The 144,179-nt window shown below is 40.3% G+C and overlaps 1 protein-coding gene across 3 annotated transcripts; it reads right to left on the minus strand.

Moving 5' to 3' along the window:
• Positions 1-19,567: 19,567 nt before the first annotated feature.
• LOC126474176 (uncharacterized) lies at positions 19,568-66,678 on the minus strand. Of its 3 annotated transcripts, none has more exons than XM_050101637.1 (3): positions 66,595-66,678; positions 51,566-52,229; positions 19,568-20,434 (listed from the first exon to the last, which is right to left on the minus strand). In XM_050101637.1, exons 2-3 carry the CDS (start codon positions 52,214-52,216, stop codon positions 19,877-19,879), a joined length of 1,209 nt encoding a protein of 402 aa, XP_049957594.1. In that variant the 5' UTR covers positions 52,217-52,229; positions 66,595-66,678; the 3' UTR covers positions 19,568-19,876. The 3 variants fall into 3 exon arrangements, with proteins under 3 accessions (XP_049957594.1, XP_049957595.1, XP_049957593.1); XM_050101638.1 differs by lacking the exon at positions 66,595-66,678 and adding an exon at positions 66,319-66,431; XM_050101636.1 differs by lacking the exon at positions 66,595-66,678 and adding an exon at positions 65,786-66,007.
• Positions 66,679-144,179: the final 77,501 nt, after the last annotated feature.

Below are 144,179 nucleotides of genomic sequence, written 5' to 3' on the forward strand. Positions count from 1 at the left end.
CTGTAGGGAAGGGACCGTTTGATGTGGAATGGGTGGCAGCTGTCATAATGGAGGTACTGTTGCTTGTTGGTGGGTTTGATGTGGACGGACGTGTGAAGCTGGCCATTGGACAGATGGAGATCAACGTCAAGGAAAGTGGCATGGGATTTAGAGTAGGACCAGGTGAATCTGATGGAACCAAAGGAGTTGAGGTTGGAGAGGAAATTCTGGAGTTCTTCTTCACTGTGAGTCCAGATTATGAAGATGTCATCAATAAATCTGTACCAAACTGGGTATGCAGGCCTGGGTAACCAAGAAGGCTTCCTCTAAGCGACCCATGAATAGGTTGGCGTACGAGGGGGCCATCCTGGTACCCATGGCTGTTCCCTTTAATTGTTGGTATGTCTGGCCTTTGAAAGTGAAGAAGTTGTGAGTTAGGATAAAGCTGGCTAAGGTAATGAGGAAAGAGGTTTTAGGTAGGGTGGCAGGTGATTGGCGTGAAAGGAAGTGCTCCATCGCAGCGAGGCCCTGGACGTGCGGGATATTTGTGTATAAGGAAGTGGCATCAAGGGTTACAAGGATGGTTTCCGAGGGTAACAGATTGGGTAAGGATTCCAAGCATTCGAGAAAGTGGTTGGTGTCTTTGATGAAGGATGGGAGACTGCATGTAATGGGATGAAGGTGTTGATCTACGTAGGCAGAGATACGTTCTGTGGGAGCTTGGTAACCAGCTACAATGGGGCGGCTTGGATGATTGGGTTTGTGAATTTTAGGAAGAAGGTAGAAGGTAGGGGTGCGGGGTGTCGATGGGGTTAGGAGGTTGATGGAGTCAGGTGAAAGGTTTTGTAGGGGGCCTAAGGTTCTGAGGATTCCTTGAAGCTCCGCCTGGACATCAGAAATGGATTAACATGGCAAACTTTGTATGTGGTGTTGTCTGAAAGCTGACGCAGTCCCTCAGCCACATACTCCCAACGATCAAGTACCACTGTCGTGGAACCCTTGTCCGCCGGAAGAATGACGATGGAACGGTCAGCCTTCAGATCACGGATAGCTTGGGCTTCAGCAGTGGTGATGTTGGGAGTAGGATTAAGGTTTTTTATGAAGGATTGAGAGGCAAGGCTGGAAGTCAGAAATTCCTGGAGGGTTTGGAGGGATATGAAATGGAATGACTACATAGGCTCAGTCACAGGTAAAGCAAGTGGTAGGCTTCAATTTATTGGTATAATACTGGGGAAGTGCGATCAGTCTAAAAAGGAGATTGCTTACAAGTCACTCATGCAGCTGGTCCTAGAATATTGCTCACATGTGTGGGACCCATACCAAATGGGACTAACAGGGGATATTGAATGTATCCAGAAATGGGCAGCATGAATGGTAACAGGTTTGTTTGATCTGTGGAATATTGTCATGGAGGTAGTAAAAAAACTGAACTGGCAGACTCTTGAAGATAGACATAAACTATTCCGAGAGAGTCTACTTACAAAGCTTCAAGAACTGGCCTTAAATGATGTCTCTAGGAATGGAATACACTACATCCCCCTATGTATTGCTCACATAGGGATCGTGAGGATAAGATTAGAATAATCACAGCACACACACACAGGCATTCAAATGGTTCTTTCCACACTCCATTCATAAATGAAACAGGAAGAAATTCTAGTAACTGCTACACTGGGATGTATCCTCTGCCAATCATTTCATGGTGGTTTGCTGAGTATCAAAGTAGTTGTAGATGTAGATGTAGACGTCAACGGCTGACAGTGGCTCATCTTACCAAAACACGCAGACTGTGAATTAGGTAGCTGATGGCAGTCGCAGCTGGAGAATATGAAGTCTGCCTTCTCTTTCTATTTAGCGCTTTAATATAGACATCCTTCCAGCGGTAGCAAGGCTTGTATCATCAGTCATCTTTCCTGCCTAACATGAAGACTTTACTCTATGAAAGCCTTAAGTGAAGTCATCACTGTGCAAAGACCTGAAACAAACTGTACTTAACCAAACTCTAAAGCGACGTGTTTACTCTACCACTGCCTGAAAAGAAGTGTGTTTTCCAAAAGCAATCCATAAGTCAGCTGTCTTGCTGCCAGAACTGGAAGTTGTTGCCCAATGAGTGCCGAGATTCCGAGTTCAGATGAATGACAAATACGTAACAGCATTAAGCAGTCTCCCACTCGATTATATTATTCTGAAATTGATGAATGAAAAACTCTGATCATAGGCATAGCGTGAAAGTGGGCTCTCCTGAAATGACAGTATGACCCAATCAGAAGGCACTATCCTGAAAGTTCAAACCGAACATTACTCTGAGATAACACAACAAACATTTACATGCCCTGAGGGAAACCATAAGTGTGTAGAACTCTTATCTGGCGAAAAGGCTTCTGTGAGGAATTCCGTGTTTCTTTTGACAGAACATGTGTTCCACAATGCTTCTGAAGAGCAGGCTGGGGAAATGAGAAGGCCAGCCTCACTAACTGCAGACAAGCACCTGCCCACAGCCCAACAATTTTATGGGGACAAATTCCTCTTAAAAGGACACTTATCTTGCACATCCAACTTGTGAACTTTCGGGTCTACAAAACATCCACCAGCTACATACGATAAGAAGAAAAACAAATGGCAAAATGAAAAACAGTCACACATGCTAATCCAGATCTCCAATTACAGAGCAGTGTGCCTGAACAACTGCTTGATCAAGGAAATTTGCTTACCATCCTCTGAAATATGTTAGTGAAAATTTATAGAGAAAAATGTTCACGTTACAAATTGTTCATTAACAACATAATTAGACATCCAGCAGTGGACCATACTTTTGGAATTTCGAGAAAGTTTTACTGACCTCATCAGGTGTGATTTAATCCCAATGAAACAAAGGCCCTTCAGACGGTTGGGGACCAGGAAGGTCCCTTGCAGATGTGTCTGTGACCTTAATTTTGCTCCAAATTCTGTGACTGATGTGACAAAGTATTCATTCAATCTGGGTGGATCATGCAAAATTTGACATACCATGCTGCTTTACAATTATTTGGAGCACCTTTGATGTTACTTTCACATGCAACTTTGTTGGCTTTTATCAGCTTAACTTTGTAGTACTTTTTACTCCCAAAAGCATTGTAAACCAAATCCTCTGCGCAGCCCTTCAATTATCCTCACTGTCATATATTCAATAGAGTATGAGCAATTTTCTCTAATTTCTGCCAGTTCATTTTTTAAAAAAGTCATTAAAATTATTTTAAAATCTAATTTTTCCTGTTTGACACTCATATACAGATTCCCAATTTGTTTTCTTTAACTTGTCAATGAGTAACATAATGTGCTCCTCTCTTTGACCTTTTAGCCATGCCACACTAAATTCATTTGAAAAAGTTGGTTGTGTATGATAAAGTGTTAAAAACAATGGAATGTGATCTGCAAATACTGTGTCAGCCACACATTTTCCTCTGTGCAAATTAACAATAATTTCGTGTAAACATGCATCATTATCAGTAGGACACTTGTTTGTGAAGTGTAAGTTTAAACATCTTAAAATATTCAAAAATGTTCTGTAGTCTTGTTGTTTTGAATCTCCCATTCAATATTAAAATCTCCACAAATAAACAACCTTTATTTCACTCTTAAAAATCTGTTAATCATTAATTCAAACTGTTCAAAAATACATTTATATGTATCTCCATCCCCTCCCCCCCATGAACCATGGACCTTGCCGTTGGTGGGGAGGCTTGCGTGCCTCAGTGATACTGATAATTGTACCGTAGGTGCAACTACAACAGAGGAGTATCTGTTGAGAAGCCAAACATGTGGTTCCTGAAGAGGGGCAACAGTCCGGATGATTGACTGATCTGGCCTTGTAACACTAACCAAAACGGCCTTGCTGTGCTGGTACTACGAACGGCTGAAAGCAAGGGGAAACTACAGCGTAATTTTTCCCGAGGGCATGCAGCTTTAATGTATGGTTAAATGAGTATGGCTTCTTCTTGGGTAAAATATTCTGGAGGTAAAATAGTCCCCCATTCGGATCTCTGGGTGGGGACTACTCAAGAGGACGTCGTTATCAGGAGAAAGAAAACTGGCGTTCTACGGATCGGAGCGTGGAATGTCAGACCCCTTAATCGGACAGGTAGATTAGAAAATTTAAAAAGGGAAATAGATAGGTTAAAGTTAGATATAGTGGGAATTAGTGAAGTTTGGTGGCAAGAGGAACAAGAGTTCTGGTCATGTGAATACAGGGTTATAAGTACAAAATCAAATAGGGGTAATGCAGGATTAGGTTTAATAATGAATAAAAAATAGGAATGCATCTAAGCTACTACAAACAGCATAGTGAACGCGTTATTGTGCCAAGGTAGACATGAAGCCCATGTCTACCACAGTATTACAAGTTTATATGACAACTAGCTCTGCAGATGACAAAGAGATTGATGAAATGTGTGATGAGATAAAAGAAATTATTCAGATAGTGAAGGGGGACGAAAATTTAATAGTCATGGATGACTGGAATTCTATAGTAGGAAAAAGAAGAAATGTAGTAGGTGAATATGGAATGGGGAAAGCAGCCTGGTAGACACACAGAGCATAACTTAATCATAGCTAACACTTGGTTCAAGAATCATCAAAGAAGGTTATATACATGTAAGAGGCCTGGAGATACTGGAAGGTTTCAGATAGATTATATAACGGTAAGACAGAGATTTAGGAACCAGGTTTTAAACTGTAAGACATTTCCAGGGGCACATGTGGACTATGACCACAATCTATTGGTTGTGAACTGTAGATTACAACTGAAGAAACTGCAAAAAGGTGAGAATTTAAGGAGGTGGGACCTGGATAAACTGACTGAACCATAGGTTGTAGAGAGTTTCCGGGAGAGGATTAGGGAACGACTGACAAGAATGGGGGAAAGAAATACAGCAGAAGAAGAATGGGTAGCTTTGAGGGATGAAATAGTGAAGGCAGCAGAGGATCAAGTAGGTAAAAAGACAAGGGCAATTAGAAATCCTTGGGTAACAGAAGAAATATTGAATTTAAATGATGAAATGAGAAAATATAAAACTGCAGTAAATGAAGCAGCCAAAAAAGAATTCAAACATCTCAAAAATGAGATCGACAGGAAGTGCAAAATGGCTAAGCAGGGATGGCTAGAGGACAAATGTAAGGATGTAGAGGCCTATCTCACTAGAGGTAAGATAGATACTGCCAACAGGAAAATTAAAGAGACCCTTGGAGAAAGGAGAACCACTTGTATGAATATCAAGAGCTCAAATGGAAATCCAGTTTTTTCAAGGAAGGGAGGGAAAGCAGAAAGGTGAAAGGAGTATACAGAGGGTCTATACGAGGGCGATTTACTTGAGGACAATATTATGGAAATGGAAGAGGATGTAGATAAAGATGAAATGGAAGATATGATACTGCGTGAAGAGTTTGACAGAGCACTGAAAGACCTAAGTCGAAACAAGGCCCCGGGAGTAGACAACATTCCATTAGAACTACTGACAGCCTTGGGAGAGCCAGTCCTGACAAACCTCTACCATCTGGTGAGCAAGATGTATGAAACAGGCGAAATACCCTCAGACTTCAAGAAGAATATAATAATTCCAATTGGAAAGAAAGCAGGTGCTATCAAAATACTAACACGAATTCTTTACAGACGAATGGAAAAACTGGTAGAAGCCGACCTCGGGGAAGATCAGTTTGGATTCCGTAGAAATGTTGGAACACGTGAGGTAATACTGACCCTACGACTTATCTTAGAAGAAAGATTAAGGAAAGGCAAACCTACGTTTCTAGCATTTGTAGACTAGGAGAAAGCTTCTGACAATGTTGACTGGAATACTCTCTTTCAAATCCTGAAAGTGGCAGGGGTAAAATACAGGGAGTGAAAGGCTATTTACAATTTGTACAGAAACCAGATGGCAGTTATAAGAGTCGAGGGGCATGAAAGGGAGGCAGTGGTTGGGAAGGGAGTGAGACAGGGTTGTGGCCTATTCTTGACATTATTCAATCTGTATATTGAGCAAGCAGAAAAGGAAACAAAAGAAAAATTTGGAGTAGGAATTAAAACCCATGGAGAAGAAATAAAAACTCTGAGGTTTGCCGATGACATTGTAATTCTGTCAGACACAGCAAAGGACCTGGAACAGCAGTTTAACGGAATGGACATTATCTTGAAAGGATAGAAGATAAACATCAACAAAAGCAAAATGAGGATAATGGAATGTAGTCAAATTAAGTCGGGTGATGCTGAGGGGATTACATTAGGAAATGAAACACTTAAAAGTAGTAGATCAGTTTTGCCATTTGGGGAGCAAATTAACTGATGATGGTCGAAGTAGAGAGGATATAAAATGTAAACTGGCAATGGCAAGGAAAGCGTTTCTGAAGAAGAGAAATTTTTTAACATGAAGTATAGATTTAAGTGTCAGGAAGTTGTTTCTGAAAGTATTTGTATGGAGTGTAGCCATGTATGGAAGTGAAATGTAGGCGATAAATAGTTTGGGCAGGAAGAGAATAGAAGCTTTCGAAATATGGTGCTACATAAGAATGCTGAAGATTCAATTGGTAGATCACATAACTAATGAGGACGTACTGAATAGAATTGGGGGAAAGAGAAATTTGGGGCACAAATTGACTAGAAGAAGGGATCAGTTGGTAGGACATGTTCTGAGGCATCAAGGGATCACCAGTTTAGTATTGCAGGGCAGTGTGGAGGGTAAAAGTCGTAGAGGGAGACCAAGAGATGAATACACTAAGCAGATTCAGAAGGATGTAAGTTGCAGTAGGTACTGGGAGATGAAGAAGGTTGCACAGGATTGAGTAGCATGGAGAGCTGTATGAAACCAGCCTCTGGACTGAAGACCCCAACAACAACATATCTCTATTTGGAGACATATAGGCTAACGGTTATTATATTTTCTTCAGTCAGTCTCATACAACTAAATTCTGCATCTATTTATGAAAAATGTGGTGTAATGTCTAATTTTGAAATTTTAGACCAGGCTTGATGTAAATTCCAGCACCATCATATTTACTCTGTTTCCTACATCTTATGTCAGTTAAAACATATCCTTGAGGAATGAAACTGTCAATGCAACAAAAATTTGAGGTCTAAAAGTTTATTTCTTACACAACAGACATTGACTTCCAAAAGAATAAATATTTTATCACTTTTTTCTTTCTCAAGCACGCACTCATCTTCTTGTGGCATATCTGAATTAGACACACGTAATTGTCTACGTTGGAATGTTTACTTCTGCTAAAAAAGCAGTTTGATCATTGCTCCTGGTCTTGGTCCTGGTACAGATCATCACATCAGCAGCTAAATTCTAGATTCACATCACTTTTGCCTTTTGCTTAATACCTTGCTGCATGTTTGGTTTCATATAAACTGCATAAATTCTTCGAAGTTTCCAGCCAAATTTTAACTTCCACATATTACAATGGAGGGGAACACATTATTCACTGAAACAGTTGAGTGCTCCACAAATCAGCGAACACCATTAGGTGCAGTGGCAAGGGGGGGGGGGGGGGTATAGCCCCCCCGCCCCAAAGGGGGCATCATATTACACTGGATAAAATGACTTCAGAAATCAGCAAATACATTACTTCAACAGATTCAATAATTTTTTATAATTATGTAGCAATATAGGTTGCAATGTATTTCGAACACATTTTAACAAAAGAATAAGAGTGGCAAATAGCTTAATGTCTAACCAATAAATATCATTTAACTTAAAATGGGTGTCATTATTTATTAATATACATTGGATGTATATTTATGTACGAGTACCACTTACAATAATCAAGAAAGCTAAATTTGCCGGGTATGCCTACCAACACTTAAAATGCTGACCCCAGACAAAAACTTCGAAATCGCTGAACATCTGGGTCAAAGCGTATTATTTTCCTGGACACACAGATCCTGTAGACATGTTTTTACCCTGAACTCCACAACAGTTACCAAAAACTACTTTAAGCAACACCAAATTTTATCAATTTGTCGGTGTAGGACCCTAACTCTCCCTTGGTTAAGCGATATTCCATTCCCCCAAACACCCCCACCCCCCTCCACCCCCTCCCCCCATTACCTGCCCCCTTGACCATTAAGCTGACTGGTGACGGGCATGGAGATATGGCCTCAACCAATAATCTGTTTTGATGCATTTATGATTATTTGCTCAGATTGTTACCCAGCCAAGCTCCCATTAGTTGGGTGCTTCAGATTTTCATGTAACTGTAGGTGCGATTGACTTACACATGATGACAAACTGCTTCCTGGGAGATGTGCACAGCCTACAAAGATCTCCACTTAATGATATTCACTGACTATTGGAGGACTCAACTGCATCAGTGAAAAATGTCCCCCCGCCATTATAATATGTAAAAGTTAAAATTTGGCTAAAAACTTCGAAGAATTTACTCAATTCAGGTCCAATAAGAGAGAGCAGAAATTGTGGATTTTTTTTTGTGAAACCTTCTAATTCCTGGATTGTTTACTGCATTACATGAAAATGCACTAATCTCATGAGAGCCACCACTTTTATGCATCTGAGACAATGGACATTACGACTCAGCAACAACTGTTCAACATCCGAAGGTTCCACAGTGAAAGAAGGTATCATTGGTTCCACATTGCAGTGAATATATATGTGTGTGTGTGTGTGTGGGGGGGGGGGGGGGGGGGATTAGTGCTATGGTTTTGTAAGATACTCCTAAAGGTACTTTGTGTGTTATAGCCAGGTAAAACTACAATCATCTGGCAATAACTGTAGGATTTGATTGCTCTGGGAAACAGCTAATTGGAAATGCAACATATAAAAATTTTTGTTCACTTTATTACATGAACGATAAAAAGACTTACATAACTTGATGCAATCCTTTGCCCAGGAGTGCTTGATAATTTAAAACTGTCATTAACTATTAATGCATCACTTGATGCATGAATTAACAAACTGTTCTCTTGAAGTCCAATCAACATTTACGAAGATATATTTCCATCTGAGATTTGAATAACTCTTTAGTCCTACTCGATTATGTTGACTGCTTGAGTTGAGGTCACAAACTGATCCAGCGCACTTCCATGCTTGGGTCTACAAGGTGTTACAAAAAGGTACGGCGAAACTTTCAGGAAACGTTCCTTACACACAAAGAAAGAAAATATGTTATGCAGACATGTGTCCGGAAACACTTACTTTCCATGTTAGAGCTCATTTTATTACTTCTCTTCAAATCACATTAATCATGGAATGGAAACACACAGCAACAGAACATACCAGCACGACTTCAAACACTTTGTTACAGGAAATGTTCAAAATGTCCTCCGTTAGCGAGGATACATGCATCCACCCTCCGTCGCATGGAATCCCTGATGCGCTGATGCAGCCCTGGAGAATGGCGTATTGTATCACAGCCGTCCACAATACAAGCACGAAGAGTCTCTACAGTTGGTACCGGGGTTGCGTAGACAAGAGCTTTCAAATGCCCCCATAAATGAAAGTCAAGAGGGTTGAGGACAGGAGAGCGTGAAGGCCTCTACCAATCCATCGGTCACCGAATCTGTTGTTGAGAGGCCGTACGAACACTTCGACTGAAATGTGCAGGAGCTCCATCGTGCATGAACCACATGTTGTGTCGTACTTGTAAAGGCACATGTTCTAGCAGCACAGGTAGAGTATCCCATATGAAATCATGATAATGTGCTCCATTGAGCGTGATCTAACAGTAGCATCGTGGAATGTGAGGACAATGCTTCAGCCTGGAAAAATGAAAGAAATAGCCAATGAAATTTTAAAATTCAAATATGATATTGTAGGGCTACAGGAAATAAGATGGCAGGGGAATGGGCAGATAGATAAACCTGAGTACTCATTGGTACATAGTGGACCAGAAGAAAGAACAGGCCAACTTGGAACAGGGTTTATAATAACTAGGGAAGTTAGGAAAAGCCTTCTAGAATTTGAACCTATAAATGAAAGGATGTGCAGACTCAGACTAAAAGGTAAATTTAGGAATATATCAATAGTTAATGCACATGCACCAACAGAGGAAAAAGAGGATATAATTAAAGAACAGTTCTACGAAGACTTGGAAAAAGTATGCTGTGCAGTACCTAAATATGACCTGATGCTAGTAATAGGAGATTTTAATGCAAAAATAGGGAGGAATGAACATCCGTATGGAGTTTCTGGAAAATATTCACTACATGAAGAAAACAATGAGAATGGAGACTTACTATGCCAATTCGCAGCAAGGAATAATATGATTATTAAAAGTACCTGCTTTCCACATAAAAGGATCCATCTGGGTACTTGGAAGTCAGCAGTCAATCAGATCGACCATATTTTAGTGATTGCACGCCACTCCACGTCAGTTATGGATGCACGGAGCTGCAGAGGACCAAACTGTGATTCAGACCACTTTTTGGATAAAATCAGTCTTGAGAGAGAAACTGTCACTAACAAAGGGCAACAGAATGGGAAAGATGATGAAATGGAATACAGACAAACTGAACATCCCTGATGAAGTAAAAAAATACCAAGTAACACTAAGCAGAAAGTTGAGCAATGAAGAGACCACAGTAGGAGTAGACAAAAGGTGGAACAGGTTTGAAAAAGCCATTAAGGATGCTGCAGAGGAAATAATAGGCATAAGAAGGAACAGAAGAACCCAGGAGTGGTTTGATGAAGATTGCAGATCAGCAATAGAGGAAAAGAACAGGGCAAGAACAAAAGTGCTACAGAGAGAAACCAGAAATAATGTGGAACAATATAGAGAATTAAGGAGAAGAGCTAACAGACTGTGCAAGAGAAAGAAAAGAGAGTGGAATAAGAAGAAATTTCAAGAACTAGAAGAACTAAAGGAACAGAGTGAAATAAGAAAGTTCTATCATGCCATAGGCAAAATGAAGAATAGATTCCAACCAAAAACAACGGCCTGCTCCAGTAAAGATGGGAAAATGATAAGGGAGGAAGAACAGATAGTGGGAAGATGGGCAGAGTATTTCAAAGATACACTAAGCACCAGCCTAGAAGATGAAGAGACCTCTGCACAGGAGGGAAGAGTGGAGCTGGAAGTAGACAATGAAACCAATGAGGCAAGAAAGCCAACACTACAAGAGGTCTCCCAGGCTGTGCACAAGTCAAAAAACAATCGAGCCCCTGGGGAAGACAGCATAATTGCTGAATTAATAAAAACTGGTGGTGAGGCTGTAATAAAGGAACTGCACACACTAATATCAGATATATGGGAAACAGAAACTATGCCAGATAATTGGAAAATTGGAATAATAGTCCCCATTTATAAGAAAGGGGACAGAACAGCATGTGAAAACTATAGAGGTGTAACACTCCTAAGTACAGCTTATAAGATCTTCACAAGTATATTAAACGAAAGGATACAGAAGTGTGCAGAAGGCATACTAGGGGAATATCAGTGTGGCTTTCGACCAAGCAGAGGAACAACTGATCAAATATTTGTGATAAGGCAAATGATGGAAAAGTTCTATGAATATGATATAGATCTGCATTTCTTATTCATCGATTTCAAACAAGCCTTTGACAGCATAAATCGGCAAGAACTATACAGAGTACTGAAAGAAGTTGGAATATGTGCTAAATTAATAAGACTAATCAGAATGACAATGACAGAGACAAGAGCAAAAGTAAAGGTCCTTAGCAGAACAAGTGATAGCTTTGACTTTAATAAAGGTGTGAAGCAAGGGGATAGTCTCTCCACTGTCCTATTCAACATAGCCCTGCATAGTGCAGTAAATAAAATCAACAAAAGAGGCACCATATTTATGAAAACTAGCCAGATATGTGCATACCCTGATGACATTGCTATAGTAGGAAGAAATACCAATACACTCCTAGAAACATACCGGGCAATGGAAACAGAAGCCTTAAAAATTGGCCTCATAGTAAATGAAAACAAAACAAAACAAAATATATGGTAATGTCACAATCTGAGGCCAGAAGAACCCCTAAAAACCTAAACATCAATGGGAAATGCTTCAATGGAGTGTCCTCTTTTAATTACTTGGGAGCCCTAATAACAAATGATAACAGTATTGGAAAGGCTATAAGAGAAAGAATACAAGCAGGAAACAGAGCTTACTTTGCAAATATGCAGCTTTTCAAAAATAGCCTTGTTACAAGAAAAACTAAACTGCTAATATATAATTCCCTAGTCCGCCCAGTTATCACATACGGCTCAGAGGTATGGACATTGACAGAACACGATAAAAATGCTCTAAGAAGCATTGAGCGGAAAATACTACGCAAAATCTATGGGCCAATAAGGAAGGAAGAAGGCTGGAGAATACGCTACAATGCCGAATTACAAGAGTTAATACAAGGCAGGGACATAGTAAAATTTGTTAAATCACAGCGAATACGATGGCTAGGACACTTGGAGAGAATGGCAGAGGATAGAATTCCAAAGAAAATGATGAAAGGTATGATCCATTCAGTTAGGCGAAAAGGGAGACCTAGAAGAAGATGGATCGATGAGGTAATAATGGATATCACCAATATGGGAGTCCGGGGGTGGAAAAGAGCAGCAAATAACCGAGAAGTGTGGAGGAAGATTGTTGAAGAAGGCAAGGCTCACCAAGTGCTGTAGAGCTACTGAAGAAGAAGAAGAAGATTGCAATTTGAAAACCTGATAGTACGTTTAACTTTGTAGCAAAATATCGTGCATGAAAGTTGATTCAGCAGCCATATCACTATTCCACTAACTGTAAGCCCATGTGTGGCATTGATAATTACAAGTCATGGTACTATTGCACAATACAGGTTCAAGAAACAGATTTCACATAGACTTTGTCTCACTGTCTAGGTTTCAGTTTAGAATTATGTATTCTGGTGTGAAGGTCTTCAACAAGCTTCAGTCTAACTGAACCAGATAATTGGAAAAAATTACCAATTCAAAGGAAAATTGCAAATTGTGGGCGTTACACCAAGTGCAAATCTGGCACTGTGAATGCAAGAAAAAAAGCATTTACAGCACCTGATAGAAACGCTTCCATATGTAATGGATTATGATCACGATGTGGATAGAAAAGGTCAAACAAGTGCGAAAGTCATAACACTGGTTTTATTATTAACCGCTGATTACACAATTTGTTCAATAGGAGCATCAAAGACATCAATGAGATGCTGTAAAGGGTTAGATTTGTATCTGGTGGCCAAAACTGGAACCAAATTTTTCCAGCGATAATCATTAATGCATTGGAATATCTATCAAGTTTTGCTGCCATACAATAATTATAGTCCACACTGCACTCCGTGAGTAACCGCACTTTAATTATAATCACCCAGTATATCTTATGAGCCACCTCTACAAGTTATATGATTATCCAGACTCAAGTATTGAAAAATGCTATTAACAGCATTATAAAGCTGCATGGAAGGTAATACAGTATTGCAAATGGATCTCTGTTACAGATGTATTTATTTTATTTTCAAAATATCAAGTATTCATGTAAATATGAAGCTATCAGTTGGATACTAAATGGAAGATAATATAACTGAGGGAACCCTGTCAATTTTCTACATAGCATTTCACTGATGATATCACAAAGAATCTTAAGCAGTTTAGTGATAGTGAAGTGATGTAACTGTCAGTCCGGAGAAAGAGGTTATTAGAAAATTATTCATTGTCCTTTTATTATGCCAGGTAGCAAACACTGGCTTTATTTTTACAATCACCTGTTTTAACTAAACTCACCTTCACACTGGTGCTGCCCCATAAAAAGTCTCACAACAAAATATTCAGAGCACAAGAACTATTTGTTTTCATTCTTTGGGAGTTTACTAATGAACTGTTACAAAGCATTCTCTTAGTCCATTGCACGGAAGTTGTTTGGGGGGAAAAATGTTGTGGATCTGTTCATCCACAAACAAATTAATTGGAAGATGACTTCCTTGTAGACCGACGTGATAAACGTCATGAGTTCTCAGTATTTTTCCCGCAGTACAGAAGGTCAAACATTGTTTCAGTGTCGAAAAGGATGACAGTCCCATAACTGAATAACATCATCTGCTAATAGAATATACAGGATAATGAATAGATTTTTCTGGTTAATTCATGGATATTTTACCTACATCTTTGATATTACATATGGTTAAATGAGCAGTGTCAAACTTAAAAATTGCAATTCTCAGTAAATTGCCTTTGGAGCAAAAGCTACAAACTCTCTCACTTTTTAAGGAGTGGTAATCTACCACCTCCTAAATCAACACACTAATGGAAAGTCTTAGCTGGAATACAAAGTAACAAATGAGTAAACACTATCTCCAACTGCATACAGATAGTCCAAGCAGTACTTACACATAGAAACGAAGTTTTAACAATATGACTTGCCCTTTATACTTACATTCTGTCTACAGACATACACAAATCAACATCCTCCTTGTGCTGCAGACCAAACAGAATGATTATCTTGGAAACAGAAAGTGGGTATAACACTCCAGATAAGAGAGAATGTGAACCATGTCCTGTGCATAATACTCCAATCATACTGATTAAGCAGTAGATTACACAATACCAGCTCAGACTACAACGAAACCATATTCTCTGCTAGTGCGCCCTCTACACCAGAGTATAACACTCACTTTCACCGTTGTGTTCTAATACTGACATGCCTCTCTAGTGTCAGTCTCTGTTTCTTCTGTGATATGAAGTATTCAGTTCTGCTAAGAAATAATACATGCCCCAACATTGCACATGCCTTCTGCAGTGCTTTATGAATTTGTAGAAGGTAAAACAAACAGAGAGCTAGTAGCCAGACTTAAGGCAACATACCTGTATGAAGAGGTAGGCTTTAAGATAATCCTTGGTGCGGGTTTAGAAATAAGCTGTTCATGTTCATTCCCAGTAGTATATTTATGCTTTACACGTCAATCACAAGGAAGAAAACCAAAGCGAAACAGCAGTTCTAACAAGTTAAACAATTTCTCACATCACAGTAATGCATTGGAAACTAAAATTGTGTGTGGCAGCAGTAGCAAAATGTTTATTTCAAAGGATGCTGGAGACAACTGAATGAGTTTCCCTTTAAAAGCTCCAGATCATCTCATCTCCTCAAATGCTGATCATGTGCACAGCCCAGGAAGAAAGGGCTGAGATCTGTAACTTTCACAGTTCTGTCTGATGTAGATTAGATTAGATTAGATTAGATTAGTACTTGTTCCATAGAGCATGAATACGACACTTCGTAATGATGTGGAACGTGTCAGGTTAATAAAAGTGTCTATACAAGATATTACATTACACAAAATATTACATGAGACACTATTATTATTATTATTTTGTTTGTGGGGGCTGGGAAATTACCCACTTACTATATCCAAAAATTCATCTAATGAGTAGGAGGAGTTGCCATTAAGAAATTCTTTTAATTTCCTTTTAAATGCTATATGACTATCTGTCAGACTTTTGATGCTATTAGGTAAGTGACCAAAGCATAATTTACCCCCTTCTGAGCCAAAGTTAGATTTAACCTTGAGTAGTGAAGATCATCCTTTCTCTTAGTGTTGTAGCCATGTACACTGCTATTACTTTTGAATTCGTTCAGATTGTTAATAACATATTTCATAAGTGAATATATATATTGTGAGGCTACAGTGAAGATTTCTAGCTCTTTAAATAAGTGTCTGCAGGATGATCTTGGATGAGCTCCAGCAATTATTCTGATTACACGCTTCTGTGCAATGAACACTCTTTTACTCAGTGATGAGTTACCCCAGAATATGATGCCATACGAAAGCAGAGAATGAAAATAGGCGTGGTAAGCTAATTTACTCAGATGTATTATCGCCAAAATTTGCAATGACCCTAATAGCATAAGTAGCTGAACTCAAACGTTTCAGCAGATCCTCAGTGCGTTTTGCCAGTTCATCCCCTCATCAATGCATACACCTAGAAATTTTGAATAGTCTATCTTAGCTACCGATTTATGATCGAAGTCTGTATTTATTAATGGTGTCATTCCATTTACTGTGTGGAACTGTATATACTGTGTTTTGTCAAAGTTTAATGAGAGCCCATTTGCAGAGAACCACTTAAGGATTTTCTGAAAAACATCGTTTACAATTTCACCAGTTAATTCTTGTCTGTTGGGTGTGATAGCTACACTTGTATCATCGGCAAAAAGTACCAGCTTTGGATCTTCGTGAATATAGAATGGCAAGTCATTAATATATATTAAGAACAGCAGAGGACCCAAGACTGAACCCTGCAGAACGCCATTCTTGATTGTTCCCCAGTTTGAGAAATCACCAGTTTTTTTTGCATATTATGTGAACTGTTTATTTCAACTTTCTACACTCTTCCAGTTAGGTATGATTTAAATCATTTGAGCACTGTCCCATTCATACCACAGTACTTGAGCTTATCTAGAAGTAAGCACAAATAATCAGTATACCCCTAATTATTTGGGGTAATGTGGGGGAAAAGATACATGAATAATCAAAACACACAAGTAACAGATTTTTCAAACAGGGATTCTTTGTTTGACAGTTTAGCCCAGTTCTGTGCATGGGTACTGTAGGCCAACCTATTTCTTAAAGTAGCCTGTGTCATTGGTCTGCTTTTTCACACAGAATTTCAAATTTTTCTTGAAGCAGTAATGTCATTGTACTGAAACCCCCTCTGGCTATTAGAATCTAGAAGTGCATCTACACACTGCAATACAATGATTAACAAGGTCACTGTCTTCATCCCCTTTCCACCTTCACTGTTCTCTCCTTTCTTTTGCTGTGAAGTAGTGGTCACAATTATGGCATCCGTCACGTACTGGAAGCCAGGTTCCCATACGTCAATCTTCAGCTGCTCCTTGAAATTTTCTTTATTTTCATCATCACATTCATTATTTGTGCAACTGTTCATCACCGAAAGCTTGAAAATCACTTTCTTCTATAGCAGGAAGGATTTTCCTTCATGGTCAAACTAGTATACGTGGCTTGACTTCCCGCCAGGCATTAAAAATCCTATGCATGGCATCTAGAATTGTCAACTTCTTCCAGAAAGCCACCAATCATCTTCATCAACTAGCACTCTCAGTAGACCAACCCTGTAGTGCTGTTTTACCTATGCAATTACACCTTGGTTCATTGGCTGCCACGTTAGGAGGTAAAAATTTAGTTATGATGAGACCATCATATGCGAATCCTGTCATCAGGAAGTGAAGGGCTGTTATCAGGCACAGTCTTCTGTGACAATACTTCCTCTCCTAGAAATAGCCAACTTTGTGGTACAAAATGTGGGTGGGATAAGTTTTTGAAAATTTCACTCTCCATCCGTGCTCCTTTTTGATTATAGTAATGCACAGGGAGCTCCTTAGCTGCTATATCTTTGAATGATCTAGGCTTTTTTATAGTCAGTAGTATAGTAGTTTCACTTCCTGGTTCCCAGGAGCATTAGCAGTGCAAAAAATTGCCATGTGTTCTTTAGATGACTCACCCAGGAGCACAAATTTTGCTCTTAAAAAACCAGGTTTCTGGCATGCAGACATTTCCAATACAGGCCACTTTCATCTGCATTATAAATATCGTCTGGTGTAAAATTCTCTTCTTCCACAAATTTCTGGAACTTTTTCCAGAAGGAATCAGCAGCCATGACATTTGAACTCCCACTCTCCTTGCACAATAAGTTTGTGAATCCCCTGGCATTTGAATCGTGTTAGCTAGCTAGAGGAGGCATTAAATTCTCCATCTAACCGCAAAGCTTCATGAAAAAACTTAGCTTTTTCAGCACACATCACACCTGAAACACTGACAGCTTCTGCTTGTTTTTGGCTAAACTACTGCAAAAGAGGAACATCTTATTCATCAAATGTAGGTCTTTTCATGCTTTTTTCCTGCAGTTGGTCCCGAACTAGAATCGCATTTCCCCTTGAACAGTCTTTCCAATACCATAATCAGCAATTAGTTTTGTATGAGTTTCACCCTTCTCAAATCTTTCAATTACTTCTCATTTTTGTTTCAATGTCAACAAGTTTCTTTCATTTGACCACACTATCTTTTACAAATTTCTTTTAACTTGCTTCACTGACACACACTGATTAACATAAGAAAACTGACCGTTTTTGATTTACATAGAACACACTGGTCAATAACAATGGAAATGGTACTCTGTTTTCACATGGCAGTGGTTTGAACAATGATTGTAGACAACTTTCACTAGCTTTGCACGATGCTGACACCAAGCTGCAGGTAACTGACAGAATTATAGATTTGACACCACTCAATTATAGAACAGGGCTTCAGAATTATAGCTGCTTGTGAAATACTGGGAAAAATTAATCTGTTCTAGATATACTGAATTCTGTATCGTAAGTGAACCACTTATAGTGGGGCATCCGATGTGGACGATGGATCACATGTGTGCTGGAACCTATGGTTGGCTCTAAGCAGCTTGCTTCAGCCACAAATAAAATAAAAGGCAAAGGAAGTTAAGAGTATTCAGGATTCAATTTTAAAGTGTACTCTCTGCATAACTCAGTAAGCCGACACGATTTTTCATTATTGTTTCAAAACTAAAATGCTAAATTTCAGAAGCACTATAAACGTATTACTTACTCTCAACAACTATTTGTAAAATATTTCTATTCCTTTGATGTAGCATCAGACTAAGATTACATTAACAACACGACCAGTGGCTGGCAGCATTTAAGGCGAGATTGCTGGCCTATCTGATTGTTGAACACTAACAACAAAGTTTCTTGCAGCCGATACATGTGCGGTTAAGCTCTAATGGCTAGCTCTATAATGCAAGTGGTAGCCTGAGGCCAAAACACACAAAGTCGTGTCATGACACCGTCATGTCTAGGTCTATTAACACTGCTTATAGCATCATATATAAGTTACAAAATCTCAGCACGCATGGCTGTTCTCAACTTATGTATGTGTGTGTGAGAGAGGTTCTCTTTATTTACACAAGTGAAAAACAGAAAAAACATTGTGACTATGAGAACACAAGGGAGCTACCTGCTTACACTTAAACTATTTTCTCACATGTTTTCCAGGCACTTCTTTTCTGCCAGATTCTTCCTGCCTTCCATCTTACTAGTTCCAAATCCCTGTCAATGACTTCATAAAACAGGGTACTAGTAAGCCAGCCAGCCAGCCAGCCAGCAAGCCAGACCCCCCCCCCCCCCCGCCCCCACACACACAAATTTTCAAACTTTTTTTTTTACTAGCGTACATGACGCTTTCAGTTCCACGACCACAGTGTTTCTTTAAGTCTCGTGTGTTTTGCAGTTATTATATGCTACATTTTAACTCCTTTGTATGAATTTATGACTGTCCTCAGTCTTGTCATTTTTAAAATTAGTTAATTTTTTATCTTATCTACATTTTTCCTAGCTGATTTGCCTTTTAGTACATCTGCATTTCTATCAGTATTCAAGGGTACGTGTCAAATGCAAAAAAGGGAGATGGAACTGTAGCAGTGGAAATCCGAAGATGCACAAAAATCATTTTAACAAAAGAAGGTTTACAATGAAATGAATAACATTCTGAGTAACACACGCATGTCCAACTCTAAAGAAAACTATAGAAGGCAGGTAAAGGAAAGGAAAAATTTGTGGAGATTCAAATGAATTTCATTTATTAACAATGTCATGATGCAGAATTTTCACATTTTCTTTTAAAAATTAAGGAAATCTTCAGACTATCTAAATTTTGATAGTTTGCCTTTGAGGCAAGTACACAAATATTACTCACATACAACTGTGCATTGTTATGCTGCACTCAAGTTTTATCAGTGAGTATATATGTGGCATATAAATATATTCACTGTCAGATACATCTAACTGTAAAAAGCAAGTAAATCAGTAAAAAAATTATACAGCCTTATAAAATATGAGTTTTACTACCCATGGGGAAAAAAATCCAATACCTCAATACAAAGATGTATAATCTCTTATAAGATTCATGATAGCTGCAGCTTTAGGATTAAAAAACTCTGTTCCAGGTTGGGAGTCACTAATTATGCCAGCTAATTTAACAAAAATCTCATCACCAATACCAAGTATGGCCAGAGTGCGTTGTAACTCAACACAACGTGGGTCACACATCACCTGAGGAACACTCTCTGCTTTTGCCTGCAACTCCCGTATCTTAGTTGCTTGTGCTTGTGACACTTTAGAAACCCTCGTAACAACGTCCTGGAGGCGGAAGAGAGAATTTCTCATGCCAGCAATCCTACGCTCCCTGTCCCAGAACCCCAGCTGAGCAGGCTGTGGGGCCTCTGCTTCTGGTACAGCATCCTCAGCATCATCTGCTAGCCGTACTACTTTGGTTGGAGGCTCAGCTGTAGTCTGATCTTTTGTGGGGCTGGATGTGGTGGTAGTTGGCTGACGAATACTCTGGTCTGCCTCCACATCGAGAGTACCGGTACTTGTAGATGCTGCTTCAACTTGTGATGGAATGATTGGTCTCCGAAGCCGCTGTTTGGCCTGTGGAATTTGTTTTCAGTGGCTTAGTCAGAAACATTTCAGCTTTTGTATAATACTAAATGATCTTACATAAACCAAGAACAAATGTTAGTAAAACATAGCAAGCTAAGCTGAGTATCGAAATCATACAACCCGAATGGTAAAACAAGGAAACCTTATTGGCTTATATCTTACAAAATAAAAAATAAATTCATGGAAGAACTGACCAAACTAAAAGCACTCTTACTAACTAATGAAGTAGATGAAGCACTACACAAAATCTGTAAATTCCAACCACATTCCACTCAATGTCTGTTAAATTTGGGGAGAATCAACATTTAGTTAAATGTTGCAATTGACAGCACATAAAAATGGCATTAAAACAGAGTTAGGAATCATGAAACATAATAGGCCTATATTTATTTATGACGACGTATAGAATACTACCAACTCATGGAAAACTTTTGTAGTGCTATTTCCCCCAACTCTGAACTAAATATCCCACACACATTATGCAGGACTTCCCAAAATCATTCTACACTTAAACTGCAAGCATCTGTCTTGGAACTTAAATATTACACAACTACGTACTGCTTTGCTATACGACTACATAATATCAAAAAATATGGACAAACAACTCAATGAACTGATGTGAACCACTAAGGGTACTACAAGATCAATCCCAAAAGTATTTCTACCGGTCCTGAGTCCCGAACAGACATCTGAGCTACACTAGAAAAATGCATCTGTGAAACATTATAACAAAATCACTTTCATTTACAGAACAAGAATTTAATCCTTCAGGGATGGATAGACATTTCGTTTTTCTGCTCACTGCCAGCACATGACATGTGTAACAGATTCTCCCAGGCTTTGATTTAATACTGATGGTGTGTCAGCTGAAAAGAAGAAAAACTAGAAATAGGAAGTATACAGGTGTACTGTGTCTGTGAGAGACAGTCCACCAAAGTAAAACAATGGTATGGAGAAGCAGACCAACATGTAGTACATTCTTAGTGTAGGTCCCAAAAGCCTATTGCTTGCTGGGCAAATGAGAATTTCTGTGCATGACTCATTTGCAGCAGTTGATATCAGATGACTAACAGCACTTACAGTGTTGACAGCTTTCCCACGGCTTGCTGCTATTAGCATTCATTCACACAACAAACCACGGGAAGTCTACAAGACAAATCATGATGTAGATAGTCAATGAGATTATCATTTGTACTTTTCCATGGCTTGTAAGTAAAGTTAACTTTTACTTCATTGTCTTAGGTTCGAATTTAATCACATGATCAGAATTTTCATAAAAATTGGACATAAGACACACAGGTAGGTCATTCCACTCATGAATGTTTACCTCTGGCTACATTACATGTCAATCTATTATGGCACTCATTTTTTCCACTTTGAGATTTGGCAACTTCTCCTACTAATATGTAAATTATCACATTCCAAACTAACCTTGGCCTAAGGGTATGCTACTGGTCAGTTTTCATCACATCTTTTTTCTTCCAGTCACCACAGAAACACGAAAATAAGGCACACTCCAAATCAAAAACAAATGTCATCAATTTCTATCTTCTCCTAAAAAAATTAGTTTCAGTGATTCTCACTGGCTACCTTATAAGATCACCCAAATGGCTATGACCAATATTAACAAACTGTCAACATCAGTAGGCTAGAAAAAGCCGCTGACATCACAGACACACTTTAGCCTCAGATGACACATGAGAACTCCCTAGCTTCAAGAGTAGGACTGCTGACCTTTCTAAAAGTATTGGCAATCCGATATATCAATATTTAAAAAAATATTATTTTTATTATCAGCTCTTGATATATCACCAGAAAAAATATCAACGTACTGGCCTATAAAAATATCAGCTGCACATTGTAAATATACTGCCAGTTTTAGAGCTGTACATTTAAGTATTGATTTATCATTAAATATTCTGTACATCAACAAGCTAGCATCTGTTTATCCCCCTTAGGGCAAGAATTTAAAAGAAAATGATGTTCATTCTTGGCTCACAATGGTAACTGCATGTTAGTGGGATAATAAAAGTTGTCTCATGCAGCCGTCATTTGGTTTTGTCACTTATCTGATTTGCTTGGAACACTACATGTCAACTTCCCCATTTTTTCATTTCTGCAAACACTAGCAACCTAGCAGCTGTAGTGTCAAAACTGCATGGTGAAGTTAAACGTTTCTGTTAGTAGCACTAAGCACCGATTCCACTAGTATTTCTCCTCACACATCTCCACCCACCATGAAGACCAATTTTGTTATTTCGATTTTTGTTCATTTTCAGCAACTGTTTTTGAAGAATGCTGATGTGAAGAGAGAGAACACTAGTTGCATTAAACCCCCCCCCCCTTTTTTTTTTAATGCAACTGGTGTGCTATTTCTGCACATAGAAAATCTTGTTATTCCATTCACACCACCACCCCCAGAGCAACCTGACTTCTTCTTTGTCCCACCTACACTTGCTTCACACAGTCAAAGAAAAAGACTGAATGTGATGAAAGCTCGAAAAGTAGTAAGATTCCTTCACCTAGTGAAAGTAAAATTATGTTGTTCTACAATTTCAAAAGAACAATTCCAAACATTTATGGAAAATTGGAAAAAAAAAAAAAAAAAAAATAATTACTGATATTTTATCAACAGCCCTACCTCCTCAGAATATAAAAGGACTCTAAAGATTTTATACGATAATCAAAGCCACGACATTTTCATGACTTCTCTTTAGTTACATTCATGACCGCTCGAAAATATGCACATAATGTAGGTATGTATGAACTGTAGTATACCATTCATCACATGCTATAAGAACATTAAACTCTCACACACAGGATGGGGTATGACTATTTTCAGATATATTTATCATCCCGTCAAAACTAAAACTTCTTTGTTAACGGAAAGGCCTCTTAGCTGCATCATTTCCATCGAACACACATATCAGCTTCTAGACAAACACTATGAAATCATGAGGTGCACTTTGCAGTAAGTTCATCACATCTCTATTCACTACATCAGCCATTGAGGCAGACATGATTTTTGACACAAATTCTTCCATTGCAATTGTCACTCAAGAATTTCTCAAAATGCAGGTCTGCATAACTGAGTGCTACCTATGAGCCACCTTTGACAACCTATTTTCAAAGGACTCTTCTCAGCAGTTTTTTGATACAGATATTCTGAAGGGCAGGGGTAAAATACAGGGAGCAAAAGGCTATTTACAATTTGTACAGAAATCAGATGGCAGTTATAAGAGTCGAGGGGCATGAAAGGGAAGCAGTGGTTGAGAAGGGAGTGAGACAGGGTTGTAGCCTATCCCTGACGTTTTTCGATCTGTATATTGAGCAAGCAGTAAAGGAAACAAAAGAAAAATTTGGAGTAGGAATTAAAACCCATGGAGAAGAAATAAAAACTTTGAGGTCCGCCAATGACATCGTAATTCTGTCAGAGGCAGCGAAGGACTTGGAAGAGCAGTTGAACAGAATAGACAGTGTCTTGAAAGGATATAAGATAAACATCAACAAAATCAAAACGAGGATAATGGAATATAGTCGAGTAAGTCAGGTGATGCTGAGGGAATTAGATTAGGAAATGAGACACTTAAAGTAGTGAAGGAGTTTTGCTGTTTGGGGATCAAAATAACTGATGATGGTCGAAGTAGAGAGGATATAAAACGTAGACTGGCAATGGCAAGGAAAGCGTTTGTGAAGAAGAGAAATTTTTTAACATCAAGTATAGATTTAAGTGTCGGGAAGTCTTTTCTGAAAGTATTTGTATGGAGTGTAGCCTTGTATGGAATGAAGCTTTCAAAATGTGGTGCCACAGAAGAATGCTGAAGATTAGATGGGTAGATCTTATAACTAATGAGGTGGTACTGAATAGGATTGGGGAGAAGAGAAGTTTGTGGCACAACTTGACTAGAAGAAGGGATCAGTTGGAAGGACATGTTCTGAGGCATCAAGGGATCACCAATTTAGTATTGGAGGGCAGTGTGGAGTGTAAAAATCATAAAGGGAGACCAAGAGATGAATGCACTAAACAGATACAGAAGGATGTAGGTTGCAATAGGTACTGGGAGATGAAGAAGCTTGCACAGGATAGAACAGTATGGAGAGCTGCATCAAACCAGTCTCAGGACTGAAGATGACGACGACAACAACAACAACAACAACAACAACAACAACAACAACAACAACGATCTGTGCAATCATTTTTGGAAATAAAGACTTCCTTTTCTGTGTAGTTTTTGCCCACAGCAGTTGCAACAAATCTATATGCACGAAATGAGTTTTTTTACGATTACACACTGTCAGAATCTGCTGCCATTTCCACAACAGTTTTATTTATGAACTGAGAAGCAGTGCTATACATTAAACTGAACACACCTCTGTACAAAAATGGGCAGAGAGAGTAATTTGACTAACACTTAAAAACTAAGCAAATTCAGCTGATAAGGATTTAAGAAACTAGAGTTGTACACAAAGGAATCTGTCTTCTAAGTAAGGTTTAATTGTTTAAAGTTCCTACTTTCACATGAGCTTTAATGTGTTTCAGCAACATACTTCTTCAATGAGAAATAAGTTCAATCACATTCTTCATGACTTCACTATTACCAATCGATCTTATAGAACAAAATTTGCGAGGAAACTTGGAAAACTCAGTGATATCTGAGAAAGTTACCTTACTTGAATGAAAATCCTTCACGAAGTACAAGATCACTATCACAAATACATTAATACTGCAACCACTTTTATTTTGAGCAGTTTTCAAAGCTCTGTTCATTACATGAACTGAGCAAGTGCCACAATGAAACATTTGTCATTGATTATCTTCTTCATTGATTAGAAATGCTTATAAATAATGCAAAATCTTGAATCGAGCAAAATCTTCAAGTTCACATTTGGCCCATCCACTGAAATTTGAATTACAACGGTAAGTCCATTATTATCCGCAAAGTAATTATAAATAAAATTTTATTGTAATCAAATAGGAAACTTGCAACAACATTTTTCGACATGGTCTCCTTGCATTTCAATGCACTTGGTCCATCGTTGTACAAGCTTCCTGATGCCCTCATAAAAGAAGGTTCTCGGTTGAGCTGCAAGCCAGGAATGCACCACTTCTTTCACTGCTTTGCCCGAGGCAAAAGTAATCATCTCGTTGTAACGTACACTGTTTGTTATTGTGCCCCTTTCCCAATTATGTTCCAGTACTGGGCCTCGTGTGTCCAAAAAAACCGTAAGCATCAGTTTTCCTGCAGTTGGTTGGGTCTTTAGCTTTTTCTTGCATGGCGAATTCAGATGTTTCCATTCCACACACTTCCGTTTACTCTCCGGCTCATAATGAAGGATCCATGTTTCGTCCATCAGCAACAATTCTGTCTAAGTAGCTGTCCCCTTCATTACCATAGCGATCCAAATGTTTTTTTGCAGATGTCCATGCACGTTTGTTTCTGCAACTGTGCGAGTTGTTAGGGATCCATCTTGCACAAACTTTATGAAACCCAAGTCTGCTGTGGATGATTTCTTAAGCAGAACTGTGGCTAATTTGCAGACGATGTGTCACTTTGTCAATAGCTAATCATCGGTCTAAGAGAATCATTTCACGTGAACGCTCAATGGTTTCTTCATTTATGGTGGTAAACAGTCATCCAACTATTTCATCGTGCCCAAAACTTGTGCGACCATTTCGGAATTTTTCAATCCATTCATAGACGCTCCGTTATGGCAAAACGCTGTTCCCATATTGTACCAAAAGTCTTCAATGAATTTCGGCCCCTGATACGCCTTCTAACCACAAAAAAGCGGATCACTGAATGTTGCTCTTCTTTGTTGCAAATAGACAGCGAAGCAGCATTGATTAACAGAATGGCAGTGATAACAAAACTAATCTAGCAGCTTGAAAATTATAAATATATAACAACAAATAACCAAAGCACGCATCAACAAAACAACAGTACTACCACAAAAATAACTAAATTGCGGATAATAATTGACTTACTCTCGTATATTCTGAAGTGACAAATTCAAACCATTAACATCCTTCAGAAAACTTGACCATAAAGCAGCAGATGTGGCAGAATTCAAAAACAGACTTGTTAAATATCTTGCAGATACAGACATATTGTTCATCCCAGAAACAAACCACCAAAAATCCATCTGCCCCTTTTGGATAGCTTTGTTCAAACTCTCATCATATGACACACAAAAGAATCCAATTTCCCTGACTTTGTTAGGAGATTCTGGAAATGAGGGCCAAATCCATAAGTAATTACACATAACTTATCCTTGCATAATGGATTTTTTTTTTTTTGCAATCACGCTGTCAGGAAACAATTTGAAATTATTCTACAGTGTTTCCAGAACTTCTTACTAATGAATGAGACATGATTATTCACAGCTCGTATGATTTTAGATTTTACTATCTCATCAGTTCCTTAAAAAAGTTTCAATGAGTCTGTTTTGAAACTCTTCGACTAAAGTTCTAGATGTCGCAGGAGCAAGTGTAGGTGATTTGTTACTGCCATTCACATTCTGTTCGGAAGGAACTAGTGACTGTGATGGTATTACCTCAGCTACAGCAAAAGGTAACTTTCTTTGCTGCCTTGAAACTAACAAATGAACCAGCGTTGAAGGTCTCGTGTCTTACACACGAAATCCCACTGGCACTAGCACCAAACTCACATTTGCACAAAATGCTCGCAGACGTGAAGTTACAATCTGCGAGAGATATTAATATGGTGTGGGAAATGTTTTGGCTAGTGAGAAATTGGTTTTACTCTGACCGTATTTAGTAACTTTAAAACCAGATTAAAATTACAATAGTATTAATTATTAAAAATCTTAAGAGCAATGTCTTTCCAAAAAAGGATGCGGATTAAAGTGATTTAAAAAGAGAAAGTGGACAGAATTAAAGAAACAGCTGTTCTAACTGATAATCCTACAGCAACACTGTCATGAGCAGAGCTACAATTTGTGTCATTTCCACTAGGCGTTTACACCTCATATAGCTCAACAATGCCACATTCCAAATTTCTCCATCTCCACCTGCCCCTCAAGACTGCCAAAATAAAATTCATGGCCGCCTACTCAATAGGTTCTGCAGACACCTAGGGCCACTACTACAGTACATGTATTGTGATGGATAACCTACAGACTTTATAGGATGCCAACTGGTTGGCTTCCAACAGTGAAAATCCATGATAATGAACACAAGAACTATTTATGAGATTCCGCACACACAGCCTCTGTTACTTGGCACTTGACTTACAAAAGGCTGTGGAGTTCCTTGTGTTTAGTCCGCTTTATAGTAACCTGGGTAGTTTCATACCCTGATGCAACATTCTACATAACAAGTTGCTGGTAACATTGGGCACTAACTGTAAAATCTCCCACATTCAGAACAAAGTGCTGATTTGCCACTCCACCTATAATTTATTAGCATATTGGGCTCTGAATGTAAATTCCACATAGCTCTGACAATGTTAACATTATAGATGTCTTTAACTTTTCAAGTATATAGATGGCTGACAGTGTTCATTGTAATCATTAATATTACATAAATGCTTAGTATGAAGTCGTCATAGCTGAGAAGTATAAGAGGAAGAGCAGTGCTTTTTAAGTAGCTACATTTTGCAAATGCACATGCCAATACTGAAAGTAATATAGAAGTATTCCCCATGAACTAATTGTGAATGAATGAGCCAGTGACAGATTTTGAGAAAGATGACTATCAACAAAAACTGTACTAACAGCTTTCGGGAAACAAGACACTGACTCAGCTGACGATAGTTAACTGAAAAATATATACCTCAATGCTACAGCTGCCATTATACTTCAATTGTTGGATGGGAAATTCTGAATCGAAAAGAGAAGTTGGGGAAGAAGGTTGTATATGAAGATGTCCGGACATGTCCGAAAGGACAGATACCATCTTCATATATAGTTAAGGCTAACCGGCCATTGACCTCCTCCTGTGCTGGATCCACACACATTGCCCGAACTCTTACGGGACTCTGTAAGACTGTCTGCAACGAGTAATGAGTGTAATGGGCAGGGGCACTATGAATGTAGTGTATGGACATTAAGCTGGGAATGTGGGTCTCATGGGGAGTGTGCAAGGGATAAATCCCTGCAGTCCCACTATCCTCTGTGCCCTTCGTGGCTCAGATGGGTAGAGCGTCTGCCATGTAAGCAGGGGATCCTGGTTTCGAGTACTGGTCGGGGCACACGTTTTCAACTGACCCCGTTGATCTTTATCAATGCCTGTCGACAGCTTAGGGTCTTGATTTGATTATCATTTCATGAAGGTTGTATGTTGATCTCTGCTGTCATACAAGAAGTTTTCAAATCCCTAAATTGGAAAACAGAAGGAACAGGCTACATGTTCATGGAAAAATTCCAAACCATCTTTGTTTTGATGATGATATCGCACTGTTTATGACAGTGCAGATGAACTACAAGAACAAATGGAAGATCTTTTTCGAGTTTCCTGGCAATCGAAAATTTAGTTTTGAACAGGTTGTTTACAATCAGTAGCTTACATATAACATGTTTTGATTCATGTAATTGAGACAGGGATTGTTTCTTCAGAAACAGTCACCCAGACAACAACGGTGAGATGCACATTGGGAGTTTCTTAGAGAGACAAGAATGAAAATCGATAGGGTTGAAATCAATGAGGATGCAACGTCATGAAACAGTATTGGTGCAAACTGTTCAAATATGATGAATCTGCAATGTAATCAATATTTAGTGACAATCTAATCCAGGTTCAAGTCCTGGCCTGGAACAAATTTTCAATTGTCACTAAATATTCTTTAGACATAATTGTAATGCTAATTAAATGGAGGTATTAAATATCCCAAATTGTGGGTGTTAATGGTTGAGCTTGAATTATGTACATTCAAGGCAAGGTTAACCTGAACTTCAGGAATGATGCTTTGGGATGCATCACAAAATCCTGAAATTCACTACGATGATGATGATGATGATGGAGGAGGAGGGGGAGGGGGAGGAGGAGGAGGGGGGAGGAGGAGGGGGGGAGGAGGAGGGGGGAGGAGGAGGAGGGGGGAGGAGGAGGAGGGGGAGGAGGAGGAGGAGGGGAGGAGGAGGGGGAGGAGGAGGAGGGGGAGGAGGAGGAGGGGGAGGAGGAGGAGGGGGAGGAGGAGGAGGAGGAGGGGGAGAAGGGGGAGGGGGAGAAGGGGGAGGGGGAGAAGGGGGAGGAGGAGGGGGAGGAGGAGGAGGGGGAGGAGGAGGGGGAGGAGGAGGAGGGGGAGGAGGAGGAGGGGGAGGAGGAGGAGGGGGAGGAGGAGGAGGGGGAGGAGGAGGAGGGGGAGGAGGAGGAGGGGGAGGAGGAGGAGGGGGAGGAGGAGGAGGGGGAGGAGGAGGAGGGGGAGGAGGAGGGGGAGGAGGAGGAGGGGGAGGAGGAGGAGGGGGAGGAGGAGGAGGGGGAGGAGGAGGAGGGGGAGGAGGAGGAGGGGGAGGAGGAGGAGGGGGAGGAGGAGGAGGGGGAGGAGGAGGAGGGGGAGGAGGAGGAGGGGGAGGAGGAGGAGGGGGAGGAGGAGGAGGGGGAGGAGGAGGAGGGGGAGGAGGAGGAGGGGGAGGAGGAGGAGGGGGAGGAGGAGGAGGGGGAGGAGGAGGAGGGGGAGGAGGAGGAGGGGGAGGAGGAGGAGGGGGAGGAGGAGGAGGGGGAGGAGGAGGAGGGGGAGGAGGAGGAGGGGGAGGAGGAGGAGGGGGAGGAGGAGGAGGGGGAGGAGGAGGAGGGGGAGGAGGAGGAGGGGGAGGAGGAGGAGGGGGAGGGGGAGGAGGAGGAGGGGGAGGAGGAGGAGGGGGAGGAGGAGGAGGGGGAGGAGGAGGAGGGGGGGAGGAGAGGAAAGTAAAAGCTGGTGAAACCTGTCAACAAGCGAGATACACTGGTTCAGTACCACAATGAAATGGTTTACCAAAATGTCACTTTTGTCTTACTGGATGGAAAGCAATTCACAAAAACCTGATATCTGTAAAACAGAAGTGGAGATTCAATGAAATATTAAGATCAACTGCGGAAAAAAATGAAGACCAAAACAAAAATCCACCAGACCCAGAGTCATGAGCAACAACATGACAGAGGTATTACAATCAGAAAGTCTGACAGCAGACCAATGGATCGAAGTGCAGCAAACTATTCACCAATTCAATGCAGCAGCAGCAGCAACTTGTGAGTGACCATAACACTTTGAACCATAATCATTGGACCACATTAGCCACCACCCAAAAAGTGTAACTGCACTGACTAAATACATCATAGGCCACAGAGATTAGTGTGAACACTAAACATGGAAAATAATAATATGCACTGTTGGTCATAGTAGACACTGGCATGTGGTGATTTTTTTGTTTTGTTTTGGTTTTAGTGCGCAAAACTGCTATGGTCATTAGCGCCCGGTCCGTGACTTAGGAAACAGTAAAAAACCGAAAATGGAAACCAGCGGCAATGGGAACGAAAGTCATAAAATTGGAGAAACGAAAAGCAGAAGGAAGGCATAAAAATCCACTACAGAAAGGGGTTGGTTGTCCCCAAAAAAAGCTTCAAATGACCGACATCATTTCACTGGCACTAATAAACTTGAGAACACGGTCGGCTGAGCGCGTGTCATCTGCTAAAATCGACGATATATCAGGCGATAGCTGTAGACGGGAGCGTAACGGATTAAAATAGGGGCACTCAATTAAAAGGTGTCTTACCGTCCACAGCTGAGAGCAGTGGGGACAGAGTGGGGGAAGATCGCCGCTTAAAAGATGTTGATGGCTAAAAAGACATTGCCCTATCCGGAGTCTAGTTAAAATAACCTCCTCCCGATGACGCCTTCGGGAGGAAGAGGTCCAAGCACAAGGAAGAGCTTTCACATCCCGCAATTTATTATGGGGAAGTGTCGACCAATGCGCGTGCCATAAATGAACAACACGACGACATAAAACGTTCCGTAGATCGGCGAAGGGAATCGATTGAATAGCTGGCCGAAGAAGAGAGACTGTAGCCTTGGCTGCAATATCGGCCGCCTCATTTCCACAGGTACCAACGTGTCCCGGGAGCCAGAGGAACGCCACCGAGACGCCCCCCAGGTGGAGCAAGCGCAGACAGTCCTGAATCCGTTGGACCAGAGGGTGCACAGGATAAAGAGCTTGGAGACTGAGGAGAGAGCTGAGAGAATCTGAGCAGATAACGTACTGTATCTGCTGATGGCGGCAGATGTAGTGGACAGCCTGGAGAACAGCGTAAAGCTCCGCAGTATAAACCGAACACTGGTCGGGAAGCCGAAAGTGATTTGGGGTGTCGCCAACAATATAGGCACTCCCTACACCTAACGATGTTTTCGAGCCGTCGGTGTAAATAAATGTGGCGTCCGTCATTTGTGCACATAGAACAGCAAATGTGCGACGATAAACAAGTGAAGGGGTACCATCCTTGGGAAATCGACAAAGGTCACGGAGCAGGCAGATCCGGGGACGGAGCCAAGGCGGTGCTGTACCCCAAGTTGTCAAGAAGGTTTTAGGAAAGCAGAAGGAAAGAGAATGGAGCAGTTGACGGAAGCGGACTCCCGGTGGTAGTAGGGAGGAGGGGTGGCCTGCATACCCTACATCAAAGGAGGCGTCGAAAAAAATGTCATGGGCTGGATTAGCAGGCATGGAAGACAGATGGCTAGCATAACGACTCAGAAGGACTGCTCGCCGATTGGACAGCGGAGGTTCAGCAGTCTCAGCATAAAGGCTTTCCACAGGGCTGGTGTAAAAAGCTCCAGACACTAAACGTAATCCACAGCGGTGGATAGAGTCGAGACGCCGAAGAATAGACGACCGAGCAGAGGAGTAGACTATGCTTCCATAGTCCAATTTCGAGCGCACTAAGGCGCGATAGAAGCAGAGAAGGACCACTCGGTCCGCTCCCCAGGAGGTACCATTCAGGACACTGAGGGTGTTGAGGGATCGCAGACAGCGAGCCGAAAGATAGGAAACGTGGGAGGACCAGCACAGTTATCTGTCAAACATAAGACCCAAGAATTTAGCGACGTCTGAAAACGGAAGGTTGACAGGTCCTAGATGTAAGGAGGGTGGAAGAAACTCCTTACGTCGCCAAAAAGTAACACAAACGGTCTTACTGGGAGAAAAACGGATGCCAGTTTCGATGCTCCAAGAGTGGAGGCGATCGAGATGTCCTTGAAGACGACGTTCAAGAAGGCTGGTCCGTTGAGAGCTGTAATAGATCGCAAAATCGTCCACAAAGAGGGAGCCCGAGACATCAGGAAGGAGACAATCCATAATTGGATTTATGGCAATGGCAAACAGTACAACACTCTGCACGGAGCCCTGGGGTTCCCCGTTTTCTTGGGAGAAAGTACGGGAGAGAGTAGTGCTCACCCACACCCTAAATGTGCGCTCTGCCATAAATTCGCAAAGAAAAAGTGGCAGCCGACCTCTAAAGCCCCAAGAGAAAAGTGTGCGGAGGATGCCTGTCCTCCAACAGGTATCGTATGCTCTCTCCAGATCAAAAAATATTGCTACTGTTTGGCGTTTCCGGAGGAAATTGTTCATGATATAAGTGGAGAGAGCAACAAGATGGTCAACTGCAGAACGATGCTTTTGGAATCCGCATTGGGCAGGTGTTAAAAGACTGGGATTCCAGCCACCACGCTAAACGGTAATTCACCATACGCTCCAAAACCTTACAGACACTACTCGTGAGAGAAATGGGGCGATTGCTAGAGGGGAGATGTTTGTCCTTTCCAGGTTTCGAAACAGGAACGACGATAGCTTCCCACCATCGTCTGGGAAAAGTACTGTCGGTCCAAATTCGATTATAAAGGCGAAGGAGGTAACGCAGACTATGGGTTGATAAATGCAGCAACATTTGGACGTGGATACCATCCGGTCCTGGGGCGGAGGAGCGAGAAGAAGAGAGTGCATGTTGGAGTTCCCGCATGGAGAAAACAGTATTGTAGCTTTCGCGATTTTGAGAGGAGAAAGCAAGAGGTCGCACTTCCGCTGCACGTTTCTTCGGGAGAAATGCTGGCGGGTAATTTGAAAAGCTCGAAATCTCAGCAAAGTGCTGACCCAACGAGTTAGAAATTGTGACGGGGTCCACTAATGCATCATGCACGACAGTGAGCCCAGAGACTGGGGAGAAACTAGGCGCGCCTGAGAACCGTCGAAGCCGACTCCAAACTTCCGAGGAGGGAGTGAAGGTGTTAAATGAGTTAATAGAGAACTTCCAGCTTGCCTTCTTGCTATCGCGGATGACACGACGGCATCGCGCACGGAACTGCTTATAGCGGATACAGTTGGCCAAAGTAGGATGGTGGCGGAAAATGCCGAGAGCACGTCGCCGCTCACGTATTGCATCACGGCATGCCTCGTTCCACCAAGGAACTGGGGGGTGCCGGGTCAATTCGGAGGTGCGTGGTATTGAACGTTCCGCAGCTGTAAGAATAACGTCGGTAATATGTGTGACCTCATCGTCGACGATGGGAAAGTGACGGTCATCGAATGTCGCTAGAGACGAAAAAAGTGTCCAATCAGCTTGGGCAAACTTCCAGTGTTGCGGGCGCATATATGGCAGTTGAGGCTGCAGTCTAAGGACACATGGAAAGTGGTCACTCGAGTGTGTATCATCAAGGGCGAACCATTCGAAGCGCCGAGCTAGCGGAACAGTACCGACTGCAAGGTCCAAATGAGATAAATTTGTCGTGGAGGCAGACAAAAATGTAGGGACCCCAGTGTTGAGGCAAACTAGATCCGCTTGGTGGAAGACGTCGAGCAATAGTGAGCCACGTGGACTAGGATGTGGAGATCCCCAAAGCGGGTGGTGGGCACTTAAGTCCCCAACCAGCAAATAGGGGGGTTAAAGCTGACCAAGAAGATGAAGGAGATCAGCTCGTGCCATTGGTGTGGACGATGGAATGTATACAGTACAAAGAGAGAACGTGTATCCGGAAAGGGAAAGACGGACGGCGACAGCTTGGAAGGAAGTGTTTAAGTGAATTGGGTGATAATGGAGAGTATCATGGAGAAGAATCATGAGTCCTCCATGTGCTGGAGTGCCTTCAACAGAGGGGAGATCATATCGGACGGACTGAAAATGAGGGAGAACAAAGCGGTCATGGGGACACAGCTTTGTTTCCTGAAGACAGAAGATGACTGGCGAGTAGGATCGTAAGAGGATCGACAATTCATCCCGACTGGCTCGAATACCGCAGATATTCCAGTGGATAATGGACATAGGGTGAACAGAACATGGAGGAATGTGACCAGGGTTGCTGTCAACTCAACGACTGCTCAGAGCTTGCGACCGACAGCATGGAATGGCATTCAGCCGAAGGCAGAAGATCCTGATCCATAGGTTGTTCAGGAGCAGCTCCTGCCACCAGCGATCGGCCGGTTGATCGGCCGCCAGCAGTGCGCCTCGGCGACACAGAAGACGGCCGAGGGCGATTTCCACCAGGTGGTGCTGTAGATGGGACACGCCTTGGTGGAGAAGGAGAGGAACTGGGTTTCTTTGTAGCCTTCTTGGAAGTATTATGTTTAGATGAAGGAGGAACCGATGGTTGGGAAGTTGCGGTACGTAAAAACTCTTCACGAGTATGCTCTTTTCTCGAAGTCTTGGTGTCTGACTTTTGGGCTCGAGATTTAGCAGAACCCGACGAAGGGTGAGCCAGAGAGTGGGCAGGCGAAAGTGGTGAGGTTGAACGGGCGATCTTTGCGCTGGCCGATCTGACGACCGTGGCACTAAAGGTGAGGTCGCAAGTCTGCGTGGCCGCCTCCTTTGTTGGCCGAGGAGAAGCAAGGACAGTGCTGTATTTTCATGTCTGAGGCACGGTGGGCTGCCGACTGGCGAATAATTTTCGAGCAGCAAAGGTCGACACCTTTTCCTTCACTCTGATTTCCTGGATGAGCTTTTCATCCTTAAAAACGGGGCAATCTCGAGAGGAAGCAGCGTGGTCACCCATACAGTTGATGCAGCGAGGGGATGGAGGTGGACAAGCACCCTCATGGGCATCCTTGCCACACGTAACACATTTGGCCGGATTGGAACAGGACTGGCTGGTGTGATTGAACCGCTGACAGCGATAGCAACGCGTAGGGTTTGGGACGTAAGGGCGAACGGAAATTATCTCATAGCCTGCTTTGATTTTCAACGGGAGTTGAACTTCGTCAAATGTCAAGAAGACAGTGCGGGTTGGAATGATGTTCGTGTCAACCCTTTTCATAACTCTATGAACAGCCGTTACGCCCTGGTCGGACAGGTAGTGCTGAATTTCTTCATCAGACAATCCATCGAGGGAGCGTGTATAAACGACTCCAAGCGAGGAATTTAAAGTGCGGTGCACTTCAACCCGGACAGGGAAGGTGTGGAGCAGAGAAGTACGCAGCAATTTTTGTGCCTGGAGGGCACTGACTGTTTCGAACAACAGGGTGCCATTCCGTAATCTGGAACAAGACTTTACAGGACCTGCAATTGCGTCGACACCTTTCTGAATAATGAAAGGGTTGACCGTGGAGAAGTCGTGATCTTCGTCAGACCGAGAAACAACAAGGAACTGTGGCAATGATGGAAGAACTGTCTGTGGCTGAGACTCAGTGAACTTATGCTTGTGAGCAGACATAGTGGAAGGTGAGGAAACCATTGCGGAAGGATCCCCCATGATTACCGGCGTCTCCGATGGTGCGCTCCTCCCTTGTGGGGGCCCTCTCTGAGGGCACTCCCACCTTAGGTGATTGTTCACACCTCCCGACAAATGGACGGAGGGACCAATCAGCACTTTCGGAAGGTATCAGCTCGGGTAATCACCCCTCCCTGGGCCTGGCCGTTACCAGGGGGTACGTACGTGTCCTACCTGCCTACCCGGGGTGGGGAATTACGCGTTACCCCGTCACCGGCTACGCACGGAAGTGCGTGGGCCGGCCTTCAGACACGCACAGGGAGGAAAAAAGAAAGGGAAAGGAAAGAAGAGGGGTCTCAAATGCCGCAGCAGAGAAAAGGGCAAAGAGAAGAGGGAAGGAAAAGAGAAGGACAGAGGAAGGACGAAGACTTGCAAGTGTAGAAAGCAAGGAATTTGTAACAGTTTCGAGCATCCGTCTCCGGACGTAGGCACAAACCATACTCCCAGAGGGGGAGAAATGGAAGGAAAGAGCCAGAGGTGAGGGGGGGGGGGGGGGGGGCGAAGATGGGGGACGGGGAAGGATGTGGAAAGGGAAGGTATGCAGCCCGGAAAGGAAGGAGGGCCACATTAGCTCGGGGTCCCGTGCTCGCTACGCACGTATCCACAAAAGAGTTGTGGACCCCCTGGGGGGGGGGGGGGGGGGGGGCGGCATGTGGTGATGACAGAACACAACTGGAGTACAAACAACACATATATGGTTACTCTGCAATTCACACTGTTTGACAGATGGTGAAAAACACTTTCCTTCTATCTCTCTACCATTCCACCCTCATATACCTCTGGGGGAATTTTTCTATGTGAGCTCCAATTTCCATTATTTTATCACTATGGTCATTTCTCCCTATATAGTTGAGAACAGAGAAAATCCCTGGGACCTGTAGGAGAAAGTTGGTGACAAATTTCATGAAAATATCTCACAACAAAAAATGCCTCTATTTTATAGACTACCAGCCCCATTCCCTTATATCTGTGACATTGCCTCTCATTTTGTGATTTTACCAAATAAGCTGCTGCTCTCTGAAGTCCAGAAGAGAACAGACAAGTGTGGTGTAGGCTGGCTCTCTAGGTCATTTGTTGCACCTTCTAAATGTTCTGTCAATAAAATGCGTGTCTTTGGTTCATCTCTCCCATAATGTTTACAATGTGATGGTTCCAATTTAAGTCACTCATAATTGTAATCCCTAGATATTCAATTGAATTGAGAACTTTTAAAATTGTGCAATTTAGTTCATGATAAATCACCACTTTCCCACCAAGCAGATTTCGTATATAAACCATATTGTAATTTGTTTTGACCTTCTTATGACTTCACTAAATGATTAATTGGCAGCATCACCTGCAAACAGTCTAAGAGGGCTGTGCAGATAGTCTCCTAAATTGAGTATGACGCTTCCTTGGGGAACACCTGAAAGAGCTTTGGTTTCACTAGCTGACTTTCTGATAGGGACACATGACTTCTAGTTGCAACATCTGGGACAATACTCTCAAGGTACACAATTTAATTAGAAGCAGCTGGAGAATCTACTGGAAAAATGGAATAAATTCTAGTTCCCCCGTCAGCAGCACTCTTCGCTTCATATGAATAAAGAGCCATGCTGTGTTTCACAAGAACAGTATTTTCTGAGTCTGTGCCAGTTATGTGTCGATAGACCATTTTCCTCTGTGCGCTTCATAATGTTGGGACACACTTTGTGTTCCAAAACTGTACCATGAATCAATGTCAATTATGTGTGTCTATAATTAAGCAAATTACTTCAATTTTCTTTCTTGTGCATTTTTTTGATATGTGCATCTTTCTAATATCTGAGTACATACATTTTGTTGAACGAGTGGTTGTCTTACAAATGCTTAAAATGGGGATATGAGGTGATCAAAGCCTTGGCATAACAATGTGCACATAAACAGATGGAGGTAGTATCACATACAAAACTTATAAAAAAGGCTGTGCAATGGCAAAGCTATCATTTGTACTCAGGCGGTTCATGTGAAAAGGTTTCCAACACAATTATGAGTGCACAACAGAAATTAACTGACTTTGAATGCAGAATGGTAGTTTGACCTAGATGTACTGGACATTCCATTTGGGAAATTGTTAGGGAATTCGAGAGTCTGAGATCCACAGTGTCAAGAGTGTGCCGAGACCACTAGACATTACCTCTCACCATGAACACAGCTGCCATGGGCCTTCACTTAACAACCGAAACCAGTGGCGTTTGCACAGAGTTGTCAGTGCTAACACACGAGCAACACTGCACGGAATAACTGCAGAAATCAATGTGGGACACACGATGAATATATCCATCAGACCAGTACGCGAAATGTAGCGTTAATGGGCTACAGCAGCATATGACCAACACGCATGCCTATGCTAACAGCATGACATCACCTGCAGTGCCTCTCCTGGGCTCGTGACCATATCATCAATAAGGCACTGCGCAAGCTGGTGGTGGCTCATTAATGGTGTGGGCTGTGTTTATAGGGACAGACTGTGTCTTCGGTGTCAAACTGGACCAATCTTTGACTGTAAATGGTTATTTTTGGCTACCTTGAGATTATTTGTTCCCAAATGACGACAGAATTGTAATGAATGACAATGCACCATGTCACCAGGCCACAATTGTGCACGATTGGTTTGAAGAACATTGTGGATAATTTGAGCAAATTATTTGGCCACTCAGATCACCCCAACATGAATCCCATTGAAAATTTATGGCACATAATTGAGAGGTCAGTTCCTGCACAAAATCCTGCACTGGCAACAATTTCGCAACACAGGCAGCTACAGAGGCAGCATGGCTCAATATTTCTGCAGGGGACTTCCAACGACTTTTTGAATCCACACCATGGGTGAACTACTGTACTATGCCAGTAAAAGGTCGGCACAGTATTAGGCGGTATCCCATGACTGTCATATCAGTGTATTCGGTCACCTTACTCTGAAAGGAACCTAGCTGGTAAACAATTTGAACAAAAAGGCCCCTTTGTTAAGTTGGTTCCCATACCAATTATATCTACTTCCATATAACTCATATTGACATCTCAGTTTGAATTCTGCAACGAAGTTATTAACTGCATCTTCTTTCATGACAGACCTACAGGAAACTGTGTTTAGTCGTTCCACTTCTGTGGTGTTCTCACTAACGTTACTACTGCCACTGGTATATTTTACATACGAACAAACCTCTTTGAATTTTCTACCAAGTTTTGATCAAGATCTATGTTGCGGAAACTATTAAAAGTGTCACACACTGATATCTACACTAACTTTTGAGTATCTAAACCATTGCCAATCTTGAGAGTCTGCACTCCATTAAATTTGGCACGGTTTTTCTGTTGCCTCAACATCTGTTTGCTGACCTATTTTGTGTACCATGGAATTTTTCATCACTTATTTACCTGGTATAAAACCATCAACTGTCATCAACAATATTTACAAGGAGTACAACTTTGCTTGCACCGTTTGCCAATAGGTGGTGATAACAGTAAGTAGCAGTCGAAAAATCAATTGCAGACGTCTGGCAGTTAGCTTGGACCTCAGTCAACATAACCTCATTCAAACATTAGTCTATTTGTGTCTGCATATTCTCGTCATTTGCGGGAGGCGTTACCCTATTGTTTCAATATGAAGAAAACAGTGGCCGAGTTTCATCCAATGCTCTAAAGTACGTACGGTAAGGACGCTTTTAGTGAAAGAACGTGTCTTGAGTGGTTTTAAAGCTTCAAGAACGGAGATTTTAACATCTTAGACTGGCATAGTGGTGGAAGAGGACAAACGGCGTTAGTGTGTTTCTGAACAGTTGCTTCAGAGGCAAAAACTGAAGGGATTTCCACATCGCATTGTGACCAGGGATGAAAAATGGGTACATTACGATAACCCTAAATGCAAAAAATCATGGAGATATACCGGCCATCCTTCCACGTCGATGGCCAAACCGAATATTCACGGCTCCAAGATCTCGCTCTGCATTTGGCGGGACCAGCTCGGCGTCGGGTACTATGAGGTGTTAAAACCAAGTGAAACAATCACAGGTGCTCGTTATCAAATGCAATTAATGGGTTTGAGCAGAGCATTAAAAGACAAATGGATGCAATACAGCGAAAGGCACGACAACACTTGACCCCACGTTGCAAAACAGGTCAAAATGTACTTGGAAATGTTAAAATGTGAAGTCCTACTCCACCCATCATATTCTCCAGATATTGCTCCCTCTATCACCTGTTTAGATCAATGGCACATGACCTGGCTGATCAACACCTCCAATCTCACAAAGTCACAAACTGGATCGATTCAGGGATCACTTCAAAAGAGGAACAATTTTTTTGACGTGCAGTGTTCGTACATTGCCTGAAAGATGGGAGAATGTAGTGGCCAGCAATGGAAAATACTTTAAATGATACATGTGTAACCAATTTACATATGTCTGCCTGTATATATATATATATATATATATATACACACACCGGTCCTCTTCCCTCCCCCCCCCCTCCTCCCTCCCAAGGTAAGTCTTTCCGCTCTCGGGACTGGAATGACTTCTTACCCTCTCCCTTAAAACCCACATCCTTTCGTCTTTCCCTCTCCTTTCCTCTTTCCTGATGAAGCAACCTCGGGTTGCAAAAGCTTGAAATTTTTGTGTGTGTGTGTGTGTGTGTGTGTGTGTGTGTGTGTGTGTGTTTTATTGTTTATATTGTCTCTATCAACATACCAACACTTTCGTTTGGTAAGTTACAGCTTCTGGTTTTTTTTTTCTTTTTCTTTTTTTAATGAATATAATAGAGGGAAACATTCCACGTGGGAAAAATATATCTAACAACAAAGATGATGTAACTTACCAAACGAAAGTGTTGGCTTGTTGATAAGACACACAAACAAACACGAACACAAAATTCAAGCTTTCACCAACAAGCAACAATACCTCCATTATGACAGCTGCCACCCATTCCACATCAAACGGACTCTTCCTTACAGCCTAGGTCTTCGTGGCAAACGAATCTGCTCCAGTCCGGAATCCCTGAACCATTACACCAACAACCTGAAAACAGCTTTCGCATCCCGCAACTATCCTCCCGACCTGGTACAGAAGCAAATTACCAGAGCCACTTCCTCATCCCCTCAAACCCAGAACCTCCCACAGAAGAACCCCAAAAGTGCCCCACATGTGACAGGATACTTTCCAGGACTGGATCAGACTCTGAATGTGGCTCTCCAGCAGGGATACGACTTCCTCAAATCCTGCCCTAAAATGAGATCCATCCTTCACGAATCCTCCCCACTCCACCAAGAGTGTCTTTCCGCCGTCCACCTAACCTTCGTAACCTCTTGGTTCATCACTATGAAATCCCCAAACCACCTTCCCTACCCTCTGGCTCCTACCCTTGTAACTGCCCCCGGTGTAAAACCTGTCCCATGCACCCTCCCACCACCCCCTACTCCAGTCCTGTAACCCGGAAGGTGTACACGATCAAAGGCAGAGCCACTTGTGAAAGCACCCACGTCATTTACCAACTGACCTGCCTACACTGTGAAGCTTTCTATGTGGGAATGACCAGCAACAAACTGTCCATTCGCATGAATGGACACAGGCAGACAATGTTTGTTGGTAATGAGGATCACCCTGTGGCTAAACATGCCTTGGTGCATGGCCAGCACACCTTGGCACAGTGTTACACTGTCCGGGTTATCTGGATACTTCTCACTAACATCAACCTGTCAGAACTCCGGAGATGGGAACTTGCTCTTCAATATATCCTCTCTTCCCGTTACCCACCAGGCATCAACCTCCACTAATTTCAAGTTGCCGCTGCTCATACCTCACCTGTCATCTCTGCCCAAACTCTTTGCCTTTACAAATGTCTGCTTGTGTCCATATATATCTCAAAAAACAAAGATGATGTGACTTACCAAACAAAAGTGCTGGCAGGTCGAAAGACACACAAACAAACACAAACATACACACAAAATACTAGCTTTTGCAACCAAAGGTTGCTTCGTCAGGAAAGAGGGAAGGAGAGGGAAAGACGAAAGGATTTGGGTTTTACGGGAGAGGGTAAGGAGTCATTCCAATCCCGGGAGCGGAAAGACTTACCTTAGGGGGAAAAAAGGACGGGTACACACTCGCGGGGAAAAAAGGACAGGCGTGCACACACACACACACACACACACACACACACACACACACACACACACACACACACACATATACAGACACAAGCAAAAGCTAGTATTTTGTGTGTATGTTTGTGTTTTATCGACCTGCCAGCACTTTCGTATGGTAAGTCACATCATCTTTGTTTTTAAATATATTTTTCCCGCGTGGAATGTTTCCCTCTATTGTGTGTGTGTGTGTGTGTGTGTGTGTGTGTGTGTGTGTGTGCGCGCACACGCCTGTCCTTTTTTCCCCCCTAACGTAAGTCTTTCCGCTCCCGGGATTGGAATGACTCCTTACCCTCTCCCTTAAAACCCACATCCTTTCGTCTTTCCCTCTCCTTTCCTCTTTCCTGACGAAGCAACCGTTGGTTGCGAAAGCTTGAATTTTGTGTGTGTGTTCGTGTGTCTATCAACATGCCAACACTTTCGTTTGGTAAGTTACATCATCATTGTTATATGGACAGAGGTATTTACACATTCCCTTTTCTGTCGTTTGTGCTAATATATTATTCTTTCATTTCACTTTATTTTATTACACTTTATTTAATTTCATATAGATTATAATGGCCTTCAGACGAGATAGATACCTCACTAATGAAGAAATAGAAGAAATAATAAACAGTGATATGTTCTATAATGTGGTGTCAGATGATCGGACCATATTGATATCACCGTATGTCCTCCTGAAGTAGACTGTATAACTGACAAAGAAGAATGTCTAGACAATGTTACTGGAACCGTGGAAATCTCAGATGTGCCAGGGGCTATTGAATTACATTATGTTGCATCAGAGAATAACGAAGAAACTGTATGTAAAACTTCACTGCCAAGTACATCCCAAGATTCCAGAAGTAAATCGAAGAAGAGACGTCTTACTGATGAGAAAAGCAATTGGAAAGACACCTCCAGTTTATACAAAGCTGTCTGAAACTAGTGAGCATGACATTAGCACAAAGAGAGAGGAATTGAAGGAACAACTTTCTTCCTTGACTTCTCTGAAGGAGATGTTTGAAGAACTGATGAAAACATATGAGTTCATAGTCAAAGAAACTGTGAGATATGCAATAAATATGAAGAGTATGCAGGATTTTATCCTCACAGTTGAAGAAGTGAAGGTCTTTGTCAGATTTCTTTTTGCTGGCTACCATAAGCTCCCTGCTGAGAAGCTATACTGGTCTGAAGATGAAGATGTTGGCATACCAATTATCAAGACAGCTATGTCAAGGAATAAATATCAGAAGTTGAAAACATTGCTCCATTTTCAAGATAATGACTTAGTCAATGAAAACAAACATGACTGCGGATTCAAAATTAGACCTCTCTTGAAAATGATAAATGAATCTCATCAAAAATTTGGAATATTTGAGGAAAATTTGTCAACTGACGAAATGATAGACAAATACTATGGGCGAAGTACGCTGAAACAGTTTATCTGAGGCAAGCCTATTAGGTTTGGCTGTAAGTTGTGGTCTCTCTGTGGAGCAAGTGGCTACTGTTTCAAATTTGATTTATACTGCAGAAAGGATCCAGAGGATACTGCAAGGGATGACCTACTATTGGGATCAAGAGTAATCCTGAACATGCTGGACTGCATTGAAAACCCCGAGCATCATTGTGTGTACTTTGACAATTTCTTCACTAGTAGAGATCTTCCGATTCATCTGAGAAATTTGGGTTTTCGAGCAAGTGGGACTGTCTGAGAGAATCGAGTTGGTGACTGTCCACTACTGAGCACCAACGAACTGAAAAAGACAGTTCGAGGAAACTATGACTACCAGTTCGACAGGAATGGTGAAGTCTTATTTGTTCAATGGCACGACAACAGATGCGTTACAATTGGTACAAATTTTGACAAAGTTGAACCTTTAGGAGCAGCTACACGGTACAGTAGACAAGCAAGTAAGAAGACGCAAGTGCAACAAACTGCCGTTTTGAAGTTACATAACATGTACATGGGAGGTGTTGGCCACCATGACTAGTCAGTTGGAAAATATGTGATGGCAATTAGAGGGAAAAAAGTGGTACTGGGTCCTATTTACACGTATGCTGGAAATGGCCCTCATAAATGCCTGGCTCTTCTACAGACTAGTATATGGGAAAAATGCACTGGATTTACTGGATTTCAGACTTGCTGTTACAGTTACAAACCTGAAATTGGACACTGGAAGACAGAATATTGGACGTCCAATGAAATACCGATCAAGTCAGTTGACAGTGATACCAGATATCAGGTTTGATGGAATTGGTCATATGATTGACAAAAGAAGCACGCAAAGAAGATGTGTAAGAGCTAAATGTAACGGGAAACCAAAAACATATTGTGTTAAATGCCTTGTAACACTGTGTGTTAAGGGTTTTGTACCATTTCACAAGAAATAAATAGTTAAGACTTGAATACAGTTTAGTATGCTATACAATACTGTTAGATCCCAGCGTCCTATATTGAGGCCAGCCATTATATCAGCATGTACAAATATTCTTTGGCTATTTTTGTACTTATTGTGGTTCATACATTATGTGCATTATAGTTAAGGAATAAAAATTCAATTAAAAAAATTGGGACTTAATGGGTTAAAGTACTGCAGTCTTTTATAGGCTGTCCCTTGTTTCGCTTTCGTTACAAACTTCAAAGCTCACTCAAAGTATGAACATCTTTCTCATTAGTTTGGTAGGTCTTGCCCCCATAGAACTATGCATAAACCCAAAAATTGACACCCTCAACAGGTCTGACAACTTCAACACTTACAATGTTCCGTTTATCTGGACCACTTCAAATGAAGTTAATAATGTCCATCTCCCCTCCACATTAACTTAAGTCGTCTCTTGCAAAGTGAGCTCACGACTTCTGATTCTCTTTATCAATGCTGACCTCACTATTTGTACAGCCAAGAGCCTCTTAAATACACTGGCTCTTGTCAGAGCACTGAGGTTAAGCAATGTTGGGCATAGCCGGTACTGGGTGGGAAACTATGTGGGTCGCACACACACACTGTTGGCTGCTTTCCCTTTGCCTTCAAGGTAAAATGGGTGACAGTATGAAGTTTCTTATCACCAGATTTTGCGCCAGTGTCCACAATTAAATTCCAAACTCTCTAGAGTCTCACGAAGTGAGACCCTGTGACACTGTTGATGGTGATCCATCAATCAGGTGTGGACATTAAGCTCTATGGCCCCCTTGGTGCTACTAGAGAGAAGTAGGCTATGTGCCGGCACCAGACTTCATCCTCTCCTTTCTCCATTCACCAGCCCCCCCCCCCCCCCCAAACACAAACAGGACACCACACTGCACGCACAACAACTATGCTTGCCTACACTTACCAGATACACTTAAACACGCTACTTTCGCACTTTACAAAGGGGCCAGTAAGCAAGGAGGACAGAAAAGATTTCAAATCATGTGGCTGAACCTACCCTTCCAGGACTCCCAAGTAACAACGCAATATGACTTCTACAGCAACATTTACATCTACACCTGCATCTATATTCTGCAGACCATGGTAAGATGCTGGACATAGGGTAAAGCCCAGTGTAGCAGTTATTGTGGTTTCTTCCTGTTCCATACACATAGGGAGCACAGGAAGAATGACTGACTGAATGCTTCTGAGCATGCAGTAATTATTCTAACCTTATCCTCACAATTGCAAAGTGAGCAGTAAGTAGGGGATTGCAGTATATTCTTGAAGTCATCATTTAAGGCAGATTCTTGAAACTTTGTTAGTAGACTTCCTCAAGGTAGTTTACATCTGAGTTTCTTCTGCATCTCTGACACTCTCCCATAGGTCAGACAAACCTGTGACCATCCATGCCGCCCTTCTCTGTATATGTTCAATATCCCCCTCAGTCCTATTTGGTATGGGTCCCCTCACACTTGGCCACCTTCTAGAAATAGTTGCAGAAGTGATTTGTAAACAATCTCCTTTGTAGACTGATTTTATTTCCCCAATAAACCAAAGTCTACAACCTGCTTTACTTACGACTGAATATACGATCATTCCATTTCATACCCTTACACCCAGGTATTTGTATGAGTTGGTAGATTCCACCAAAACTCATTGTTGTTATTAGTCATAAGATATTACATTTTTTCATTTCGTAAAGTGCAAAATTTTACCTTTCTGAAAATTTAAAGCATGTTACCAATCTCTGCACCATGTTGAAGACTTATCAACATCTGACTGAATATTTATGCAGCTTCTTGCAGATAGTACTTCATTTTAGACAACTGCATCACCTGCAGAAAGTCTGAGGTTACTACTGATATTGTCTGCAAGACCACTAATGTACAATATGAATAGAAAGGGTCCCAGCAAGCTCCCTTCGGGCACACCTGTAGTTACTTCTACATCTGATGGCTACTCTCCATCCAAGATAAAATGTTGCACCTTCCCTAACAAAAAGCCCTCAATCCAGTCACAAAGTTCCCATAGAACTGTACCTTTGGCAATAAGCATAGGTGTGGAATTGATCCAAATGCTTTTTGGAAATCAAGAAATACTGTATCTACCCGACTGCCTTGATAAAAAGCTTTCAGTATGTCATGTGCAAGTTGGGTCTCACATGATCAATGCTTTTGGAATCTGTACTAGCAAGCATTGAGGTGGTCATTCTGTTCAAGATACCTCTCATTATGTTTGAGCTCAGAATAAATTCTAGATTCTACAACAAACTGATATCAAGGATACAGGATGATAGTTTTGCAGATGCCTTATTACCCTTATAGCAGACACATGTAACCTGTGCCCTTTTTTTTCTTCAAGAACTGAGCATGGTTTTTGTTCAAGGGATCGAAAAAAGATTGCATTTAAAAGACAGGCTAGCTCAGGAGAAAATTCAGTATAGAACCTGACAGGGATTCCACTGAGACCTGAGCTTTGTTCAATTTTAATGATCTCAGTTGTCTCTCAAATCCACTGACACTAATACTTATTTCATTCATCCTTTCAGTGTTAGGAGGCTTAAATTGGGGCAATTCTTCTAGGTTTTTCTTTCATGAAGGAACAACTGAAAATGAAGTTACGGCATTTCAACTTTTCTTTGCTACCTTTGATTTCATTTCATGCCTAATTTGCTACGGACTGTACACAAACTTTGGAGCCACTGACAGCCTTTACATACAGCAAAATTTCTTTGGTGTTGTGAAAGATTATTCAATTATATTCTGCTGCGTAAGTCATCAAAGGCATCACGCATTTCTCTTGACAGCCACATGCTTTTCATTCAGCATCTATCTATCTATGGTCCAAAAAACCACAAGCTTGCAGCGGAGTACTCCTCAGTCATTATCAAGTGACAGCAACTGTCTTTCAGTTGGTGCTACTGCCTTTATATAGCTGTGCTGCCTTCCATGACATCACTGGTGTTCACTCCATCGGCATATGATATGCAATAATGTTTTTGTTGTGTGCCTGCTTCAACTTTCAGATGGCCAGATCCAAAGCTGTGCTTAACTGCAGGCTGCCATCTTTATCAAGGATGTTGCCACAAATTTTTATCTCACTTCTATTATGCTATCCCAGAAACTATTAGTCCGAGTAATAGCATATGTCTCTAACCGCAATGTGGTGTCCATTTTCTAGAGCATGCTCTGCTACTGCTGATTTCTTAGGGTTCCAAAGGTGAAAGCAGTTCTCAGGTTCTACACAGCACTGTTCAATAATACGAACAGTCTGTCCGAATAAACTGTCCATGACCACACGGTATCTTTTATACTCCTGGAATTCTGAGGTCTACATCTTTCACAAGATTCACTTGTCAAATTTTTGTTGGAGTCCTGGAAACCGAACCGTCTGTGCCTCTTCATAATCTGGTTAATCTTTCCTGTTAATGAGCCACAAAATGGCAAAAACACAATCTTGCGTAACTCTTCCTCAGGGTCCTACAGCTTACATGTTCTTGGAAAGATGACTTGCTAAAGCTGGTGGTTGTTTAATAGCTTTTCCTCAGATACTTTCCTGAAATGTCTCAATTCCTACAACAGGTTTTCAGTGTCTGATACAGCTTTCACTCAATGCACCAAGATCCTCAGAACAGAAATTTTCTGCAATGGGTGATGATAATATGTTGATAACAGCAACTAGGCTTTGCAGAAGCTGCGTCCAGGGCAATGACCTCGAAAGTACTTCATAAACAGGTTGGCTGTAACTGGAGCTAATGGGCTCCCCATCGCGAGTGTGGACAGTTCTGCTGGACACACAGTACAGTTGAACAGCACTGTAGAACACAAGAGATGCTTTAGCCTTCAGTACCCTGAGAAATCAGCAGCAGCAGAGCAACCTCTAGAAAACAGACGTCTTATTGCTTTGAAGACCTCAGTTATTACACAGACTGATAGTTTCTGGGATAATAGCATAATACAAGAAGCAATCTAGATAATTTGTGAGAAAACATGCAATAACTTTATCAGTACATATTGCTGTAAACCATGCATTCGTATGTTATAAATCCCTTGCCCGTCTAGCCTGCCCTACCTTTTTCAAATTTCCCATCTTACGCTGTCTTTCCTGAGGAACAGACTATTAGTTTCAATGATTACGAGACTATCTGAACGAGGGTGGTTTGATAAGTCTTGTAAAAAAGGAACTACATTTGTTTTGTAAACAATCCATCTTACTTCTTAACTTTGTTCAGCAATCTTCCAGCTTTCTCATCCTATTGAAAAATATTATGTTCTATCAAATTCTGAAAAAAATACTCATTGACTTCAACTATAATTTCCTCATTTGATGAGAAGTTCTTCCCAGGAAGCCAAAGTTTCAAGCTGGGGAACAGGAAAGTCACTTGGGACAAAGTATGATGAATAGGGTGGACGTGGAACTAATTCCAAGAACAAATCACACACTTTTACCATTGTTATTGCTGATGTGTGTAATGGTGGATTATCTCCGTGAAACAGCGGTTTTTTGCCTGCCAACCTTTTTTTCCTCTTTAGCCAACAAGTATCAAATGATCCGACAATGAAGCATAATAGGATCCAGTTACAGTTCTGCCCTTTTCCAAGCAATCTATGAGGATTATTCCTTGGGAATGCTGAAAGACAGTGGCCATCACTCTACCAGCTGATAAAATTGTCTTTGCTTTCTTGGGTGCACTTTCACCAGCCTCTGTCCATTGTTTTGACTCATCATGGATCCAGGTTTCATCGACAGCCACAGATCGGAGCAAAAAGTCTCATGGATTGGGATTAAACTTCACCAGACAGTGTGTTTAAATGTGCCAGTTGTGCTTTTGCTTGCCTGAGCAATCATGGCACCCAGCTCATGCACAGCACTGTCATAGCCAATTCTCCATGCAGGATATTATGCACTGACGTACTTGAGAAGCCTACAGTCTCAGTAACCTCAGGAATTTTGATTTGACAGTGTTGCACTGCCATATCATAGATTTTGTCAATGGTTTCCTTAGGGGTGACCTCACTTGGATGGCCAGAGCACACTTCACCTTTGGTGCTTGTACAAAAGTAAACAGTCTTTCACAATAGTGTCGAGTTCGCGTGAAATTTATCCAATTCTGTCGATATGTGCAGCAGTCCAAGCCTTCAATTCTGTTTTCTCCATTTTCTATCACTGTCAACACTGACCAGTTCATATAGCTGTCAATGAACTGTATATTGTACAAGAGCTAACCAACCATGAAACCGCGACAAAAATTTTCCATCATTTCACGAAAACTTACCAGACTTCTCTAATCACACTCTTACTTTTGTGAGTGTCTGGGCAAGTGCGAAATGCCTGATAAATTCTCTATTACCAATGGTCTCAAACAACAATGTGTCCTCATACCAACACTGTTTGCCCCATGTCTCAGTCGTGTTTTATGAGACACCATCTGAACAATGAAGGTGTAGAAAAATACAGAATTGGTAAGGGACTATTTAATCAGTCTGGATTCCATTCTAGAATGTTCACAAATCTCACCCAGGTAACTGAACTGCAGTACGCAGATGATAATGCTTCTCCTGGTTATACATCAACAAAGCTGCAGCCATCTACATTGTTTCAGTGGTGCACATAAACAGTTTGGCCTGATCAATAGCCAAAGAACAAAGGCCCTCACAGAACTAGCCCTTGAAATTGCCTTTCCCAATTTCAATATCTATTTCCAGCACACATTTGGTACAATTAGAGCACTTCCTCTCCCTAGGATGTGCATTATCAACTAACTGATCATTGGAAAAGGATGTGGAGAAAATAATGCTTGATGCCCGCACTGCTTTTGGATGTGACACACACACACACACACACACACACACACACACACACACACACACACACACACACAGTCTTCCCCAACAAAGAGATCCGACACTGCACCAAACTGATGGTGTCTGAGCAGCACTTGTTTCTACCTTGCTCTATGGTTGCAATAAATGGATGCTACAGCAATGTGATTTTAAAAAACTAACAGTTCAACACAAGCTTAGATACCCTATGAAGATAAAAATGGAACACGTTTATACATGTGTTCCTGAAGTGGCGATTAGTAACACTATGAAACTCACCATCACTGGTCACCAGCTCAGATGGATTGGTTATCTCTAGACCACCTTGCCAAATTTTGTGGAAGTGCACACATGCAGAAAGCCCCATAATACTGCTCTGAATAAGGATTAATTCAAGAAGAACCGTAAGAGCCTAAATATTGATCTGTGTAACTGGTGCACCATAACAGATCATACTAGCAGGCACATAACTATTTCCACTACTGTTTTAGATTTTGAGCAGGAACTTCAAAAAAATGAAAGCTGTCAGTGATGTACACTTTACCAATCCCAGCCACACAATCCACACACTATGTGTAATCTGTCACCATACGTTTTATGCAAGGAGCAGTGTGCAAAGCCATCAAAGGCATCTTCACACTTTAACTGCAATGCAATAAAGGAAATACAGTAGAAAAATGGAAACTGGTATGATTATCAAGCAATGATTGGCAGTAGCCCACTGAAATTTAATACTTACAGGTAAATACCCAACAGCAATTCTGTCTCACATTTTTATGATTAAATTTAGATTATTGTCCAAAGACTAATACACTAAAGAGGGAGAAAATCCAAAAAAACTGTAGAAAGGAACAAACCTTTAAATGTGTCTCTGAAATTTAATGATGTCTAACTATTTGTAGTTAAATGACACTTTATAATTTAACATTTACTCAGTTGGACACTACAGACAACTGCTGCCAGATTCTTTGGTAAATCAAAAATAAAATAATGACGTCTAAACATCAACATGTCTTGAGTAATTGTGAGCTGACAATCAGATCATTTATGAAAGCACTGGCCAACAACCATCTTACCTCACTGTCTAGTACTGCCATTGACGACACAGAGACAATTTTTGGTGTGGGCCAAAGCCGGGAACTAGATGAAGCATCAGGTGTTCCTTCTCGACTAGATATGTCATCTGCACTGTTCACAAACCCGTCTTCCTCATAATTTCCCTTCTTTACACTGCTTGTGGACGAGACTGCTGCTCTGGGTGGGCAGCTAGAAGGCCTCTGACGTGAAGGTTCCTCAATATCCACATGGAAACCTAATTCAGGCTGTGAGTGATCAGGAGGTTTGCCTGATGAAAGAGCTCTTGCTTTCAGTCTCTCACTTTTGTTGGTTTTGTGTGTGCCCATAACTGGCACTTCTTGTTCATCAGAGTTAGATGCTGTACTTCCTTTCCGTTTTGGACGAGAAGCTGCGACAGGACTTGAGCCACTGGAGACAACATTTTCTTGCACACTTTGCGTTTTCAGAAAATCTATGCTGATTTTACGCCTTGGTGGTAGTGGAAGAACCTTTGTGACGGGTGTGGCTGCTTGTGTAACTTGTTTCTTGGGTTTTGACAAATGGTATTTGCTCAGGGATGTCAGATTCAAACGCTCCAGCACAACCTTTGGTTGATATTTTGGGGAATGGTAAATGCTTCTAAGTGTTGGCTTCAGTTTTTTTCGCCGCATTTTCAAAGGCACCCTGAAAAAAATTGTAAACTTACACGTCATTCTATAAAACACAAAACTAATACATTTCAGACTACTTTCATACTAAAATTTAACCTAACTTTACCACCTCATGTTTAGTGTAAGTGGGGAGCGATGTGGTCTGCAGCAAGGTGGTTTTATATGCACTTCTTGGTGATGTAAATGCCTGGGCATTTATAAGCTGGGGTAAATACTCAGGATAAATTTCTGGATGAATGGCCAAAATTCATAAATGCACAGCATTTTACATATTTTACAGATTAATTGATACACGGAGCTTAAAAATTTTTTTAAACTGATATTCTGTATTGGAAAAAGTGTTTTGCAACCTGCTTCTGTAGCGGTTGGGTAACAAAGTTGAAGCTACTCGAGAGCTAGGGAAGAGTTATTGGGTGAAATAAATTGGACTATGCATTTTTAATGAGGGCAATTCTTAGGGCAGTACATAATAAACAAGAAAACAAAACCCAAGTTTAAAAGTAATTCTTGAAATATTCATTACATTAAGTAGGTAGCCTGTAAGTAGTATTTTTGCTTATTCTATACTACTGAAACAATCAGAGTAAAGAATGTTTATCCATAACAATTTTAATTAAAGATGAGTCATGCACCGATACCGTTTCCATGAGTCCAAGAATCACCGATTCTGTAGGAATCTGCTAGTATCGGAATCTAGCACAAAATTAGATGATGAAAGGAGCAGAACAAAACATATGGCCTGTCTGAAATGTCAGTAAAACTGACAAAGCATTTTTTTAATCATTGATAACAGTTTAACATTTAAGGATACATTTATTATTAAGAAACACGTGCCAACTGTTTTAATACCTTCAGTAATAATTCTGTTATCAAGGAAAAGCCCACCACCGAGAAACACACTAAAAAAACCCAGTCTACAATCATAGGCCAAAAGCCAGACTCGGCACAAGAAAATGACAAACGCTTATATTAAATGATAAAAGCCCCCTGCCCGAATAAAACACAAAACTAAGCCTGCCATGGCAGGGTCATCTGTTAAAAGGGCAGGGAGTGTATCTGGCAGTGGTGCAAACGTCTGCCTGAGCACAGCTAAAAGGGGACAGGCCAACAAAATGTGGACCACCGTCAAAGTGGATCCGCAGCAACAGAGGTGGGTCCTCACGGCGCAATAAGTGGCTGTGCGTCATCCGGGTGTGTCCAATGCGCAGCCGGCAGAGGACAACAGACTTCTTGCGAGAGACCCACAAGGAGGAACACCACGCACTGGTAGCCTCCTTGATGGCCCAAAGTTAGTTTGGTGAAGGCGGGGTGCTTCATTCTTCACCCCAGGTGCGAAGTACATTCTGCTGCAAAACTGCCCTGAGGTCACTCTCCAAAAGCCCAATCAATAATGCTGGTGCACCGACAGCCTGTTTGGCCAGCATGTCAACATGTTAATTGCCCGGGGTGCCGACATGACCAGGGGTCCACACAAAGACCACAGAGCGGCTGCAACGGGCAAGAGTATGGAGGAACTCCTGGATAGCCATCACCAGATGAGAGCAAGGGAAACACTGGTCGATAGCTTGTAAACCGCTCAGGTTGTCGCTACAGATAACTAAGGACTCACCTTAACAGGAGTGGATATATTCTAGTGCACGAGATGGCGACCAGCTCAGCAGTGAAAACACTGCAGCCAGCCGGCAATGAGTGTTTGTAATGGTCCCCTAGAGTGAGAGCATAACTGACACGACCAGCAACCAACGAACCGTCAGTGTAGACAACGCCAGAGCCCTGATACGTGGCAAGGATGGAAAGAAAGTGGCAGCAGAAGGCCTCAGGAGGGACAGAGTCCTTCGGGCCCTGTGCCAATTCGAGCTGAAGGCATGGGCGGGACACACACCATGGGGGTGTACGCAGAGGGGCCCGGAAAAGAGGAGAGAAGCTCCCCGATGCGAACTGCAATTGTATAACCCAACCGGGGCCGATGTTCTGTAAGACGGACGACAGACTGAGGGAACAGGAGATGATAACTGGGGTGCCCAGGCAAGCTACAAACATGTGTAGCATAAGCGGCCAGTAAATGTTGGCGCTGTAACCGCAGTGGAGGGATACCTGCCTCCACACGTATGCTGTTCACAGGGCTGGTCCGGAAAGCTACAGTGCCAAGTTGGATCCCACTGTGAAGGATGGGGTCTAGCACCCGCAACGCAGAAGGGGATGCTGAACCATAAGCCAGGCTCCCATAATCCACACGGGACTGAATTAACCCCTGGTAGAGCCATAAGAGGGTAGACCAATCTGCTCCCCAGCTGGTGTGGCTCAAGCAACACAGAGCATTAAGATGCCGTCAACACATCTGTTTAAGCTGCCAGATATGAAGGAGCCAAGTCAACCGGGCATCAAGAACCATACCCAAAAACCGATGTGTCTCCACAACAGCAAGAGGTTAGCCGTCAAGATAAAGCCGTGGCTCAGGATGAACAGTGCGTCGCCGGCAGAAATGCCTAATGCAGGTCTTGGCAGCCGAAAACGGGAAGCTATGCGCTACAGCCCAAGACTGTGCCTTGCGGATAGTGCCCTGCAGCTGACGTTCAGCAGCTGCAATGCCAATGGAGCTATAGTAGGGGCAGAAGTCGTCAGCATACAAGGAAGCTGAGACAGACGTTCCCACCGCCGCAGCGAGCCCATTAACTGCAATTAAAAACAGGCAGACACTTAAGACAGATCCCTGCGGTACCCCATTCTCCTGAACTCAGGAGGGAACTGTGGGAGGCCATAACTTGCACGCGGAAGATACGATGTGACAGAAAATTTCTTATGAAAATCGGCAGCAGACCCCAAAGACCACCAACCATGAAGCATAGAGAGGATGTGATGTCGCCTTGTCTTATCGTATGCTTTCTGCATGTCAAAAAAGACAGCGACGAGGTGCTGACAGCGGGCAAAGGCCGTATGGATGGCAGACTCCAGGCTCACCAGATTATCGGCAGCAGAGCGGCCCTTATGGAACCTACCCCGAGACGGAGCCAGAAGGCCCCGAGACTCGAGTACCCAACTCAACTGCCGGCTCACCATGTGTTCGAGCAACTTACAAAGAATGTTGGTGAGGCTAATGGGGCAATAGCTGTCCACCTCCAGTGGGTTCTTGCCAGGTTTCAAAATGGGTATTACGATGCTTCGCCGCCATTGCGAAGGGAACTCACTCTCGACCCAGATACGATTGTAAAGGTCTAGGAGGTGTCGCTGGCAGTCCGCCATGAGATGCTTGAGCATCTGACAGTGGATGCGATCTGGCCTGGGAGCCGTATCAGGACAAGTGGCTAGGGCACTTTGGAATTCCCACTCACTGAACGTAACATTGTAGGATTCAGGGTGGCGCTTGTGAAAGGAAAGGCTCCGACGTTCTAACCACTCTTTCAGGGGGCGGAAGGCCAGTGGGTAATGTGGTGTCACCGCCAGACACCACACTTGCTAGGTGGTAGCTTAAATCGGCCGCGGTCCATTTAGTACATGTCGGACCCGCGTGTCGCCACTGTGAGATCGCAGACCTAGCACCACCACAAGGCAGGTCTCGAGATACGATATAGCACTCGCCCCAGTTGTACGGACGACATTGCTAGCGGACGAAGCCTTCCTCTCATTTGCCGAGAGACAGTTAGAATAGCCTTCTGCTAAGTCCATGGCTACGACCTAGCAAGGCGCCATTAGCCTTACCTACTTTGAGAGTTATCGTATAAATGTCTCAAGAAGAACGTTGTAAACCAACAAAGATTAAAAGTTAAGTATAAAGCAGCTACGTACTTTTCTTGCTACCATTCCATAGTTATCCTGTTCCAGACTTGACGCCAGTCGGCGTGTGTGTACGCGTGCCTTTCGGCTCCCATCTCAGTGTGGCGTAACTAGCTTGTTACGCCACAACAGGTAATTTGCAGAAGCGGAACTCAGAGCAAAATGCTCTGCTAAGCAGTTTGCAAGTATGTCGGAGTCAGTAAAAACTGCTCCATTCAGTGAGAGCGCAGGGACCCAGAAGAACAGGGAATGGCAGATTCTGCGGCAGTAACAATGCCGGTGGTGACCGAGTGAAACACCGCATCAAGGGCATCTTTCGAAAGAGGCTCAATAGTAGCAATGGAGGAGAACAAGTCTCAGTCAGCCCTATTCATAGCCCATCTGCAAGGGTGCCCAGAAGAGTGATGCTGTGGCAGTGACAGAAAGATCGGAAAGTGGTCACTACCACACAAGTCGTCATGCACACTCCATTGGACAGACGGTAAACGGCTGGGGCTGCAGATCGAAAGGTCGATGGCTGATTACGTGCCATGCGCCACACTGAAATGTGTGAAGGCACCATCATTTAAAAGGAAAAGTCGAGCTGTGCCAATACATGCTCAACGGTGCTGCCTTGGCCTGTTGCCACTGTTCCACCCCACAGAGGGTTATGGGCGTTGAAGTCGCCCAGTAACAGAAAAGGTGGCGGCAATTGGGCTATCAGCGCAGCCAGGACATGCTGCGGGACATCATCTGGTAGATGATACAGGCTGCAGACAGTAACAGCCTGTGTAGTCCACACCCGAACAGCGACAGCCTCTAAAGGTGTTTGCAGAGGGACAGACTCTGCTGTGAAGGGAGTGAAGGACATAGATGCAGACGCCACCAGAGACCCTTTCATAAGCTGCCCAGTTCCTATAATAACCCAGAGAGCCACGGAGTGCAGGAGTGTGCATTGCTGGAAACAAAGTTTCTTGAAGAGCAATGCAGAGGAACGGGTGAAGGCTGAGAAGTTGTTGGAGCTCAGCAAGATGGTGGAAAAAACTGCTGCAGTTCCACTGGAGGATGACATTAGCCATGGCCAAGAAAGGAGTGAAGGGACTGGGGAGGCAGATTACGCCGCCACCGATTGAGCACCTGTGCAAGTGCTATCCATTGCGTCGGAGGAACCGGTGAGATCCAGGTCCTCAGTGGACGCCAGGATCTCCACCTCATCCTCAGATGCAGAGCTTGAAGGTTGCAGTGGGGTGGGTGCCACTGCAAGTTCCTTGGTCTTAGATGTCTTTCTTCTTGGACTTATGCCTATTTTAGCACGTAAATAATAAGCCTGACTATATCATGGTAAATCACTAGAAGATTCTCTCTTTTTTTTAGCTTTACCCAATTTTAACTAATGGGCCCAACTCTTATTTGATTTGAACCAAGTGTTCATGGAACAAATGAAACTGCTCTGCTCACCAAAGCACATAAAACACTTATTTATGGAAGACACTGTGGAACATTAGCAATTACTGTTGTAATTGTTTGAGAGTATTATGTCATAGGCTATGAAGTGACAGCAAATAAAAGTGCAGCACTTTGTCATGCTGTATTCCCATGCAGGTATCCTTCGTAACTTCATCTGCAGCCAAATTTGTTTTAACTCCAATGCACCCAACAGAATTACTACTTGCTCACCATTCTATGGTGGTGGAGAACCAAGATCACGTACTGTATAACTTTGAAAGCACTTGAGGAGACAGAATGGATGAGGAATATTGTAGCATGCTTACATCTCATCAGCTTCAGTGTCTAATATCGTATACTGTTCCACAGCATAAACTATAAATCCATTTGCTAAGTGAATCCTAGAAAAGTACTGTATTTCTGATGCACACAAAAGAGCTCACCTGTCTGGATCAATATCTAATCATCACTAGGGGGTCAACCAAAGCGTTCGATTCCACCCGTCTGCTTTGACCCGTGACGTACGGCTGTTGTGTGTGACGTCACGACGGCGCGGAGTTTAGTTTGTGAGAGAGGCGTTTTTGTAGGCGTCCTTTTGATGTGATCGGTGGTGCTCTCTGGTGGTGTGTTTATGTGTTGTGTGTTAGGTGATGTTTTTGTTTAGTTTGTGTGTGTGGCATGTTTATTGGTGGTGTATTGTTGCGGTCAGTGGTTCTACCTGGTGGTGTGTTTATGGGTAGTGTGTTATGGGGCATATGGGTTTCACTTGCGTGCTAGCATTGCGCGTGTGTGGTATCGGTGGTGACTGTGCTTTCAGCAGAATATTTTTCAGTGAGTTAATGATTTTGGTTTTGGTTGTCAGTGATTATGGGAACAGTGCGTTGTCTCTAATAGAATTTCTTCAGCTATTTGGCCTGTTGGCTGAAGTTGTGAAGTGTTCAGTGTGTTGTCAAGAAATGAGGCTTACTAAAGTTCCGGCATCTCTAACCAGGTACGGCTATATGTTGAGGTGTCTCAAGGATAATAGGTCAAGGGAAGTGTTCGATTGCAATTTTGATTTTCTAGGGTTTTTTTGTGGTAGGATTAAGTGTGGTGATGGATGAAAGTTTTGAGATTCATAGTGTGGTATCAGTTGTTTCTATTGACATATATACGTCAAGGGAAGTGATCGATTCCAGTGGATTTTGTGTATAGTGGAATTTGGGAAGGTTGTGGTGTCTTGTTTTTTGTCATTTGGTGTAGTGGCCTGTGTTTATATTTAGTTTGTCCCCACCCAAAAAACCCCCGAGTTCCCACTCTTGTCCTGTTAGTTTGATTAGGTTTTTTGTGGAAGGTGTGTGTGTGTGTGTGTGTGTGTGTGTGTGTGTGTGTGTGTGTGTGTGTGTGTGTGTGTGTGTGTTTTTCGTTCTTAGGTGTATTTTTGTGTTTGTTGTCTTTTTTAACTAAAGACATCATAGGCACTGGTCATTTCCACCATATTTGTCATGTCATGGGTCAAAGCAGACGGGTGAAATCAAATGCTTCCATATTTCCCATCAGGGTATTCCTTTAAAATCTTAAAACATTGACGTAAAAACACTCTGAAGCTCATTACTTTCGGTATCCCAATAAATTTACAATAAATCAAACACTTTTTGCAACCAGCTGGAGAAAAAAGGAAAGAAAAAAGCCCTATCTGTATCAAACAGAACAAAGTGCTCTGAAGAAACCCTCAATGCTTATGAAAGATTTATGAAATATTTTATTAATACATGGGTAAAGCTCTTTATGGTTCTGATAACAATTGAGAGCTACATGCACAGCATTCAGTCTACAGTCACAGTTGGCTCACAACCCTTAATTCTACTGCTATAAACCTTTGCATCGAATAGGCTCTATTTCCAGATGTTATGCCGTTTTCATCATTTCAATTCTAATTTTTGCTATTTACAAATTACACGGAAAATGACCTTCCTCCAGGCAATTACAGAGCCAAATTTTTTGTCTGCTGGGTTGCTTAGCATATTGCTACATTCATTTATTCAATTACATATCTGTTTTAATGAAAGTTTCGTTTACAAATCACTTGCTGACAGAACATGAAACCAAACAACAAAAAATGGAATTGAGAAATACCCGGATAAACATGACATCTATGATCATGGTTATCCCAACATACCACCTCCAATAGGACCACACCTACTAAACTACTGTGGTGTTCTAAACACTCTTCAGATTGACAACTGCTTTACTTAATACAAAGAATAGACTGTCACAGACTCACAAGAAAATTAATTATTTTGCAAAATTGAAAACAGCTAACCTGCAGATAAAGAAAAACACAGAAAGGATACAGAAAAATGCAAAATTACCCAAGAGGAAATCCAACTTCTTCAATTTTGATTGAAGAAAGAAGGGAATAGGTGTGGAGGACAATGAAAGTAAGAAAAACTGACAATAGTCAGTAACTGCCCGTACAAATAAAGTAACAAAGTATAGGATTTCACTACAGTCAGCAAGTCTTCATGATGGGCATACAAACGGAAATTTCAGTGACAGCCAATAGTTGAAACTAACAAGGCATATGCATGAAATGATTTGGTTAACACAAGGGAAATCCACATCAGGATTACTGAGCTAGGTAAACAAACCAGAGTTTAAACATCTTCTTAAGAAAATTTTTTGCACTACCAAAGGAATTTAATGGCTTTCCCTTATAAATAAAGCATGTCCAACATATCTACAGGGTGTTACAAAAAGGTACGGCCAAACTTTCAGGAAACTTTCCTCACACACAAAGAAAAGATGTTATGTGGACATGTGTCCGGAAACGCTTAATTTCCATGTTAGAGCTCATTTTAGTTTCATAAGTATGTACTGTACTTCCTCCATTCACCGCCAGTTGGCCCAATTGAAGGAAGGTGATGTTGACTTCGGTGCTTGTGTTGACATGTGACTCATTGCTCTACAGTACTAGCATCAAGCACATCAGTACCTAGCATCAACAGGTTAGTGTTCATCACAAACGTGGTTTTGCAGTCAGTGCAATGTTTACAAATGCGGAGTTGGCAGACGCCCATTTGATGTATGGATTAGCACGGGGCAATAGCCGTGGCGCGGTACGTTTGTATCAAGACAGATTTCCAGAACGAAGGTGTCCCGACAGGAAGACATTCGAAGCAATTGATCAGCATCTTAGGGAGCATGGAACATTCCAGCCTATGACTCGCGACTGGGGAAGACCTAGAACGACGAGGACACCTGCAATGGACGAGGCAATTCTTCATGCATTTGACGATAACCCTAATGTCATCGCCAGAGAAGTTGCTGCTGTACAAGGTAACGTTGACCATGTCACTGTGTGGAGAGTGCTACGGGAGAACCAGTTGTTTCCGTATCATGTACAGCGTGTGCAGGCACTATCAGCAGCTGATTGGCCTCCACGGATACACTTCTGCGAATGGTTCATCCAACAATGTGTCAATCCTCATTTCAGTGCGAATGTTCTCTTTACGGATGAGGCTTCATTCCAACGTGATCAAATTGTAAATTTTCACAATCAACATGTGTGGGCTGATGAGAATCCGCACGCAATTGTGCAATCATGTCATCAACACAGATTTTCTGTGAACGTTTGGGCAGGCATTGTTGTTGATGTCTTGATTGGGCCCCATGTTCTTCCACCTACGCTCAATGGAGCACATTATCATGATTTCATATGGGATACTCTACCTGTGCTGCTAGAACATGTGCCTTTACAAGTACGACACAACATGTGGTTCATGCATGATGGAGCTCCTGCACATTTCAGTCTAAGTGTTCGTACGGCCTCTCAACAACAGATTCGGTGACCGATGGATTGGTAGAGGCGGACCAATTCCATGGCCTCCATGCTCTCCTGTCCTCAACCCTCTTGACTTTCATTTATGGGGGCATTTGAAAGCTCTTGTCTACGCAACCCCGGTACCAAATGTAGAGACTCTTCGTGCTCGTATTGTGGACGGCTGTGATACAATACGCCATTCTCCAGGGCTGCATCAGGGATTCCATGCGACGGAGGGTGGATGCATGTATCCTCGCTAACGGAGGACATTTTGAACATTTCCTGTAACAAAGTGCTTGAAGTCGCGCTGGTATGTTCTGTTGCTGTGTGTTTCCATTCCATGTATATAACCTTCTTTGAGGATTCTTGAACCAAGTGTTAGCTATGATTAAGTTATGCTCTGTGTGTCTACCAGGCGGCTTTCCCCATTCCATATTCACCTACTATATTTCTTCTTTTTCCTACTATAGAATTCCAGTCATCCATGACTATTAAATTTTCGTCCCCCTTCACTATCTGAATAATTTCTTTTATCTCATCACACATTTCATCAATCTCTTTGTCATCTGCAGAGCTAGTTGTCATATAAACTTGTAATACTGTGGTAGACATGGGCTTCGTGTCTACCTTGGCACAATAACGCGTTCACTATGCTGTTTGTAGTAGCTTAGATGCATTCCTATTTTTTATTCATTATTAAACCTAATCCTGCATTACCCCTATTTGATTTTGTACTTATAACCCTGTATTCACATGACCAGAACTCTTGTTCCTCTTGCCACCAAACTTCACTAATTCCCACTATATCTAACTTTAACCTATCTATTTCCCTTTTTAAATTTTCTAATCTACCTGTCCGATTAAGGGGTCTGACATTCCACGCTCCGATCCGTAGAACGCCAGTTTTCTTTCTCCTGATAACGACGTCCTCTTGAGTAGTCCCCACCCAGAGATCCGAATGGGGGACTATTTTACCTCCAGAATATTTTACCCAAGAAGAAGCCATACTCATTTAACCATACATTAAAGCTGCATGCCCTCGGGAAAAATTACGGCTGTAGTTTCCCCTTGCTTTCAGCCGTTCGTAGTACCAGCACAGCAAGGCCGTTTTGGTTAGTGTTACAAGGCCAGATCAGTCAATCATCCGGACTGTTGCCCCTCTTCAGGAACCACATGTTTGGCTTCTCAACAGATACTCCTCTGTTGTAGTTGCACCTACGGTACAATTATCATTATCACTGAGGCACGCAAGCCTCCCCACCAACGGCAAGGTCCATGGTTCATGGGGGGGAGGGGATGGAGATACATATAAATGTATTTTTGAACAGTTTGAATTAATGATTAACAGATTTTTAAGAGTGAAATAAAGGTTGTTTATTTGTGGAGATTTTAATATTGAATGGGAGATTCAAAACAACAAGACTACAGAACATTTTTGAATATTTTAAGATGTTTAAACTTACACTTCACAAACAAGTGTCCTACTGATAATGATGCATGTTTACACGAAATTATTGTTAATTTGCACAGAGGAAAATGTGTGGCTGACACAGTATTTGCAGATCACATTCCATTGTTTTTAACACTTTATCATACACAACCAACTTTTTCAAATGAATTTAGTGTGGCATGGCTAAAAGGTCAAAGAGAGGAGCACATTATGTTACTCATTGACAAGTTAAAGAAAACAAATTGGGAATCTGTATATGAGTGTCAAACAGGAAAAATTAGATTTTAAAATAATTTTGATGACTTTTTTAAAAAATGAACTGGCAGAAATTAGAGAAAATTGCTCATACTCTATTGAATATATGACAGTGAGGATAATCGAAGGGCTGCGCAGAGGATATGGTTTACAATGCTTTTGGGAGTAAAAAGTACTACAAAGTTAAGCTGATAAAAGCCAACAAAGTTGCATGTGAAAGTAACATAAAGGGTGCTCCAAATAAGTGTAAAGCAGCATGGTATGTCAAATTTTGCATGATCCACCCAGATTGAATGAATACTTTGTCACATCAGTCACAGAATTTGGAGCAAAATTAAGGCCACAGACACATCTGCAAGGGACCTTCCTGGTCCCCAACTGTCTGAAGGGCCTTTGTTTCATTGGGATTAAATCACACCTGATGTGGTCAGTAAAACTTTCTCGAAATTCCAAAAGTATGGTCCCCTGCGGATGTCTAATTATGTTGTCAATGAACAATTTGTAACGTGAACATTTTTCTCTATAAATTTTCACTAACATATTTCAGAGGATGGTAAGCAAATTTCCTTGATCAAGCAGTTCTTCAGGTACACTGCTCTGTAATTGGAGATCTGGATTAGCATGTGTGACTGTTTTTCATTTTGCCATTTGTTTTTCTTCTTATCGTATGTAGCTGGTGGATGTTTTGTAGACCCGAAAGTTTACAAGTTGGATGTGCAAGATAAGTGTCCTTTTAAGAGGAATTTGTCCCCATAAAATTGTTGGGCTGTGGGCAGGTGCTTGTCTGCAGTTAGTGAGGCTGGCCTTCTCATTTCCCCAGCCTGCTCTTCAGAAGCATTGTGGAACACATGTTCTGTCAAAAGAAACACGGAATTCCTCACAGAAGCCTTTTAGCCAAATAAGAGTTCTACACACTTATGGTTTTACTCAGTCGAAGTGTTCGTACACTTAACAACATATTCGGTGACCGATGGATTGGTAGAGGCGGACCAATTCCATGGCCTCCATGCTCTCCTGTCCTCAACCCTCTTGACTTTCATTTATGGGGGCATTTGAAAGCTCTTGTCTACGCAACCCCGGTACCAAATGTAGAGACTCTTTGTGCTCGTATTGTGGACGGCTGCGATACAATACGCCATTCTCCAGGGCTGCATCAGCGCATCAGGGATTCCATACGACGGAGGGTGGATGCAAGTATCCTCGCTAACGGAGGACATTTTGAACATTTCCTGTAACAAAGTTTTTGAAGTCACACTGGTACGTTCTGTTGCTGTGTGTTTCCATTCCACGATTAATGTGATTTGAAGGGAAGTAATAAAATGAGCTCTAACACGGAAAGTACGCATTTCCAGACACATGTCCATATAACATATTTTCTTTCTTTGTGTGCGAGGAATGTTTGCTGAAAGTTTGGCCGTACCTTTTTGTAACACCCTGTATATCAAAAAAGTGTATTTACTTTTCCAATAACTTTACTGAATCACATGCCCCTATAACGAACTGAAACGGACCTCAAGCATTCCTGCAGTACATAGAAAAATTTGCAGGAGGAAAATTCTTCCAACTCAGTTTGTAAATCAGCAATGTTTCCTTAACAGCATTCAAGAATTGTGCAAGCCTATCGAAAATATATGTTGTTGGGTGCTCCATACCATTTCGAAAGTATCCAGCATTTGCTTGCAACATACAGGTCACTTTTCTATAGGTGTTCATTGAAAAGATGCTGCTCTTCATTTTAAAGACGTTGTTGATATCAATAAAATATCGCAGGCAAGTAACATTACTTTAAGACTCCCCAAATTATTAGGCCTGAACCAAAAGCTACTTTAACTACACAAATTAACACAGTGTGTATTCTAGGTAGCTCACTTCTGGGCTGATAATTTCTGCCTGACCAAAGTATGCTCAAAATATTACCCTGTTACATGACAGGAAATATTAAACCTACAAATATCGTCCATCTGCTCTGACTCGTAACAGCAAAACCACTTGTCAAATACAAATATTTGTCAAATTCATGTCATAACAAGACTTACCAGTTACTTTCATGCTGTCACATTTGCTGGCTTCACCAGCTCATTACCAAACTGTTCCCATTAAATTTAGCCTAACCTGCATTACAGACCGGTAGGTCATCAAAAATAAGACTCCATATTCACAGTTGCCGGCTTTACTGACTCACAAGCTAACTATAACACATTTCAAATATTTTTCATGAAATTCATTACACTAGGCTGCATCAGAACAATTTGTTAATTTGCTACTAGTTTCAGTCACTGGCCATTTTCTATTCTCCTTAGTAAATTTCTCTCTCTAGTTTATTTTTTAGCTATATAATATCAATTTCCAATCGCTGCAAGGATAACAATACACAAGCATACTACATGGCACAACTAAAGGCATTCAGTGTGTAACTTAACTGGTACAAATGAGACAGTTCACTCACTTCAAGTATACTACTACTACTTTACTGCAATACCCCCGGCCCCTTCCCCTACCCTCAACTACCTGTAAGAGTCTACAAAGATTCTGCATAAACGAGTTAACAGAAATGGAATCCCTTGTACGTGCAATGTAGTAAGTATAAAGGAAATTCATTAATTTTCGAACTTGCCTGTGCGACTGTACCTAATAGGTATCCGGCAAGAACTGTATTTCTGGCGCACTTAATCTATAGAGCCGCAATTATTACGCTGCCGGCATTTCACTACTTACTGCAAATCTCAGTATCTCTAACGAACAGTACATTATGTTTCCGGAACTCAATTCACCATTTAGAATGTTATCGTCATTAAGTTTTCAATCATAACATTGTATTAATTATCTGGAACTTAAGTATACGTTGATACAAAGCGTATTTACGGACTTTTGGTGAGTAGATGATTCCATGACGCACAAACAAGTTCAACCGACGATTCGCTGGCAGAAGAAGGAACCTTTAACTGTGACAGATTGGTAATGACAACCGATTTAGGTCCCAAGAGCAACACGGTACTTTCACAATGCTACCTAGTCGGTAACAAACGACTGGATGAAGTTGCTGACATGTGACGCTACATTGCACTTATTCAGACGTTCTTCCACTTTGGTTTTTCCCCAAAGACCATAACACAGTTTCGTCACACAGTCTACCATTGACAAATTTAAATAAGCACAACAAAATAGTCTCGATCGCCACCTGTGTCTATACGATGTTTCGCCTGAAGTAATATTTTACTGCTGTTTCTTTATAACTGACTCGCTGAGAAATAATTTTATGTAGTTTACCACAACATTAATTTCCGAGCCTCTAAGAAAATTATATTCTACAACCTGTTAAGAATTGTTTAATCTGCCTAAGCAATAATGACATCGAAATTCTGTCGTAATAAAACCCATTAACTGAATATTCATCTTTACCTGAGTGTGTACTTTCAAATACACACTAATAACATACCACCAACGCGTAGCCAGCACTTGACTTAATTTGTGCGTACTAATACTATTTTAAACATACAAGTACCCAAAGCAAGACGCAAGGGGTAATGCGCGGTTCCTTCAAGTGTCAACCACAAATTACCTACTCACGACGACAATAATGAAATTTTTTTCGAGCAATTAAGAATAATTAAACTAGCGAAACAAAGTAGTACACAATAACGCATAACATTGTAATTATAATAGTGTTCTACTCACTTATTACCCCTTGGCTTTCTACTTCTTCCGCTACTCGTCCGCCACTCTAACTTTGCAGTAGCGCCCAACTATTTTATTCCAAACATTATCAGTTGTATATTACACTTGCTGAAGATAAACCACTGCGTACCATGAAACATCTGATAAAAATGAAGCGCTTGAAGAAAGGAAAAAAAATAGCATAAAACTATACTGTAAAAAGAGTGAAGTATATATAATCATAATTTTAACATGGCCAACAATAAGAGGCATTTTACTGCAATATGGTACAACTTTAAGCAATATTAAGTAAGAGCCGTAGAGGGTACACTCACAATTCCTACAGTGTAGTTACAGGAACTTTTTACTTAGCATTTATTGGAAAACTCTCCCTAAATTGTAACATGATTGACCCTAATAGACGACTTAATTTTCGCAAGTATTCTGGACTAAACGATATGAGGATTTATTTAACCATTTATCTAGACCAAGCCCAACATATGTCTACAGAAAAAAAGTATTGCTGCCCATTGCTATTCGACGTTGTGTTCCTAATCAATAGTTCTGTTCTGGCCTCTTCCCTATTGTACCATGTAAATGGGAAGTGCCTTACCAGACAGCGTTTACATTATAAAAGGCAAAATGTATATACTTGGTACTATCACATATTCATTGGTGAAGAAACATTTTCGTTGATTAGTCATTTGGTTCCATGATCGAATTTAATCCAAGTCTAAATACTATAGGTGTGCCATACGAAAGCATCTTCAAAACAGGCAAGCAAATGTCACAAATCAGGAACAGCCACGGAGGACCAAACACACATGAGCTGAGTGAGCAGTCTGAGGCTCGGCTTTCTCAGCTTTGCTCAGTCCTTCTCGGAAATAAACGGTACATCGCGATATTTCCTTTAGTGCTGCAATGTGGCATTTTCCGGTCGGCACAACTCTCTTCTGTCCGGCAGAATCGTGGTGTCAGCGCAGTTTACCCTTCGCTATTTGTTCGTGGTATAAGGGACGTTCACAAATCCACTGCCTGTTTGCACAAAAAGAGGTAATCTAGGGATCTATTGTCACAAGTCTTTAAAACTGAATGGCGATAACAGAAGAGAGGTATTAGAATATTCAGTAGCTAGTATGCAATCACATAAGTGATGGGTACTGCAAGAGCAAAAAATTACAACGATCGCTAGGCGGGATTCATTGTTCTGTACATCAATAAGCACTTTGTGCTAACGCTGCAAGCACAGTACTTATGAAGAAATTGGTGGTATGAACAGTAAAGTTTCTGAAATTGCACATATTATACCACTGTCAGCTGTGACAGTTTTCAATGGAATTGAACGAAGAGTATGGAGACTTTATTTTCTATTGTAAAGTACCTTGGTTAAGTACAGGGCCATACCTAGAACAGTTTTTTTGTGTGAAATCCGCAAATTAGAACAGTAGGAATGGATTTCAGATCTCACATTCATGAGAACTTAACTGTCCACTTCACACAGTAAGATATTGCAAGATATGAAACAATTTATTTCTGTATTCCATGATATTTTGAGAGTGCATCCATGACACTATTAACTCATATACTGATATTTTGGCTGATAGCCTTTCACACATTCTCAAGGTGAGTCGCTTGCGAATTTTTTAATGCACTTGACACTGTGGAGTTCGCATGTAAAAAGAAAATTAGTTTGTAGGATGGACAAATTTTGAGAAGCACAGACCAATTTCCTAAGCTCACTTACATTAATGAAAACACAAGGTCTGAAGAATTCATTGTCTCCTGGAAAAAAATATAGGCATAGTTTTCTAAAAGTTTTGAAGACCCTGTCAATCTTACATCTTTTTCTTTTGGGCTGTTTTCGAGGCCATTTGCTGTTTCAGTTGGATGTGGCCCTGTGCATATGCAGATATAACTGATTGATCTGCAGTGTAATTTCTGTTTTAAAGATAAATCCTTTTACATTGAAATTTTCCCGAATTCCGATACTAAGAATTCCTACAATGAGTTTGCGAAAATGCTGTATTTTGATCAACATATGTGTGTTTGTGTGTGTGTGTAAAAGACCTTTTATCGATTATGAAACCAAATAAGTCGCGATTATGTGGCAGTGTGACTGAAAAAACCGGGATGTTGTCTGTTCTTGTCTGTATATTGTTGTTTTGCTTGTGATCTATGTTGTTGAGAAAAGTGAAATATGAAACATGTTGTATACAGTGCGATTTCATTACCATTGAAATGTGGTGAATTCAAATTTTCTCCCTCCCCATGCTCAGACAGTGTGTCATAGTGGTGGGGAAAATATGCAACTAGGATGAACGCAATAGAACTCATGCCAGGGCACAGTTCATGAGTCGAGTTCTTGGCTATCCCAGCCATAAATTTTGGAGAGCTGCAATCAGCAACTTATTTACTAACAAAAGTGAGGCTATGTGATTACTGAATCTCCCCTCCATCTCTTCTTGCTTCTCTTCTCTCTCTCTCTCTCTCTCTCTCTCTCTCTCTCTCTCTCTCTCTCTCTCTCACACACACACACACACACACACACACACACACTCACACACACACATACATAATTAATTTTATTGCTCAAAAAGAAAACATTTTTATGAGTATAACACTTGCATAGGCAAGCCAGCAAATATACACAAAGAAGACAATGTATGCATATATAATTAAAAATTATAATCACACAATTCTTCAAAATTATAGAACAATTATGAATTAATAAATTTTTTACAAATTTCTCAAACTCCTTCAGCTCCAGAGTCTTGACTTAGTACAGTAGTTTACTAAGTAACCTAATGGACGTGAATTTGAAGTAGTTTAGAGTTTTGGCATAGAAACAGTAGTTTTTTTTATGTCTATGCAATGTTGTGTATTATAGCTATGGGCCTCAAAATCCATAGGATAACTGGACAAGGTTTTCTTAATGTGTAAGAGAGATTGAAATATGCATGTACTTAGGGAGGTTATAATGTTTAGCTTAATAAATAAATCTTTACAATGAGTTATAGCTGGGACTTTGCACTTCAGTCTGACAGAATTTTTCTGAGCTACAAATGACCATTCAGAATAGCAGTTATTTACCAGTGTGTGAGAAGAGAATGAATATTAACATAATAGACAGAGAACGAAATTTTCTCATCTGCTGTTGCTTGTAACTTTCTGATCATAAACATTCCCTCAGAAATTTTTCATGTTAAATAATTTACATGTGCCTGCCAGCCTAAATTATTTTGCAATCACAATGTCTAGAAACTTTATGGTCGCCTTCTCTAAGGTGTTTCTAATATTGTAGGAAATATTTAGTTCCTGAATTTTTTCTATGTCCATAGACAGGCTATTAGCATTGCACCAATCAGACAGCAAATCTATTTTGAATTTGGTACAGGCATTTAAGCTGCTATTAAGAGAACTTGTAACTCTTAAACTGATACCATCTTCATATAGACAACAGTCTGAAGAATAGTCTATTCTTCTGCTCTGTAAGTCACTCATACAGAACATTAACAAAATTGGTCCCAAAATTGACACTCGAAGAACACCATAATTACTGGATAGAAACCTGGAATACTGGTTGTTGAAATAAACAGTTTGCAAATATTTACTTATCATTTGAAAAAAATTGTGTTTCTTGCACAACATTGCTCTTTCATTTTTAGAATTGTTTAACAATTAATAAATTGAGCTCATGTAGTAAATTAATGATTCACACCTCATCAACAAAATTCGGTGACTTCACTGTGGAATGCTCAATCGAAGAGGCACTTCATATTTGATGAAAGGACTTGAAAATTATCTAACCAATGACAATTGTCTACAGTTCAAGAATCTAAGCAACACAGATCAATGTGATGAATCTTTATAACTAAAAGTGCTGACTTAGCAGCAAAGAATTGTATGGCTGAAAGTGATGATTTAGTATAGTCACGTAGTGAGGATTTTGTTGTCTATTGACACAGTAAAATTCCAATATCTTCAAGGAATCAATACTTAAGCATATTTTCCTATCTGTTCCATGTTAATTTTACACCAAACCTTTATGTCATGTGCCAGAAGGCTATTCAACACACAGCAATGAAATTTATGTAAGACATTAGGTACGTGCTGTGTGCTACAATGAACCTAAAAAATATCCTTGCTTCCTTTCCAAAAATGTGTAGAAAACAAAGTTATTCAAAATTTTGACACATTTCTCTTCATTTATAATTTTATTTAAAAATACAAAATTTTACATTGTTTCTGGTACCAGAGGTGAAGACAGTTGTTATCTAAATGCATACTGAAAATCAATGAACTGTCTTGAATAGCTCTTCAGAAAAAGGAACTTTTCTTACACAGAAATGTTATAGCTGGGAAAACATTTTTTTAGAAAATAAGCTGAGTTTAAACACTTACAGATTATTAAAGACAACCTAATGCATAAATTTTATTTTTGTCTGAGTACAGTGTGTGCTCCAGCTTTGAATTGCTACATCTGGCTAACTGTCCTGCAATTTTTGTCATTACTCTCAAAGGTCTTTCAGCATCTTGCACTCTATAGCTGCAATGATGAAGACCTGGGATCACATTCTCCCCAGGAATAATACCAAATTTTTGTAATACCCAACACTTCGCGATATTTCCGCAGTTGTATGTGAGAACAGCATCATGGACTCATATTTTTAGTGTCTACATATCTACAAAAACAGTTCTTGATAGACGATTCCAAATCAAGCTGCTGAAACACTCATTTGGATTTTGTGTTTCTCTATCCCAACTCTTCTTCAGTAGCTGAGGGCTGTCCAGATATCCAACTATGAGCTTTATAGCAGCAACGAAAGTTGCTGAAAGACTGTGCATAGGTGAATAAGAGTCCCCTGTCACCTTTTATCTGTTGAACTTGCATCATGATGTGTCACCTTTTGGGAAGAGATCATGACCTGGAATTTCAGTTGTAGAAGATGTAGAACTCTTTCTGATTAAAAACTTCCTGGTAGAGTTGCCATTTTATGCAAGGTGATGGATGATTCAGCCCCCTTTGAATCTGAGTTTGACAAGTGTCTGCTCTACCTTGGCATATGCCTCCCATGATCCATCCATCTACAGTATGCGCAACAGATCGCTATTGACTGTGATTCTAACTAATGGAACTACATTAAGATAAATGAGAAGGAAAGGTTGAACATAAAATCTTACTGTCACAGCAAATTGGGCATGAGAGATAAACACTCAATGTTAAATAAAACAAATGTGCTAATAACAATTTTTCAGGAAAATACTTTGGAGAGTATATGAATACATACCAAAGATTCAAATTCCATTAATACATTTCTTTTTTTAAAAACCAGTTTGACTTGATGGGCGAAAAACAGCGAGATTATCGTTTTTAACCACTACTATGTATTGGTTCCCTTAAAATATCCATTGAGGAACAGAACAGTGGTGGTGTAAAATCAGTGAAGCAAATAACAGATATCAAATACTAAACCTTTCTTGCAATATTACTTCTTTTATTTCTTTTTGTAATATATATGATGTAAGATGAGAAAAATTAGGAGTGTGCCTGACAAACAAAGTGAACCCACGTAGAAAGATAACGATTTACCCTTTGGAGACAATATGTGTGAGAATTGCACAGACAAACTATCACATTAGCAGTTCACATTGCAATTACAGGTGCTAGACCGAAATTAACTTATTTCATAGTATTGCAACAATTCCTGGTGGTTTGCATATGCTTCTGCATCTTTGCTGTTAAAGCTTATTTAAGTTTGGTACTTTTGATCATACAGTATACATGTACTTATATATGAAAAAACTCTGCTAGATTAATGTGATGGTTTTATATTAATTTATATCAACTAATCAGTTGTTTACATTTATGATACTTTTGAGGAGATGAGTGGTAGTAAGCAATGAGCAGTTGCAACGTTGTCCTGAGAGCAAGTAGTGGACAAGGCAAGACTCACAGCTGGCCATTTCTCATCCAAAAAAGAAGCTTTCCACCAAATGTTCAAGAAAATATGAGCAAAATATTATTATTCATGAACAAGAATTACATGTAATTGCTGAATATTATATTTCATTGGTTAGTTGTCAGTTGATAGCTATCTAGAATCGTTAGCTCCAAACAGGCGAAATGTTGAGAAGAATGAATAAAAGATTAAAGAGAATTATTAAATTACTTTATTAATGGACTTGATACTGTTGGAGAATATTTGTTCTTCATTTTGTAGTAGACATAAAAAATGGAAGATTCCATTCTGGGTAAGCTGAATAGGACTAAAACTCTGTTGATTGGATCCACTTCAGCAACCAGGGGAAGAAAACTGATTTTTTAGCTGGTGACTATCATTGAGTGAATGCTGAATGTTCGAAAGTAGTTCAAAAAGAAAATCAGTTATAGCATAGAACATACTATTTAGAATAATCTTGAAGAAGAATATCCTAACTACAGTAAAAATAATTTTTGATTCCAAGAAACCTATAGCAGAAGACGATCTGTCAACCAAACTAAGGAAGGTAATCTATAGGAAACAATGTATAAATAAACACAAGAAAAGAAGAAGCTACTGTCAGTAGCGACAAGTTAGTAAGGAACTTGTTGTGCAAGTAGGAACCTAAATTTTGTAGTGTTGCAGCAATCTTTGTTAACAGTTCTGTTCTATCCCATACATGGTGGCAAGTAGAAGAAAGAGTTTTTCTAAAAAGCTATGAAGTGAGACTTTTCTTTATTTATTGCTATGACTTGTTTCATTTAACTGATGTCTTTGACATAAACGTTCTATGTTCATGCCAAACTTGCTTGTGGGTGTGACAGACAGTCAGAGGTGTATACCAGTTGCATAGCAAGACTGACCAGTGTTTATGAACAAAACGTCCTTATCGTCTATCTACACTTCAGTAACGAAATGTTAAACATGATCTAACTACTTTTAAGTATACAGTAGAGTCCTGATAATTCAAGCCCCGGTATTACAGGATTCTGTGTAATTCGAGCTATCTTAAGAAAATTAAAATTTTTCGTAAAACTAGAATAAAAACTCATTTCCATGCGACGTCTGGGTGTACGTTTTACACGCTTTCGAATGTATTGCATTTTGAACTTTCTTTCAGTTTTCCATGTACAATGCAGACAAAACTGTCCCACTTACGCTAGGTGCGCATAGGCGATTTTCCGTCGCGCCATCAGTTTTGTCTCAAGAACGAAACACTGTGGCTGAAATATGATCGCGCGCACCTGTGATTAAACAGCAGTGCCGATTTCAGAAACGCAGCCTGCTCTAATTCACGTGAGACGCGACAGTCGCAGATGTTGAATGGATCACACGCACTGGCACGAGCTCACGTGCACTGGCGACGCTGTTTCTCAGTCGCTCTCGCAGTGTGTTCGCAGACAGACATGTTCTGCTCGCCAGCAGCCTGTCTGACAATGGGAGTTGCGTTGCGGAAGACATTTTAATTTATATTGAGATCACTTATTGCAGAAGGAAAAAATAGGTCAGCTCCCTACAACAGGATATTAAAAGAATAACGTGAACGAGAAACTATGGGGTGAAGTGTGCTGCAGCGTCATTCGGAACTAGACTGAATTGCCTGGTCCAGGAAAGAATAACAAAGGTACTTCAAAGTCCACTAATTTTAATTCATTCACGTAGACAATGTCACTACCATAATTTATATTTTGTCATATTGGCAAGGTCCTGATCCCTGTGGAGTCACAAAGTAGTTTGCAAAGTAATCCTTAACCTGCATCCCACACATATCAACTCCAATTCCTGTAGGCTCTCAGTGCTCCAGAAGGCATTCATATGACTCATCATCGATTTATACATTCTCATTTCATTCTTACGAAATTGTGTAGAATACATCCTTTTACAAGCATGTGTATCCACATCAACAGTCTGATGACATATTCTCTACTTATAAAACATAATCCCAAAAGTACATTCCAACATTCTATAGTTATAAAAACACTGTTTCATTGTTAGATTTCTCTTTGAATAAGGCTGCATAAGATAGCGCAAATGCTTCATCTCCTACAAAACTTTAAGTCTGAAGTTCTCCTTCCTCGTCATGAGGTAATTTTTGAGGATTTGTAAAGTTTAACTGATTAGCTTTTAGTCTTTCATAGAAGTCTGATTTCTTGAATACATTAGAATCCCCACTGGCGCCATATGAGTCTAAAAACCGTTGTCGAAAAAAATTCTTGTAATTATAAAACTCTGAGCCACTATTAACAGGGTTCTTCAGTCTTACATGCTTTCTGTCCATAGAATCAATGCAATTTGGAAAGTCAGTTCTGTTTAAAAGCTCTTTGAGAATAATCGTCCAGTCACCCTGAGTTTTTTTGGCCATATGAATAGGCTGTAGACATTTCCCAACTATTTGCATGTGTTGTTGCTGTTATGGTCTTCAGTCCTGAGACTCGTTTGATGCAGCTCTCCATGCTACTCTATCCTGTGCAACCTTCTTCATCTCCCAGTACCTACTGCAACCTACATCCTTCTGAATCTGCTTTGTGTATTCATCTCTTGGTCTCCCTCTACGATTTTTACTCTCCACGCTGCCTTCCAATACTAAATTGGTGATCCCTTGCTGCCTCAGAGCATGTCCTACCAACCGATCCCTTCTTCTAGTCAAGTTGTGCCACAAACTCCTCTTCTCCCCAATTCTATTCAATACCTCCTCATTAGTCATGTGATCTACCCATCTAATCTTCAGCATTCTTCTGTAGCAAAACATTTCGAAAGCTTCAAGCTTCTATTCTCTTCTTGTCCAAACTATCTATCGTCCATGTTTCACTTCCATACATGGCTACACTCCATACAAATACCTTCAGAAACGGCTTCCTGACACTTAAATCTATGCTCGAAGTTAAAAAATTTCTCTTCTTCAGAAATGCTTTCCTTGCCATTGCCAATCTATATTTTATATCCTCTCCACTTCGACAATCATCGGTTATTTTGCTCCCTAAATAGCAAAACTCCTTTACTACTTTAAGTGTCTCATTTCCTAATCTAATTCCCTCAGCATCACCCGACTTAATTCGACTACATCCCATTATCCTCGTTTTGGTTTTGCTGATGTTCATCTTATATCCTTCTTTCAAGACACTGTCCATTCCGTTCAACTGCTCTTCCAAGTCCTTTGCTGTCTGTGACAGAATTACAATGTCATTGGCGAACCTCAAAGTTTTTATTTATTCTCCATGGATTTTAATACCAACCGTCTGAGCCTTTGATTCAGACCCTCCACTTGGCTCTGTACCAGAGGTCCCCAATGGGTCTGTCTACTATGCTGCGAATGGTCAGCTCTGCTTTCATATTCAGCTTTCTGCTTCTGCTGTGGATGAATCAGCGAAGTTCTATGAGCACTTTAGAGTGGAATGGGGAAATCTCTGTTATTATTCTGTCTTCATGGACAGAGAAATGTATGAGTCACTTATCAGCAAGGCTAAATCACTAAAATCTGGACGAAAAAGGGATGGCAACGACTACAAGTTATTGAAGAGATATGAAGGCTGGAAGTGAATGGAGTAACCAAATTAATACAACTGGTAACTGAAGAAGGTAAGATTAAATATTATGTTTATGATGAAGAACTGTGTGATGATCATGTAATGACTGGCCACAGTGGATGCGATCAAATGATGAAATGCTTGAAGCCAAAGTTCTGTAATATAAGATACAGAGATGTCCAAATTTATCTTAGTTTGTGTGAGCCTTGTATACGAAAGCAAAAAGGTCAGAAAAAGGAAAATAAGTGAAGCCAATGCTGTTCAAGGAGCTAAATTCCAGATGTCAATTTGATGCCAAGACTTTCAATTGTAAGCAGATGGAGATTACATATTCGTTATTGTTTATCAGGACCACCTCACTCAATTCGTTGCTCCCTGGGCACTGAAGTCCAAAACAGCTGAAGAGATATCCAATGACATTATTGACATTTTTGCATTGTTAGGCGCTCCCTCAGTATTGCAGTCTGACAATCGTAGAGAGTTCATCAACAAAATAATTAGCAGTTTAACTGAACTATGGCCCAATTTTAGGACTGTCCACGGTAATCCTAGACACAGTCAGAGCCAAGGCAGCGTAGAGCGAGCAAATCAAAACATAGAAAATATGCTAACTACATGGATGCAGGAGCGCAACACTGCAGAGTGGAGCTGTTTATTAAGATTTGTGCAGCTATAGCGCTGTACATTTTGGAATTAAAAGATCTCCTTACAAAGCGATGTTTGGTTGCCCTCCCAAACATAGTTTGTCTTCAACAAGTTTACCTCCTGAAGCGTCGATGCATGTTCAGTCTGAGGATGACCTTGAAAATATAATTAACCAAGTGAATGTTAGCAGTGACACAGTGACTGAATCGTTGCAGGATAATGATCACAGTAAATCTCCACTGCAAGAGGATAACATACCAACAGGAACAGAGGTTGAGAACAGAGAGAATCAAAGTGTTCCTGACAATACTGACTGCTGCCTGACTGATTTAGATGAGTCATCTCACGCTATTAAAAAACACAGAACTGAAGCGTACGGGTACTTAGAAGAACGAGCACAAAGAATGAAGCAGTGTTCAGATCGCTACTTTCCAACAGTGGCAGAGGGCTGTACTGTGAGAGGTGCAGTACCCGACTTCAACAGAGGAAGAGGAAATTCTAGTTCGATCTTGGGTGTCGTCCTCGAGACAATGGCTGATGGCTTCTACCGAATCGGGATGAGAGATGGTCTGTTGAGCCAACTATATGCATGGTAATAAATTGTTTGTTTTTAAATAATTATGGAAGGGTCGATACGATATGCCACTGTGGATACAACTACAACATTTTGTTTCAGGTCCCAGTTCAGCATTTGCTCTCTAAGAATAACCTCAGAGGGGGAAGTTCCAGCAGAGAAAACTGTTACTCTGAGGACAGTTTTGACGTCTCAGTCGACGGGAAGCGGCCAGGGATTCTTCAAATGCAACTGCCAGCAAAAATGGCAGACTCTGAGATGCTTTTGCAAAAACAAAAATGTGTTGTGCAGCTCAAAGTGCCATGGTACCCTTCCTCTCTGCAGTAAATGAATTGTAGATAATGTGATTATGTTTTCAAACTACAGGTGATAAGTGCAATTTTCGAAGTACGACAGTTTTATTATTACACCCCTGGTTCACATTCCTTACCTCTTGGCAGTGAAGGTATACATTCACTAGTGATAGTACACTGTCCCTAATCAATGTGTATTGTTTGACAGAACTGGAATCAGTAACCATTTTCACTAAATGGGCCAGTGAAGGTGCACTATCACCTGTGATGGCATACTTTCCCTGAAACTTCCATTATAACATGTGTATGTACAGTGTACAGTACATAGTTAACTGTGTGTTTCTTAATGTTTTAATTCATACATTGCCATGAATGGTAGGAGTAAGAGGAAATTTGTGCTGTTGAATGTCAAACTGGGGGCTTTGAAAAGACTAGATAATCGGATACATGAAAAAACTCGCTGCTGAGTATGGAGCGGTGAGGTGTCAGTTGGATATTGGATTAGAAACAGAGACAAAATTGAGAAGTTTCCATCAAACGAGTGTTCTACTTCGTCGTCTGGACGAAAATCAGTGACGAAATCTGAGTATGAAAAAACGAGTGAAGCTTTGTTCTTTTGGCTTACTCAACAAAGACAAAAAGGAAATCCAATTTCAGGGCCTATTCTGCAAGAAAAAGATGTATTTTTTAGAAGTGAGTTAAAGGAATATGAGGACGATTTTACTGCAAGTTTAGAATGGCTGGATCCCTGGAAGAAGCGATACAGTGCAAGGCAGCTTGGAATTTGTGGTGAAAAACTTTCTGCAGATTCTCAAACTGTTACACAATTTCGTGAGAAATTAAGAAAAATTGCATAAGAAGGAAATCTTCCTCCTGATCAACTGTATAACTGCGATGAAAGAGAGGTAAATTATAAAATGCTCCCATCTAAAACTCTAGCCTCAAAAGAAGAAAAGGCTGCCCTGAGCTACAAAAAGCATAAAGCCAAGTTAACAGTTCTTGTTGCAGCCAATGAAAGTGGAAACCATAAACTGAAACTGTTGGTAATACAGAAGTGTGTTAAGCCTAGAACTTTCAAAAAAATGTCACTGCTTCTGCACTGCTTGTTACGTATGTCCACCAAAAATCTCCTTGAATGCACAAAAATATTTTTAAGAAATGTTTTTTCCAAGATTTTTTTTGAAGAGATCAAAAAATACCTAAAGAAAAAGTGCTTGTCTTCCAAACCAAACTTAACCTTACCAACACTAGTTCACAATCTGATGAGGAAAAATTACAGTGTGATGGTATTGGTGCATTCTTCTTACAACCCAACATGACGAGTTTGATACAGCATGTAGACCAAGACCAGTTAAGACAAAAGTAAACCGAAGTCACAAAATAAATACTGTGCCATCCATTCTAATGTGACAGGTCTAAGAAAACTAATATGAAAACACAGATTCTTCGAAAATGACTGTTCAGTGTGAGTAGCTAGCTTTGTACAGCTATAGTAGTCATATCCATTATTGACAGCACAGGTTCTGTCAAATTGTTACAGCCTCCAGCTCCAATGTTACTTCCACTGTCGAGTACAACTATACTACAATCACTGTGTGATGCTGTCACTGTAACCATTTACTGTTCTAGCCACAAATGGGGCGACACATTTGCAGACTGAGTGGGATAGGCACCTAATATGTAAACTCTCTGAATATATTCTGAGTCAGAAACGTACCGCTATGTACATTGTGTGACAGAGGTGATGCACAGAAAAATTCTAGGAAATGTCAAGAAACCTAATCATTGTTCATATTGATTGTCAGTTTAACGAAAATCAGTATAAAGGATACAAATGCCTATGAATATCCATCAGAATTTTCTTTGAGGGTACCAATAAAAGATCAAAAACGACACTACTGCTATGGTAAAGTATAAAAATTACATCATGAATTACTATGGATAACTGAAATAAAGTTGAAACTTCCTGGCAGATTAAAACTGTGCCAGATCGAGACTCGGACTCGGGATCTTTGCCTTTTGCAGGCAAGTGCTCAGTGGGTAGACCACTTGTCCACAAAAGACAAAGGTCATGAGTTCGAGTCTTGGTCTGTCACACAGTTTTAGCCTGCCAGGAAGTTTTATATCTGAGCACACTCTGCTGCAGAGTGAAAATTTCATTCTGCAAACATCCCCCAGACTGGGGCTAAGCCATGTCTCCACAATATCCTTTCTTCCAGAAGTGCTAGTTTTGTAAGGTTCGCAGGTGAGCTTCTGTGAGGCTTAGAAGATAGGAGACGAGGTACTGGCGGAATTAGAGCTGTTAGGACAGGTTATGAGTCGTGCTTGGGTAGCTCAGTTGGTAGAGCACTTGGCTGCAAATGACAAAGGTCCCAAGTTCGATTCTCAATCTGGCAAACAATTTTAATTTGCTGGGGAATTTCATAACAGCGCACAATCTGCTGCAGAGTGAAAATTTCGTTTTGGAAACACCCCCAAGCCATGGCTAAGCCATGTCTCCGCAATATCCTTTCTTCCAGGAGTGCTGGTTCTGCAAGTTTTGTGGGAGAGCTTCTATGAATGTTGAATATAGATAGAATACTGGTGGAATGAGAGCTGTGAGGATGGGTTCCAAGTTGTGGTTTGGTAGCTCAGTTTGTAGAGCACTTGCCTGAAAAAGATAAAGGTCCTAAGTTCGAGTCGCGATGCATCACACAGTTTTAATCTCCAAGGAAGTTTCATATCAGCGCACACTCCGCTGCACAGTGAAAATTTCATTCTAAAATAAAGTTACCATAATTTAAAAAGACATTAATAATCTGTTGAATAGAAAAACTGAACTTAAATAGGAGAATTTTTTAATTGTGATAAACGAACTGACAAAAACAGAAAATAATAATAGCAATTTAGCAAATATATATTTAATAATAACTATAAATCAGCTCAAGTAACATGCAGAAGTGTCTCAGGATGAATAAGATCAACTCTAAGAAGATTTATAACAGGTCAGTGATGAACTAGACTGATAAAAGACTCATTTTAAAAATGAAATGGATAAAAATAATGAAGCATCAAGAAAGACATAGGTAACAGTGTGGTTGGTCTTAGAAGAAAATTTCTAGTTATCATTAACACATACAAAAGAGTAATGGGAACTGCTCCACTCCACTTAATATGCAAATTAGATAAAGTATATGTAACATTAGAATCCCTTAACAAAAAAAGGCCACAGAATGCATTAGCTAAAATTAAAATGGAGCTCCAAGAATTAGTTGAAGTATTTTCTGAAATATAGTATCACTGTTTTAAGAGATTGTAGCTTTTAACAATTTTTTTAGTACAACAGTCATCAAAATTCTGACTTTTATTTGGCATAAAGACTATTTTTATTGCTAAATTGCTTACATTTACTGCTCCATTACTTATGGCTACTTGTTTATTATAATTATTCGATTGTTTACTCTTTGTTGTGGTGTTCCACATACTTAACTGATATGAGTAAATGAGAATGGAATTATTCTAGGTCACTGCCTTCCCATCATTCCTCTCATGACATGAACATATCTTCTCATTGCATTAACTTCAATAAACAGCTCTCACTAGTGTCTCATCAGCAAATATTTAAATAAGATTCAAAGAATTTTCTGTATCCATTCCAACATTTACTATTGAGTCCTATGTTGAGGCATTCTTGAGCTAATTTCTGTTGGTTATCCTGAGACCAGTCTATTCCATTAGAACATTAAATTAAAATCTTCAAACTTCTGAATTCCTTTGCATTCAGTACACACCACTTAACAACTTCTATTTTCAAAAGACCAGTAATGAAGCTAACACCTCATTCCAAAAGGATAATACTGCACTTCCAAAGATTTTTAAGAATATAAAAGGATATCATATTTACTGCTGCTAGACCTTTTATTGTTGTTCTTGATTTAATACACACCTCCAATAATTCACTTGTATGCTGAATTTCACTGGACGTATTTTGAATAGGTGAAGAGCATTTTACAAATAATGTAGGGAAGTCTAACTCCTTTAGTTATTCACTGTCTATTATCGTTAGAAAAGTTTTACAGAGTATTAAAAAAATAATGAAGTGGTTGTGCTTTCGATCAATGATAGAATTCAACAGACAGAGTTCTAGGTACCTTTCATACACCTTCTTGTTTGGTTTGAATGAAAATTGAAGCAGAGGAGGTGGGATAAAAGTGAGCAGGTAATAGACTGCAAAATATTCGAAAACAAACAACGCAAATGTTACTATGAATATAATAGTTGCATGAATTAATTTAAACCACAATCAGGGGCGTTGCAATATGATAAGATTTGATGTCACCTTTTTGTTAAAATGAAGGGAAATAGTTTACTAAATGACCACTGCATTCCATCTTGAAGTCTTCTCATGATTCACATGGATGTTTATTCGTTCCTTCTGCTTTGGGTTTGGTAGGTTACAAATAATCTTTAAACTGTCTTCAGGTCTCTCTGAAACCAACTGATTTCCTCATTAATACACTCATCTTCTTCATCAGCTACTTCTTTTGAATGTGCATAGAGAATGCCCAATAAAATTATGTGAAGGTGAGTTATATATTTTTTTCATACTTTCATTACTTTTTTACTGGCTATTAAGACTGAAAAAAGGAAAATTTATATCACGGTGCGCAGGAGCCGAAAGTGTTTTAGTAACCTGTCATTATTTCTAAGGACATTCATAAGGTTACTAGCAACGTATTGAACAGTTCTGTAAAATTGTGTGATATAGGTGTATTTGCAGAAGGACTGTCAAATGTATCAAATGTGGCAATTGTTACAATAGTAAAGTGTTAAGTCATATCTTAGAGCAGCAGAAAGTAAACCTACAATTCCATCCCTTAGCCTCAAAAAACACAACTCCAAAGTGTGAGGCAAGACTTCTTTACAAATGAGGTTTCTTGAAGATAGGTAAAGTAGGTCCTTCTCTTCTGAATGTATCTTCTTTATCTAGTTTGGCAGCAATTTTTCTTTTACCCTTTTCTCTTTCCCTTACCTTACCTCTGTGTGGAAATCAAAGATCTTCTATATTCTGACATATGTTCCATTCAACGAACTGTTCTTGGTTTTTAATTGGTGATATCAAAGCAGTTTATACACCAAGCTTACTGATGTTCCTTGACGTTTCTTACAGTCAAATTTATCTAAAACTGCCTTGAATGTCTATGAGACTTCAACATAATTTGAACACTTTGATAAAGTTAGTTTGGGAGCATTTCCAAAAACACAGAATGGTAGTCACACAGTAATAGCCAGCACATCTCTTCAGAGTCGGCAGATAAATGCTTAGATTTTCAAAATTTTCCACATTCTTTCACCATGGAGAGCATGATTTTTTTAAAAACTAAATCCGTTGCAGTTGGTATTGTACTTTCTGGCATTTTCTCTTGATGATTTCATAAACCTCATTCTTCTTCCACTGTATATGTGATTTTTGCTATTGAATTTCTATAGGCAAGGCTGACTCATCTGAAAGCATTACGATCTTTCTCTTGGATCAGTATGTTGCCTGAGAACGTTAGGTTTCAATTAAAAAACAAGAACACCATTATTCCTAGATAAGACAGTATTTAACTGAAGAATATGGTGAAACAAGCAAGTCAGTTGCAACAGATGCACCATCTGCACTGCCATTTTTTATGTACAGTATGTCTTCTTTGAAATAACGCAATCATTGCTACCCACTTTGTTGCATCAGGTGTGGTTGTGTTCAGGGAAGTTATGAGATTGTTGACTTTTACAGTCAGTTTTACTTGATCAGTTCCACTGTCCAAGCAATTCATAACATAAAGCTGGAACTGAAGAAAGGAGTTTGAACATGACAAGGTACCAAAAAAAGATATACTAAATCTCTTTGGGTGCTGTTGGTTGGTGGAAGTGAAACCTATAATGGAGCAGGACTGTGCTACACGAAAAATACAGTAAAGTCACCACCTGATCCAGTAATTGTTTTCACACAACACTGTCTATTATTTTTTTATGTTCAAGCAGATGGTGACCTATAATTTGTTTATACTAAAATTTAACTACATGAAATGAGGAATTGTTTCAGATAGAGGACTGTAATACTAAAACGGTGTGAAACTTAGTTTAAATCTTGAAAAACATCAATAGTGATTATTATTATTATTTCCTTCACTTTCTCAGACGTTAAGTCCGGTTAAAAATGGAGTGACGCAGACCTTGATCAAGCGTCACTTCGTTTTAACTGTACGGTATGTGTTATATTGCATTTAGGAACTTTCAGGTAATTGAACATGTATCAATAATTACGGATTTCTGTAGTTGTATATATACGTTTGGATGTAGCTGTATTGCATTGTTGTACTGGTGGATATTGTGTGGTATGACTCCTGTAGTTGATAGTATAATTGGTATGATGTCAACTTTATCCTGATGCCACATGTCTTTGACTTCCTCAGCCAGTTGGATGTATTTTTCGATTTTTTCTCCTGTTTTCTTTTGTATATTTGTTGTATTGGGTATGGATATTTCGATTAGTTGTGTTAATTTCTTCTTTTTATTGGTGAGTATGATGTCAGGTTTGTTATGTGGTGTTGTTTTATCTGTTGTAATGGTTCTGTTCCAGTATAATTTGTATTCATCATTCTCCAGTACATCTTGTGGTGCATACTTGTATGTGGGAACGTGTTGTTTTATAAGTTTATGTTGTAAGGCAAGCTGTTGATGTATTATTTTGCTACATTGTCATGTCTTCTGGGGTATTCTGTATTTGCTAGTATTGTACATCCACTTGTGATGTGATCTACTGTTTCTATTTGTTGTTTGCAAAATCTGCATTTATCTGTTGTGGTATTGGGATCTTTAATAATATGCTTGCTGTAATATCTGGTGTTTATTGTTTGATCCTGTATTGCAATCATGAATCCTTCCATCTCACTGTATATATTGCCTTTTCTTAGCCATGTGTTGGATGAGTCTTGATCGATGTGTGGCTGTGCTAGATGATACGGGTGCTTGCCATGTAGTGTTTTCTTTTTCCAATTTACTTTTTTTCGTATCTGTTGATGTTACGTGATCTAAAGGGTTGTAAAGGTGGTTATGAAAAGTGCAGTGGTGTAGCCGATGTATTTATATGAGTGATTGCTTTGTGTATTTTGCTAGTTTCTGCTCGTTCTAGAAAGAATTTTCTTAAATTGTCTACCTGTCCATAATGTAGGTTTTTTATGTCGATGAATCCCCTTCCTCCTTCCTTTCTGCTTAATGTGAATCTTTCTGTTGCTGAATGTATGTGATGTATTCTGTATTTGTGGCATTGTGATCGTGTAAGTGTATTGAGTGCTTCTAGGTCTGTGTTACTCCATTTCACTACTCCAAATGAGTAGGTCAATATTGGTATAGTATAAGTATTTATAGCTTTTGTCTTGTTTCTTGCTGTCAATTCTGTTTTCAGTATTTTTGTTAGCCTTTGTCTATATTTTTCTTTTAGTTCTTCTTTAATATTTGTATTGTCTATTCCTATTTTTTGTCTGTATCCTAGATATTTATAGGTTCTGTTTTTTCCATCGATTCTATGGAGTCACTGTGTTTATTCAATATGTAATCTTCTTGTTTAGTGTGTCTTCCCTTGGCTATGCTATTTTTCTTACATTTGTCTGTTCCAAAAGCCATATTTATATCATTGCTGAGTACTTCTGTTATCTTTAGTAATCGGTTGAGTTGTTGATTTGTTGCTGCCAGTAGTTTTAGATCATCCATGTATAGCAAATGTGTGATTTTGTGTGGGTATGTTCCAGTAATATTATATCCATAATTTGTATTATTTAGCATGTTGGATAGTGGGTTCAGAGCAAGGCAGAACCAGAAAGGACTTAATGAGTCTCCTTGGTATATTCCATGGTCAATCTGTATTGGCTGTGATGTGATGTTATCTGAATTTGTTTGAATATTAAGTGTGGTTTTCCAGTTTTTCATTACTATGTTTAGAAACTGTATCAATTTAGCATCTACTTTGTATATTTCCAATATCTGTAGTAACCATGAGTGGGGTACACTATCAAAGGCTTTTTGGTAATCAATGTATGCGTAGTGTAGCGACCTTTGTTTAGTTTTAGCTTGATATGTCACCTCTGTATCTATTATCAGTTGCTCTTTACATCCTCGTGCTCCTTTGCAGCAGCCTTTTTGTTCTTCATTTATAATTTTGTTCTGTGTTGTATGTGTCATTAATTTCTGTGTAATGACTGAAGTTAATATTTTGTAGATTGTTGGTAGGCATGTTATGGGGCGATATTTAGCTGGGTTTGCTGTGTCTGCTTGATCTTTAGGTTTCAGATTGGTTATTCCATGTGCAAGTGTATCAGGGAATGTGTATGGGTCTGCAATGTAACTGTTAAATAATTTAGTTAGATGTGAATGTGTTGAGGTGAACTTCTTTAGCCAGTAATTTGCTATTTTATCATTTCCAGGGGCTTTCCAATTATTATTATTATTATTATTGTTGTCATCCCTACAAATTTTATGATCAATTATAATATTTTTAATATAAGTAATCAAGATTATAAATCACCATAATATTATGTTTGTCTGTATAGACCGATTCCAAACAATGTCTTCATATAACAATATACATCGCTGATCTCTTGATCTTTGCAGTGCATTTTCAGCAGTCGTTATTGAGAGGGATGTGTTGTGTGCTGATAAGTTCTTAAAATGGACAGTTTGAAGGAAAAATTTCTACAATTCAAGTTTTTGTCTCTTATGATCTGTTCTTTTTTTAATGTTTTAAAAATGGACATTATCACGAAAAAAGTTTCACAACAGTTCATTCCTAAAGCTGACACATAACAAAAAAATCACAGTCGTTGTTCCCTCTATTCAAACAGAAAATATGCTTCTAGACATACTCTGCCATTAAGAAACTTCGAGGAAACTACAAACATAAGTATTAATAGTTTTACCAGTTCTGTGAATTACTGTATGTCTTCTTCTATTGGCACTACATTCCAGGATGGGACTTCACTCCTCCATGATTTTCGGCCATTCCTCTCTGGAGTTCACTGCAGACCTCCAGTTATGCAGTTATGGGATCCAACTTGGCTAGCGTATTTTCCAAACTCATCACTCCATCTCAACCTCAGTTGATGAGGTATCGAATATATTGCTTCCCCCTACTTACACCTCCCGAGGAGATCACAAATGTAAAATTAGAGAGATTCGAGCCTGCACAGAAGCTTTCTGGCAGTCGTTCTTCCCGTGAACCATATATGACTGGAACAGGAATGGGAGATAATAATAGTGGCACGTAAAGTGCCCTCCGCCACACACCGTTGGGTGGCTTGCGGAGTATAAATGTAGATGTAGATGTAGATGTAGTCGTCCTCTTGCTGTTCTTCTTACAGGTTCACTGCACCAGGCTTTTCTTGCAGGATCTGTCTCATCGAATCGTATTACATGTCCAGCCCATCTCAATTTACACAGCTTTATGAACGTGACCACACCTTCCTTCTTTTAACACAAAGCTCATCATTCCGTCGTCTTCTCCAACTTCCATTTTCATAACTTCTATTAGAAGCATATATGTGGGCCATAATTTCAGAGAAATTGCCGCCGTTTGCTTCTATTTTTGCACCCAGACAAGTGAAACATTCCATTCGCTCAAAATTGATTCCATCAAGGGTTACTGCGGGCTGCGAAGGTTGGTTTGTACCATTATACATATACTTGGTTTTTCCTTCATTAATTTTCAGGCCCATCTTCTGTGCCCTGAGTTTTAGAGCTGAGAAAGCACTTTGTAGATCTCTAAATGTTCCACTCATTAGATCCAAATTATTTGCATATCCCAACAGTCGTATGAACTTACAATAGATAGTATTTCTTGCCTTGATACCCGATTCAAGCACTACTTTTTTGAGAGCTAAACTGAAGAGTAGGCAAGAAAGTCCATCCCCTTGTCTTAGCCCAGTTCGTGTGGGAATCTGGGTTGACAGGCTAGACTGCAATCACACAGTACATTGGGGGGTGCCTTAGGGTAACCCCTATTTAACACACCAACTTCTCAGTCATCCAAAATTCCCACATTGCCTCATAGAGTATAGCTCAATTTATTGTATTGCGTCATATGCAGATTTGAAATCAATGAAAAGATGGTGCAACACCAACATTAAATTCGTTGATCATTCCTACCATTTGTCGGAAGGTAAACATCTGGTTAACAGTTGACTTTTCTGGTCTGAACCGCATTGATAACTTCCAGTAAAGCTTTCTGCTAAGGGTGAGAGTCTACTAAACAAGATATTTGACAATACTTCATTCGCAATATTTAGGGGTATTATGCCTCTGTAGATACCGCATTTAAATATATCTCTTTTCTTGTGTATCATACACACTATTCCTACATTCCATTTTTCTGGCAACTCTTCCTTTTCTGAGATAAGGCAGAAAATCTTGTATATCCTGCGATTTAACTCAACTCCTGTGGCTTTCAATAGCTCTGATGTTATATTATCAGTCACTGGTGCTTTATTGATCTTCAGTCAGGCTTTTGCTTCTTCTACTTCTCCTTGAGAGAGGGGTGGGGACTATGGCCTCATCAGCTGCTTCTGGGTGGATTACAATCTCTTCAACAGGGGGTTCTGGAGCATCCAGCAGTTCACTAAAATGACCTACTCAACGTTCTGATACATCTTGGTCATCAGTTAGTAATTCCCCTTTTTTACTTTAACTTATATTAATACTTGGCTTAAATGTTCTTCTTTCACTGTTACTTATCTGATAGAATGTTCTGGCATCATTTGTTTTTCCAATTGTCTACATTTACTCAATCTGCTTTCTTCCCCTTTCGCTTTTCTTCTTCCAGTGCAGTTTCTTCTCTTCATTCCTTTTATCTTGATAATTTTTTACTGCTAAATGTGTATACGATATATCAAGCATTTTCGTATAAGCCAAGATTTCTCGTGACTTATTCTCTTACAATCTTCTTTAAATCAAGAATTCCATGGTTTTCTCATTCTTTCCTTAGAAATTGTTCTGCTGCTTTAATGACTGCATTCCTGCAAGCACTCCATTCCTCACTTATACAAGGAGTGTAGTTTGCAAGGTTCTCAGTAACCTCCTTGGAGCACATTTTAGCAGTCTCTTCATTTTTTAGCTTTGATACCATATAATTATTACACCACACAACAATAATTCACCACTCTATTGTGTTCTCAAGTTATTCGGAATTATTGACACAGACTATACCAATGTTCACCACTAAGGTTTGCTGAACGATTTTAAATATAATTTTTATCCCTTTACAAAAGAGTAGATTAGAATTAGGTGACATCAGCCAGAATTTAAAAATAATGATAGCCATTAATGCAATGAAAATGTCACAGGAACGATGTCAATAACAACAACAAAACTTTGTTTTAGACTGGGAATTAACGAAGGACTTGTAATTTTCTGTTGGCAATGACAAATGGACTGGAGCATGTGATGAGAAGTAAAGCCACATTCAAATAATGTAGAGTCTTTAAATTACTCTTTCTCCATTATTTTGAATGTGAAGAATATAAGTAAGAATGAGTGCTGATGACCTTGCTTTTCAGTGCCCTATACATATCATCAGCAAGTGAAATCGGCCATAACAGAGTGAGAAGTGGAATCAGAAGTGGAGAGGGGAGTGAAGACACAGTGAACATGGGATAGTTAGACCAAACAATAAAATTAGAAAAAGGAATTGTTGAACCAGTAGAACTGAGTAATTTCGATGAGTAAGTAATATTTTTTAAATAAGCTAGTTTATGAAAAAAAGCAACGAACATTCAACAGACATGGAACAATCAATTATGGAAACTTTTGAATAGTCTATGTGCAAGAATGTTTCAAACCTCGAAAAGTCTATGGACAATATGGGCAGGAAAATTTCAATGATCAAACAATCAATTGGCGAAAAAATAGAAATTCTATCATTTTGTTGCTGTTGTTGTGGTCTTCAGTCCTGAGACTCGTATGATGCAGCTCTCCATGCTACTCTATCCTGTGCAACCTTCTTCAGCTCCCAGTACTTATTGCAACCTACATCCTTCAGAATCTGCTTAGTGTATTCATCTCTTGGTCTCCCTCTACAATTTTTACCCTTCCACTACCTCCAATGCTAAATTTGTGATCCCTTGATGCCTCCGAAACATGTCCTACCAACCGGTCCCTTCTTCTTGTCAAGTTGTGCAACAAAGTCCTCTTCTCCCCAATTCTATTCAATACCTCCTCATTGGTTATGTGATCTACCCATCTAATCTTCAGCATTCTTCTGTAGCACCACATTTCAAAAGCTTCTATTCTCTTCTTCTCCAAACTATTTATCGTCCATGTTTCACTTCCATACAAATACACTCCATATAAATACTTCCAGAAACGACTTCCTGACACTTAAATCTATACTCGATGTTAACAAATTTCTCTTTTTCAGAAACGCTTTCCCTGCCATTGCCAGTTTACATTTTATATCCTCTCTACTTCGACCATCATCAGTTATTTTGCTCCCCAAATAGCAAAATTCCTTTACTACTTTAAGTGTCTCATTTCCTAATCTAATTCCCTCAGCATCATCTGACTTAATTCGACTAGATTCCATTATCCTTGTTTTGATTTTGTTGATGTTCGTCTTATATGTTCCTTTCAGGAGGATACATTCCATTCAACTGCTCTTCCAAGTCCTTTGCTGCCTGTGACAGAATTACAATGTCATTGGCGAATCTCAAAGATTTTATTTCTTGTCCAAGGATTTTAATACCTACTCCGAATTTTTCTTTTGTTTCCTTCACTGCTTGCTCAGTATGCAGATTGAATAACATCGGGGAGAGGCTACAACCCTGTCTCACTCCCTTCCCAACCGCTGCTTCCCTTTCATGGCCCCCGACTCTCATAACTGCCATCTGGTTTCTGTACAAATTGTAAATAGCCGTTCACTCCCTGTATTTTACCCCTGCCACCATTAGAATTTGAAAGAGAGTATTCCAGTCAACATTGTCAAAAGCTTTCTCTATGTCAACAAATACTAGAAACGTAGGTTTGCCTTTCCTGAATCTTTCTTCTAAGCTAAGTCGTAAGGTCAGTATTGCCTCACATGTTCCAGTACTTCTACGGAATCCAAACTGATCTTCCCCGAGGTCGGCTTCTACCAGTTTTTCCATTCGTCTGTAAAGAATTCGCGTTAGTATTTTGCAGCTGTGACATATTAAACTGATGGTTCAGTAATTTTCACATCTGTCAACACTTGCTTTCTTTGGGATTGTAATTATTATATTCTTCTTGAAGTCTGAGTGTATTTCGCCTGTCTCATACATCTTGCTCACCAGATGGTAGAGTTTTGTCAGGACTGGCTCTCTCAGTAGTTCTAATGGAATGTTGTCTACTCCAGGGGCCTTGTTTCGACTTTGTCTTTCAGTGCTCTGTCAAACTCTTCACGCAGTATCATATCTCCCATTTCATCTTCATCTACATCCTCTTCCATTTGCATAATATTGTCCTCAAGTACATCGCCCTTGTATAGACCCTCTATACACTCCCTCCATCTTTCTGCTTTCCCTTCTTTGCTTAGAACTGGTTTTCCAACTGAGCTCTTGATATCCACGCAAGTGGTTCTCTTTTCTCCAACGGTCTCTTTAATTTTCCTGTAGGCAGTATCTATCTTACCCCTAGTGAGATAAGCCTCTACATCCTTACATTTGTCCTCTAGCTATCCCTGCCTAGCAATTTTGCACTACCTGTCGATCTCATTTTTGAGACGTTTGTATTCCTTTTTTGTCTACTTCACTTGCTGCATTTTTATATTTTATCCTTTCACCAATTAAATTCAATATTTCTTCTGTTATCCAAGGGTTTCTGCTAGCCCTCGTCTTTTTATGTATTTGATCCTCTGCTGCCTTCACTATTTCATCCCTCAAAGCTACCCATTCTTCTTCTACTGCATTTCTTTCCCCCAGTCGTGTCAATTGTTCCCTTATGCTGTCCCTGAAACTCTGTACAACCTCTGGTTTAGTCAGTTTATCCAGGTCCCATCTCCTTAAATCCCCACCTTTTTGCAGTTCCTTCAGTTTTAATCTACAGTTCATAACCAATAGATTGTGGTCAGAGACCACATCTGGTCCTGGAAATGTTTTACAGTTTAAAAACTGGTTCCTAAATCTCTGTCTTACCATTATATAATCTATCTGATACCTTCTAGTATGTCCAGGATTCATCCATGTATACAACCTTCTTTTATGATTCTTGAACCAAGTGTTATCTATGATAAATCATGCTCTGTGCAAAATTCTACCAGACGGCTACTTCTTTCATTTCTTAGCCCCAATCTGTATTCACCTACTATGTTTCCTTCTCTCCCTTTTTCTACTCTCGAATTCCAGTCACCCATGACTATTAAATTTTCGTCTCCCTTCACTACCTGAATAATTTATTTTATCTCATCATACATTTCATCAATTTCTTCATCATCTGCAGAGCTAGTTGGCATATAAACTTGTACTACTGTAGTAGGCATGGGCTTCGTATCTATCGTGGCCACAACAATGTGTTCACTGTGATGTTTGTAGTAGCTTACCTGCACTCCTATTTTTTTATTCATTATGAAACCTACTCCTGCATTACCCCATTTTGATTTTGTATTTATAACCCTGTATTCACCTGACAAAAAGTCTTGTTCCTCCTGCCACCGAACTTCACTAATTCCCACTATATTTAATTTTAACCTATCCATTTCTCTTTTTAAATTTTCTAACCTACCTGCTCGATTAAGGGATCTGACATTCCATGCTCCGATCCGAAGAACACCAATTTTCTTTCTTCTGATAACGATGCCTTCTTGAGTAGTCCCCACCTGGAGATCCAAATGGGGGACTATTTTACCTCTGGAATATTTTAGCCAAGAGGACAGAATCTAAACTGAGCAATAAAATGAGACTAGTGATGGAGGAACTAAGAACAATAAAAAATCAATCTTGTAAATTTTCAAATTGAGAACAGAAATGTGATTGGAATATAATTTGCTTTGGAAGTTGAAACTAACATTGCTGTTAATGCTGAAAATTGTGATGAATATGAGTGATTTAGGAGAGAGGAGAATGTAATAAATTAATGTAGTACTGCAGGAGTTGATGATGTGAGTGATGTAGTCAATGTTGATAAACAGAGTAACTATTTTCTGGCTTTTAAAAATATGTTTGTATTTTAAGAAAATGAAAATGAGCTACAGATATTTGAGTTGACAGTAGCATATTAGTGTTCAACGCTAAGTGCAGAAAATTGTTTAAAATAGAAATTTGATAAAAATGAATCTGTGGAAAGATTATCTGAATTTAGTAAACAAAAACCGACTTTTGGAAAAAGTGCCTGTTAGCTTTTTGTGAGCAATTTAAAAGCAATTCAAAAAGCTTTGTGTTAATTTAGCAAACAATTTTATGTGAAATGTTTGGTTCAATGAAAAATTTCGAAATTACAGCTACATTGAGGGAAAGAATAATTACAATATATAAAATAGAGGTTAAGTTTGTTTTTGCTCAAAAGATTCACACTTTTGGTTTGACAAAAGACTGCTGGGATATGTATTTGTGTGATGTAATAGTGGCATTATGTATGATTATAAGAATGAAAGGAAAATGTAGTGCAGAATGTAGTATGAATAGAGTGAGAAAATCACTAGATAAATTGAGGATCATTTTTACAAAAATCAACAGCTACAAAATTTGCCAAAATCAGTTATACACTTTTTGTGTACTTCTAAATGAGATAAATCCACTACAGTACACAGATTTTATCAAAATATACCATTTGCTTGTTTAATTTCGCACACTATACCGTGAAATTCTTCTTAAGTCGCCAACTACCTAACACGAATTTTGTCAAATATTAATATCTACTGTTTGTCGTAGAAATTTATTGTTATGCATATATTAAGGCTTTATTTTTTCTGTATATATGTTGTTACACTTTGTTTTGATTGTGAGCAAAAGGCAGGAATTACCAAAACTACCTTTTACTCTTAGCAGATATTACTCTACAACTATACAGTGACATAGATTAATGAAAATTAAGTGGGTGATATATATCACTACACATGACTTTAAACACAGATGGGACATAGAGCTAATGAAATAAGATCTGCTATGAAACACTTTGTCGAATTTAGGATAGAAGCTTCTTAAGGAAAGCAATCTCATAGCCCTGTCAGGCGGAAAATAAAAAATATTATCATAATATCAGTTGTATTACGATTTTTTCAAACAGCCAAAGTTTTCCACAAAGTAGTTCACCACTTTCGAATCAGGGGTCAGAGTTATACATCCCCTGATAGGAAACGTAGTCTAACTGAATAGTAACGGAGAAAACTTAAAAGTATAACATTACCATCGCATTATCAAGAGGTTCTGAGTCACCATGGTACCTGTATGGATCTGGACAGGGACTGATGTGCATACAATTTCATGACCACTGCTAATAAATTACTGACAAAGAAGCTACCACCCAAAATCTATGAAGTCTGAGTTCTTAACGAAGAAAACTAACATAGGTAGTTTGAATACATTGATCACTCAGCTGTAATATAACCTAGAAACCATGTGAGTGTCGAAAAAGCTGACAATGTAAAGAAATGAATGAGATTTTTCGATACTTCATCAGAAGAAACCTAAGAGTTTTATGGGAAATCAGCAGAGTGTTGTGATGAACAAGACAATGAAAATAGTGAAGTACAGTCCTTTCATGAACATATTTATTAAATTATTATTTGTTCAGTAGGTTAAACTAAACTATAACATTAATGTCATAAAATAATTAGTGTTTGGATGTTCACTTTTGGAAAAAATCATGATTTTAAGTAAAAGCAGATGGAAATGTTTTTCGCTGCTTTATTGTTTATCTAGAGCTTATTTGTGAAACATAATTTTGCAACATATCATCACATTAATGGACAACCATGGTGTATAGATAGTGTATTCAATTATAAATCAAAACGTCATGGGTCCCAGGTTTGGGCTCAACCACTGCTTACATTTTGATTAAGAATCGTCTGCAATGGTGGCCAAAGACTTCCAGCATTAGAGATCACCCTCGTTCTGCCAACGAACTTGTGAAAGAGGGCAGACAAGGGAGTTTTACAGCACTCTTTCGCAGTTTGGTTGGGAAAATGTGCTTAAAACACGGAAGATCAGCAATTATCAATGGCATGAGTTGCAAAGTCAATGGAAACCATTGCATTACAGACACATAATATGTATTCACATGGTATGTGGCTTATAATTGAGAAATTGAAAAAATATGTTAATGGTCTATCCAATGACAAAATATTCTGTATTAGTCCCACATTAGAATCTCGTGGAGGATATTGCAACAGGAAGGTGACCATGAGAAAAAGATGGAATAATCAATGACAGGATGATGTTCTAAGAGCCGGATCAAGGAATGGCAAAAGTTCGAATGTACACTCCTGGAAATTGAAATAAGAACACCGTGAATTCATTGTCCCAGGAAGGGGAAACTTTATTGACACATTCCTGGGGTCAGATACATCACATGATCACACTGACAGAACCACAGGCACATAGACACAGGCAACAGAGCATGCACAATTTCGGCACTAGTACAGTGTATATCCACCTTTCGCAGCAATGCAGGCTGCTATTCTCCCATGGAGACGATTGTAGAGATGCTGGATGTAGTCCTGTGGAACGGCTTGCCATGCCATTTCCACCTGGCGCCTCAGTTGGACCAGCGTTCGTGCTGGACGTGCAGACCGCGTGAGACGACGCTTCATCCAGTCCCAAACATGCTCAATGGGGGACAGATCCGGAGATCTTGCTGGCCAGGGTAGTTGACGTACACCTTCTAGAGCATGTTGGGTGGCACGGGATACATGCGGACGTGCATTGTCCTGTTGGAACAGCAAGTTCCCTTGCCGGTCTAGGAATGGTAGAACGATGGGTTCGATGACGGTTTGGATGTACCGTGCACTATTCAGTGTCCCCTCGACGATCACCAGTGGTGTACGGCCAGTGTAGGAGATCGCTCCCCACACCATGATGCCGGGTGTTGGCCCTGTGTGCCTCGGTCGTATGTAGTCCTGATTGTGGCGCTCACCTGCACGGCACCAAACACGCATACGACCATCATTGGCACCAAGGCAGAAGCGACTCTCATCGCTGAAGACGACACGTCTCCATTCGTCCCTCCATTCACGCCTGTCGCGACACCACTGGAGGCGGGCTGCACGATGTTGGGGCGTGAGCGGAAGACGGCCTAACGGTGTGCGGGACCGTAGCCCAGCTTCATGGAGACGGTTGCGAATGGTCCTCGCCGATACCCCAGGAGCAACAGTGTCCCTAATTTGCTGGGAAGTGGCAGTGCGGTCCCCTACGGCACTGCGTAGGATCCTACGGTCTTGGCGTGCATCCGTGCGTCGCTGCGGTCCGGTCCCAGGTCGACGGGCACGTGCACCTTCCGCCGACCACTGGCGACAACATCGATGTACTGTGGAGACCTCACGCCCCACGTGTTGAGCAATTCGGCGGTACGTCCACCCGGCCTCCCGCATGCCCACTATACGCCCTCGCTCAAAGTCCGTCAACTGCACATACGGTTCACGTCCACGCTGTCGCGGCATGCTACCAGTGTTAAAGACTGCGATGGAGCTCCGTATGCCACGGCAAACTGGCTGACACTGACGGCGGCGGTGCACAAATGCTGCGCAGCTAGCGCCATTCGACGGCCAACACCGCGGTTCCTGGTGTGTCTGCTGTGCCGTGCGCTTGATCATTGCTTGTACAGCCCTCTCGCAGTGTCCGGAGCAAGTATGGTGGGTCTGACACACCGATGTCAATGAGTTCTTTTTTCCATTTCCAGGAGTGTAGTAGGAAAGCTAGAAAATCTGAAAAGGGAAATGCAAAGGCTCAATATAGATGTAGTGGTGGTCAGTGAAATGAAATGGAAAGAAGTTAAGAATTCCTGGCCAGATAAATATGGGGAATATCAACAGCAGTAGAAACTAGTATATAAGGAGTAGGACTTGTTACGAATAGCAAAGTAGAACAGAGAGTGAACTCTTGTGAACAGTTCAGTGACAGGGTTGTTCTCATCAGATGTGATAGCAAACCAAGAACGACAATGATAATTCAGATATACACACCAATGTTGTAAGCAGAAGATGAAGGTATAGCGAAAGTATATGAGAATACAGAACAGGTAATTCAGTATGTACAGGGAGACGAAAATCTAGTAGTCATCGGGGATTGGAACATAGTTGTAAGGGAATGAGTAGAAGAAAGATTTATGAAAGAATATGGTTTTGGCAGATGGAATGAGAGAGGAGAAAGACTAATTGAGTTCTGAAATAAATATTAGACGTTAATAGTGAATACTTTGAGCAAGAATCGCAAAGGAAAAGATGTGAAAGCATGGGATTACATCATGGTCACACAGAGATTCCAAAATCAGATACTGGATTGTAAGGCACGCCGAGGAACAGATATAGATTCAGATCATAATTCAGTAATGGTGAAGAGTAAAATGAAGTTTAAGAGAATCATATGGAAGAATCAGTGTGAAAGGAAGTTGGATACTGAAGTACAAAGGAATGATAAGTCACATTTGAAGTTTGCTAAGGATGCGGATACTCCAATAAGGAATATTACAGTGGGCAGTACAGTTGAAAAGGAGTAGATATCTCTAAAAAGGGCAGTGACAGTTGTTGGACAGTCAGGTGTAGGTACAACGAAGAAAACTCTGAAGAAACCTTGGGTAACTGAAGAAATGTTTCAATTGATCGATGAAAGGAGGAAGTACAAAAAAGTTTAGCGGAAGATAGGAATACAGAACCACAAAAATCTATTAAGAATGAAACTGATAGGAAGTGCAGGGCAGCTAAGACGAAATGGCTGCAAGAAGAGTGCAAAGAAATCGGAAAAGCAATGACTGTTGGAAGAAGAGACTCAGGACATAGAAAAACAAAATAAAAAACCTTTGAAGAAATAAAAAGCAAAGAGGACAACATTAAGAGTGCAGTCGGAATTTCACTGTTAAGTGCATAAGAGAGAGTGGATAGGTGGAAGAAGTTTATTGAAGGCCTCTATGAAGTGGAGGAATTGTCTGATGATATGTTGGATTAAGAAATTGGAGTCGATATGGAAGACATAGGGGATTCAATATTAGAATCAAATGTTAAAAGAGATTTGAGAGCTTCGAGAACAATCGAAGCAAAAAGGATAGCACTCCATCAGAATTTCTAAAATCATTGGCAGAAGTGGCAACAAAAAGACTATTCAAGTTGGTGTGCAGAATCTATGAGACTGGAAATACACCATCAGACTTTTAAAAAAATTATCATCCATACAAATTCAAAGATAGCAAATAAGTGCAAAAAATAATGCACAACCAGTTTAATGGCTCATGCATCCATGCTGCTGATGTGGATAATATACAGAAGAATGGAAAAGAACAATGATGATAAGTTTGGATTTAGGAAAAAGACAGTTCTCACATTGCACTTGATAGTGGAAGCATGGCTTTAAAAAGTCAAGACACACTCATAGGATTCATCGACTTAGAAAAAGTGTTCGACAATAAAAAATTGTACAAGATATTCGAAATTCTGAGAAAAATATGAATTAGCTGTAGGAAATGTGGGTAATATGCAATATGTACAAGAAACCAGAGGAAACAATTTGACTCGAACATCAAGAACAAAGTGCTGGAATTAAAAATGCTGTAAGTCAGGGACCCAGTATTTCACCCCAACTGTTCAATTTGTACATCAAAGAAGCAATGACAAAAAAAAGAATTGTTTAAGAGTAGGATTCAAATATATATATATATATATATATATATATATATATATATATATATATATATATATATATATGTGTGTGTGTGTGTGTGTGTGTGTGTGTGTGTGTGTGTGTGTGTGTGTGTGTTTGAACTTTTCGTTTATTATGAAAATCATACTCTGAAATCTGTAAAGATTGTTTTTCAGCCCCAGATATGACTTCAAGTGTGTAAAAACGTACAATCTGTATGTATTGAATGCTATTATGTAAAATTAGTTCACTAATGTCTTTTGTGGCTGATGTAGATGAGACTGTAAGAGATGTTCAGTTAGACACTGAATTACCATGCAAGCGATGTAACAGTAATGAAAGAGACACTGAATGATCATGTAAAAGATACAAGTCTGCCACAATAGATATTGAATTATCACACAAGAGATGTTAGTCTACACTAAAAGTGAAGATAACCTTTAATTCAAGGCACAATTACTGTATTGTATAACTGACAGAAACTCATATTTTGAACAGTATTGGGTAGAACATTTTGGTTTTTATTTTATGAGCATAACATGGAGCCATAGGAGCAATGGCATACATGACATAACTTACTACTAAAAATTCATCTATAAAATCGATAAAAAAGGCCTAAGGCCTAAATTGTACAATCATACATGAAATAAAAAGAATGACAGCTGCAGGCATCAAGAAATCTTTAAAAAAATTTGTACCGTTTGAAAATTGTTGGACTCACACTTAGCCAAAGAAACTTTACATTCAGGAAATAGCTTATTTGAAATAAAACATTTCCATTACTTTTCAAAATTAAACATTGATCAGTACCATAGCATCGATGTCAGAATTATGCCCACACCACATGTTTTAAAAATTCTTGGATGTTTATTATAATGATCTGAACATTAGCACAGCTTTAGTTTTTGGTATACAACACAACACATACAGTAAACTTATCTTACCTTATCCAGTAACATTTTTTACACAACACTAATTAGTTAATTTCATTCATGTTTAAACCTATGGTAAAGTGTAATTTGTTTACATTTAAATAAAAAATATGCAATGAAAAATTGTTTCAGCTAGGCAGTTGTAATACTAAAAATTTGTCAAACACATTTAATGATTTTGAATGACAGCTATTGTTATTATTATTGTTTTTTTCCTTTCCTTTCTCAGACGTTATGTCTGGTTAAAAATGGAAAGTGACACGGACCTTGATCAAGCGTGACTTCCTTTTAACTGTACGGTATATGTTACATTGCATTTAGGAACTTTCGGGTAGTTGAACATGTATCAATAATTACAGATTCGTATAGTTGTATATATACATTTGGATGCAGCTGTAATGCGTGGATGCACTGGTGGATATTGTGTGGTATGACTCATGTAGTTCATAGTGTAATTGGTATGATGTGAACTTTATCCTGATGCCACATGTCCTTGACTTCCTCAGTCAGTTGGATGTATTTCTCAATTTTTTCTCCTGTTTTCTTCTGAATATTTATTGTATTGGGTATGGATATTTCGATTAGTTGTGTTATTTTTTTCTTTTTATTGGTGAGTATGATGTCAAGTTTGTTATATGGTGTTGTTGTATCTGTTATAATGGTTCTATTCCAGTATAATTTGTATTCATCATTCTCCAGTACATTTTGTGGTGCATACTTGTATGTGGGAACATGTTGTTTTATTTGTTTATGTTGTATGGCAAGTTGTTGATGTATTATTTTTGCTACATTGTCATCTTCTGGTGTATTCTGTATTTGCTAGTATTGTATATCCGCTTGTGATGTGTTATTATTGTTATTATTAATAATATTAATATTATTATTATTATTACTATTTCCAAAATTATTTATGATCATTTTCAACATATATAATATCAATTAAGAGAATTATAAATTACACATAAAACTGTCTTTGTGTGTATAAATTGCTTTCAGAAAACATCTGTGAATAACTAAATATATCGCTGATCACTTGGCCTTTCTGGCACACTCTGAGCAGTCATTGTCAAAAAGGGTGTGTTGTGAGCCAATGTCACATTAAGGAGGACATTTTTGTAGAAAAGTTTGGTAACTCAAAATTTTCTATTTTGTAATGTCTTCTTCACAACAAAGTTTTAAAAGATGAAAGTAATTATAAGAAAAAGTTTGAAACATATCATTGCTTAAGTTGACAAATAGCTGAAACCATGATCCTGTATGTCTTTCCTTCAAAGAGGAAATGTACTTCTACATATACTCCACCAGTGAGAAAAATCAAGAAAAATACACAGAAGAGACAAAGATAAGTAATAAACAATTTTACAAGTTATAGAAATTATTAACCACACCATACTAATTACCACTCTTTTGTGTGCTTCACATATTGAGAATTATTTATACAGTCCACATAAGTGTTCATCACATCATAGTATGTAAGGAGACTCTAAATGTTTGAGAGAACAGACACCATGCAGGATCCACAGCTGTGAAACATTATATGTAAATTGAAGTGGTAAAATTGTTTATTACTTATTGTTGTCTATTTTGTTGGAGGGGGACACTTCTGTGTGAGAAATAGCACCTGAAATGATAAGAGACATCTTCAGTTCCTTAGCTGTACACAAAACCAGAATTATGCAGCAAGCCTTACATCACTGATGACAGATTGAGTGCATCGTGGCAGGGACTCCAAGAGAGTCTTCTGCAGACTGTCAAGCGAATGTTGATTTCCAGAGAATAAAGGAAGGAAGGGGGGAGGGCTAGGAACTACAACAATGTTATTTCTTGCCAAAAATTGTTTGATGAATATTGTCACAGGAAAGAGTAGATTATGGTCTTCTAACATCCAAGTGATTGCAATAGTACTACACATGCCAACCTTTTCCTTTCTTTCAAGGCATACCAGATAAGAAAAATTAATTGTCATTTACTCCTGGAGACACAAATCATTTGCAAGCAATCCACCGATTAAAAAAATCAATTGTATTTTTCAATCTGCTTATCCTCACTTTCTTGGTGTGGGGAGAGTTTATGGTATGCCAGTCCAAAATTCGGTGTTTTGTATGCAGATTGTATTCGAAAACCTATGAGTTGTCAGTTATGACAATGTGTGAAGGCTTTCACGACCGGATGACATATCTTCTGGTAAACCTTGCGGGATGTAAGGTCGTGGTCCATGAAACTCTTCAGCTCCTAACGTTTCGTCCAGTGCTTCGCTGGACATCTTCAGAGGGGTGTTTCTCCTCCGGTGAGTCTTGCCGACTGACGGGTCGGACGTCTGAGAGCGACTTATGTATCGTAGAAAGTGGGCGTGACCAGAGTTACACGTGATATGCAGAGATAACGTTTGTCAGAGATAAAACTTAACTATCGATCGTAATCTTGTCACGGATAAAACTGTCTAGCAATTCTGTAGTGCTACTGTCCAAATATCACTAAGTTTCATGGTCTCTTCTTTCCGATTAAAATTATCCCTATGTTTATATATTTCAATTGCTTCTCTACAAAGCCGTGGGTAATAGTTCGTCGTCGTAGATAAATTTTTGTTTCGGAAAACTTCACTTGATGATTTCCTGGCTGAAAAGTGTGTTCTGCTACAGCCGATTTATCTGTTTTTCCTAATCGGCAAAGACTTCTGTGTTCTTTTAACCGTGTATTTAAGCTTCTTTTTGTTGTTCCAACATAAACTTTACTACATGTACACGGAATTTTATATACGCCACTGGCTGATAGAGGAGCGCGTTTATCTTTTACAGACCGAAGAACGTGACAAATTTTCTTCGTTGGTCTAAAAACAGGTCTAATATCATGTTTACTTAAAATCTTTCCAATCTGATCCGTTACTTTCTTTATAAAAGGGAGAGAGACTGTATTCTTCCATCGTTTTTCGGACTTGTCCTTAAGCTTTTTGTTGTTTGGGTGCAGAATTCTGCTTACTTCTTTCTTTGAGTAGCCATTTCTCTCAAAAGCGTGCTTCAGATGTTTTAATTCGTCGTCTAGATACTCCGGCGTGCAAATCCGTCTGGCTCTGTCAACAAGACTTGTAATCACACCTCTTTTTTGTTTTGGATGGTGGTTAGAGTTTTTATGTAAGTATCTGTCTGTGTGCGTTATTTTTCTAAAAATCTATTGTTTCAAGCTTCCATCCGTCTGTCTCATAACTAAAACGAACAACTTAATGGCGTAGCAATGGGTAACCCATTGGGTCCTGCAGTAGCTAATTTCTACATGGAGAAATTCGAACAGTCAGCCTTGGAAAAAGCAGATAAGAAACCATCTCGCTGGTATCGGTATGTAGACGATACATTTGTGGTCTGGCCACATGGTAGAGAAGCCTTAGGCGGATTTTTTGATTACCTTAATAATATAAATCCAAGAATCCAGTTTACCATGGAGAGAGAAAATGATAACAAAATACCGTTTTTGGATGTTTTAGTTATGAGACAGACGGATGGAAGCTTGAAACAACAGATTTTTAGAAAAATAACGCACACAGACAGATACTTACATAAAAACTCTAACCACCATCCAAAACAAAAAAGAGGTGTGATTACAAGTCTCGTTGACAGAGCCAGACGGATTTGCACGCCGGAGTATCTAGACGACGAATTAAAACATCTGAAGCACGCTTTTGAGAGAAATGGCTACTCAAAGAAAGAAGTAAGCAGAATTCTGCACCCAAACAACAAAAAGCTTAAGGACAAGTCCGAAAAACGATGGAAGAATACAGTCTCTCTCCCTTTTATAAAGAAAGTAACGGATCAGATTGGAAAGATTTTAAGTAAACATGATATTAGACCTGTTTTTAGACCAACGAAGAAAATTTGTCACGTTCTTCGGTCTGTAAAAGATAAACGCGCTCCTCTATCAGCCAGTGGCGTATATAAAATTCCGTGTACATGTGGTAAAGTTTATGTTGGAACAACAAAAAGAAGCGTAAATACACGGTTAAAAGAACACAGAAGTCTTTGCCGATTAGGAAAAACAGATAAATCGGCTGTAGCAGAACACGCTTTTCAGCCAGGAAATCATCAAGTGAAGTTTTCCGAAACAAAAATTTTATCTACGACGACGAACTATTACCCACGGCTTTGTAGAGAAGCAATTGAAATATATAAACATAGGGATAATTTTAATCGGAAAGAAGAGACCATGAAACTTAGTGATATTTGGACAGTAGCACTACAGAATTGCTAGACAGTTTTATCCGTGACAAGATTACGATCGATAGTTAAGTTTTATCTCTGACAAAGGTTATCTCTGCATATCACGTGTAACTCTGGTCACGCCCACTTTCTACGATACATAAGTCGCTCTCAGACGTCCGACCCGTCAGTCGGCAAGACTCACCGGAGGAGAAACACCCCTCTGAAGATGTCCAGCGAAGCACTGGACGAAACGTTAGGAGCTGAAGAGTTTCATGGACCACGACCTTACATCCCGCAAGGTTTACCAGAAGATATGACAATGTGGTTGAAGAACTATGGGTCATGCTGAAGGTGAACCGAAATTGAAAGATACATGTACTTTCGAGTGTTCTGCTCGGATGTGGGTTTCGCTGGATCCATCTGTGTGCATACATATCACATGTTCCAATCCTAAGTTAAAATTTGTCGTTACTACACATATTCAAATTTGACTCACAATTGTCCATTGTCAATGATCTGATCTCACCAGATACTGCACGCTTTTTACATTGTTATTCGTTCGTGAGATGAATGGTCTTCTTCCAGAGTTTCGTCTTCCATTTCTCTTTGGCTTGCTAAAAAGCGTTTGAGCCATCCGAACACTTTGCTTTAGATAGGATCCATTCTGCACAAGATCTTTGTAACTTTTCTTAAGACAGAGTAGCGGTTATATCAAGATTAAAAGAAAATTTTATGGGGAAGCGACACAGACATTTTCGACCGTCCATTTTCGCATGCACTTGAAAAACAGATCTTCACTTCAGACGCTCTCAACACTCGTGCATCACCTGTTGCAAATTTAAACTAGCATAAGTCAAGGGTACGATTCAACACAACTGCCATGCAAACTGTGGAAGGAATTTTTGGATATGGAGATGGCAGACAACTATGTTGTCAACTCATGTGCAGTGTCACCAGTTTGTTTATTTTCCTAATACACTGCCTTTTTTGTTATTGGTATGTTTGTGTTCTTGACGTATGGCATTCCAAATGTTCTTGCGAGAGCCTAAAGTTCAGCTGTAGGGACTGTGTGCAGAATGACTGTAACTGGCCACTTGCAGCCCAATGCAGTACCAAATATGCACCATGAGCGACATATAAACTGATTGTGAAAGATTACATTATATAATCACATATATCATTGTGCAAGTTTGGTCAACCACATACACTCTCTTATGAACAGACCGTGTTTCACATGCAACAATGCTGATATTTTGTACCTCAGGCACTTTAACTTTTTATGCGGAAGGATTAACAGTCAGCACATATTATATGTAACACATGGTAAAATTAAATGTAAATAAAGATGGAATTGTCCTCAACATTAAGGTTATTTTAAACATCACATGGTTTTTTTGTGTGTGGTATCTCCCTGCCTTGCTCTGACCTCTGACCTGACTTACCCAACCAGCTATAAGGAGTGTATAATTGAAAGAGCACTCCAATCAATGGTGTAATTCGGCATTTTTCACATATCCAGTTCACTGTCACAGGGGATGGAAGTGAAAAGTAGCAGACAAAACCGTGATACTAAATGATGATTTCCCAATATGGTGTGACAGTTGAAGATGGCAAAACGAAACCTGAAGTTTTAAATTTCACGTTCAAGAAATCGTTCACACGGGAGAATCATACAAACATGCCATCATTTGACCATTGGACAGACTACCATATGGACGACACAGTAATAAGCAACCCTGGTGTAGAGAAACAACTGAGAGATTTGAAAGCAAGTAAATCATCAGATCCGGATGGAATCCCAATTCGGTATCACAAAGAGTACTCTATTGCATTAGTCACTTACCTAGACTGCATTTATCGTGAATCTCCCGCCCAGTACAAAGTCTCAACTGACTGAAAAAAAGCGCAGGTGACTCCAGCATATGAGAAGAGTAGAAGAAAGCTACCGCAAAATTACGGACCAATATCCGAAACTTCTGTTTGCTTTCTAAGGACTGAGAGGCTTATGCCCACGAATCAGCATGTTTTTAGAAAGCAACGCTCGAGCAAAACTCAGTTTGCCCTTTTCTCGCGTGATATACTACGAACTATGGATGAAGGGCAACAGACAAATGCCACATCTCTAGATTTTCAGAATGCATTTTACACAATGCCCCATTGCAGGCTTGTTAACGAAGTTGTGAGCACATGGAATACGTTCACAGGTACGTGCGTGGCTCGAATACTTCTTAAGTAATAGAACCCAGTATGTTGTCCTCAACGGCGAGTGTTTATCAGAGACAAATGTATCGTCGGGAGCGCACCAGGAAAGCGTGATAGGTCTGCTGTTGTTCTCCATGCACAAAAATGATTTGGCAGACAGGATGGGCAGCAATCTGTGGTTGTTTGCTGATGATGCTGTGGTGAACGGTAAAGTGTAGAAGTTGAGTGACTGTAAGAATATACAAGACGACTTAGACAAAATTTCTAGTTGGGGTCATGAACGGCAGCTAGCTCTAAATGTGGAAAATTGTAAGTTAATGAGGATGAGTAGGAAAAATATACCTCTAATATTCAGATACAGTATTAGTAGTGTCCTACTTCACACAGTCAAGTCGTTTAAATATCTGGGCCTAATGTTACAAAGCGATACATAATGGCATGAGCCTGTGAGAACTGTGGTAGGGAAGGCGAATGGTCGACTTTGGTTTATTGGAAGAATTTTAGGAAAGAGCGGTTCACCCGATAATAAGACCGCATGTAGGACTCTGGTGTGAGTACTGCTCTAGCGTTTGGGATCCTTGCCAGGTTGGATCGAAGGGAGAGATCGAAGCAGTTCAAAGATGGCCTTCTAGATTTGTATCCAGTAGGTCCGAACAACAAGCAAATGTTACAGAGATTCTTCTGGAATTCAAATGGGAATTCCTGGAGGGAAAGCGACGCTCTTTTCGAGAAACACTATTGCGAAAATTTAGAGAACCGGGATTTGGAGCTGACTGCCGAACGATTCTGCTGCCAGCAACATATATTGCATATAAGAACCACGAAGATAAAGTATGTGAAATTAAGGCTCATATGGAGGCATATAGATAGCCGTTTTTTCCTCGCTCTATTTGCGAGTGGAACAGGAAAGGAAATGAATACTGGTGGTACAGGGTACCCTCCTCCACGCACTGTATGGTGGCTTGCGGAGTATCTATGAGGATGTAGATGTAAATGTAGATGATCCCCAGAACTTCCAGTTGGTAGGCTGACACTATTCTTCTTATTCCCAGATTCACACACTTCGAGGCAAAGACGGGGGTTTCAGTTTAGTCAATTACAATAGATTTCTTATCTCAAGTTCAGGGGTGCCGTGTTACACCTGAGAAATTGTGTGAAGTTATTCCGTCCACTCCCTACCCACCCCCCTCAGCTCATGAGGTCCCTATCCTGCCCACACACCGGTGCCACTTCCATCGCTTGGATCAATGAGATTCCATCTCCCCCTCCTCATATTCTGTAGAACCAGAGCAACTGCATAGGTTCCATCATAGTTACAGTATCGTCATGAAGCATTAGCAGCCTCCAGGCACCATCTTAAGCAGAATAAGAAGGCATGTAAGAACACTTGGCCCCTTCCTCTCACAATTAATTACTATGTTACAATTTTAGGTAATTTATTACAATTGTAATGATTTTTCCAATTACCTACAGCTCCATTCGAAGGTATATGTAAATACGATGTTAAGCAATTACTTCAGCACAGTATTTAACAGATTATCTTAATATCCTAAGTGAAACAATTTCTGCAATGCATTATTTAATAACAAAGACGTTGCTGGCGAGATATTGTATGTTTAACAGATTATGTCAATATCCCGACTTAAATCATTCCTGTTATGCATTATTAGCAACAGATACGCTCTTGTTGAGGCTTTAAATGTTACCACAACAGGATATACTAGCAAATAAACTCTTGCTACATACCAAATCAACGCTATCTCTGCGTGACTAGTGTGACGCCTTGGTGTATACGTTAAAATGATTGCCTTTGTACAGGGAGAAATACGGCAGCATAATGATGTCACAGTATATTCTGCAAAATCTAGGTAAATGTCAACAAGATTTATAATGTAAGGCGCTTTGACAATGTGGTGTGTGACTGTGGTGCAGCTGAATTCCTATAATGTAATGACGTCGTAGGATAACCCTCAAATTTGCGGAAAATTTTGAAAAATTGGTCCAGTAAAGTCGAAGACTCCAACGCACTCATTAAAAAGCATGAAATTATTTCTAAATTTGATTCTTGTGAGTTATTAGATGTTTTTGCTGTTCATATTATGTAAAAATGATGGAAAATATTAGTACATCCACACCTCTAGGCGAAATGTGAGTGACTGGGTGCTATACTACTTAAAAATGGTAGTCATTATTACAATAATTAATTGTCCAAAATGGCTGCCTTCAGGTTTTGTATCTTAATTAAAACAATAAACAATGAAGTATTGGGTGTTTTCAGTAATTTGCTGTAATTTTAGCGAATTTTTCCACAAATTACTGCAGTTAGTACACGACTATAGTGGCCGGCACAGCCGCTGCCTGCCACGAGCAGGGGCTACGGGCTCTGATTCGCCTGCCTCCCGGCTTTGTTGCCATGTAGGTACCATTAGCGGTGCAGTAGGTCAGAGCAGCTGAAAGCTCAGTGTTACCCTGCTATATCGAGTGTTTACGTCTGATCTCAGTGTCTTATTGTCTTCAGAAAGGTGCTTTGATGTGTTTTACTGATCTGGCCGACAATGAAGAAGCGTGAATAACTTAAATTTGGCCGGCCGCGGTGGTTTCGCGGTTCTAGGCGCGCAGTCCGGAACCGCGCGACTGCTACGGTCGCCGGTTCGAATCCTGCCTCGGGCATGGATGTGTGTGATGTCCTTAAGTTAGTTAGGTTTAAGTAGTTCTAAGTTCTAGGGGACTGATGACCTCAGATGTTAAGTCCCATAGTGCTCAGAGCCATTTGAACCATTTTGAACTTAAATTTGGCGCAAATTCATAAATTTACTGTTAAAGCGTATGGTGTTTCCAAGTCAACTGTAGGCCTTATTAGCAAATCTGTGTCATTGGCAGAATCTCCAGACATGAGTGATTGTTTCGATTCTCCAAGAAAGGGATGCGAACTTGAACAGAAATCAACCGACTTTGACGATTTTATCAAAGAGCTCGTGCGGAGAACTGTACTTGGATATTACGACAGAGGAGAGCATCCAACATGTAAAAAAATACAGTCTGACCTCCGTTAAAAAAACAATTGCTCGGGCTCAGAGACCTCCGTTTTTCGTCCTCTCTGCTCCCTTGGTTTCCGATTAAAGAAGTGTAATGACGGACGGAAATTCTTAATGGAACGCAGAGATGTTGCAGCAGCAAAACCGAAGTTTTTGCGTACAGTGCACCTCTTGCGTGCTGAAGACCCCAGGCCTGTAGTGTACTTGGATGAAACTTAGGTTTTACGAAAATCACACTAATAAGTATATATGGCACGACTCCAAAAGAAAGGGCGTTTTGGAAGTGCCTACTGGTAGAGGTGGCCGATTAATCATCGAATACGCTGGTTCATTAACCACAGGCTTCATACGAGAGGTAAAACTTATTTTTCGTTGTGGAAAAAGTTCTTGCCAATCCTACTACCATTCAGAAATGAATGGAAAAGTTTTTAAGAATTGGTTTATTCGACTGTTGTCTGTGGTGGAAGAGTGGTCAATTATCGTGATGGATAACGCCAGCTACCACTCCATTCAGACAGAAAAGCTACCACGTTCAAATTGGCGCAAGGCAGATATTATGGAGTGGTTAAAGAGAATGTTTCATTTTCAGTCGATGAAACGAAGGCTGAACTCCTGTCTAAGGAAGAAATCGTAAGTGCCAAAAAGACTTACAAATTTGATCAGTTGGTAAACGAAATGGGACACCAAATGGTACGTCTACCCCCCGTATAATCCCAATGAATTGATATGGGCCCAAGTAAAGCGAGAAGTAACGAAAAGAAATACTACTTTCAGACTTGCTGATGTCTAGAAGCTAAAACACGAAGCTCTTGACAATGTTACTCAGCAGGACTGGGAGAGGTGCGTAAAATACACACAAGCATTGCAAGAAACTGATGTCTCGTATCAGGCTTTAAGAGACACCGTAGTGGTATCTGTGACGATACACCTGGCTCAAACAAGCGACAATGAATCTGGAGACACGGAGCCAGAAGATCCTTCAGTTTAGGTAAGTGCCAGTTATCTAAAAAGCTGACTTCATTTAAATGTTTGTCTATTCATTTCATTTACAGAGGACATACTGAGAATGTTTTTCCCTTACAGTAGACGTCTGATAAATTCATCACAAGTGGTGGCGATTAGTTAACTCGACAGTAACTGTCAATTAAAATAAGACTCAATTCTGCATTAATTAACAACAGTTTTTCCTAAAAACCTGTATCGAATGCCTTACATTCGGATATAATCTTACTGCATTATGTTTACTTGCACATTTGAAATTTAACTACTTTTTTTTCATAGAAGGATTTACTGGCTGTTTCGTAGTAAGGGTAATGCAGTTCATAAAATGACAAAACGTTGTGGTGCTTCTGTATCGACTGCATATCTAAACAGTGCAGTAACATCAGAACAGTCCCAGCACCTATTCTGATTCTCCGAGAAGAGCATATAAATCTATGATATTTGACGACTTATTCAAAATCTGGAACGTAGACTTGTATTACTTTAGTATAACAGAGGATAGTATCCGATGGCTCGATAAATACAGGTTAATGTCCGTGATCAAATTGATTATTCTGGCCAGTCACTTCAGTGCACTGTCTTCTCCGCCCACAAGCACGTATTGCGTGCTGACTATAAGAGGCCTACAGCAAATTTAAATAAAACTTGGGTATCACAAAACCTTTCGAACAAATTTTTGCTCAACTTCAGTGAAAATATTGGCTTCAAAATAACTACAATTACTTTTGTGTAGCGTGTATTGGCGTCTTGAGTGATGGATGCAATGACGAAGGATATGTATTAGCAGCCAGTAAAATATTTTCGGGAAGTAGGGAATATTCTTGGCCATAATTAAGTGAGCCGTCCCAACGAAACTCTTGGCGACGGCCTACAACAACTGGCGAGCTGCTGCTCACGGAATATCTCGGAAGTAATTTGCCTCTGCACGTGGTACGATACAATAATGATGTCTGAAATGTTACCAAAAATAATTTTGTAGTTTTATTTACAACTTTCTCGTGGGAAGTTTCCTCGCAGTCCGACAGAATGAAAATTGATTAGCGAGTGCAATTTTCGTTACGCAGCCGGCATAGTTTCACACGTCTTATAATATTTTATTTTTTATCTCAGAATACTTTTATGTTTCTGAAATAAAAGATGCAGCATATGTTCATATTTTTTTCAGCCCAATTACATTAGTGATTCTATTACTACCTCAGGTTGAAGTAAAAAATTATTTTCCTCCAAAATTTCTGGTAACGTTAGTTTTCATTTTTTTCCCCTAGCAGCTAGTGAGAATTCTCTTTTGGGAAGTACTCCATCATATTCTAGACTAAAAATAGAGTTGCCCAATATTTTTTTAAAATTTTTACGAACATTTGAAATTAGCACTAAAGAAACTGGCAATGCTGTAAAATGGCGAGATGACCTTGAAGCCTTATTTTCGTGGCAACCACTACAGTGCAAGAAATCAACGTCTGCTACGAGGAAACACGTCCCCATGCTGTCAGCATGTTTGAAACTATCTCTAACAACCCTCCTGTGTCCACTTTCTCGATAAGTTCAGGCTAGTGGGAACATCTATCAGTTTCCTTTATAAGTCGGCAGGAGTGGAAAAATTTGATTCTCGAGAGGAAAATACCACATTCCCTTACACAGGGACCACGCCTTATCATCAGTAGACACATAAGAACCAATTTAAACATAAGTACACCCCTGCTTGTAACTTCTGCAGGTTCACTGACGAATGAACTCGTGCCTTCATTTCTGTTTACTGGTTTCCTGGATGGACAACGAGAGATTGCATGAAATGAAACACTTGGTCAGGTCACTAATGGCCTTCGGAATCTACCACACCACATCTTTCACACTGGACCAATAAGAAACAAGCTTCCCCTCCTCCCCACCACACTTTTCTTACTAGAGCAAATGAGTGGATGGCATCTCCAGCCATAGAGAATGAACCATCATGAAACGCCAGCAACAGGAGAATCAACCTGCCCCCTCGAGCAGAGTAAAAAGAGTAAGAAGGCTTTTATGTTCAATTAACCTACCACAACACAATATTTAAACAAATTAACTCTTGCTGCATCCCAAACATGTATCACTCTTACGTTAACAAAAAAATGGTTCAAATGGCTCTGAGCACTATGGGACTTAACATCTATGGTCATCAGTCCCCTAGAACTTAGAACTACTTAAACCTAACTAACCTAAGGACATCACACAACACCCAGTCATCACGAGGCAGAGAAAATCTCTGACCCCGCCGGGAATCGAACCTGGGAACCCGGGCGCGGGAAGCGAGAACGCTACCGCACGACCACGAGCTGCGGACCTTACGTTAACAACGTATGTGCGATTTTGTAGTGTGTGTTGAAAACAAGTGCGTTGCCGTATAATCAGAATAACTTTAATTTAATAATGTCAGCACGTTCTCTATATGTATCACAAAGCATGAGCCCCAATTAACATTCCAAAAGACAGCATATAGACAGCAAGCACTTATTGGTCGCCAGTAATTGGCGGAAAAACTTTGTGGATAAATTGCTCTCATTAACGGTCCAGAATTCCTCTCGACGACATTACGCCCGCACCGGCCTCCTCCAGATTACGATTACACAGCCCTCATAAAAGACAACAATCTAGTAACCCCCCCCCCCCCCCCCCACACACACACAGATTAGACTCATATGCGTGCTATCTGAAGCAACCGCTGAACGCAGTATGGAGGCAACCTGAAGGGCAGTTAGAACAGAAATTTTTTTTTCATATTTTCGGATTTTTATCTCATTATAAAACTTGCAATTTTCCGAATAAAATTATGTATATATCACTTAAAAACTCACATGGGAAATATTTTTTTTATTTTTTTTGAAATATAATCTACACTGGTTGAGAATCTTAAAATTTTTATGGGCATTACTTCAAGATCTAACAAAATCTGTAATTTTTTATATAGAAGGCTGTGGATTGCTATGTTATAAGGGTTAAATTGCGTGTTTGTATTGGTAGCACTGTGAAAAACAGTATCGTATCACTTTATAATATAAATACGTGTTGTATATCGAAGTGCTAAAGTCTTTCTGAGGAAAAGTGACAAATAGACTGGTAAATCTCCCAACAAATAAAGTATGAAGCCAGGACGAAGTGTTTTTAAGAAACGTGGGTTTCATGCTAACAGATTTTCAAATAAAGGGAAACATTGTGTTCAACATGTGGCATGTGAAGTTACAGACAATGAAACACAGGCAAACTCATCAGTATCTAGAGAAACACCTATTAGTGCTTCGAAGATTAAAATAAAACGTTGTGATGCACAGTTTTCTTAAAACTAACGTGATGTAAATGGTAGGCTATGTTATATTCTGATAGATTTATATATCCTAACAAAGGTGTTAGGTGAACATGTGTGTTGTAAAACATGTGGAGGTCCAGTTAATTCACATGAAGACAGTGAGGTATCAAATGGACAAGCCAGGAAACTTATCATTAATTGTGCCAGTTGTGAGTATACTCATTCAGTTTGGAATTCTGATAAGTGTAAAGACAATTATTTTGAAGTAAATGTTAGGTGGTTTTATGGATTGAGGGTTATTGGCAAAGGACACACTGCAGCAGAAACAATGTGCGCCATGATGAATATGCCATGCCCACCTTGTAAGATCGACAAGTATGTAGGATTTATTGGAGCTGCTGTGGAATCTGTTGCATGTGAGTCAACGAAGGGCGCTGCAAACGAAGCTGTTGAAATAAATGATGGGATGACTGACATACCAACACCTTTTGATGGCACTTAGCAGAAGTGCAGCTACAGTTCTAAGAATTCTGTTGCTATGGCGACCAGTGTGGATACTGGAAGGGTAATAGGTTTCCAGATTTTAACCAAACATTGTTATAAGTATAAATCAGGGAATGAAGAGGAGCATATCTGTGACAGAAATTGTGAAATTTAGTCGATCTGTGAACGAAATGAGAGTGTGTTACACTAAGTTCTTAGGTGATGGAGACTCAAAAGCATATAACAGTGTAGTAGCCGCTCAGCCTTATGGTGAGAAGATTATCACAAAACTGGAACGTTTTGGCCATGTCCAGAAGAGGATGGGCGCCAGTTTGAGGAAGTTGAAACAAAGTTTGATAGACAAGAGGCAACATTGGCAGGGTGAAAGTGCTACAGCATATGGGAATTAATCGTGGAGCAAACTGCATCAGACAACTTTAACGGATGGACAAGGTTCGCATTGATAAAGCAGAGTATGCACCACAGTTGCCCACTAAGCGGTCCAGAAAGAAGAAAAAACTTGCAAAAAGATCAAGAGGATGAAATACAGTATGGTGCAGGGCGCTTCTGAGTGACTAAAAATAACAAACTAAGCATGTGTTAAGTGAGTTACAGTCTTTTGAAACTTCAGAAGCCGTTCCTGACAATTTACATTTTGTGTTGCATTTTTCCCTAAACCTCAGAAACCACTCCGAGTAGAGTATTTAAATTTTCAGGGAGTAATAACATACATATCCTGAGTCTATTGAAGTAAAAGAAGAACATAATGTTATGTATAATTAAATTTATTTAGGATAACATACAAAAAAGTATACAAAATTTTAACTATGCAATTAAAAAATTGTATTTCCGAAAGCAGTGACTGACATGCAATTATTGTAGTTCGGTAGACTCAGAACATACAGTTTAAAATCCTGTAAAAGTTTCATGTAAATGGCTACAGGGGTTCCTGAAATACAGGGAAGAAGTCACTTAATTTGTCGGGATAGGGCGTTCCAACTCCCCTTAGAAACATTCTAACTCTCCTATTACTGCACAGCTCGTATATGCAGTTGAGCGTATCTGCAAGCTACTGGATTTGCCAGCACAGTATGATTACCAGAATATGTCGATGTCCTGTGTTAAACAATTTCAGAAATGGATTATTTAACAACAAACACACTCGTATATCCACTCCTGCTTTCCCACCACTACAATAGCATCTTCAAGTTTAAAGTGCTGGAAGTTCAGATTTCATCTACATCTACATCTACATCCATACTCCGCAAGCCACCTGACAGTGTGTGGTAGAGGGTACCTTGAGTACCTCCATCGGTTCTCCCTTCTATTCAAGTCTCGTATTGTTTGTGGAAAAAAAAGATTGTCGGTATGCTTCTATGTGGGCCCTAATCTCTCTGATTTTACCCTCATGGTCTTTTCGCGAGATATACGTAGGAGGGAGCAATTTACTGCTTGACTCCTCAGTGAAGGTATCTTCTCGAAACTTCAACAAAAGCCTGTACTGAGCGTGTCTCTTGCAGAGTCTTCAACTGGAGTTTCTCTATTATCTCCGTAACGCTTTCACGATTACTGAGTGGTCCTGTAACGAAGTGCGCTGCTCTCTGTTGGATCTTCTCTATCTCTTCTATCAACCCTATCTGGTACGGACCCCACACAGGTGAGCAGTATTCAAGCAGTGGGCGAAAAAGTGTACTGTAACCTACTTCCTTTGTTTTCGGACTGCATTTCCTTAGGATTCTTCCAATGAATCTCAGTCTGACATCTGCTTTACCGACGATTAATTTTGTATGGTCATTCCATTTTAGATCACTCCTAATGCCTACTCCCAGATAATTTATGGAATTCCCTGCTTCCAGTTGCTGACCTGCTATATTGTAGCTAAATGATAAAGGATCTTTCTTTCTATGTATTCGCAGCATGTTACACTTGTCTACATTGAAGTTCAATTGCAATTCCCCACGCCATGCGTCAATTCGTTGCAGATCCTCCTGCATTTCAGTACAATTTTCCATTGTTACAACCTCTCGATATACTACAGCATCATCCGCAAAAAGCCTTGAAACGTCCCCTTTGAAAAATTATACCTGACAGTGCTTAAACTGACACACAATATTTTTGGCGCAACGCAATCTGACTTTCAGTAATCCCTACAAAAGAATGGCCCTGACTAACATTAACCTATACGTTTCACAAATCACTTACCTCACAAAAATCTTCGTTACTCGAACTACTGCAATACAGCAAGCGCCACTACTGCCAGCTAAATAAAAGATTCAAACTACTGAAGGCACTAACTACTGATAGGCATAGTTAGCAAATGAAAGATTTTGATAGAGAACAAATAATGTATTTACCTCAATAGTGTTCAAAAATGATAATATATATACAGCAGTTCATGACATCCATTCTTACAAATGTACTGTTTCTGATGGACACACGTCCAGATCATCCGCTGTCAAAAATGCGCCATCTCACTTCCCCACATCCACCACTGCTGGCAGCTCACCTCCAACTGCGCAACGCTATGCGCTGTTCACATCCAGCTGCCGCTGCCCAACACTACAATGGCAGACAACAATGCAAACTAGCCACAGACTGCACATAGCACAGCCAGTGATTTTCATACAGAGCGCTACGTAACGTTGCCAATAAGAAAACATAAACAGCCTACTTACATAGCCCCCATCGACCCCACAAAAAATTTTACAAATTGTTTTGGGCAGTGGCCAATAATGATTTGATAAAATTTTTCATAATTACAATAACAAAGATGTCAAATGCACGCACTTATTGATACAATGTTGGTCAAAAGCTAAAATTTACTCACAGTCCATCATAAAGACAGTCCTGATCATTCATCACAGTAAAATTGCAGTGTTTTTCTCAAAGTCTGAGCAGTAAAAGAAAACGCACACGGAAGTAGTGGATTTCCATGCAGTCTTGAAGAAGTAGTGTTGTCCTTCCAACAGAAAGACAGTGATGACTCTCGATATGCAGACAAGTAATGGGTTACAACAGAGCAAACCCACAGCAGAGTTATTCGAAGTTTTGAGGTATATTGGTAGGCAGGTCATCACAGAGCAGACCCACTGTAGTCCTGGTAGAGATTACGGTATTGGTGGGCCACTAGAGGTGCAGACCCACTGTAGTCCTGGTAGAGATTGTGGTATTGGTGGGCCACCAGAGGTGCAGACCCACTGCAGTCCTTGTAGAAATAATGGTATTGGTGGGTCATCAAAGATGCAGAACCATTGTAGTCCTTGTAGAGATGGCCAGCAGCCATCTGTTGTGACTGTGCAGGTGCACAATCACCATTGAAGAGTCTTGCGGATAATATAGCAAGTCCATAACCACCACTTATGCACTCACAAAGTTTTTGGAATCGTCCTTAGAACCAGCAATGCTGTTATCCAGTCCCTTGCTGAATTATTAACACACGTGCAAACACTAATAGTTCCTACTTCTCACATATTGTCCATATACTATGACCAACAGAAACGTGTGCAGTGAAATGGAACTTACAAGTTAATAATATGATGAACTGGCGTCAATTACAATTTTATAACATAAGAATACAATTACAAAGGTACAAAATACATCATTAAAGAACATAACAATACAGATAACATTTGTAGTACAGGCTTTACAAAAGAATTGAAATAACTTATACATCAGTGTTACAGGAATTATGACATGAGTACATACATAAAATATCAGAATAACTTTCGAAACATCAACTTCACACATGAGCATTAAAACAAAACAGAACAAATAATGTTTAAACATCTTTACAAAGTAAATAACATAGTATTAGAAAAATTCTACAACATAACAACATCAGCTAAACACATAAAGACAGGAAAAACACAAATACACAAGGGAACACAAACACATAGTGGGATAACACAAGGAAAGGACAGGGTTTCTTTTACTGCAGTATTTTGCAAACAAAACTTTCTTTACTTCTCGGAGATCTCGCTTCATTCATCATTATTTCCAAAAAGTCCTATCTATACCTGCTTTCTGTACTTTTTTCGTATGACTTCTCAATGCATTTCTTCCAATTCATTGCAACTCATTCTCTTATACAGTCTACCCCCTCTTAAGCTAACTTAAATCTACTGAGCTCAGATGCTAAACTAAAGGATGAGGCAATGCAGCAGCACAAAACAATTAATACAAACAGCAATGAAAAATGCAAAATGGCAAAGAAAGCTACAGTAAATCTAAATTACCAAGCAAATGCAACATTACAACTAATATGAGCCAATGTGCAGCAACAAGAAAAATAAATCAGTAGTAAAACTGGCTTAATAGAGTAATACAAAGTGAAATTCAGTAGCACTTAGCCTGGTACACAGCAGCAGCAAATGCAATAACTTATACCTAAACATGACAAAGCTCAAGCAGAAAAAATAGTACACTAAAGACAACAATGCAGATAAGGGAAATGTCTATTCACACCTTAATATCTATGTCATTAAATCGGTGCACCACAAAAACTAATTCTACAAAAAAATACCAAGTACTTGAAAAGAAAATTATATATGAAGTTACTGTTATTAGTCCATTCTTATTGTTCTTTCCATTCCAAGAGCTCCTTTTTCAAAGAATGTGGATCATAAAATAATTATTTAATAGACCTGTTGACAGAAAGTGTTCACATTAGCAAGTGCATTTAATTTTATTTTATGAAACCAATGCTGCAAGACAGCTGGAAACCAGATATCAAATGAAATAAGCAACTATGTACAAAGTAAAGCATAAGAACATCATTCAGTAGTCATGAGGCATTTCATAAGTTAGTAGAAATTCTCTCAATTCTCGTAGAAAGACACTTGTCCTAATCAGGTGTGCAGATGTGGGAATATTTCCCATCAATTCATAAGCATAAGTAGCACAAAGTACGAGTAATCATATGTTTCCAAGTAATGAGCGTGTCGTGTTTGCGATGCTTTCTACAAAGGAATGTCAATAGCAAGGATAATGGTCTCTCTTTTTTTTTTCACCTGTGCCTCTGAAAGGCACACACTAATGGCTTTTTTCCAGGCGACTGTTGTGCAGCTGGGTGCCCATGACTCATTACGTGAAGGTGGTCACTTAACTTTCTTACTGAAATATTTACGACACCAGTTTGCATTACAGTGACAGTCTCATATAAAAAATTTCACAGGTCGAGAATTTGCGTTGCAAATGTGTAGAAACAAAATCCTATGAATATAACAGTGTTCAAAAAGTTTTCATCAGCATTGTGATACATTCATGCATTTACACACATTTCTTAACTCTTAAAGTACGATTCTTGGTTTCCAACATCCTTTTCCACAAATCATAGTCCCTAACCACTACTCATTATTCATATACATATTCGTCGACACTTCTTCAATATTTCATCAAAATAAATACGTAGCATAATCGAATTCCTCATTTATGGTAGCATCATCTTATTGATCATAAGCATACCTCAACAGCATAATACACAATGTCATCGTAATAGTAACATCATAAAAACTCAGCCAAATCTCAAAAACATCATAGCTTTCAGCTATAATGTTAAAACCTAAAAAAAATTCTCTGCTCATTTCAATAGTGTAATCTACCTCAAACGTACTTTAAAAATCATGATCCCATACCAAATACATCATTCAGAGCTCTCATAGTATCTCAATGGTTTCGAAAAATATATGAACAGTTCACAAAGTACAGACAAAATACAATTTCATAAGTGTGAAGTTATCCAATTGTGTAAGTGCGTAAACATCTGTCACTGATGTAGTAAAAAAACATGTTTGTCTCTCTCAGTTAAATGATCAGACAGCTGTGTAATTATGTGTTAGAGAAATGTGGTACCGATGTGTAAAGTTGTATAAGCAAATACCATATTAGCTAGAGCTCCTTGTGCTTGCCAAACACATGGTACACAAAGTAAGGGTGTTCCCCCCTGAGGATTAATGTAATTATACCCTCTGGTGTTACAGATTACAGCAATGGAATGAAATATATCACGGAAAACTTTCTTTGTAATTGAAAAATCTTGAAAAATAAATGGTTTAAGTACAAAATTAATCACTCAAATGCGTGTCCTGTAGCGCTAAATTTGCGTCTTGCTGTAAGATAATTCTGTGGAACTGTCGTAGTTATCGTCCTCTGTAAGCAAAGTTCTGCTGAAGTCAATGTACTTACCTCATCACAAACGAAAGTGAAATGCTTTGCATATAGATATCGTAGCTATTACGTACCTTACCGTGATCAAGAAAGTACTATAATGTAACGTATTGTTGTGCTATGAAAAAGGCTGTCTCATTGTAGCTATACCACAAAAGTTACTACTAAAACATGTTTTACTTTCCAGAATAATACAGAAAAACTGTGCTGATATAAAACAGATACAGCGCAAAAGCAATAATATAAATTGTGTCTAACTTTTGAAGCTTTTGTCCCATTTGTTGCATTAATTGTAATAACAATGCACTGGTGTCTGAAACATGTTCCTCAGTGCTATTCGGCAATGCATTTGAACCACCAATATTCGCATTTTGAAAGGCAGAAAATGTGTCTTGACTTATTTGAGAAAACGGCGAGGACGCAAAACCTGAATCTACAGTATTTGCAAGATTGTGTCCTGTCATTTCGGATTCCTGAGGCAAGCTGTTGCTGACCAATCGATCGATAATGCTTCCCTGTTCACTAATTGTTTCACTGCCTACACCATTATTTGCAGCCCACTCCATTTCCCTATGCACAATTACCAAATTACTACTTTGAACATTAGTTAATTCATTACACGGTGGCGCTAACACACTGATTTCGTCTTCACTGTCATTTCTCAGTTTACTTTGGAGCCTCGTATTACGTTTTTCACGCGCCATTATTGTCACAATATTTCACAAGACAACACAGAAAAGCACAATTTGAAGAGCAAAATAAGAAAACACATTAGCATAGCACTGAAAATAATGTCTACTTAATTGCAAGCGCAGCTGCGAAATACTTGGTGCAAATCTACATGCATGCCACAACTGTTTTACTGTACGAGAATGAAAAACTAAAACTACAAAGGAAATTCTCTCTACAATTACGCGCTAGCAACAAACAAAAGCTGCACTAATTGCACAAACTACAAGAAAACATCAGAAGATTGCAATGAGGTATCCTCGGCTAAGGGTCGACATATGAAACGTCCCCTTTGAAAAATTATACATGACAGTGCTTAAACTGACACACAATATTTTTGGCGCAACGCAATCTGACTTTCAGTAATCCCTACAAAAGAATGGCTCTGACTAACATTAACCTATACGTTTCACAAATCACTTACCTCACAAAAATCTTCGTTACTCAAACTACTGCAACACAGCGAGCGCCACTACTGCCAGCTAAATAAAAGATTCAAACTACTGAAGGCACTAACTACTGATAGGCATAGTTAGCAAATGAAAGATTTTGATAGAGAACAAATAATGTATTTACCTCAATAGTGTTCAAAAATGATAATATATATACAGCAGTTCATGACATCCATTCTTACAAATGTACTGTTTCTGATGGACACACGTCCAGATCATCCGCTGTCAAAAATGCGCCATCTCACTTCCCCACATCCACCACTGCTGGCGGCTCACCTCCAACTGCGCAACGCTACGCGCTGCTCACATCCAGCTGCCGCTGCCCAACAATACAATGGCAGACAACAATGCAAACTAGTCACAGACTGCACACAGCACAGCCAGTGATTTTCATACAGAGCGCTACGTAACGTTGCCAATAAGAAAACATAAACAGCCTACTTACAGCCTCTGTGAACTTCCGATGTTATCCACAAGGTCATTTATATATATTGCGAATAGCAACGGCCCTACGACACTCCCCTGCGGCACACCTGAAATCACTCTTACTTCGGAAGACATCTCTCCATTGAGAATGACATGCTGCGTTCTGTTATCTAGGAACTCTTCAATCCAAACACACAATTGGTCTTTCATCATCATTTCATCATCATTGACTCGCAAGTCGCCGAAGTGACGTCAACTAAAAAGAACTTGCAATACGGCGGCTGAACTTCCCCGCATGGGACCTCCAGGCCAACAATGCCATACGATCATTTCATTTCACACAATTGGTGTGATAGTCCATATTTTCTTATTTTGTTCATTAAACGACTGTGGGGAACTGCATCAAACGCCTTGCGGAAGTCAATAAACACGGCCTTTACCTGGGAACCCGTGTCTATGGCCCTGTGAGTCTTGTGGACGAATAGCGCGAGCTGGGTTTCACACGATCGTCTTTTTCGAAACCCATGCAGATTCCTACAAAGTAGATTTCTAGTCTCCAGAAGATTCATCATACTTGAACATAACATGTGTTCCAAAATTCTACAACTGATCGACGTTAGAGATACAGGTATATAGTTCTGCACATCTGTTCGACGTCCCTTCTTGAAAACGGGGATGACCTGTGCCCTTTTCCAATCTGTTGGAACGCTACGCTCTTCTAGAGACCTATGATACACCGCTGCAAGAAGGGCGGCAAGTTCATTTGCGTACTCTGTGTAAAATCTAACAGGTATCCCATCAGGTCCAGCGGCCTTTCCTCTTTGGAGCGATTTTAATTGTTTTTCTATCCCTCTGTCATCTATTTCGATATCTATCATTTTATCATCTGTGCGACAATCTAGAGAAGGAACTACTGCGCACTCTTCCTCTGTGAAACAGCTTTGGAAAAAGACATTTAACATTTTTAATATTTTTATTTACGGCTGAGATCATCGATGCTGTAACCGCTTTATGATCGCTGATTCCCTGTTCTGCGTTAACTGTTTCAAACAGTTCGGGTCTGTTTGTCACCAGGAGGTCTAATATGTTATCGCCACGAGTCGGTTCTCTGTTTAACTGCTCAAGGTAGTTTTCACATAATGCACTTAAAAAAATTTCACTGGATTCTTTGTCCCTGCCATCCGTTATAAACGTTTGAGTCTCCCAGTCTATATCCGGTAAATTAAAATCTCCACCCAAAACTATAACATGGTCGGTAAATCTAATCGAAATATTTTCCAAATTTTCCTTCAGGTGTTCTGCCACAATAGCTGCTGAGCCAAGGGGCCTGTAAAGACATCCAATTACCATGTTTGAGCCTGCTTTAACCGTGACCTTCACCGAAATTATTTCACACTTCGGATCTTCGTCAATTTCCTTCGATACTATTGCACTTTTTATCGCTATAAACACGGCTCCCCCTTCACTGTCCAGCCTGTCTCTGCGGTATACATTCCAATCTGAGTTTAGAATTTCATTGCTATTTACATCTGGTTTCAGTCAACTTTCCCTCCCTAGTACGTTTACATCTACATCCATACCCCGCAAGCCACCTGACGGTGTGTGGCGGAGGGTGCTTTGTGTACTATGAGAGCATTGTGACCGTTTATTAATGAGAGCAGTTCTGGGACCTTTCTATAGACGCTCCTGCAGCTTACTATTAGCACATTAATATTGTCATTCCCTGTTGCGTTTTGCCTACTGCTACCTTGTCGCGTTTCAGGAGGCGTCTTGTCGGGCCTAGGGATGGAATTCTCTAACCTAAAAAACCCATGAAACTTCCTCTCCTTTTTCTCATGTATAGTTATAGTGGCAAGAGTTCTGGAAACATCCCATCTATGACAGTGTTATTGCAGAGAAAGCACAAATCAGCTAATATCAGATCTAATTCAGTCTACAAATATTGGCACTTTATTTGGAGCTAAAATAAATGTTGTGTGACTAGGGCCTCTCGTCGGGTGACAGTTCGCCAGGTGCAAGTCTTTCGATTTGACGCCACTGCAGTGACTTGCTCGTCGATGGGGATGAAATGATGATGATTAAGACAACACAACATCCAGTCCCTCAGCGGAGAAAATCTCCGACCCAGGCGGGAACCGATCCCGGTTCCTTACGATTGACATTCTGTCGCGCTGACCACTCTGCTGCCCATGTCCGTAACATTTGCATGTGATTATTTCCTCTTATAGTCCGCACTCTACTGTGTAATAACTTGTGTGATAATTGTGCCCAATACTATTGTATCTACACTCCTGGAAATGGAAAAAAGAGCACATTGACACCGGTGTGTCAGACCCACCATACTTGCTCCGGACACTGCGAGAGGGCTGTACAAGCAATGATCACACGCACGGCGCAGCGGACACACCAGGAATCGCGGTGTTGGCCGTCGAATGGCGCTAGCTGCGCAGCATTTGTGCACCGCCGCCGTCAGTGTCAGCCAGTTTGCCGTGGCATACGGAGCTCCATCGCAGTCTTTAACACTGGTAGCATGCCGCGACAGCGTGGACGTGAACCGTATGTGCAGTTGACGGACTTTGAGCGAGGGCGTATAGTGGGCATGCGGGAGGCCGGGTGGACGTACCGCCGAATTGCTCAACACGTGGGGCGTGAGGTCTCCACAGTACATCGATGTTGTCGCCAGTGGTCGGCGGAAGGTGCACGTGCCCGTCGGCCTGGGACCGGACCGCAGCGACGCACGGATGCACGCCAAGACCATGGGATCCTACGCAGTGCCGTAGGGGACCGCACCGCCACTTCCCAGCAAATTAGGGACACTGTTGCTCCTGGGGTATCGGCGAGGACCATTCGCAACCGTCTCCATGAAGCTGGGCTACGGTCCCGCACACCGTTAGTCCGTCTTCCGCTCACGCCCCAACATCGTGCAGCCCGCCTCCAGTGGTGTCGCGACAGGCGTGAATGGAGGGACGAATGGAGACGTGTCGTCTTCAGCGATGAGAGTCGCTTCTGCCTTGGTGCCAATGATGGTCGTATGCGTGTTTGGCGCCGTGCAGGTGAGCGCCACAATCAGGACTGCATACGACCGAGGCACACAGGGCCAACACCCGGCATCATGGTGTGGGGAGCGATCTCCTACACTGGCCGTACACCACTGGTGATCGTCGAGGGGACACTGAATAGTGCACGGTACATCCAAACCGTCATCGAACCCATCGTTCTACCATTCCTAGACCGGCAAGGGAACTTGCTGTTCCAACAGGACAATGCACGTCCGCATGTATCCCGTGCCACCCAACGTGCTCTAGAAGGTGTAAGTCAACTACCCTGGCCAGCAAGATCTCCGGATCTGTCCCCCATTGAGCATGTTTGGGACTGGATGAAGCGTCGTCTCACGCGGTCTGCACGTCCAGCACGAACGCTGGTCCAACTGAGGCGCCAGGTGGAAATGGCATGGCAAGCCGTTCCACAGGACTACATCCAGCGTCTCTACGATCGTCTCCATGGGAGAATAGCAGCCTGCATTGCTGCGAAAGGTGGATATACACTGTACTAGTGCCGACATTGTGCATGCTCTGTTGCCTGTGTCTATGTGCCTGTAGTGCTGTCAGTGTGATCATGTGATGTATCTGACCCCAGGAATGTGCCAATAAAGTTTCCCCTTCCTGGGACAATGAATTTACGGTGTTCTTATTTCAATTTCCAGGAGTGTATTAATCCTGGGAAGAGTCTCAGACTTAACACATGACGAAAAACGCATTTGAAAATTCGTAACGTTTATCTAACCATGTTATTCAAGTTATAAATAATTGCAGATCTATAAAAATTTCACGGGATTCCAGCCTCGTCAAGTGATTAAAATTACAAGAGCTTTTGGCCAAGCACTGCTTGGCCGTTGTAAAGTGACGTTATTGCCTGTGGGTTGCTGGTATGTTCATATATACACTATTTGATGGCTGTGACGTCAATGGCGCTGGTGGCATCGCCACATATGGGCTTGGTGTTCGATGTCCCCGCTTCTGCCATCCAATCGCTGGATCCCACGCCACTCTGTGGTGCAGTTTAACGTGTTAACGGTAATTGTTATTGCAAAGGTTTCTTTAATTACACATTTCCAGAACAGAAGCTGTTACTGCGAACCACAATAGAAGTTCCATCATATTTTATCCGTTGACCGTTTTTTAATTTAGCTGGATAGCGTAGACGATAATATCATCTCTCAGCTCCTTTCTGCGTTGTTCTACAGTGTGTACTGTTCGTCCGACATAAGGCTACCAAGTATTCTGAGACCTGCTGCCTCTTTAATTGGTCTCGTTAGTCGACGGATTTTTGTCCGAGGCCTAAAGGCCGTTTTGATCTTAAGCCTTTTCAGCAGCCAGCTTTCCTTGGCCGACAACGAGGCACAGAATTGGCAAGAGAGAAAGATTCTTTTCCTGCTCTTCGTAGCTCGGCTTATTGTGTTATTTGATTGAAATCAAATCCATCTTTAGATCTCCAACTGTTTTATCTAGGGCCAGAAAACGGTGAACAGCATATTGAACATGTTTTGCGCCGGTCTCATGACGGTTACTTTTTATGCGATTTTTCTCGTCAGATTTGGTACGACGTTGCCATGGTGGATGGGCTTACCTAACAGTACCACAAGTGTTCAGTGCCATATTTGTGCTGTCATGCACATTGCACAGTATGGTTGGTTAAATGTCAAACTCACACTACAGCCGTTGTATTGCTATTTATCTGTCATTTGCACCTGAACCCATTCACCTTATGATGCTTACAGTGGCACCCAGAGCGAAAGTTTTTCTTATTTTTTTGTTTTGTAAAGTTCCTCCCTCACTCAATAATATTCCATTCAAATATGACGTCATTCTAAGCATCAGTTCCTTTTGTTTTTTACAGTGATTTGAAATTGGATCTTTAAATATAACCATCCTGTGTATTTAACCACACGTTGTTGTCAAACGTTCCATTTAAACTACACACACACACACACACACACACACACACACACACACACACGCACAGATATATTTAAAATTGCTACACCAAGAAGAAATGCAGATGATAAACGGGTATTCACTGGACAAATATATTGTACTAGAACTGACATGTGATTGCATTTTCACGCAATTTGGGTGCATAGATGCTGAGAAATCAGTACCCAGAACAACCACCTCTGTCCGTAATAACGGCCTTGATACACCTGGGCATTGAGTCAAACAGAGCTTGGATGGCGTGTACAGGTACAGCTGCCCATGCAGCTTCAACACGATGCCACAGTTCATCAAGTGAAGTGACTGGCGTACTGTGACGAGCCAGCTGCTCCACCACCATTGACCAGACGTTTTCAATTGGTGAGAGATCTGGAGAATGTGCTGGCCAGGGCAGTCGTACATTTTCTGTACCCAAGGCCCGTACAGGACCTGCAACATGTGCTCGTGCATTATCCTGCTGAAATGTAGGGTTTCACAGGGATCGAATGAAGGGTAGAGCCACGGGTGGTAACACATCTGAAATGTAACGTCCACTGTTCAAAATGCTGTCAATGCGAACAAGAGGTGACCGAAAAACAATCCGACCTTTATCAAAGCCGGAAACGTGATGGTACGCATTTCTCCTCCTTAAACGAGGCATCACAACAACGTTTCACCAGGCAACGCCGATCAACTGCTGTTTGTGTATGAGAAATCGGTTGGAAACGTTCCTCATGTCAGCACATTGTAGATGTCACCACCGGTGCCAACCTTGTGTGAATGCTCTGAAAAGCTAATCATTTGCATATCACAACATCTTCTTCCTGTCGGTTAAATTTCGCGTCTGTAACATGTCATCTTCGTGGTGTAGCAATTTTAATGGCCAGTAGTATATATATATATATATATATATATATATATATATATATATATATATATATATATATACATATATATATATAGGGTGGTCCATTGATAGTAACCGGACCAAATATCTCACGAAATAAACATCAAGCGAAAAACTACAAAGAATGAAACTCGTTTAGCTTGAAGGGGAAACCAGATGGCGCTGTGGTTGGCCGGCTAGATGGCGCTGCCATAGGTCAAACGGATATCAACTGCCTTTTTTTTAAAATAGGAAACCCCATTTTTATAACATATTCGTGTAGTACGTAAAAAATGTGAATGTTTTAGTTGGACCACTTTTTTCGCTTTGTGTTAGATGGTGCTGTAACAGTCACAAACGTATAAGTACGTGGTATCACGTAACATTCCGCCAGTGCGGATGGTATTTGCTTCGTGATACATTACCCGTGTTAAAATGGACCTTTTACCAATTGCAAAAAAGGTCGATATCGTGTTGGTGTTTGGCTATTGTGATCAAAATGCCCAACGGACGTGTGATATGTATGCTGCTCGGTATCCTTGATGACATCATCCAAGTGTCCGGACCGTTCGCCGGATAGTTACGTTATTTAAGGAAAAAGGAAGTGTTCAGCCACATGTGAAACGCCAACCACAACCTGCAACAAATGATGATGCCCAAGTAGGTGTTTTAGCTGCTGTCGCGGCTAATCCTCACATCAGTAGCAAACAAATTGCGCGAGAAGCCTGAATCTCGAAAACGTCGATCTTGAGAACGCTACATCAACATCGATTGCACCCGTACCTTATTTCTATGCACCAGCAATTGCATGGCGACGACTTTAAACGTCGTGTACACTTCTGCCACCAGCCACAAGAGAAATTACGGGACGATAACAGATTTTTTGCACGCGTTCCATTTAGCGATGAAGCATCATTCACCAACAGCGGTAAAGTAAACCGGCATATTATGCACTATTGGGCAACGGAAAATCCACGATGGCTGTGACAAGTGGATCATCAGCGACCTTGGCGGGTTAATGCATGGTGCGGCATTATGGGAGGAAGGATTATTGGCCCCCATTTTATCGACAGCAATCTAAATGGTACAATGTATGCTGATTTCCTACGTAATGTTCTACCGATGTTACTACAAGATGTTTCACTGCATGACAGAATGGCGATGTACTTCCAAAATGATGGATGTCCGGCACATAGCTCGCGTGCGGTTGAAGCGGTATTGAATAGCGTATTTCATGACAGGTGGATTGGTCATCGAAGCACCATACCATAGCCCGCACGTTCACCGGATCTGACGTCCCCGGATTTCTTTCTGTGGGGGGAAGTTGAAGGATATTTGCTATCTTGGTCCACTGAAAACACCTGACAACACGTGTCCGCACATAGTCAATGCATGTGCGAACATTACGGAAGGTGAACTACTCGCTTTTGAGAGGAATGTCGTTACACATATTGCCAAATGCATTGAGGTTGACGGACATCATTTTGAGCATTTATTGGATTAATGTGGTATTTACAGGTAATCACGCTATAACAGCAAGCGTTCTTAGAAATGATAAGTTCACAAAGGCACATGTATTACATTGGAACAACCGAAATAAAATGTTCAAACGTACCTATGTTCTGTATTTTAATTTAAAAAACCTGCCTGTTACCAACTGTTCGTCTAAAATTGTGAGCCATATGTTTGTGACTCTTACAGCGCCATCTATCGCAGAGCGAAAAAAGTGGTCCAACTAAAACATTCATATTTCTTTACGTACTACACGAATATGTGATAAAAAATGGGGGTTACTATTTTAAAAAACCAGTTGATATCCGTTTGACCTATGGCAGCGCCATCTAGCGGGCCAACCATAGCGCCATCTGGTTTCCCCCTTCAAGCTAGATAAGTTTCGTTCTTTGTAGGTTTTTCGTTGGACGCTTATTTAGTGAGATATTTGGTCTGGTTACGATCAGTGGACCACCCTGTATATATATATATATATATATATATATATATATATATATATATATGTGTGTGTGTGTGTGTGTGTGTGTGTGTGTGTGCTTTTATAGTGGAAAGGTAGCGCATTCTAGATATCTAATGTCAAGACGAAGCTAATGTATTCTCCTACATGTGGATCAACTGCTGCAGCAATATGTATATCGACAAAATTTTAGAGGGATGCACTGGAAACTATTTAGAGCAATGTTAAAAAAAATCTATGGCTACATTAAAAGCAAACGTTAAATGCTTTCTCTAATGGATCAAACGCATGGAGACTAATATCACCTGTATGTGAAAAAATTATACAGTATAGTTTTCTTCACAGAATGAGGCATCTTTTGGTAAAGTAGGACATCACAGGCACATACCAACATTCTACGTACAGAGATACCATAATATATAGATAGGTTAATTCTTAATATGTTTACATGGTGACCTTGACTCTCCCTTCAGAATACAGGTCAGCACTAAGAAGTTATTATTTTAGCTCTAAAATGTGGAACTGGCAGAAAATACTAGTGTTTATCGACCTGAGTGTTGCTCTACAGTGTTAAGACATTATGTTATCCCTCATATCCTGTGTGCAGAAACACATTTGCTCTTCATCAGAGATGTCTAAAGCTATGGTCTACCATCCATCTCACATTCATTTATGGTATATGATCGAAGTCTTCACCCAGCAGTGTTATCAGTCTAGCAGTCAGCAACTGACTGCCTATCTGCATCTTATGGTTTAATGGTTAAAATTTGCCACCATGCATTACTATTATTATTTTAAATAACCAAAATAAAACTCTGCTACAATGTGGTACTGGTAAATGTTAAAATGAGTGTCCTAATGGATTATTGTAACAGATTCTTATAGACAATATGTAGATTATCTATAAACGGCATATTATTAAAAGAGTGCTGTAGAAACACATTTATGCTCTGTCTACAGTACACCACACTAAGCTAGGATTGACAGTCATTTTGTAAACTGTTCAGAAAAATTATGTTTGCACATATTCAATTCCACTGATCTGCTTGGTGACTGCATATTCAGGAGGGACACCCACCCACCCACACGTAGACTATCTCTTGATGGAATTCTAATTTATCTCTTGGTGGAATTCTCTGGTACACATTAGATTCCGTTGCTCTGTTGGAGGACTAATCATTCATCATGTGCAAATTAAATTTCAAAATCATAAGGCATATGTACATATGTTAGCTAATTCTTTCACTGGTTCTTGGTAGAACAACATTATTAATAAATGGAAAGTACTAACATAAGCAACATGGTGCTTTTAATTTATTACATATATATATATATATATATATATATATATATATATATATATATATATATATACGAGAGTTGAACCAAAAGTAAGGTTCCCATATTTTTTACAAATAGAAAACATTGTTCATTGTCATTAATTTATACATAATTGAAAAGCTCACGCTTTTTTCTATTTTTCAACATAGTCTGCATTTTTGCGACACACTTTTGAAGACAGTGCTCCAGCTTTCGTATTCCTAAGTCGAAGAAGTATCCTGTGAACCTGTTTAGGAAACGTGTGACCTTTGCTCGGACTTCATCATCGCTCTTGAAGCCTTTGCCTCCTAAGTGTTCCTTTAGCTTGGGGAAGAGGTGATAATCGCAGGGGGCTAAGTCCGTGCTGTACAGGGGATGGGGCATAACAGTTCACCCACATTTCTTCAAAAGCTCCTGTATTTGACGAGCGACGTGGGGTCGAGCATTGTCCTGAAGAAGCACTACTCCTTCCTTCAGTTGTCCTCTTTGACGATTCTGGATTGCTTGCTGGAGTTTGGTCAACGTTTCACAATATCTGTCTGAGTTTATTGTCGTCCCAGGTTGCATGAAATCGATGAGGAGTACCCCTTTCTGATCCCAAAACGCAATCTCCATAATCTTTCTTGCCGACTGCGTTTGTTTGAATTTCTTTGGTGGTCGTGAACCGGAGTGACGCCACTGACGAGATCGTTGTTTTATTTCAGGGCTGTAATGAAACACCCACGTTTCATCTCCCGTGACGATAGAGTCCAACCAACAACTTCTCCTTGTTGCCTGTCCCCTCACTTTGTTTTAGAAACTTGCAAACACAGTCGAGGAGGTTGCTCCTTGTGTCCATCAGTTAGCATCCAGGGGACCCAATGAGCACACATCTTGGGATAACCCAAAGTTTCTGTTAAAGTTCTTTCAATTGTACTATGGGAAGATTCAGGAATGAGTTCAACAATTTCACGGGCAGTGACCTTCCGATCTTCGTACAGCTTACTGTTGATCTGGACAATTGCATCCAAAACCGACTGTCTTCCACTCCCTTCATCACTATGAACTTCTGTGTGACACTCAGCAAAAGCCCTGCACCATTTGCAGACTTGCTGAACGACTTGCACTCTTCACCATAAACCTCAGTCAGTTGCCACTGGATCTCCACAGGCAGTAACTTTCTTGCATGGAGAAACCGGATTACTGCTCGACCCTCGCACCTGGCAGGAATGGCGATCAACACTTCCATCTCTGACGGCTGCCAAGCCAACACTGGGCGACATAGTGAATTGCAGCCAGATGGGCTCGAGAGTGGGGGAACCACTGCACATGGCATTGTTGTCAGATTTAGCGTAGCATCTTCCCTCAAAGCTGTAGCTCTTTGGGAATTTTACTTTTGGTACAACCCTTGTATATATTGTTAATTATATCTGACAGAAGGCCATAGTCACATGATATTTTATTGTTAATAAATGGAAAACACTAACATAAACAATATGGTGCTTTTCATTTATTTTATACTTTATATATATATATATATATATATATATATATATATATATATATATATATATATAATAACATAAATAAAAAGAACCATATTGCTTATGTTAATGCATTTCATTTACTAATAATGTTGTTCTACCAAGAACTGCAACTTTAACGGTGCATTTGGTAACGGCATGTGATGAAATACGTACATTCAAGGTTCATCCACCATGGTGGACAATCCAGTTAAACTGTTGGCAGTATCACTAACGCCTGATTCACATTATAAAGTAGAACCACTGCTGGATAGCTATACATAACGACATCTTACACATAGAAGTACTGAGGAATATTGAGAGAGTGGTTCCCATTATTGTGAATCATCTGGCTGCTTATGGGCTATGGGGTTAGTTAGTTGCTAGCATGGGGACATTTAGTCAGCGCGAGAGCGTTACGGAGATGCTGAACAAGCTCCAGTGGCGGACACTTCAAGAAAGGCGTTACGCAATACGGAGAGGTTTATTATCGAAATTACGAGAGAGCACATTCCGGGAAGAGATGGGCAACATATTACTACCGCCCACATATATCTCGCGTAATGATCACAACGAAAAGATCCGAGAAATTAGACCAAATACGGAGACTTACAAGCAGTCGTTCTTCCCACGCACAATTCGTGAATGGAACAGGGAAGGGGGGATCAGATAGTGGTACAATAAGTACCCTCCGCCACACACCGTAAGGTGGCTCGCGGAGTATAGATGTAGATGTAGATGTAGCTGTGTCAGACAGCTCAAGTGTGGACCGTAGCCAGAAGCATATGACATGTATTCATCTCACAACAAGCACATCCTGGAAATTAGTGGTAGTATACAGGTTTACCAAAAATCATTCTTTAAGTTTATTACTGGGTTATTTTTAAGCCTTTTGGGGTAACTGTATTTAATGTACTTTGTTTTGGTAGAGTGGCACGAATTGTCAGCAGACTTACTGGGGGTCAGATACATGACATGTTGCTGATAGAACCAAGACTGGCTAAGATGATGATACAGTGAAACACATTTACTATTTGGGGTTATGCATTCGCAACCATGGCAAGCAAAAGTTCCACCTTCTCAGAGGTTTCTGCTTACTGATACAGACAATCATCATCAACCACCCAGTATAAAGCACATCTGTGGTTAGCATGAATTAACAGTCTTTTATCAGGGCAATCTGTTTACCTGCCCACCAGAACTAATGTATACCTGATCTGCAGCTTTTGTGGGACTACAGTTATGGTACTGTCATGTGAATTCATTATATGTTTCTGTATCATGCCTTGACAGTTATTTTGTGATGAACGAGAGTAGAATCTGGGTAGTAAATTGCGCACTTCACTAACTTAATAACAACCTGAGACTCGAGATGGATGTATAAAGCAGAGAAAAATATCTGATTCTGCTAGCACGTGACCACCCCATAACATAACATTGACATAATTTATTCCATAAAGCTATATGTCAAAATAGTTGCACATTTACTGCTTTGTTGACATGATACAGTAGCTATACACATATTATATTTTATATGAGAAACTGCTTGAGATTGCACTGCTTGACTGATTTATGCTTATATGTTGATAACATGATCATGATGTCACTTAAGGTCATGACTTCTTGAATTACAATACATATTGAGATTACTGATTAAAAAGTGCATTATGTGATTGGCTGGTTGGTTCATGATGTCACATTCCACCTATATGTCAGAGATGATGATAGAAACACGAAACATGAGAAAAAGGAAATGAGGATATCCATTAAATCTTACTGTCTAGCACTTTAAACATGATGATTTTGTAGCAGTATATGGAAAGCATATGGAATGTGAAGATAAGCATGGCTATATACCAAGACAGTTCACCTATTGTTACAAATTACTTGCCTGTGTGCATCAATCTCACTGTGCTACACTATCGGTAATAAGTCACCACAAACATATATTTACACATCTGACTCGATCTAATCTATCATTATTTATCACCTGCATAAAGCATTTTGGGAAAAGATTTGGAATTTTCATGTGCTTTGGTCAAGGATGTGCAATGTATAGCCATTTACCAATCAAAAGTGTGATCATTCTCAATAGTGGATGAGAAGGATTTAGTGATTCTCATTGTATGGCAGAAACATTCATAGGAAGACCTAAGTTTGAGAAGTTTAAGGCACTAAACCAGATAAACGTTTTCTTTATAATAAAACCACGGTTCAGAATATGCAAAGACCTATTGAAAGTCATTGTTTCCCCTACAGCAAATATGAGAATGAAAAGGAAATCTATACACACTTCAACATCATAATATTAATGTACATAATGGATGTTGAAGCATTTTCATCCCCATACTCGTGAAGAATTGTAAAGACTAAATGACAGTATTGCGGCATAAAAAATAAGGTTATAGACTGGTGCCTGCCAATATTCCTCTAGCCTTACAAACCACAATGAATACAAGGGTTGGAACTTTAATAGTGGCAACTATGTATTTACAGCTCATACAATTAGATATGTGTTGAAAAGTTTTACTGACTTACTGACCTTCAAAGTAGTCGCCAGCATTGTGTATAACCAGTTGCCAGTGATGTGGAAGTCGTAGGATACTGTTAGCAAAGCCAGTTGTGTTGACAGTTCGAGCGACTTGGTCTATTGCCCTAAGAATTTGTAGCAGTTCTGATCTGAATGCCGTGAAGTGTTTCCTTCAGTTTAGAAATCGAGTTGAACTTATGAGGTCTTAAGTCAGGGGAGTGCGGTAGGTGGTATAGCACTTAGCAGCCCCATCAGTCAAACAAATCAGTAACAGCTTGCACTGTATGTGCTTGAGCATTGTCCTGCAAAATGATGATCAGGTTCTGCAGAAAGTGTCATCACTTCTGTCTCTATGCTGTTCATTTTTGGAACACAGCCTATGACCAGATATATATAAAGTTATAGATATATAATCTATAATTATTTATCACTTGCATCACACATTTTGGGAAATGTTTCGAATGTGCAAGTGCATTTTTCGTCATGTGTTACCTAAAAATAGATGAGGTTACAGGATTTCCTCATCAGCCTGAGATATGATGGTGTTGGGCATAATTATTGCACAACCTGTTTGACGAGTAAAAATATGTTCCCTGCAAGTCACACAATAGAGTGCAAACTATAAGGGGAAATCATCATATGCAAGAATTACAGATACCTTCCAAACAAAGTGCCATATTTACAAGAAAAGAAGAAAAGATTTAAATGGGTAGATATAGGTAATATCTTATCTGCAGGTTTCTCATTTCGGCATTATCATGCATAAACACTAGGGCTACTGAATTTGACTCTGATATTAGCTGACTTGTGCTTCATCTTCAACAACACGACCATAGACGGGACGTTGTCAAAGATTTTACTGCTATAACTATACACAAGATACAAGAAAGAACAGGAGAAGAGGATAAATAGTAAATCGGAATGTTCAGTACTTTAAACCCGATGATGCTATTGTAGTTACGGGAAAGCATGAGTACATGTAAGAGCATATTTGTCATTAAATAATTCATAGCTGAAATTGTTTAACACATGATATCGACGTGTTTTGTTAATTATACTTTGTTCACAAAACCAATAATAATAGTGTTAGAATGTTTTTAAGGTCGTCTCCATAGTGTGTTCATTGGTTGCTTCTGAGAGCATACATGCATCTCTAATCTCGATGCATGAGTGATGGTGCCAGATGCTCGTCTTTTAAGAGGCTGAGTGAGCATTATCTGGAGAAGGCAGGTGCGCGCTTAATGTCGGCGTTAGCGAACCAACACAGGTCGATGTTTCCTCATTAATCATTTTTGCCTAGGATGTTTTCCAAGCAGTTGCTGGTAACCAGTTTCTTCACACTGTCCGCACGTTGAGGGCTTGGAGGTTCTTCCCCCAATTAGATGGTTAACATATACATGAGGTAGAGACGCACTGGACTCTTCCAATAGATCGGAGTGACTGTGATGAAGAGCGTTTTCTTAATGCGAGACAGTGATGGGGTGTGGTGGCATCACATGTTAACACCGGTACTTGATAAGTAGCATTAGTTTTAATTTTTGCAGCGTATGTTTGTAGTTCAGTCGAGTATTTATGTCATTCTTCCTGAAAAGATGGGAGACAATAAGTCAAAATATTGTACCTGGAATTGGTTTTGTATACTTGATTGTTTATGCCTTGTTTTTTAACAATATGACTGCGCATATTAATAGTGCAGGGATAGTGTAGGTTTGGCACTTAGTAAGTGGATATTTGTTGATAAATAACGTATTGTGTAATTTATTAAACATTCAAGCAACTTGTATGTGTTTTGAGATGTTGGTTGGGGCTCATGCTTTGTAATGTATATAGAAAATGTGTTGTAAATTTTAAATTATAGTAATTCTTTCGATAGGACAACACAATAGTTTTTAACACACAGTGCAATGACACACATAGATTAATAATATAAGAGCGATGTACTCTAGGAATGTATAAAGAGTTCATTTGTTTAAATAGCATGTTGTAGATTAACTGTACTTTCAAACCTTCTTACCCTTTTTATTCTGTCTGAGGTGCGCAGCTTGATCCTGCTGTTGCTGTGTTTCATGATGATTCACTCTCTCTGGTTGAACAGAACAAGAGAGATGCCACTCATTCATTTGCTCTAGTAATAAAAGGTGTTGCTGTGTTTCATGATGATTCACTCTCTCCGGTTGAACAGAACAAGAGAGATGCCACCCACTCATTTGCTCTAGTAATAAAAGTGGAATGGGGTGGGGAGAAGGGAAAGCTTGTTTCTTGTTGCTCCAGTGAGAACGATGGAGTGGGTAGATTCCCACGGCCATTAGTGACCTGACTGAGTATTTCATTTCACACAGTCTCTCGTCAGCCATCCAAGACACCAGTAAACAGAAATGAAGGCATGTGATCATTCATCAGTAAGCTTGCAGAGGGTACAAGGACATATGTATTCATGTTTAAAGTCGTCCTGATACTCCTATTGCTGATAAGGTATAGTCCCGGCGTAAGGAAATATGGTATTTTCCTCTCGAGAATAGTATTTTGACACTCCTGCCCACATTTAAAGGAAACTGCTAGGTGTTTCCGCCAGCCTAAACTTATCGAGGTGACGGACACAAGGACTGTTGGAGGCAGTGCTAAACGTGGGGAGTGCATGGGAACATGTTTTCTTGTAGCAGTGGTTTATTTCTTGCACTAGTCATGTACTCAGAGCAGTGATTTGTGGAAAAAATCCTTAAGATTATAGTAAATTACAGAACGTACCCATTACTTCGCTGTTTTCTGTTAGTTAATATATGAAACTTGATACCAGCCATTTTGGACTATTAATTATAGTAATATTGATGCTGATTACCTTTTCTTTAAGTAGGCTAGCACCCAGTTGGGCTAGTTCGCCTAGTAAGTGGATGGACTAACATTTTCCATCATTTTTGTAGAATTCAAAACGCAAAAACATCTAATGACTCACAAGAATCAACTTTAGAAATAATGGTGTGCTTTGTCATGAATATGTTGGCGTCTTCCACCTTACTGGACTAAATCTCAAAAATTTTCCGCCATTTTGAAGTATATATTGACATCATTACATTGCACTAACTCAGCGACACCACAGCCACACACTGCATTGACAAAGTGTCTTACATCATAAATTTCGTTAATATTTACAGACATTTTGCAAAATATTTCGAGACGTCGGTAAATTGCTGTATTTCACCCCATAGGACTACGTGCTCATTTTAACACATACACAATGACGCCACAGTACCAATACAAGAATGATGTTGATTTGGAATGGAATATGAGTTTATTTGTGTGTATATCATGATAACATTCAAAGCCTCAGAAATAGCGTATTTATTGTTAGTAATGGTTTAAGTCAGGATATTGACGTAATCTGTTAAATACGTCACTTACATCTACATCTACATCCATACTCCGCAAGCCACTCGACGGTGTGTGGCGGAGGGTACTTTGAGTACCTCTCTCGGTTCTCCCTTCTATTCCAGTCTCGTATTGTTAGTGGAAAGCGCGTGTTTGCCATTTAATAATCGATTTTGGAAATTGTTTAGCTCAGGATAGTAACAAAATTTGTTAAATAATGCGCTGAAGTAATTGAGTAACATCGTATTTACGTATATCTTTGGACGAGCTGCAGGTATTTGGAAAAATCAGTAAAACTGCAATAAATTAACAAAAACCTATAAAATAGTAATTAATTATTAGAGGATGGGGTTAATTGTACTTACATGCCTTTTTATTCTGCCTGAGCATGATGGACAGAGGCTGCTAGTGCTACATGACGATCCTGTCGCTAGGCCTTATAGACCTCAAATGATGAAACCCACACAGTTGCTCTAGTTCTACAGAATATGGGGAGAGGGAGATTGGCAGCAATATACGGGTAGGAGGGGACCTTTCTGGGATGAGGGGTTGGAGGGAGGGGGGGGGGACCACGCACAATTATCTCAGGTGTAACATGGTACGCTTGACCTTGAGATAAGAAATGTATTGTAACCGACAAAACTGCAACCCCCTTCCACGCCTCGACGTGTGTGGACCACCATTGTTTGTGGACCCAGATATAAGAAGACAAGTGTCAGCCTCCAGACTGAATATCCTCGGGTTCAATCATCATTTAGTAACAGGATTTTTTCTATTAGTTTTGGCATCCTTCCCCCTGTCTATGATTTGCGTATCTGAAAAATGCCAGGTTACATCGTGAATTAGAGTCCACTTTCAGCTATTTCTGCCCTTCAATCTGGCCGAGTAAATCAATTCAAAGGTCAGATGAAGGCAAGGTTGTACCACCTCCAAAAACACCATCTAGTGTTCAAAATAACCTTCGGGTTGAAGACAGGTTCACCTATTTTGCATTTTATTTATGATGTCACATTGTGATATATATATAATTAATATGTGTAAAACGAAATATGCGTGATACTTCAGAGCACTTACTACAGATTGCTTCCATATAAATAGTAAATGCGCCTGAGATAACGAATATCAACACTGTTGCGTGTAAAAGGCATCATGTTTATAAGAGAGTATATGTTGTTGGCAAAACTTGCACAATGATGTCTGTGATGATAAAATACAGTCTTTCACAGTCAGTTTATATGTCGCTCATGGTGCATATCCGGTACTGCCTAGGTCTGAAAGTGGCCAGTGAAGGTCATTCTGCACCTTAGAGCTAAACTTCAGGTTCTGGCAGAAGTCATTTGGAATTTCATTCATAAAAGGCACGTTGTTGTTGTTGTTGTTGTTGTTGTGGTCTTCAGTCCTGAGACTGGTTTGATGCAGCTCTCCATGCTACTCTATCCTGTGCACGCTGCTTCACCTCCCAGTACGTACTGCAGCCTACATCCTTCTGAACTTGCTTAGTGTATTCATCTCTTAGTCTCCCTCTACGATTTTTACCCCCCCTCCCCCCATGCTGCCCTCCAATACTAAATTGGTGATCCCTTGATGCCTCAGAACATGTCCTACCAACCGATCCCTTCTTCTAGTCAAGTTGTGCCACAAACTCCTCTTCTCCCCAATTCTATTCAATACCTCCTCATTAGCTATGTGATCTACCCATCTAATCTTCAGCATTCTTCTGTAGCACTACATTTCAAAAGCTTCTATTCTCTTCTTGTCCAAACTATTTATCGTCCATGGTTCACTTCCATACAAATACACTCCATATAAATACTTTCAGAAACGACTTCCTGACACTTAAATTTATACTTGATGTTAACAAATTTCTCTTCTTCAAAAACTCTTTCCTTGCCATTGCCAGTTTACATTTTAATTCCTCTCTACTTCGACCATCATCAGTTATTTTGCTCCCCAAATAGCAAAACTCCTTTACTACTTTAAGTGTCTCATTTCCTAATCTAATTCCCTCAACATCACCCGAGTTAACTCGGCTACATTCCATTATCCTCGTTTTGCTTTTGTTGATATTCATCTTATATCCTCCTTTCAAGACACTGTCCTTCCGTTCAATTGCTCTTCCAAGTCCACCGAGCGAGGTGGCGCAGTGGTTAGCACACTGGACTCGCATTCGGGAAGACAACGGTTCAATCCAGTCTCCGGCCATCCTGATTTAGGTTTTCCGTGATTTCCCTAAATCCTTTCAGGCAAATGCCGGGATAGTTCCTCTGAAAGGGCACGGCCGATTTCCCTCCCCGTCCTTCCCTAACCCAAGCTTGTGCTCCGTCTCTAATGACCTCATTGTCGACGGGATGTTAAACACTAATCTCCTCCTCCCTCCTTCTCTTCCAAGTCCTTTGCTGTCTCTGACAGAAGTTGTTTCGTGATTTCCCTAAATCACTCCAGGCAAATGCCGGGATGGTTCCTCTGAAAGGGCACGGCCGACTTCCTTCCCCGTCCTTTCCTAATACGATGAGACCGATGACCTCGCTGTTTGGTTTCTTCCCCCAAAACAATCCAATCCACTCCAATCCAATCCTTTGACATATTAAGTGCCAGCCGCTGTGGTCGAGCGGTTCTAGGCGCTTCAGTCCGGAACCGTGCTGCTACTACGGTCGCAGCTTCAAATCCTGCCTCAGGCTTGGATGTGTGTGATGTCCTTAGGTTAGTTGGGTTTAAGTAGTTCTAAGTCTATGGGACTTATGACCTCAGATCTTAAGACCCATAGTGCTTAGAGCCATTTGAAACATTTGAACATATTAAGCAGCAACAGAACATCCAGCTTGAAGGAATCACTTGAGAATGAGAATTTCACTAACACAAGTTTGGAGCGTACTGAGAAACAACTGAGATAAAACAAGGTTGAGTAATAGGGCAAAGGGAGTGTCGCCCCACTCTCCATTGTTGTCAAATTTATTCAAATCGCGGATCCAAGATGGCGGCGATAGATACGGCAATGTCACAATAATGCCATGGCGGGAAGTTGAAATGTTGGCAGGAAAACAGGTCAATGGGCTACCACCACTAACCTAATCCCCTCCCCTCCCCTCCCCTACCCCAGGAAATGGTGGGTGTGGTGTCACTGACAGACACCACACTTGCTAGGTGGTGGCCTTTAAATCGGCCGCGGTCCGTTTGTATACGTCGGACCCGCGTGTCGCCACTATCAGTGATTGCAGACCGAGCACCGCCACACGGCAGGTCTAGTCTAGAGAGACTTCCTAGCACTCGCCCCAGTTGTACAGCCGACTTTGCTAGCGATGATTCATTGCCTACATACACTCTCATTTGCAGAGACGATAGTTTTAGCACAGCCTTCAGCTACGTCATTTGCTACGACCTAGCAAGGCGCCATATTCAGTTACTATGTGTTGTGAACAGATAATATTGTGAATCATGAACCGTCAAGAGCGACGTTCATCATTAATGGATTAAAGTTAAGTATCAAACAACTTCCGTCCGCTTTCTGAATTCTAATTCCTTGTCATGTTCCAGGACTCATGTCAGTATAGTTTTTCCCTCCTCACGCCAGCCTGCGTGAACTAAAATGCGTGCATTTCGGCCTCCTCTAGTAACACGGTGTTGGCTCTTTTGCAGTGGGAAGTTCAAATTCCAGCAGGACAATACAACACACCATGGCTACCTCCACCAACCTAAGAAAATGGCGGGAAAATAGGTCACTTGGGCCACCTCCACTAACCCAAGTCATCCGACCGCTACCTCTACCTAGGAATTGGTGGGAAAAGGACTCAAATCTGTTCTGGGCTGCTTCATAGAATGTACATGTACATACACAGACATACAGAAAACAGAGCAGACACTCTGCAAATGTGGAAAAAGTGCGGTGGAGGCGATTGGATACAATCGAGTAGAGTGCTATACTGTGCCTCCCGATCAGTACCTTTGTTCTAGCTGTTGGCAGCTGTACTACACTACTGGCCACTAAAATTGCTACACCAAGAAGAAATGCAGATGACAAATGGGTATTCATTGGACAAATATATTATACTAGAACTGACATGTGATTACATTGGGTGCATAGATCCTGAGAAATCAGTACCTAGAACAACCACCTCTGTCCGTAATAACGGCCTTGATACACCTGGGCATTGAGTCAAACAGAGCTTGGATGGCGTGTACAGGTACAGCTGCCCATGCAGCTTCAACACGATGCCACAGTTCATCAAGTGTACTGACTGGCGTACTGTGACGAGCCAGTTGCTCGGCCACCATTGACCAGACGTTTTCAATTGGTGAGAGATCTGGAGAATGTGCTGGCCAGGGCAGTAGTCGTACATTTTCTGTATCCAAGGCCCGTACAGGACCTGCAACATGTGCTCGTGCATTATCCTGCTGAAATGTAGGGTTTCACAGGGATCGAATGAAGGGTAGAGCCACGGGTGGTAACACATGTGAAATGTAACGTCCACTGTTCAAAATGTTGTCAATGCGAACAAGAGGTGACCGAGGCGTGTAACCAGTGGCACCCCATACCATCACGCCGGGTGATATGCCAGTATGGCGATGACGAATACACGCTTCCAAGCTGCGTTCACCTCGATGTCGCCAAACACGGATGCGACCATCATGATGCTGTAAACAGAACCCGGATTCATCCGAAAAAAATGGCGTTTTGCCATTCGTGCACCCAGGTTCGTCGTTGAGTACACCATCGCAGGCGCTCCTGTCTGTGATGCAGCGTCGAGGGTAACCGCAGCCATGGTCTCCGAGCTGATAGTCCATGCTGCTGCAAACGTCGTCGAAATGTTCGAGGAGAAGGTTGTTGCCTTGCAAACGTCCCCATCTGTTGAGTCAGGGATCGAGACGTGGCTGTACGATTCGTTACAGCCATGTGGATAAGATGCCTGTCATCTCGGCTGCTAGTGATACGAGGCTGTTGGGATCCAGCACGGCGTTCCGTATTGCCATCCTGATCCCACCAATTCCATATTCTGCTAACAGTCATTGGATCTCGACCCACGCGAGCAGCAATGTCGCGGTACGATAAACCGCACTCGCGATAGGCTACAATCCGACCTTTATCAAAGTCGGAAACGTGATGGTACGCATTTCTCCTCCTTACACGAGGCATCACAACAACGTTTCACCAGACAACGCCGGTCAACTGCTGTTTGTGTATGAGAAATCGGTTGGAAACGTTCCTCATGTCAGCACGTTGTAGATGTCGCCACCGGCGCCAACCTTGTGTGAATGCTCTGAAAAGCTAATCATTTGCATATTACAACATCTTCTTCCTGTCGGTTAAATTTCGCGTCTGTAGCACGTCATCTTCGTGGCGTAGCAATTTTAATGGCCAGTAGTGTACATTTAAAGGAATTTTAGAACACGGAACGAGTGGTTATCTCATGATCGCATGTGTAGACTAGCTTAAAAAATCAATAGAATTGCGGAGAATACGTATAAATTGAGGGAATATACACCGAAATGTGGGGAAATTGAGGAAGTACTTGCGTGTCTTCTGGTTGGCGCAGAACGATTTGCACATAGGAAGAAGTATGCTACAGGAAGAGGAATACGAGAAAATATCGACATGAAAGCAGAGGGTAACCAGGGAAACACTCACTTTTTTCTATAGAGGCAGCATCCTACTATATATATATATATATATATATATATATATATATATATATATATATATATATATATATTGAGGTAACAATGATACATGCGAGTTGACAACTGTATTTGACGCTTTTCAGGAAGACAGAGAACCATCTGCCTCTAAACTTACTTGCATCTGCGTTAAAGGATGGAGTGGTCGGTTGAGATGGAGTTGTAATGAATATGATTTAATGTAGACTGATGATGCATTCTAGAGAGAGGGAGGGAGAAGTTGCTGCAGGTCATTTCACCATTTTTTCCTGATGTTCTCTCAGGATGCATCAGTTGCGTGACATAGCCTGCGTTCGACTCGTATACAACCGTACGTTCTGTGTTGGTGAGAGAGTAGTGTCTACTTGCAATCGTTAACAGTAAACCTCTCAGTCATCAGAGGACTTCCATCTCACGTGTGATGAGATGTAACACATTCCTCTAAACGAACTAAGATTTATGCAATGTACTCCATTCCCCTGTCGCATCTTGAGTGTAAAATCGATACTACAGTTTCATAATTAAGTTAGTGATAGATGTTTGTGAGACACTACAATCCCCATGTATACATCTGCTTGACAAATTTGCTGTTTTCAGGGTTAGTGGTGGCATGACTTGTAATTTCACATGTCGGATGCTGCTCCTATGCGTTTACCTGTTTCCTTGTAAGAGGTATTCTCCGTTACTAACGATCATTTTATATAGGACT

Source organism: Schistocerca serialis, chromosome 4 (genome assembly GCF_023864345.2).
Source record: "Schistocerca serialis cubense isolate TAMUIC-IGC-003099 chromosome 4, iqSchSeri2.2, whole genome shotgun sequence".
NCBI classification, from domain to species: Eukaryota; Metazoa; Arthropoda; class Insecta; order Orthoptera; family Acrididae; genus Schistocerca; species Schistocerca serialis.

Bases quoted from the DNA above. Each gene is read 5' to 3' on its own strand.
- LOC126474176 (XM_050101636.1), bottom strand. From the start codon at position 65,808: ATGGAATCATCTACTCACCAAAA. The intron at 52,230-65,785 runs GTCCGTAAATAC...AATTTTTTTCAG, and splicing joins GAATCATCTACTCACCAAAA to GGTGCCTTTGAAAATGCGGC. The intron at 20,435-51,565 runs GTAAGATGGTTG...CAAATTCCACAG, and splicing joins TGGCAGTACTAGACAGTGAG to GCCAAACAGCGGCTTCGGAG.